This window comes from Cricetulus griseus, chromosome 3 (assembly GCF_003668045.3).
Source record: "Cricetulus griseus strain 17A/GY chromosome 3, alternate assembly CriGri-PICRH-1.0, whole genome shotgun sequence".
In the NCBI taxonomy this organism is placed as follows: Eukaryota; Metazoa; Chordata; class Mammalia; order Rodentia; family Cricetidae; genus Cricetulus; species Cricetulus griseus.
The window spans coordinates 270,556,559-270,698,719 of NC_048596.1; the positions used below are offsets into that span (position 1 = coordinate 270,556,559).

General features: G+C 47.5%; 4 protein-coding genes and 1 non-coding gene across 8 annotated transcripts; 3 read left to right on the forward strand and 2 right to left on the reverse strand.

Moving 5' to 3' along the window:
- Positions 1–36,332: 36,332 nt before the first annotated feature.
- On the forward strand, positions 36,333–42,036 carry Cks2 (CDC28 protein kinase regulatory subunit 2). Its single transcript, XM_027409913.2, has 3 exons — positions 36,333–36,490; positions 40,344–40,471; positions 41,711–42,036. The coding sequence occupies exons 1-3, from the start codon at positions 36,432–36,434 to the stop codon at positions 41,761–41,763; spliced, it is 240 nt and encodes a 79-aa protein (XP_027265714.1). The 5' UTR covers positions 36,333–36,431; the 3' UTR covers positions 41,764–42,036.
- LOC113835076 lies at positions 39,352–39,488 on the forward strand. The gene has a single exon (XR_003484285.1). It is a non-coding gene; the product is annotated as a small nucleolar RNA SNORA2/SNORA34 family (small nucleolar RNA).
- A 1,278-nt stretch (positions 42,037–43,314) lies between the features above and the next one.
- Positions 43,315–69,561, forward strand: Secisbp2 (SECIS binding protein 2). 4 transcript variants are annotated; one of them, XM_027409909.2, is made up of 17 exons: positions 43,315–43,447; positions 44,235–44,383; positions 45,859–46,108; positions 46,368–46,509; positions 48,206–48,435; positions 52,827–52,905; positions 54,766–54,971; positions 56,479–56,601; positions 57,427–57,516; positions 58,223–58,355; positions 61,117–61,283; positions 62,095–62,233; positions 63,994–64,150; positions 64,923–65,143; positions 67,594–67,748; positions 68,086–68,275; positions 68,793–69,561. In XM_027409909.2, the coding sequence occupies exons 1-17, from the start codon at positions 43,412–43,414 to the stop codon at positions 68,894–68,896; spliced, it is 2,571 nt and encodes an 856-aa protein (XP_027265710.1). In that variant the 5' UTR covers positions 43,315–43,411; the 3' UTR covers positions 68,897–69,561. The 4 variants fall into 4 exon arrangements, with proteins under 4 accessions (XP_027265710.1, XP_035298862.1, XP_027265711.1 ...); XM_027409910.2 differs by having other exon boundaries at positions 43,316–43,447; positions 54,769–54,971; XM_027409911.2 differs by lacking the exon at positions 44,235–44,383 and having other exon boundaries at positions 43,337–43,447.
- A 2,478-nt stretch (positions 69,562–72,039) lies between these two features.
- On the reverse strand, positions 72,040–87,227 carry LOC118238512. The gene is made up of 5 exons (XM_035441732.1): positions 87,118–87,227; positions 86,485–86,720; positions 76,679–76,888; positions 72,832–72,929; positions 72,040–72,063 (listed from the first exon to the last, which is right to left on the reverse strand). Exons 1-5 carry the CDS (start codon positions 87,225–87,227, stop codon positions 72,040–72,042), a joined length of 678 nt encoding a protein of 225 aa, XP_035297623.1.
- On the reverse strand, positions 86,902–118,235 carry Sema4d (semaphorin 4D). The gene is made up of 15 exons (XM_035442972.1): positions 118,170–118,235; positions 110,694–111,012; positions 108,707–108,852; positions 107,373–107,435; positions 105,631–105,729; positions 99,985–100,078; positions 98,653–98,766; positions 97,911–98,062; positions 96,676–96,848; positions 96,436–96,592; positions 95,285–95,507; positions 94,003–94,118; positions 90,538–90,710; positions 90,419–90,462; positions 86,902–89,115 (listed from the first exon to the last, which is right to left on the reverse strand). The coding sequence occupies exons 2-15, from the start codon at positions 110,797–110,799 to the stop codon at positions 88,190–88,192; spliced, it is 2,586 nt and encodes an 861-aa protein (XP_035298863.1). The 5' UTR covers positions 110,800–111,012; positions 118,170–118,235; the 3' UTR covers positions 86,902–88,189.
- Between the last annotated feature and the right edge of the window lie 23,926 nt (positions 118,236–142,161).

Genomic DNA, 142,161 nt, shown 5'->3' on the forward strand with positions numbered 1-142,161 from the left:
TGAGACACCTCTGCAGAACAATAAGCACCTGGGAATAAATTCAGCATCACTAACCATCAAAGCCACTTAAGGTGCTGCATCATACCCACAAGAATGGTCATGACCAGCATAACAGCAAAAGGAAAATGCTAAGTGTTGGTGCGGATGCAGAGAAACATGAGCCACTGTGAAAAAAACGGCATAGCAGCTCCTCAAAATATATCAAACAGGAAGCTGGGCATGGTAGCACATGTCTTTCATTCCAGCATTGAGAAGGCAGAGGCAGGCAGGGAGATATCTGAGTTTGCGGTTAACCTGATCTACAGATGGAATTCCAGGACAGTCAGGGATACACAGAGAAACCCTGTCTTGAAAAATAAAACAACAAAACACTCTGTGTGTGTGTGTGTGTGTGTGTGTGTGTGTGTGTGTGTGTGTGTGTAGAGAGAGAGAGAGAGAGAGAGAGAGAGAGAGAGAGAGAGAGAGAGAGAGAAATTACTTATTGCAATTGATTTAATTCTACTTCTGGATATATACCCAGAACTACTGAAAGCAGGGATTCAAAAAGATTCTCACATCCATAGACACAGCCACATTGTTTGCAACTGCCTCTGGGTGGAGGTACCCCAGTGTTCACCTACAGAAGAATGAACCAACAAAATGAGGCACCTCCTCAAAATGGAATGTTAGTCGGCCTTAAAAACTTCAGCATGCTAGAGGAAGACAGATCTCTGAGTTCAAGGCCAGCCTGATCTACAGAGCAAGTTCCAGGACAGCCAGGATGACACAGAGAAACCCTGTCTGGCCGGGGCGGGGCGGGGTGGGGAGGCTGGAGGCCTGACAGGGTTGATTAGAGTGCTTGTCTAGCATGCACCAGGCCCTGGGCTCAGTTCACAGCACCACATAAAACTGGGGATGGTGGCACACTCCTGTAATCCCAACACATGGGAAGTGGAGGCAGGAAGATCAGGAGTTCAAGCTCATCTCTGGCCACACTGTGAACTTGGGGCTACCGTGGGATACATAAGACTCTATCTCAACAAAAATTAAACAATAAAATGAAATGCTTCTGGAAATGGGAAAGTGACTAGATTTGGTCCATGGAAAAAAAACAGCGTTCTGGAAGTGGACAGAAGGTGATGGAAACTGCAAAAGACACATAGCGGTGCTGTGAACTACTACCAATGCTTAAAGGTCAGTTGTCAGCTGTGTATATCCTACACATTAAATTCAAAATGGATTACAGGAAACAATGAAGAGAAGATAACATTTGGGAGCTTTCCAGTGTCTGGTTCCAGCTGCGCCCCCGTTCTGGATTCCCATTCCATGAAATAGCCATTTCTCTTGTTGGGGTATGCTGCTTTCAGCTCAAGTAATTCTAAGACTCCTACAGAGATCATGGGCTTTGGGCGATGGGATGCCATCTCACCTTCAAAATGAGGTGATTCCTGATGAAAAACCAAACTAGTACATGGAAAGGAAGGAGGGCTATAGCTCCTAAGTGCTTCCCCGGTGTTGGGCATCTATTCTGTTCCCCCATGAGATGGTTGGATTAAGGATGTAAAACTGGAGACAAGCTCCCCCAAATTAGCGTGGGATATTTAAAAAGAATGTTTTCCCTGAAAACTATAGACTATAATGTTGTAGCAACTAAGAGACAGAGCCAGGAAAACATTTTAGCACATCTGCAAGTTGGCACCACCTGAACCCTTCTAGGTAACCATGGTAACCACTGGTATGTGGGTAAAAATGAAACAAAGGCATTAACTTTTAATGCTTGTATAGCTAGTTTAATCAGTCTTTGCCTGAGTCCCAGACATTTCTGCAAAAAGAAAAAAAGATTTAAAGGAAGACCTGAATCAGAGAATTTAAATGAAGACCCTATGAATTAAAAAAAAAAATAGGGAAATTCTAGATAGCTAGAACTAATCTGCTTCAACCTTAAAAGGAGTATGGCATCTGAAGTTTTTAGGGAAGTTTAATCTCTGTGGGACATAGATGAAGATAAGGATGGCACAAACAAGAACACACGGGACAAATGAAAGCTATGCTTCAGCCTGGAGATGGTTTAAAACTGATACTGTGTGCTCTCATTTAAAAGAGAGAGACTTCTTATGTGGATGGCTGTTTTGTCTGCATGTAAGTCTGTGCACCACATACACACAGTGCCTGAGGAGGCCACAGAGGCCATCAGAGTCCCCTGGGGCTGGAGTTGCAGGTGGTTGTGGGCTGTGTGTGCCAGATCTCTGCAAAAGCAGCCAGTGCTCTTAACTACTGAACCCTCTCACCCAGACCAGACATTCTGTAAAAATATCTCACCACCCAATGGCCTCTATCCCTAAAAGTAATTGCTTTGAGATATAATAGACAGCTTGGACACCCAGGACCATTCAAATTCCTAAACTGGGTGCAGGGAGCATGTGTCTATGTTCTTCTCCCTTTAATTGTGTGTCTACATTAAATCCCTTTCATAGCTGAGCTTTACTCCAGATGAAGTTCTATTTTAAAAGAACAAGTATTTCCCTATTCCAAACACAAAGATTGAGCATAGGGAAACAGAGCAGGAAAAACATTCTGTGGTGTTCTTAGTGATGATCTCAGACCATCCCTGCTCCCATGGAGGCTTGCAGGGTGTTGCCATGGAGTTCCTGCTCCAGAGATCTGGGCATCTTGAGAATCGTGTGACTTCACTGCTGTTGCTGCTGCTGCTGCTGCTGTGGGAACACACTTCAGGAGCCTGTGCTCTGAGCTGTTCACTATGACAGGCACCTTCTCTGAGCCATTCACTATGACGGACATCTTCTCTGCCATAGGGTCACATAGATGAGATGCCACACTGGACTAGTTTCTGTTTCCCAACATAGTGTGCTTTTGAGGTTTATGTAAATGTAGTTGACCCAATATATATATATATATATATATATATATATGATACCATATTTTGATGGGTGTATATATATATATATATATATATATATATATATACACATTTTTTGAAAGAATTGCAGCAATGAAGCCATTAACACATCCATTGTTTCACATGGTTGCTGTTTCTTTGTATGTGGTAAGAACACCTAAGATCCTCCCTTAGCCAAGTTCAAGTGCACAGTCCAGCAGCAGCAGCTACAGACAGCCATCTGGACATTTGGTATTCAGAACACATTCATCTTATACAACTGAAACTGAGTCGCCTTCAGTCCCAACCACCTTATCCCTTCTCCTCCAATCCCTGCCAGCTACCATTCTATTCTCTGCTTCCTTGAGCCCAATATATTTTGATTCCATATATAACCAAGGTTATGTGTCTTTTCTGTGTTTGGCTTATTTAACTTAGCACAATGCCCTCCGCACTCAGCCATGTCTTCATACATGGAATACCTCCTCCATTTTCAAGGCTGAATAATATTCCACAGAATATTTTCTCATGCAGTCATCTATTTATACAATGACACACAAGTCCAAACCACAGCTACCATGAATAACATTGTAGTGAACACAGGTTGCTGGGATCCAATCCCCAAATTCATTTTCTTGGAGCTTTCTGGGTCACATAGCAATTCCTTTTTTATCTTTTTTAAGGACTCTTCTTACTGTTTTCCTATATGGTATCCACCTTACCACCAACAGTGCACAAAACGTGGTTTCCTCCCCGACACTTGGCATCTGGCATCTGCTGTGTTTTGTCCCTCTGTGGCTATGAGGGGGCAGAAACCCTAAGAGAGTGGTGGGTGGGATAGGAGGTAAGTAGATTACTGAAATTCTACCCTTGTTGTAATGGATCTCGACATCATAGAATTGACTGCGTCTTCCAGGAGGGGATTAGTCCCCAAGACTACGGGTCCTTAAAAGAGAAAATCTGGCCTCTCCCTAGTCCATCTTCCTGTCGTGTCATACATGTTCTCACCACTAGGAGGCCATCTGACAGGAGGCCATTTCAGGTCAAGCAGATGCCAGCACCATGTTCTTGAACCCCAGAGCTGTGAGCTAATACCTCTTTCTTTGTATTCGCATGGTAACTATTATTCTTCATCTTACTGGTTAAAGTTATTCTACCATGTGTAGTTTTGGTATGCATTCTCTGGTTAGTGATATTGGTCACCTTTTCATATGCATGTCTTTGGGAGAAATGCATTGTCAAATTCTGTCCTTTTAATTAGTTTGTGTGGGCTCTGCTATCAAGTTGAGTTCTTACTGTATTCAGACATTACCCATTGTTTGGGTGTCTAGATTGTGTTTTTCTCTTTATGTGGCTGTCTTCTGTTTCTTTTTTTTTTTTCTTTTTTTTTTTTTTTTTTTTTTTTGCCACACAGTGAAGTTTTAGTTCAATGCAATCGCATTTGTCATGTTTTTATTTGGGGATTATATTTTTAAAATATTGCCCAGGCCACTTGTATGAACCATTTTCTCTGTTTCCTTTGGCTAGTTTTACAGTGTCAAGCCTTACGTTTGTTAATCTACATCTGGCTGTTTTTTGTGTGAGGAGACCAGTTCCACCCAGGACTTGTGATTCTCCCCACCATTCACTGAAGAGACTCTGCCTTCCCTGTCATGGTCTTACCATTGCTGTTAAGAATCCCTTGGCTTTAAGTGTGAGCATTTGCATCCAGACTCCCTCTTCTTTCCCATTGGACTATATAACTGTTTCTATTACTGTGGCTTATTTCTAAAAAGAAATATTCTGTTCTTACTTGAGATTTCTATGACCACACAGAGTATTTTATGGTTTTATGGAAATTTTTAGAATGAGTATTTGTTTTTATTTCTGTGGGAAATGCCATTGGAATGTTGGCATGTTGCATTGAACAGATCAGTGCTAGCACAGGTTAGCACATTATTGACAGTATTGACAATCTAATGGCATTAATACCTGTGATCTGTAAGTGCAGGCTGTCTTTCCATTATGTGAATCTTCAGTGACTCTCACTGAAGTGTCTTATAGTTTCCACAGTACAGACATCTCACCTCCTCAGGTAAGTTCATTCCTAGGTGTTTAGTTCTTTTTGATGTCACTGTAAATGGGATTCCTCAAATTTTCTTTTTTGAATAGTTCATTGTTACTGCATGGAAGCACAACTGGTTTTTGTGTTTCAATTTTTTATCATACAACTTTACTGAATTCATTTACTGGTTCTATATATTTTTCTGTAATGTCTTTGGTGTTACAGTTCATGTCTTCTGAAAAAGAATTTTACTTCTTTCTAATTGGGATGTCTTTTATTTAGTTAGATAATTGCTCTAGCTAAGACTTCTTGTGCCATGTTGAATACAAGGCTAAGGAGAACTCTTATCTTATGTCTGATCACAGAGGAAGGGAAGGCTTTCAGATCTTATCATTGAACACAGTGGTAGCTCCGGATTGTGATTCAAGACTGATGCTAAAATACATTTCTCTCTCTTTGTATCCTCTCTCTCTCTCTCTCTCTCTCTCTCTCTCTCTCTCTCTCTCTCTCTCTCTCTCTCCCTCTCTCTCATTCATCTTTTTAGTCAGTCTCCCAATATTGTATAGGCTAACTTTGAATTTATGGATTCAAAAACCCTCCTATTTCTACTTACCCAGGAGTGGGAGGGCATGAAGCACCATAATTGGCTGGGATACATTCCTTCCATTTCCAATTTGTTGAATTTTCTTCTTTTATTTTTATTATTTTGTTATTTTATTGAATGTTGGATTTTAGTTGGGCATGGTGGCATGTGCCTCTAACCCAGCACTTAGAAGGCTAGGTTGAAATATAGTGAGTTTGAGTCCAATATGGGCTACAAAGAGGGACCTTGCCTCAAAACAAAAGAAAAAAATTTCAGTATACACATTTTCTGTGTATATTAGGATAAACAATGTTATTATTCTGTCTATGTGGTGCTTTGTGCTTCTTGATTGGTGTATATGGAGCCGTCTTTGTATTCCAGAGACATGTTCCATTCAGTCATAACAAAGATCTTTTTAATGTGCTATTGAGTTCTGTTTGCTGGTGTTTTCTTGTGGATTTTGCATCCATGTTCATCATAGATATAGGCCTTTAGCTTTCTTTTTCTGTAATGTCTTTGTCTACTTTAGTATCTGGATTATGCTGGCCTTATAAAGTTTGGAAATGTTTCTGTCCTTCAAGTTTTTGAAGAATCTGAGAAGAATTGGAATGATCTCTTTAAACATTTGTTGGTTTGACCAGTGAAGTCTCTTGTCCGGGTCACTCTTTGTTAAGAAGTTTTTGATTAGTAATTCAATTAGTAATTAATCACGTTGGTCTGTTAGTATTTTTTCATTTCTTTGTAACTCAGTTTGATAGGTTGTGTTTCTAGGAATGTATCTACTTTGTGTATATTATCTAAGTTGTTGGCTCACAACTGTAGTCATGTTGTATGATGATTAGTGGCATTTCTGTTATATTGGCTGTTTCTGTTATATTGGCTGTTTATGATTTTATTTATGTGAGTCCTCCACTCCCCTGCCTTCAATCTCAATCTCTTTTTAAATATTTTTCAATTTTATCTATTTAAAAAATGAACTTGGGGGCCAGGCAGTGGTGGCGCGCGCCTTTGATCCCAGCACTCAAGAGGCAGAGACAGGCCTCTTTGAGTTTGAGGCCAGCCTGGTGTACAGAGCAAGTTCCAGTACAAGCTCCAAAGCTATAGAGAAACCCTGATGTCACAATTTAAATCTTTTCATATAATCCCTAGGTTTTTCCTTTATCCCGATTATTTTTGTTGTTGTTGTTGAGACAAGATTATGATATACAGCCCACATTGGTCTCAAACTCAAGATACTCTTATCTTAGTTTCCAGATACTGGGGCTGGGTGGCCATTACGTTCACCTCGCTGTAGCAGGTTTTAACACTTCAGTCTTTTAACTTGTATGCTAAAGTTAAACATAGGAGCCACGTGCTGTCATCATAGTGGCAGACGATTCAGAATTTGCCTATGGTTACCTTTACTGGTGAGCTTTATACTTCCATATTTCTTCTTCATAGTTTCATATTTTGTGTTGCAAATTAGCATCCTTGCATTTCAACTGGAAGAACTCTCTTTAGCACCGCTGGCATGACTATGCAAGTCATGATGAATTCCATCATTTCTTTATTTCGGGTATAGTATGTGTGTTTGTCAGGGAGCAGGGGGTGTTGTTGGCTTTAGTTTGGGTGTGAGTATTTGTTTGCATGTTTGTTTTTAAATTTCCCTTATTAGTTATGTGTATATGTGTCTGTCTGTGTGTAGGTAGGTGCATGTAGATGTAGGTGCTCAAGGAGGCCAGATGAAGGTGACAGATTCCTCTGGAGCTGTTGTTACAGACCCTTGAGAGCCGCCCAGCATGTGCTCTTAATCACTGAGTTACCTCCTCTGCCTCTTGTTTGGCTTTTTCCACTTTGATTATATTATTCCACTTTTTTCCCTTATAAGATTTCTGCACAGCAGTTAAGAGCACTTGTGGTGATATACTATTTAAGATGTATTAAAGCTTGCCTGAGGGTACAGAAAGCAAAGCCAGCCACACTAGTTAGCAATAGAAGCCAGGAGGTGGTGGTACACACCTTTAATCCCACCACTGAGGAGGTAGAGGTAGATGGATCTGTTAGTTCAAGGCTACACTGAGTTACATGAAACTGATTCAGTCCTAAAGAGAAACAGCTCACACAAAGTGATCTCAGCACTTGGGATCACAAGCCTTCAATCCCAGCACTAGGGAGGTATAAAAAGCAAAGGGTCTCATGTGGAGACTGATTCTCCAGCCACACTGAGGAGAGGCAGCAGTCTGAGGCTTGGTGAGAGCTCATGGAGGCAGGATCAGCTCTCTCAGCCTGGGGTAGAGGTGAGAGCTAGTGGCTTGGCGGCTTTGCTTCTCTGATCTTCAGCTTGAAGCTGGAACCCCAAAATCTGACTCTGGGTCTTTTTATTATGTGTGTTACTGAAAGACCCCTGCCCCTTAGCCCTTTCTTTCTCAAGTTTGTCTCCTCTTCCTCCTGTCGGCGGCTTCCCCGATCCCCACCCCCGGCGGCTTCCACTTCCCCCGCCACCCGCCGCACGCCCAGCCCGAGAACGAGCACCAGGTGGGCTGGCCCGAGAACGAGCACCAGGTGGGCCGGCACGAGGGCGAGCACCAGGTGGGCCGGCACGAGAACAAACACCAAGTGAGCCGGCCTGGAGCCCTGCCCCTGAGCCCCCGCCCGATGAGAAACACTCCGTCCCAAGGTCTCCGCCCCCAAGGTCAGCCATCTGGACGTGGAGGGAGGGGGAATTGAGTCTGTTGTACCAGACACCAGACCTTGAGAATATGCTGATCTGGAATGGCTCTGTGTCTCATTTGAACCATCCAATAGAAATGATTCTGTATTTCGCCTCATTTGAAAGACTCTGTGTTTCACCTCATTTGAATAACTCTGTACTGCGCCTCATTTGAATAACCCTGTATAGCGCCTCATTTACATTGACCAATGGGAATAGCTCTGTACAATGCCTCATTAGAATTATCCAATAGAATCCCTGCTTCTAGCTTGCGCCTTTTTCCCTATATAAGGACCCCTTTCCCTTGGCTCGGGGCACTTGGCCTCACAGAAGCTAAGTCGCCCGGGTACCCGTATCTCCAATAAAGCCTCTTGCGGTTTTGCATCCAAGCTCGTGGTCTCGCTGATTCCTGGGTGCGGGTCTCCTTCTATGAAAGTACCTCTTCGGGGGTCTTTCATTACAAGCACTGACTACTCTTCCAGAGGACCCAGGTTCAAGTTTCAGCACCCACATGGCAGCACAACTGTCAGTAACTCCAAGATATAACACCCTCAGACAAACTTACATATAAAACACCAATGCACATAAAAATAAACATTAAAAGCATTTAAAAAAAAGATTTCTGCTCAGAAATCTGCTGATAGACTCATGTTCAGTTGTATGTGGCAGGATTCTTTTCTCTTGATAAATTCTAAATTCTGTCTCTGACTTTTATTATATATATATTTATTTGATAGTCATACACACACACACACATACACACACACACACACACACACACACACACACACACACACATATATATATATATAGTAATCTTATTTTAATAGCTTTGGATTCATGAGTCTGGATGCCTAAGTCTTTCTCAAAATTTGAGAATCTATCAGTTTGGAGCTATGATTTCTTCAAACAAGCTTTCTTCTGACTTCTCTTTCTCTTCTCCTTGTGGGATTCCCAGAATGTGCATACTGGCTCACACTGTTAGGTGTCAGAAATCCTATCAATGTTCTTCACTCATTTTGATTCTTCTTTCTTCCCCTCTGACTGGAGATATAACTTCAAATGACCTTTTTCAAGATCACAGAGTCACTTCCCTGTTTAATCAAGTCTGCTGTTGGAACTCTCCATCACATTTCCAAACTTTACTTCTGTATTCTTTAGCTCCAAAGGTCTAGCTAATTCTTTTTTGAAAAATTCTGTTTGCTGAACTTCTCATTTTGTCCACAGACTGATTTCATCATGCTATCTGTGCACTCCTGTCTTAGTCTGGGTTCTATTGCTGTGAAGAGACACCATGACCATGGCAATTCTTATAAATAAAATGTATTTATTTAATTGGGGCTGGCTTTAAGATCAGAGGTTTACTCCATTATCATCATGGCAGGAAGCATAGAGCATGCAGGCAGACACGGTGCTGGAGAGGTGGCTAAGAGTTCTACATCTGAGCTGGGCGTTGGTGGTGCACGCCTTTAATCCCAGCACTCGGGAGGCAAAGGCAGGTGGATCTCTGTAAGTTCGAGGCCAGACTTCTCTCCAGAGCCAGTGTCAAGATAGGCTCCAAAGCTACACAGAGAAACTCTGTCTCGAAAAATCAAAAAAGAGTTCTACATCTGGATCCACAGGAGCAAGAAGAGACAGCAACACACTAGCCAGGCTTGAGCTTCTGAGACCTCAAAGCCCAACCCCTAATGACATAGTTCCTCCAACAAAGTCACACCCACTCCAACAAGGCCACACCTCCTAATAGTTCCCACTCTCTTTGGGCCTATGGGAGCCATTTTTATTCAAACCACCACAGTTCTCTTACAGCTCACTGATGTTTCTGATTTTCCATGTTCTTAAAGCCTTGTGTTGCTATAAAGCAGGCATCTCTGCCTGGCCTTGGAAGAGACAGACTTAGTGAGCTAAGGAATCCAGGAGCTCATCTGGTCTTATCTGTGGATTTAGCCATTCCACCCCTTTGATTCATGGTTGGGAAATGTCTTGGGAATGTATGCTTCCTCTGAATTTCAGACAGCTAAACCAAGTTCAGAGTTGTTTCTTTTCCCTATGGCAGTGCCCTGAGTGTTCGATGTTAATTGCTTTCTCCTAGTTCAGCAGAGTCGAGCAGCTGCCTGAAAGCGCTTGTGGACAATCTACACAGCATTGGATAGTTAGCTCATTGAAGTGATACAATGCCCGGCAACAGCAATGGGAAGAAGTGTTGTGGGATATTTTGATCTCACTCTCACACTCCTGAGACTTGTCAATAAAGTTAAACCTTTAATAAGGGGGTGGAGCCAGCAACTAACTGACTGAAATTGGCCATAGAGAAGCCAGCAATTTGGTTAGAGAAGATGAACAGAAAGGAAAGTGTAGGGAGAAACCCTGATTAAGAGGTACCGCTGACCACGACCACTTAAACAAGGGTTTAAGAAGGAGGAAGGCGCACATGCGGCTCTTTCACCTGGCTGAGCTGACTGGGAAGCATTTCAGGGTCCATCCTGCTCAGGTGCAAACCTGGTCACTGGCTGCTTTGCGTGAGTCCTTTTCCCCAATAAACTACCGTTTATCAACCTATTTCTGACTCCACTTTGTAAACGTCAATAGGAAAGGGCAGTGACTTGAGTTTGGTGCTTTTTGTTCTGTTTTGTTTTGTTCACGTTCTGGGATGAAAGAAGAGACTTGAAGCGTTTCTGGCATAAAGCCAAAGTCAGCTAGTTGCTATTCAACCTTTTTGAGATAGCAGGTTTTCCACGCCAGCTTTTGACTCCTGAGTCTCATTGATAAATAGAATGATAGAAACTTAATTTAAACCTACATATCATGGCTATGACAGAGCCAGGGCCTTGGAACTGGAAGCCCTGCAAGGTTGTGGCCTGAGTAGCAGATGGAGTGCTGACTATGGCCAAGAGGCCACAGATGATCATTAAAATCTCAGTAGATTCATGTGCAGCTGCTAAGCTGGCAGAAAACTTCAAGGAAGGGTTTATTCTGGCTCACAGTTTGGTCCATCGTGGTGTGGAAAGCATAGAGGCAGGAGTGTGAGACAGCTGGTCACAGCCTCGGCAGCTGGTCACACAGCCGCCACAGTCAGGAAGCAGGGTGAGATGGATGATGGTGGCTCTCCTTGTGTTCTGTTTTTTAAGTCAAGAGTCCTAGACCATGAGATGATGTCACACACATTCAGGGTGGGTCTCCTTACCTCAGCAAACCTACTCTAGGTAACTCCTCAAAGATCTACCCAGAGGATAACCTAATGGACATAGTACACAATGGCATGCCCAGGACCTCATCTTCTAGATGGCCTAGGTCCTGCCAAGTTAACTATCAGTATTGGTTTACAAGGGGGCACAGAGAACAGTAGCTAGTGGGGTACAGGCAGAGTTGCCAGGGCCCACACAGGCTTTGCGCAGAAGCACCTGCAGGTGATACATTTGAGGAGGTGTGTGGCTGGGCCTCTTGACAGAGCTGTAAGGTGGCTGTAAGACCCATCATCCTTTGTTGAGTTCCATGACCCAGATGCTATGAACCCCACCCCTTTTCCCTGTTTCAAGCTAACCCCATACTATTAATTCATGACAAGCCATCAATGCTTGAACAAGCAAAAAAGAACCAAGTCTCTTGGTTTGGAAACCAGGCACTCATTATGTTCCTGTTTTCCCTTGTAGAAGCCATGACTGGAGGAGGCTCTTGTCACTGAGTTGTGAGGTTGGGGGCAGGTCTATGAGACAGTGAACCTGCTTGTTCTACACCCTGTGATAAGCTTGTTCCTTTTTTTTTTTTTTTTTTTGCCTTACTCTGTTGAGGAGTTGGAGCCTCTCTGCTGAACTCCCAGCCTCCCACAAAGCATCCATACCCATGGGTGGTTGCCAAAATCAGTATGTCTGTGGGATGCCAAGGGCTACAGTGCCTGTTCAGCCCACATTGGCAGTGCTTGTGTGTTGGTTTGTGAGTCACAGAGTGAATGACTACTTTTTACTTTTGCCTTGATATTCTTCCTTAATTCTCATTGGTTTTGTTTTAAATTTCACACATTAATTTATAGGACCCAATTGTTCAAAAAAAATCAAACAGGGAGATTTGTCTTAGTGAGGTATAGAGGTACATGTCTACAAGCCCAGCACTTCAGCAGCTAAGGGGGAATCATGAGTTCAAGACTAGTCTGAACCACACAGACAACTCCAGGCTAGTTTGGGTTACAGTGAGACTATAGCTCAAACAAACAAAATAAAGCAAAACATGATTCCATTTCTTTTTGCCTAGGAAACTAAAAACTTATACTTATCCTGAAAGAACAAGCTCAAACATGAATACACACACACACACACACACACACACACACACACACAAAGTGAATAGACATTCTCTTAGCTGAAACCCTGTGGATTAGCTGCTTACTGAGCCACTAAAATTCTGGAATACATCTAATTATTATGTGTTAAAAAGCCAAAACTGAGGTTGGAGAGATGGCTCAGCAGTTAAGAGCACTGACTGCTCTTCCAGAGGTCCTGAGTCCAATTCCCGGCAACCACATGATAGCTCACAACCATCTTGAATGAGATCTGGTACCCTCTGCTGGCATGCGGGCAGAAGACTGTATACATAATAAATAAATAAAAAAACTTTTTAAAAAAAGTCATAAAAAAGCCAAAACTGTGTTAAACTTTGTTATATATTGATATTAGATGCAGTCAGTGCTCTTAACTGCTGAGCCATCTCTCCAGCCCCAGTTTTGGCTTTTTAACACATAATAATTAGATGTATTCCAGAATTTTAGTGGCTCAGTAAGCAGCTAATCCACAGGGTTTCAGCTAAGGGAATGTCTATTCACTTTGGGGTGTGTGTGTGTGTGTGTGTGTGTGTGTGTGTGTGTGTGTGTGTGTGTATTCATGTTTGAGCTTGTTCTTTCAGGATAAGTATAAGTTTTTAGTTTCCTAGGCAAAAAGAAATGGAATTTAATGTTTTAATAGTATTTATTCTGAGGAAGAGCAAGCAATTTCCTAGTATTTTTAATGCTATGTGAAAAAACATCCCTTCTTATTTTTCTATTTTTCTGCCTATTGGCTATGTTTTCAGTATTTTATTTGCTACTTTAAAGCTGTTAATGAGCCAGGCATTGGTGGCGCACACCTTTAATCCCAGCACTCGGGAGGCAGAGGCAGACGGATCTCTGTGAGTTCGAAGCCAGCCTAGTCTACAGAGCAAGTTCCAGGACAGGCTCCAAAGCAATACAGAGAAACCCTGTCCAAAAAAAAAAAAAAAATACAAAAACAAACAAAAAAAACCTGTTAGTGAGACAAGCCAAAGCACAGGATAACTCGTTATGATCTTCTGCTTCCTGTCTGGCAGAATCTGGTTATCTTCTGCCACCCAGCATCCTTAGCCAGTGATGCCAGAGCTGGCTGTGCTCAGCAGGCTTTCCTCATGGCTAAACCATTAGGAATCTAATGAGGGTAACGCTTCACATTTGGTAGGTTGGATCTGATGCAGAGAAGGAATGCTATTAGGGTTAGCCCATGCTTCAGAGGAAGGAAAGGGAAGAGAGAAGGGGGAGAGAGAGGGAGGAGGAGGGAGGGAGGGATGTGTTGTCCTGTTTCTGAAGTTGGCTGCTGACAAACATTAGGAGCACTACACCCCCTTGTGGCTGCTTTCAGTCTTGCAGAAGATGGGTGGCTAAAGATCAGTATTTCATGCCCAACACATTTTATATAAGGCTTTAGGATTGTGTCACTGTTTTTTTTAAAGATTTTATTTATTATGTATACAATATTCTGCTTCCATGTATAACTGCACACCAGCAGAGGGCACCAGATCTCATTACAGGTGGTTGTGAGTCACCATGTGGTTGCTGGGAATTGAACTCAGGACCTCTGGAAGAGCAGTCAAGTGCTCTTAACCTCTGAGCTATATCTCTCCAGCCCAGTGTCGCTGTTTTTGTCATTAAATGTCACCTGACTCTTACTAGGCTTTGCTCAAAGGATCAATGGAACATGATTTAAATGATGCTACCAAGAATTGTAAACATTCACTAGTAAATTTTGGTTTTGCTTGCAAAAAGACTGTTGTTTATTTTTAAGACTGTGGATTTGCTATGGTTTGCTATTGCCATGTCAGAGGAAACAGCATGACCTGAGGTCGTCTGTGTCCTTCATGTGTACATTGGTGCCACAGAGGAACAAAAGTCACTCGCTTCAGCAAACCAGTCTATTTCATACTGGTGACAGCTTCTTACTGTTTTAGAACTCATACCCTTCACCAAGCACCCTGGTGCTGTGGGATAATCCTCCTGTACACAATGTGAATGTATGGCACTATGATTGGTTTAATGAACAAGCTGCCTGGCCGATAGGTGGACAGGATAAAAGTTAGGAGGGAAAGTCAAACACAGAATGATGGGATGGAAGAAGGGTGGAGTCAGGGGGCACACCAGCCAGCCACTGAGCAAGCAGGACGTGTAGTAAATGAGGTAACAAGCCATGAGCCATGTGGCAAAGCACAGATAGAAATATGAAGCCTTGCGGTAGTGGCCCACGCCTTTAATCCCAGCACTCAGGAGGTAGAGGCAGGTAGATCTCTGTGAGTTCAAGGCCAGCCTGGTCTACAGAGCAAGTTCCAGGACGGGTCTCAAAGCTACAAAGAAACCTTATTCCCCCCAAAAAAACAAACCCCAAAAAACAAAAAAGAGGGATCAGTCAATTTAAGGGTAAGAGTTAGTTAATAACAAGTCTGAGCTATTGGCCAAGCATTAAGCCTCTGAGTGACTATTTGTGAGCGGCTGCGGGACAGGAAGATTCTGCCTACACCCTGGTCCTGGAAGCCTAGCTCCTGTTCCCCCTTGCTGGTACACAAGTGACAGGTGACAGGCCACTCTGCTTTGTGGGAAGGTTAAGCTTGTCAGGTTGACAGGATCTAGAATCACTAAGGAAACAAGCCCCTGGAACATTTGGAGGTGAGTTTCTAGACTGGGTCAACTGAGGTGAGAAAGACCAATACAAACTTGGGCAGCACCCCCCCACCCCACCCTCCTAATCCTCACCCCTTACATAGGTTGAGGTCTTGGACTAAGTAAAAAGAAAAATGTGAGCTGAGCATGCTTCTTTTTATCTCTGCGTCCTGAGTGTGGATACAATGTGACTAGCCGCTTCAAGCTATCTTGGTGACTTCCCCACTGTACTGTTGTGAACCAAATAAACCCTTCCTTCCTTAAGCTGCTTGGGTCAGGCATTTTGTCACTAATACACTCACTGGGCAGCTGCTCTCTGGCCACATGCAGAGAGGAGCACAAAAAGAGCTAAGGGGAGCCTTTTAACAACAGATCCTGCGGGGAAAGTTACCTGGTCCCAACACAGCAAGAACTCACACACCAAGACATCCACTGGGCTGGGGAGATGGCTCAGCAGTTAAGAGCTCTTGCAGAGGACCCAAGTTCAGTTCCCAACACCCGTATCAGATGGCTGACAACTCCAGCTCCAACTTGAGGCCAGCCTGGTCTCCAGAGCGAGTGCCAGGATAGGTTCCAAAGCTACACAGAGAAACCCTGTCTCAAAAAAACAAACAAACAAACAAACAAAAATTAACCAGAACTCACAGAATAGATCTATCTTGGCGCATACATTTGTATTTGCAGCACAGTGTTTAAAAGAAAGGATTATGCCTTTCATGGATCTCTGTGAGTTCAAGGCTACCTAGAGCTCCACAGAGACCTTATGTGAAGGGACTCTGGCCAGGTTGAGCATGGCAAACACAGCTCTGGCAGGTCTTGCCCTTCTGTCCTTCTTCTGAGCTAACAACCACTCCCTTATTTGGCCACTGCCTCCTCCAGAGCCTGGCTACCAAGGTCCAGCTATCAAAGCATTAAAGTTGAACAATCAGAAGCCCCCTTGGCTCACCTAATTAACATGCCCAATTAAAATTAAACACCCCATCCTAACACAGGTTTCCCACTCCCCTCTATCCAGAAGCCGTCATTTGTCCCTTCCCCTGCTCTTTCCCCTTCCCCCTCATCCCCTGTCTCCTTAACCCCTCATCCTAGCCCAGTCTAACACAGGCCTCCCCTTTTCCACCTCTTAACAATGACACCTGCAAGGTCATTTGCTGCTGTTTTCTGGGTGAGAAAGCAGCCACTTTCACTTTTCATCCCCGATTGACAAAGGATCTCTCTGGAAAACAGGGGTTTGGGTGTGGTTTGTGGCTAACCCCTGGTCCAGGAGGAAGCACCCATTGTGGGGGAGTCCCCTTCATTATCTAAACACATTTTTTAAAGAAAGATTGTATTGCTTCAAAGGCAATGTTTCAATTCTAAATGTCATTGCAGAAATAATGTGTTACAAATATCACACTCATGATTCATTGATGGTAGGGTAGAAACTTCCTACGTAAAGTCACTTGAATTCCTAAAAATAAGTTTGTTTCTTTTACATATTCCTAATTAGAAAAAAATAAAATTGGACTTCTCTTGCTCTATTTTCAAAAGAATTTTTTTTTTTTTTTGCATTTCTATTTCTCCTTGAAGTTAGAGGGAAACCATGCTCAGGAGAAGTCTCTGCAGTAACATTGGCTAAGCTTATTGATAATTGTATGTACATTATGTTGGTTTGTCATGTGTTGTCTTGAGTTCCCTGAGAAACTAGCTCTATAAATATCTGTTTGAGTCCATTTGGTTTATGATGTCAGTTATCTCCAGCATTTCTCGGGTTAGTTTTTGTCTGTATGACCTGTCTGTTGGCAAGATTGGGGTATCGATGTCTCCTGCTACCACTATCTAAGGGTCAATAGGGGACTTAAGCTTTATACATGTTTATTTTACAAACATGGATGCCCTTGTGTTTGGGGGAGTTTTCTTTCCTTCCCTGTCTCTGCTGATCAGTTTTGGTTTGAAATCTATTTTGTCAGTTATTAAAATGGCTACACCAATGCTTCTAAGGTCCATTTGCTTGGAATATCTTTTTTTCAGCACTTTAACCTGAGGCGATGTCTATCCTTGATGTCAAGGTGTGTTTAATGGAGAGGAGGAGGGATCCTGTATTCACATCTATTTGTTAGTCTGTATCATTTTATTGGGAAATTAAGACGGTTGATGTTGAGCAATATCAATGACCAATGATTGTTTATTCCTGTTATTTTTGTTGTTGGTGGTGGTGTGCTACCCCCTCCCCTTTTCTTTATTTTGCTGGTGTGGAATTATTTATTCCCTGTGTTATTCTTTTGCTTAAATTAAAAGAAGGCGCAAGATGAGACATGAGAACAAGAGATACGTTAACATTGTTTATTATAGGCCGGCAGAGCAGAGAGAGTAAGAGAGAAGAGAGACAGAGAGTAAGAGAGAGTGGAAGTGAAGTGAAGGGAGGAAGAGAGAGAGGCAGGAGAGTTGGAACTTTTAAAGGGAAGACCGTGCATGCACACTGAGGTTCTATGCTCGAGCAGAGTCCTCACACAGGTCCGCAACGAATGTCCCTGTGTGTGCCCCGCCCATTGTAGGGGGCAGGGTCAGCCTGGTGTCGGGTCCTAACACCCTGTGCTTTCTTGAATGTAGTTAACCTCTTTAGGTTGTCATTTACCTTCTAGCACTTTCTGTAAGGCTGGATTTGTAGATATTGCTTAAATTTGGTTTAATTATGCAAAGTCTTATTTTCTATATCTACAGTGACTGAAAGTTTTATTGGGTATAGTAAGTAGTCTGGGCTGGAATTTGTGGTCTCAGAGTCTGCATGATATCTTGTTCAGGCCTTTCTGGCTTTTAGGGTCTCCATTGAGAAATCAGGTACAATTCTAATAGGTATGATTTCATATGGTACATTGATTCATTTTCACTTTCAGATTTTAATGTTCTTTCTTTGTTCTAGATGTTTAGTATTTTGATTACTATGTGCCAAAGGGACTTTCTTTTCTGGTTCAGTCTATTTTGTGTTCTGCATGCTTCTCATACTTTGATAGGCATCTCCTTCTTTAGGTTAGGGTAAATTACTTCTATGATTTTTTTGTTTTTTGAGACAAGGTTTCTCTCTGTAGCCCTGGCTGTCCTGGAACTTACTCTGTAGACCCGGCTGGCCTTGAACCACAGAGATCCACCTGCCTCTGCCTCCTGAGTGCTGGGATCAAAGGCGTGTGTCACCACCACCACCACCACCACCACGCAGCTTCTTCTGTGATTTTGTTGAAAATATTTTCTGTGTCTTTGACCTGTGTTTCTTCTTCCACTATTCCTATTATTCTTAGACTTGGTCTTTTAAAGTGTCCTAGATTTCCTAGAGTTTTGTGCCAGGAGTTTTTTGATTTAACATTTTTTTTTTGCTATAGTATCTATTTCTTTTATCATGTTTTCATTGCCTAAAATTCTCTCTTCCATCTCTTATATTCTGTTGGTAAAGCTTGCCTCTGTGGTTCCTGTTCCAGTTCCTATTTTTTTTTCCAGATTTCCATCAGTTTAGATTTTCTTTATTGATTATATTTCCACTTTCAGTTCTTGAATGGTTTTATTTATTTCCACTGTGTTTTAACAGATTTCTTTAAGGGGCTTATTCATTTCCTCTTTAAGAACCTCTATCATATGCATAGAGGCTGTTTTAAGATCTTTTTTATAATTCTAAAAAATGAGTGAATGAATGAAAACCTAGTCACTAGGATAAAGGCTAATGACTGAACTGTTACTTATGCCTGCTGGGAAGGGATAATCACTTTTCTCCAACAGAGTATATTGATTATATCAGCCATTCCAGGACTGGCCTCATGCTCAGGAGTAGTTCACCAACATATAATAGACTCCACAGTTTTTGTGTGTGTGCTTTTATTTGGTTACAGTTTGGTGGGTTGTTTCTCTGTTTGTGTGTTTGCTGTTGTTATTGTTTTTTCTTTCTTTTTGGGTGTGGTTTTAGTTTTCTTGGTTTGGGGGTATGCTTATTGTATTGGGTTTTTGTTTTTTTGAGGAAGAACTTAAAGTTGGGTGGGTAGGGAGGAGGAGAGGAACTGGAAGGGCAGGGGAGAGGAAGCATATAATCAAAATATATTTAAATTTAAAATTTTTTAAATTAAGATAAATGGCTCTAAGTGATTACAAATTTTGTATATAATAAAACTTCAAAAATAGTATATACAGTAATTTCAATGAACGAAGGGACCAGCTCCCTGCTTTAGCAGCCATGGCAGGCTAACATATGCTTGTCTGACCTTGCCCCTCCTGTCCTAGTCACTAGGAGGTCAGATACCCTCATCGTGGCAAGGAACCAATCAGAAGTTAGCTGGTGGGGCTGTGCTTTATGGCTCTAGGTGTGCTTTACATACAAGTGCACAACAGTCACATACAGAGCATAGCAACCGCCCTGGGAGGGCCTATAGGCCATAACAACCAGTTGACCAATCAACACAGAACAGGTCGCCCAAGCCCGGAAGCCCACCAATCCCGAGACTGTTGCTTACCCCTAGACACTCCCCCTGCTCTACCCAATATATCCACCCCCTGTCTCGTGGTTTCTCAGGGTCCTTCTCCAAGCATCTGCCTTGATGAGCAGACAAAGAGCCCAAATTAATGAGGCTAGCTCGTTAAACAACAATAAAAGACTCTTTGCTTTGCATTGAAATGGGTCTTTTGGTGATTTTGGGGTTTCAGAATTTGGGCACAACATGAACTAAAAGAGAAAGAGAGAGAGAGCACGTGAGAGAGAGAGAGAGAGAGAGAGAGAGAGAGAGAGAGAGAGAGAGAGGAGAGAGTGGGAGGGGGGAAAGTGCTGGAAGGGGGCTACACCTCTCCCATTTCAGACACAAGTATGTTTCACACAAAATGTCCCCCAAGAACAGGGATGAGCTGCCCCCTAACTCTGACAGAAAGAAACAACAGCAAAACAGCCTAGAAATTCAAAGAGTACCCTTGAAAACAGCTGGAAGGTGAATCATTCACAACAGAAGTTGCTATTTTTTTTATCCTATGATGTAAAAGTGCCTGTAGGCAGAGGTTTCCTTTCCTGACCACCTGCTCCCAAATAACCAGCAGCAGCTTCCCAAATAACTGACTGGGAGACTTAATGTAAATTATAAATGCTCGGTCAATAGCTCAGGCTTATTACAACCTAACTCTTACATTTAAATTATCACATATTCCTTATCTATGCTTTGCCACGTGGTTCATGGCTTGTTACCTCATTTTCTACATGTCCTGCTTCCTTGGGGGCTGGCTGGCATCACCCTGACTCTGCCTTTTTCTTCCCATCATTCTCTTAGTTTGGTTGTCCCACCTATAATTTCTGCCTGGATCCAATGACAAATCTTCACAGTGCACAAAAAGGATTATTCCACAGCAAGTGCCTACAGTGGAAAAGGAACCGGAAGTTCCGACATGGAGTGAACGTTCCATTAGGAATTCCAAGAAATGGCCTCAGCCTCCTCCCCCAGTGTCTGCTGGATGTTGTGAGCACCCAGTTTTGATGATGTTATCCTTATCGGCAGCTATTTGTTCTTTTACTTGGAAGCCTCACCCTAGAATCACTCTACTCTAGGACTCTGTTGGGAATTCCAGCTGGCTGCCTTAAGAGCCCCCAGGTGATTCCTGTGGGGCGTTCCTGAATATGTATGAGTTGATGGTGTTTTGCTATTTGTCTACCTGTTTATCATCTATCTATCTATCTATCACAATATATCACTTGCTATTTATTATTTTACTTTGACTTGCTCTATAATTAATAAACTCACTGATTCAAAACCAAAAACCTAAATTAGAAAGAGGCTAAGCAGTCACTAGCTTGCTTTTATCAGAATGAGAATGCAAAGGATTCAACACTTTTAAAGATATATTTTAAATCACTAGTGAAATGAAATGCAACCACAAGTTATTGGAAATCACGCTCCAGTGAGGGGGGTTGTGTTCTGTAAGTGTGGCTGCTGTTGTATTGGAGGCCAGGCAACCACTTCTGACATGCTTGGCACAGAGCTGGCCGTCAAGGACGGTGATGGCTGTGAATTCCACGGCCTTTCTTCCTTCCTTGATTCATTTTCTTTTCATATGAGGAGTGAGCCTAGGTCTGAAACCCCGGCCATCGTGGTTTCAGTCTGAGAAATTCCATTCAAATCAATCTTATTTGAAGATATTTCCCCCTTCTATGCTGTCCATTGTCTTACTTACTTAGGGTTTTATTGCTGTGAAGAGACACCATGACCACAGCATCTCTTTTTAAAAAAAAATTATTTAACCTTTATTGCATTGGGGTGAAGGTATCAGATCCCCTAGAACTAGAATTACAGATAGTTGTGAGTTGCCATATGGGTGCTGGGAATGTTTGAACCCGGGTCCACTGGAACAACAGTCAGTACTCTTAACCACTGAGCCATCTCTCCAACCCCCCACAGCAACTCTTATAAAGGAAAATGTTGCAGCCCCGGAGGCCAGCTCCCAGGACTGCACCCAGGGTAGCAAAAAGAAAGCCTTCTCAGAGCATCAAGAAACTTTCTTCTCTATCTTTGGGATAGACTTTTCTATCTGAGGGTAAATAAAGAAACATACACTTTCTGATGGTAACTTAAGAAAAAAAGGAATAAACACATGCTTTTCTGATGGCAACCTTCTCTTTGACCTCATCTTGAATAATTTCTCTTTCTTGACAAACTCTCTACTACCCTTACAACTATTTACACACAGCTATATAACATTTCTCTCTCCACCTCTCACCTCCTCCCTCAGCAAAAGTCTCTGGACAAATACAAATCACATAGTCAGGCTCATGCAGCTCTTCTTGAATAACAGTAAGAAACAGAGCCATGCTGATCACAGTTTCTCTCAGGTTAGGGAGGTCATGCTGACCAGCCAGTGAGTAGGTCAGGGTTCTCAGACGGAAAGTGACGTTGAAATTCAGGATTTACACAACAAACAGTTAGTTGGCTGAACCTTGAGGCTGGAAGTATGTGCAGAAAGTCTATTGCTGAAAAAGTTATGTCTGCTAAAATTGCTTCAAGCTCTAACCTTGAATCAGCAATAAACACCTGAGAAATTGACCTCAAATATTTGTCCCCAGGGGCAAGCAGTTTGCTGTGAATTTGTTCTGGAGTCTACAATTAGCTGTGTTTGTGACTGAGAATACTATTACTTTCCTATGTCAGTCTGAGTAACGAAAAAATTAATCATAATTATACAGTAAAGCAGAAGTCATCTTCCTGATCATCCACAGGTATGTGTGAGCCCAGTAGATGGAATATTTTCACAAGGTAAACACACAAGCAGTGGGGAAAATACCCATAGCTGGTTTTAGTGGCACATGAGAAAAACTGCAGACAGAGACAAACAGTTGTCCACAGCCAGTGATCCCACGGCCTTGCCAAGTGGGGCTCCCTATCAGAGAGTCACTCATCTGGTAGGTCAGCCTGTTCAATACTAGTTGTCACCTGCTGTATACTCCCAAGGCCTCCGGCAGGAAAACATTTACTTGGGCTGACTTAAAGTTTCACAGGTTTAGTCCATTATCATCAGGGAAGGAAACATGGTGGCATCAGGCAAACATGGTGCTGGAGAGGCAGCTGACAGTCCTACATCTTGATCTCCAGGCATCAGAGAAAGAACTGACTTGAGCTTCTGAGACCTCAAAGCCTGCCCCCACAGTGGCACACTTCCTCCAACAAGGCCACACCTCCTAATAGTGCCACTTAAGGGCTGTTTACGTTGTGAACTGAAAGACCCCCGCCCCTTAGCTCTCTCTCAAGTTTGCCTCCTCCTCCGGTCGGCGGCTGGCGGGGCGCTCAGCGGATGCCTCCTCTCCTGCACTTCCCGATCCCCACCCCCGCCGGCCTCTACTTCCCCGCCGCCGCCGCACAAGGCCGGCCCCGCCGGGCCCAGGGCTTAGCTCTCTCTCTCTCTCTCTCTCTCTCTCTCTCTCTCTCTCTCTCTCTCTCACTCGATGACACTCCCGTACGCGCGCACCCACACGCTCGGCCACCGGCTCCCTCCCAAGCCTTCACCCCGGCCCGCCCGCCTGGCACCGCTCCCCAGGGCTGGGGACGAGCAAGGAGCCCGCGAGGAGGCGAGAGGGTCCCCCCCGCCCCCCGCGTCCCCGCCTGATGGGGAACGCTCCGTCCCAAGGTCAGCCATCTGGACGCGGAGGAAGACAAGATAGAACCAAGGCCGTTTCGCCTGATTACCAGACCTTGAGAGAATGCTGATTTGAAATAACTCTGTACCTCATTAAATTGTCCAATAGAATCTCTGTAACTATGCTTTTCGTTTCTGTACTGCGCTTTTTGCTATATAAGGACCCCTCTTCCTTGGCTCGGCGCACTTGGCCCCACAGAAGCTAAGTCGCCCCGAGTACTCGTGTATCCAATAAAACCTCTTGTGGTTTGCATCCAAGTCCGTGGTCTTGCTGATTCCTGGGTACGGGTCTCCTTCTGCGAAAGTACCTCTTCTGAGGTCTTTCATTTGGGGGCTCGGTCCGGGATCAAGACCCGCCCAGGGACCACCGACCCACGTCTGGGAGGTAAGCATTGTGCGGATCCGCTGTCTTGTCTTGTCTTGTCTTGTCTGTCTGTCTGAATCCGTCTTATGAACTGCGCTTGCGTCTGTAGTACACAGCTGCGTACATCTGTATCTGGCGGCTCCGAGGAGGAACTGACGAGTTCGGACTCCCGACCGCGGCTCCAGGAGACGTCCTGGTAGCGTCTGGAGCCTCAGTGGGCTCATCTGTTTTCTGGCTAGGGTAGATGCCTTAGCGTCTGGAGCCTCAGTGGGCTCATCTGTTTTCTGAAGTTTTACTTTCGACCTTGCGTCGAAACCGCGCTGCGAAAGCCTATTCTGTGTTGTTCGGTCTTTGTTTTGTAGTTGATGTGCATAAACGCAAATGGATTACTCTTTGTTCCTCAGAATGGCCAGAATGGCCAGCCTTTGACATGGGCTGGCCGCGGGATGGTACCTTTAACCCCCAAACTATATTTCAGGTAAAAGAGAAGACTATGGATCCTGGACCACATGGGCATCCCGACCAAGTGGCATACATAGTCACTTGGGAGGCCTTGGTTCAGGACCCCCCCCCATACGTCCTTTCCTACACCCCAAGAGCCCCTCCCTCCTTTCCCCCCCAACCGCTCCAGCCTTTACCCTACAGCGGTAAAAGACACTAAAGCTGAAGAAAAGAAGACACCTGAGGTACTCCCCCCGGGAGAATTGACTGAGGAGTCCCCGCCATATCCGGCACTGCCGCCGCCGCCGCCAGAGGCAGAGGCGGCCCTGGCTCCCCCACCTGACCCTTCACCAATGGCTCACCGACTAAGAGGTCGTAGGGAACATGGCTACAAGGCCACCATCTGCTACCCATCTTTCTGTGCTCCACACACATGGTATGCAGGGGGGCCGCAGGAGTCTTTTTCCCACCCCTGGATTGGCCAAGGGTCTGGGGTTACCAGCAGCACCCCTACCCCAGGTCTCTCTGCCTTGAGCACATGGAGCTCGAGCGTATAAACTTATCTGGCCTGATCCGGACATCTAAACGGCCTTAAAGTTATTAAGAACTGTAAAAAGACTTTAATAAAATTTTTATGTTGACTGAGAAATGAGAAAAAAATATAAGAGATTTAAGTAATAAAGAGGGAAAGGAAAAAAGAAAACTTGTCTAAAAATGTCTAAGAGAGTCAGAGAAATGAACTAAAAGGTTATAGAGAGTTAAAGCAAGTCATAGCAGAGAAGATTATTACAGAAAGTTATAGAGGGTTAAAGCAAGTTGTAAAAGGTCAGAGGAAAGTTGTTAAAAGTCAGAAAAAAAGGTTGTTATAAGTCAGAGAAAAATGTAAACTGGGCTATGGTTTCTCATGTCTACAAATAATAAATTTTTAAAAATGATAATATAAGCTAAAATTTTAACCATATTAAGCTAATTCTGTTTTAAAAAGTCCTGTTTATTTCTCAAGTAAATTATATATACTTGTTTTAAAATGTTCTATTTCCTGGTATAAACTTAAGCATGTTAAACAAAACATGACTTGACTGGTCGCCATTTTGCTAAAGTTAAAAAAAGAATACTTAAACCGCCATCTTGACTAAAGGTGACCGCATGGAAATTAGAGGTACCATCTTAAAAACAAGTTTTTCAGTAAAGATTTAAAATGTTAATACTTCTATATATTACAGAAAGACCTTAAGGGAATTTAAATTTCTTTTTAAAACCAGTTTTTTTAATGTTTGTTTTTATTAATGTTTGTACTTAAAGAGCTTCAATTTAGAATTATTTTTGAGCAAAGCCTGACAATGTAAAGTTTTTGTTTTATGAAAGATGCTGATCTATTATAAGATATTACAGTTTATGTTTTAGAAATAAGTTTAGGATGTTGGTAACACACACCTTTAAGCTCAGGGTGTAGGTAGCACACGCCTTAAGTTTAGAACATTGGTGACACACGCCTTTAATCCCACCACTCGGGAGTAAGAGGCAGATGGATCTTTATGAGTTCAAGGCCTGCCTGGTCTGGCAGATCGAATTCCAGGACAGGCTCCAAAGTCACAGAAAAACCCTGCCTCAGAAAGAAGTTAAGCTACTGTTTAAGGAATATAAGGTAGCTCTATGCAGTTTTAAGTTCAGCTGTGCTGTTTCAAACATTTTACTAAGTTAAAACCAGTTACAGTCAGACTAAAAATTAATTACAGAAATAAGACATTACCTAGCCACCTGTGTGCTTCATGTGTGCTTAAGGAAAGTAATTAAAACAGACAAACAGACCTCTAATGCTTCAGAGATCTTCAGAATATGGTATTTAAATTGTTATCTTTAAAGTTTATAATGTCAGACAGACTGCCAGATCCTGACTGTGACCCAAAGTCTCCAAAGATTATGAGGCAACCCAGTTCCTGCACCTGGACCAGTGAGTGAGATGCTCAGATGTGATACCTGCCGCCTGCCGCCTGCCAGAACCTGGCCGAGACTGTGGACAAAGCTGCTGGACACTGGAAAATTGATTGTACCCCTTTTGCCTAGACAAAACAAGGTCAGTCTTTTCCATGTCCCTCTTCCACAGAGAGGAAAAAAATAAAACCTCTCACAGTATAGGCCTGGCGAAGATTGCTGTTCTTTGAGACAGCTGCCTCCAACGGTAATGGAGAAACTTGGGTATGGCTAACTGTATATAGACTGGCTTCTGTCACTTTTTAGTAGATTCGGACAAAACATACCCTTCTCAGATCTCTGAAATATTACTGGTTGTCAGCTTGACAGCATCAGTCAGTCAGATCCACTATAGACTAGTCAGTATGTTAACTGATAAAATAGTGACTATATACTGTTCAGGCATGAGCTCAAAATTTTTAAGTTTATTTTGGTTGTCATCTAAGTACAAACTTAAAGGGCTTTTCATCAGGCCAAAGGCACCTCTGTCCAATCCATACCTGGCTCTCTGGACAGAGGAGAAATGTACATGCTTATAGCTCAAATCTGTAGTTTTTGCCAGGACTCAAAGTTATAAATATGTTCTTGCTGTTTGAACAGATATCCAGATATCTGCTTTTTCTGCACTGTGGGCTTCAGTAAATAAGTTTTAACCTCTGTTCCTAGTTTAAATATGTCTTAAACAGGTTTCTGCTTCTGACAGACATCTGAGTATCAGTTGCTGACTACAGGCTGTTCTAAGTAGACTGCGAGCCCTGGACTTGCTGTGGATGTGAACCAGTCTGCTGATGTGGACACCCCCTATCCCTGCAACAGTGTCTGCTAACCAGAAGCCCCTGATGGATTCCCCATTGCCTAAATTCCTTTTTGTTTTTGACTAGCATTTCAACCTGGGGTCCCTAACTTCGTTCCAAAGTCAGCAGGAAGCAGTTTGGAAAAGAATTTTGCCGTCCATTTTCCCTGGTTGAAATGCTAAGTCAAAGGGAACTCCCTTGCATGGGGATGCCAGTACCTATCACTCCCTGATGGGGACACTAGAGACTGGGTCCTCCTACTCCCCCTAGCACTCTACCGCGCTCGCAATACCCCTGGGCCATATGGGCTCACACCTTTTGAAATCCTGCATGGAGTACCTACTCCTATCATTAACTTCATTGATCAAGATGTCTCAGATTTTTCTAACTCCCCTTCTCTCCAAGCTCATTTACAGGCCCTCCAAATAGTACAACGGGAGGTCTGGAAACCCCTTGCTCAAGCTTATAAAGACCAGAGGGACCATCCTACCATTCCCCATTCCTACCAGATCAGGGACACCGTCTGGGTCCGGCGTCACCAGACCTCAGCGCCTACCAGTTGTGGAGCTGCCATGCAGCACAAGCTCACAATATCTGAGGTCTCAGGAAAGGGGCTATGCATAGGCAGGGTTCCTCCCTCACATCAAGAATTATGTAACCAAGTAGAGCCATTATCTCAGGACAGCCGATACCTTGATGCCCCTTATGGAACTTATTGGGCTTGCAGTACTGGTTTGACTCCCTATGTCTCTACCACTGTCCTCAATGCCACCATTGACTTTTGTATATTGATAGAACTTTGGCCCAAAGTCACATACCACCAACCTGAGTATGTTTACAGAGTACTAGGAAAATCAACCCGATATAAGAGGGAGCCAATATCCTTTACCGTGGCCCTATTATTAGGAGGGATAACAGTGGGGGGCATAGCAGCTGGCATAGGGACCAGTACAGTTGCTTTACAGGGAATTAATCATTTTAAGCTTCTACAACAAGCCATGCACACAGATATCCAGGTCCTAGAAGAGTCAGTCAGTGCACTCGAAAAATCCTTAACATCACTTTCTGAGGTAGTCCTGCAGAACAGACGAGGGTTAGATTTATTATTTCTACAAGAAGGGGGACTATGTGCTGCCCTCAAGGAAGAATGCTGCTTTTATGCAGACCACACAGGAATAGTTAGAGACAGCATGGCCAAACTTAGAGAAAGACTTAACCAGAGGCAACAGCTATTTGAGTCTCAACAGGGATGGTTCGAAGGATGGTTCGCTAAGTCCCCCTGGTTCACTACTCTTATATCCACTCTCATGGGACCTCTGATTATTCTATTTTTAATCCTTATGCTTGGTCCCTGCATTCTAAACAAGATGACTTAATTCATCAGAGAACGACTATCTGCCATACAGACCTTAGTCTTAACTCAACAATACCACCAGCTAAAGCAAATAGATCCAGAATATCCAGAGACCTCTGAATGAAAGATTCCATTCAGTTACAAGAGAAATGGGGGAATGAAAGACCCCCTCCCTTAGCTCTCTCTCAAGTTTGCCTCCTCCTCCGGTCGGCGGCTGGCGGGGCGCTCGGCGGATGCCTCCTCTCCTGCACTTCCCGATCCCCACCCCCGCCGGCCTCTACTTCCCCGCCGCCGCCGCACAAGGCCGGCCCCGCCGGGCCCAGGACTCGAGCCGGGACCAGCCAGCAGCCCATGAGCGCAGAACGGCTTTCTCTCTCTCTCTCTCTCTCTCTCTCTCTCTCTCTCTCTCTCTCTCACACTCGATGACACTCCCGTACGCGCGCACACCCACACGCTCGGCCACCGGCTCCCTCCCAAGCCTTCACCCCGGCCCGCCCGCCTGGCACCGCTCCCCAGGGCTGGGGACGAGCGAGGAGCCCGCGAGGAGGCGAGAGGGCGCCCCCCCAGTCCCCGCCTGATGGGGAACGCTCCGTCCCAAGGTCAGCCATCTGGATGCGGAGGAAGACAAGATAGAACCAAGGCCGTTTCGCCTGATTACCAGACCTTGAGAGAATGCTGATTTGAAATAACTCTGTACCTCATTAAATTGTCCAATAGAATCTCTGTAACTATGCTTTTCGTTTCTGTACTGCGCTTTTTGCTATATAAGGACCCCTCTTCCTTGGCTCGGCGCACTTGGCCCCACAGAAGCTAAGTCGCCCCGAGTACTCGTGTATCCAATAAAACCTCTTGTGGTTTGCATCCAAGTCCGTGGTCTTGCTGATTCCTGGGTACAGGTCTCCTTCTGCGAAAGTACCTCTTCTGAGGTCTTTCAGAACCCTGGGGGTAGCTCCCTGGACTTGGATGGCTACCCATCTGCCAGCACACAGAAGGGCAGAACTATGGCCATGAAGCACATAGATTTACCAAAAAAGATACTTTATTCAGAACCTAAGAGATAGAGCAAGTTATAGTAGGATTCACTCAAGACTGACAGTGGTCCAAGTGAGTCAGAGTACTTATGGGACTAATTCTTGCTCAAGGATTCTTTTTATGGCATTCAAGAGAAGGAGACTAAGGGTTTCTGTTGCTGTGATAAAATACCATGACCAAAAACAACTTTGGGAGAAAAGGGTTTATTTGGCTTACACTTCCTCATCACAGTCTATCATTGAAGGAATCAGGGCAGAAACCCAAACAAGGCAGGACCCTGAAGGCAGGAGCTGATGCAGAGGCCATGGCTTTCTCCTTTTGGCTTGTTCAAACTGCTCTCTGATGAAATCCAGGACCACTAGGCCAGGGGTGGAATCTCCCATATCAATCACCAATTAAGAAAATGCCCTACATGCTTGCCTGCAGCCCAATCTTATGGAGGCGTTTTCTCAATGGAGTTTCTCTCCTCTCAGATGAGGAGTTTCAAAAAAGAGGAGGGAGCTAGAACTCAAGAACAGAAATGAGGCAGTATAGGGATCTTGTGGAAGGAAACCCTGTGGCCCATTTCTGTGGACTATGTCTTCGATGGCTTCCCTTCACCTGCCTTCAGTCCTTTGTCACTGACTTGTTGAACTTGTGTAGCATGTTCAAGGTCAGGTTCACAGGCTCAGAGGCAGTGTGAATCCAACCTCAGTAAGGATGCTGGCTAAGTGTAACATCAAAGGCAACTGTGAGAGAACTACCACTGGGTAAACAGAAAAGACAACTGGAAACAAAACAGAGAATATGCAGATGTCATCAGGGAAGGAGCAGGTGATCTAGCTGGCTAGTTTTTTTTTTGTTGTTAATTCATTAAATTTTTTTTTTTTACTTATTTTACATCCTGACCAAAGGCTGGCTAGTTTTATATCAACTTGACACAAGCTAGAGTTATCTGAAAGGAGGGAACCTCAACTAAGAAAATTTCTTCACAAGATCAGGCTGTAAGGCATTTTCTTAAATACTGATTGATGAGGGAGGGCTCAGCCTATTGCCAGTGGGGACATCCTTGGGCTGATAGTCCTGGTTTCTATAAGAAAGCAGGATGAGCAAACCATGCTAAATTTGTCCTTCAGGTTGAAAGCCAGCAGGATTTGGCTGGATCAGAGTTCCAGTTTTAGTGTTTTGAAGAACTACCAAATGATTTCCATAGATGCTACATTAATTTATATTACTAGCATCTGTATATACAACCAAGACAATCCAGGCCCCATTTAGCTAGCATTTGTTATTTTGACTTTTTCTTACAGGAACAAAACTCTGATTGTAGCTGAGTGTGTTGGTGCACACCTTTAATCCAGAAACTTAGGAGGCAGAGACAGGCAGATTTCTGAGTTTGAGACCGGCCTGGTCTACAGGGAGAGTTCCAGGACAGCCAGCGCTGCAAAGAGAAACCCTATCAAAAACAAAAAAACAACAAAAAGCTCTAAATGCAGTTTTGATTTTCTCATAGGTGTGAGATATGACTCTTAATGCCTTGATTGCTAAGGATTATGAAATTTTTTATTTTGAGCCAGGCCATGGTGGCACACACCTTTAATCCAGCACTCAGGAGGCAGAGGCAGGTGGGTATCTCAGTTGAGACCAGTCTGGTCTACAGAGGGAGTTCCAGGGCAGCCAGGGCCACACAGAAATCCAGGCTCAAAAAGTAAAAAACAAAAATGAAAAAAATAATTTGTGTATGGCACAGTTATATGGGTTACCACAGAGGCCAGAGGAGGGAGTTGGATGCCTCAGACCTGGAGTTACAGCTGGTTGTAAGCTGATGATGTGGTCAGGACCTCTGAAGAGCAGCAAGGGCTCTTAACCACTGGACCATCTCTTCAGCCCCTTCTGGCCTTATCTATTTCTTTGTTTTCTGTTTTATCCCCCACACACAACTTAGTAACAATGTATTAAGAGAGTTATCAAGCCAGGTGTGGTGGTACGCATTAGCATGAGTGATGGATGGATAGATAGATAGATAGATAGATAGATAGATAGATAGATAGATAGATAGATAGATAGATAGATAGATCATGAATACAGAAAAAAGGTCCCCACAGAACTCTGCAGGATGTGTGTTGATTTAGAGAGGCACTCCTAACTAACCACCTTTGGTTGTGTTATCACTACTCTTCCTTATGGCACAAAACACCTGGTAAGCAACAACTTCAGGGAAGAAGGACTTATTTAGGCTCTCGGTGTGAGGGCGCAGTCCACACTGGGCATGGCACGGTGGCAGAAGCATGAGGTTGCGTGTTCACATCTGTGTGGGTCAGGAGAGGAGAGGGCACTGCTGTGCTCATCTGGCCTTTCCATCCACCACTGGGTGGTGGTGACGACATTCACAGCTCACCTTACCTAGTTAATCTTCTCTGGAAAAACCCAGTGCTCTTCCTCACTGATGCCCATGGTTTCTTAATCCAGTCAAGCTGACCACTGGAATTAATCACTGCCTTTCTCCACAAAGATCTGGGGAGGCCAGATCTTGGGTTACATGCTTTGTAGCAGTTTTGAAATCTTTTCACATCACAGCACACAGGATGTGATCATATTTGCCCACAGCAACAACAGGCATCTTAACGCTGTTTCCAGTTTTAAAGTGGACATATGGACAGCTTTCCATATGTTGGCCATGGGTTATTTGGAGTGCTTATGAAGTTTTTCCTACTGTTTGGGTAATGTTTATTAAAGACCAGAGATCTGTTTTATAAGAAGCTACTTCTTGGAATGCAGAGATGGCTCAGCAGGTAAGACCACCGTGAAGGGGTAAAAAAATCTATTTCAAGTCATTACTCTTGGGAGGTAGATTGTTAGGTGACAATAAAAACAATTTTAGCTCCCTTCCCCATCTCTATGCTTAATTTGTTGTAGAAGTAGCCTTTGGACAGTTAGCCATGCACAGACTCTCAGATGTGATGAGACCCATGGCACATTCCCAGGTTTCCAAGCTCTGAAGCATTTGAAAAGTATTGGAAGAGACCATCACATTTTTGAGCTAAGCCAGGAGTGGCGACACACACCATTAGTCCTAAAACTTGGGAGGCAGAGAAAAGTGGATTTTATCCACAGAGTTCCAGGATGGCCACAGCTACATAGAGATCCTGTTTCAGCAAAATCAAAAAAAAGAAAAAAAGAGCTATATATTAACATAAAACCAAAGCAAATTACATCTCTAAGCAAGTTGGTCTGAATACTAAAAAAGGAGGAAAAACATTATGAGGCCAATGTAGACTTTATGCCAGGCTTAGAGAAGGGGAAAGTACAGGAAAGCAAACTTAAGTCCATTTGCTGTTAAATGGTATGAAGTTATCTCAGTTAAACCTACCATTTATCTTAAAATTGCATCTTGTCCAGTAGGCTGTGTCTCAAAAGTAATAAGTGGATATGGACAAAAGTAACACGTGTGGTACACAGGTGTGCAAATTCTGTATAATTAACAGCCATACACCAAGCAACTTTGTATCATTAACAACCCATACACCAAACCACAGCAATTAACTTCATGGTGATGAGCCAATCTAACTCACACACTAATAAAGTACTCTGTAACAGTGTACCCAGAAAGAGCTTTAATTATTTTTATTTATCTACATTTATCTCTCTGGAGGGGGATGTGCTAAGGCCTGAGTGAAGGACAACCTGTGAAGTCAGTTATCTCCTTTCACCGTTTGGGTTCTTTGGTCTGGACTCAGGTGGTCAGGGTTAGTGGCAAACAACCCAGGGAGCCATCTTTCTAGTCCGTGTGTGTGTGTGTGTGTGTGTGTGTGTGTGTGTGTGTGTGTGTTTACATAGGGGCCAACAGAGGATGCTGAGTGTCCTATCCAAAATTATTCTTGGTCGTATTCCTTTGAGACAAGGTTTCTCTATGAACCTGGTACTAGAGTAGAGGCAAGCAAGCCTCAGCAATCCTCCTGTCTCCACTCCTCCCTTCCTCCTACAGTGCTGGGTTACAGCTGTGCATGGCCATACCTGGCTTTTTACTTGGGTGTTGTTGAACTCAGGCCCTCACAGAATTGAGCCACTGCTTCCTTCTCTTGGTTTGTGCTGTGTTCCTGGCAGCAGGTACTAATCAAAGGCTAGTCAAATGAGTTCCCTATATGTCTTCCAAATGAAAGCATTCCTGAAGAAAGTCCTCCAAGAGGGAGAAAGTAGAAGCTGGCATGCTTCCTAAGGACTAGCCTCAGCAATCAAACGTTACTTTAGACTATTATTCTGTGTAAAGGCAGTAACACCCACAACTGAGCCGCTTCAAGCCCATGTTCTCATCCTGAAATCCGTTACAGTGACGGATGTCCAGGACACAGGAAGAGGCCCCTGCGATTATTCTGAAAGGAACTGAGGATATACTGCCTACAATGTCCAGCTGCATTTCCTGCTGCTAATGAAGTTAATAAAAAATTTAAGGGGGTACTTCTGATGTTTCTCCGTAAGAATTATGTTAATATTTTTATGGATACTCTTATCAGTTAACAAGCTTTCCCCTTTCTTCTACTTTCTGAGTAGTATTAATCAGTGCCTGGCAGATTTATTGAATTTGAATTATAAGTATGTGAATTTTATTATTTTTTTACATCTATTAAGATATTTTTTCTTTATAGTATTTATGTGGTAAATTACACGGTGATGCTGTTAAAAATATATTTGTTGTCCCTGATTTTTAGCATGTAATACTAAAACATTCCAAATCTTTTTTATTATTTCTTTATTTTTTATATATTTGAATTACAAACAAGATTGAATTACATGACGATCCCAGTTCCCTTCTCCCTCCCTTCCTCCTCTACCACCCCCCAACTAAAATCCTGTCATATGTCCTTTCTTCTAATCTACACCTGACTCAAAATTTCTGCTTCCTCATGACCTCTGCATCCTTCCTTTTCTTCCCTTCTCACTCTCGTAGCTTCCTCCCCCCTCTTCCCATGTTCTCAATTTGCTCAGGAACATTCCAAATCTCTTCTGTGTAAAGGTAGGTGTGTGTGTGTGTGTGTGTGTGTGTGTGTGTGTGTGTGTGTGTGTTTCTTGAAGCTGGGCACAGTGGTACTTGCCTGTAATTCTAGAACTGGGTAGGAGGAACATGAGTTCAAGGCCAGCCCAGACTACATAGTGCTAGATTCTGTTCCAAAAGGGAAAAAGAAGAATAAAGGTATAAGGGGCTAGGAGGGAAGGAAGGAATGAAACATCAGCAAAATGTTAATCGATAAAACTGAGTGATTATTACGAGGAGTGGGTTGCACTACTCTGTATTTGAAAAAAAATACCTCATTTGTTTCTTGAGAACACAATCTTACTGTGTAACCATGGCTGACTGGTACTCTGTATCCCGGGAGACCTTGAACTCTAAGCAATCCTTTTGCCTCAGCCTCCTGAGCTCTGGGATAACAGGGGAAGCCATCATGCCTGGCTACTCTCTTTCAAAATCTATCCCTTATAAAGCTTTCCTTTCCCAGATTCTATGTTAGCTAGCAACTTTATCTCCTTGAATAGTCTGTTCTCATCTTTACCCTCACGGTACAATATTAGGCCTACTTTGGAATACATTCCTATGCTGACGGTTTATTTAAAAAAAAATGGTTCATTACTGAGTACTCACCATGCACAGGGACTCTATTATGCTCTATGCATGGGTAATGAATAAGATAAACACGCTCTCTACATTCGTTGCATGGAGGGTCAAGAGTGCAGACAGGTTATCAACAAGAGGCAAATGTGCAGGGAATGGTGGTCAGGAAAAGAGACTACTTGGGAAAGCAGGTATTTCCAGATAGTAATCAAGGAAGACCTCTCAAGCAAGACACTCAGATCTCAAGGATAGGCGCCGCCGTTACATCCTCCTCATCGTCACATGCTGAAATTTCAGTCACAGGTGATAGAGTCGGGAGGCAAGTAGCACCTTCATTATTATAGTGCCAACAAGACTTTTAAGTAGTGTAAGAAGTTAGGACACAGCAAGGCGGTAGGAGCGCACCGGTAGGCAGGAGGAGCTCGGTGAGTTCGAGGCCAGCCTGGTCTACAGAGTGAGTTCCAGGACAGCAAAGGCTGTCATACAGAGAAAAACCCTGTCTCGAGAAACAAAAGAAGTCAGAAGACTTTGTGTTCTCTTTTTAACCGAAGGCCAAGTTTAGTAAGGAAAACTGTCGTTAGAATGACTGACTAGGCAGGCACCTGGTCATCCTTCAACACCCTACTAAATGTGCCATAGCGAGGCTACCTATGGGTTGACTTCCGTGTTGACTGTTCTGGATAGGGTCAAAGACGCTGACTGGGCTGGCCTTGCAGAGTGCACGGATTAAAGGTGTAGGCCACCATGCCCAGCTGCCACGGGTAGGGTTGTTGCTCCACAGGACCAATGCAGAGAGGTCCCGGGGGGCTCGTTTAGCTCCGTCTGGTGCTGCAACGAACAGTGCGCATGAAACTGAATGGAACAGAACACCTGACCCCTGCTCGCTGCAGAAGGTAATGGTTACTCGTAGTTTGCTCCGCCAAATCTCTACGCACACCCTGGCACGCTTTCCTCCAGGAACTTTCTTGGCACGAGCGCGTCTCTTTAGGCTGGGACTAGCTAGCACCGGCCCGTAATTAGCGTGGCTGCGTGCGGCGGGCCCCTCACGCCCACAACTTCCCACACCTGGGCTCTCCCTCCCGGCGTGGGGCAGCACACGGGGCGAGCGACTGTCTGGGCCGAGGCGGCTGGGAGCCGGCTCGCCCGCTCGCCTGCGCGCGCCGGGCAGGGCGAGCAGCGTGGCCTAAGCGCCCCGGACCCCCTTCCTCACGGCCCGGGGACCCCAGCGACCCACAGCTCCCCCTTCACCGCGCGGGCAAAACTCCCAGTCCCGCGATACCTCGCCTCGGATCCGCCCACCCAACGGCCTGTTCCAAACCACTGCGCACGCGCCATGCGGCCCATAACGACTCGGCTCCGCCCTCCTTCCGTAACTCTGGGGCTCGCCCGGCGCTCACCGCCACAGCGCGGCGCAATCCTTACTCCCGCCCTCGTAAGCCCGCAGCGGGTCTCTGATTGGTTACCTGTCCTCGCGGCCTGCGTGGAGCGTGATTGGCTAGTGGTTCCGTCCAATCGGCGGCGGGCTGTCGGATTCAAATCCAGAGCGTTGGGCCTGCGGTCGTTGGCCTCATTCGAGTCGTTGCGCCGGCCCCGGGCGGACGTGCAGCTCCTTGCGCCCCGTTTCCCGCTCCCGCTCTCTCCTCCGCGCGCCGGCAGGATGGCCCACAAGCAGATCTACTACTCGGACAAGTACTTCGACGAGCACTACGAGTACCGGTGAGCAGCGCCTGCGAAGGAGGGCGGCGCCGGGACGTCGGACCGGGGGTCGGGACTCGGGGTCCCTCAGAGGCCTCCGTCCGTCCGTCCGTCCGGGCGGCCGCGCTTGGGGTCGCGTACTTCGGGCTTAGCGGGGGCCGGGGAGTCAGATGGTTCGGCAGCGCCTCAGCCGGGAGGTGAGGACCGCACGCGGCGCCCGCTCGCCCGCCCGCTCGCCCGCCCGCCCGCCGGGTCTGGCCCGGAGGGAAGTCCCGGGAGGTGCCCCCGCCGGGGTGTTCGAGCCTCTGCTGGGGTAACTCGACAGACGCAGCGACTCGGGGCGTTTTTAGACTAGAGCTGGAGATCGACTGGAGAACTCGAGGTTGCCCTGGGGAGGTTTGGGGTCCCAACCCCCCACCCCCACCCCCGGCTACCCTCAACTGCTGGTGTGTTTTGGCCTGGTTGGGGGCTTCGGAGGGGGTTTTGGGTTCTGAACCCTGAGACGCTCTAGGAAGCAGCGAAGTGAGCAAACTGTGGAAAGGGGGTGATTGCAGTTAGCTGAGCTCCATCCGCGCTGACCTGGGGTGTGGCCTCGAAGACCTTTCCGCCGCTGGGTCCGACTGGGTTGGGACTAGAGCGTTGCATTCTGGGACACGGTCACGATACCCAGGTGGGTAAAACCTTTGCCGCCCTGGGGGCCAGACAGTGACCGTGTTTTGTGTTTGCTGCCATTTTAGCTTAGTCTCCAGCATGCTGTTTGAGAAGTAAGACTTTCCCCACCCCACCCCCCATTTTCTCACGCGTCTAGTAAGGCAGTTCTCGCAGCCGGAAAACTTTCTCTAGTCTGTTTCACAGTTTAGTAATGCTTGAACTTGAATGCTTCTAACCAGAAAACTCATGGGTTTTTTTTCTTAACTGTAAAATTTAATGGTAATTGTAACCTTGTGATAAGCTGGCATAGTAATAATGTTCGGTGGTTATAGTAACCCAAATCCCAGTTTGGGGATATCCAGTAATCAACAGGAAGTGATTTTACGGCTTTTCTAAATTTGGCAAATAATTCCCAGTGTTTAGCATAAAGGCTTATGGGCTTGTATACATTTCTTTAGAACGTATTGCCAGAGTGAACTCGGTTTTAAATTTGGGCTATTAAGTTGTACTTGTGTTTGGAAGCAGGTGCTGGCCTGTCTGAAGTAATTTATTACAGCGTTAGGAGCTGTAATACGTTAGGAGCTAGTCTCCTGCCCACTGCCATTAGGAATGGAATGGAAAGCTCAGGAGATTTTATTTTGAAACTAGGTACTGGTTAGGTGACTTTGCAAGCTTGCCATTCTGCCGAAGGCTTCCCAGTAGCTGAGATTAAGGATGTGTCACCACAGCTAGTTTGAGCTTAAGTTCAGCAACCTTTACAAAACAGGAGGAATTAGGGAGGACTGTGTACTGGTGATACGAAACAGAGGTGTGAAGGAATGGTTACTAACAACAAACAGGTTGCATCTTTCCCTGATATCATGGGAGCCTTTTTCTTCTTTTTCTTTTCTTTTTTCTTTTTTTTCTTTTTTTTTTTTTTTTGAGATGGTCTCCATAGTCTTTTCCTGGAACTCGATGTGTAGATGGGTATCTGGCTGCATCTGCCTCTCGAGTCCTAGGAGTAAGGGTGTACAACACCACGCCACCACGGGAGTCTGGAAAACTGAGGACTTCTGGGTACTTTTATAAAGTGGTGATATGTGGCACTTTTTGTATTTTAAAAAAACTGGGTTTTGGAAATAGTTTTCCTTACATATGGTCAGTAATAAAATATAGGTAGAATCATTATGTGAGTTTGACACTACTTAAAAATGTAGATATAGAGCCAGGCTGTGGCAGACAGATCTCTGTGAATTCAAGGCCAGCCTGGTCTACAAAGCTACACAGAAAAACCCTGTCTCAAAAAAAAAAAAAGTACAATATAATCAACTCCTGTTTAAGTTCAGCCTGTTGACATGACTTATGTAGAAAGCAGGAAGCAACATTTATTTATTGGAGGCAGGGTTTCTCTGTAGCTTGAGCCTGTCCTGGAACCATATAGACCATACTGGCCTCAAACTCAGAGATCCCCCGGTATTTGTGAAAGTAAATAGATAGGCATCACATTTGCCTTTGAGACTTATCAATGGAAATATATGACTGTATTTTGTACAGTTTAAAACTGGATATTGAGGATGAAGCTGTGAAGGTCTCCCTGGGTTACACAGAAAGACACCCCTTCCCATCTCAAGAATAGTTACAAGGTGCCCAGAAATTTGGCAATCCTTGCCTCCACTATGATCTATACCATCTAATAACAACAAACAACAAAAATATTAAGCAGTATTTCAAGAAAGTGGTAGTTAGTATGAATAAGAATAGTTATATAGTTGCCTGGAAATGTCTGGGGTGTGTGCCATGGTAGTAAGCATAATTTCGGAGTCATTTATCCTATGTTATAGTTTATTTTTTTAAATTAGTAACAAGCTTGCTTCACATGTCAATCCCACCTCCCTCTCCCTCCCCTCCTACCCCGCTCAGTCTTAAAGTTGTTTTAAGGATTATTTACATTCAAAAAATAAGCCACAGCCTAAAAATCTATGTTGTGGACAGTTGGTGCTTAGAAAGGGTTGTGGATTGAATTGTCCCGTGTTCAAAAATACAGAACTGAATTTGCACTTGCATCTCTGTCTCGAAGACTTACATTGGTCAAAAATTGCTTATTACTTTGTGAACTTACTACCAGAAAGGGTACAATGAGGCTTACAATTAGGGTTTTAGAAAGAGATACTTTGTGATAATTAAACGCTCTATTCAGGTAAGAGTACGGATTTGTTTGTACATATATTTGTTAAAAATTGTATGTATTTGTTTTGGCCCTGAATCAAGGCCAGCAGTTTGCTGGAGCTGTTGGTTTCAAGCAGGAGCCTAAAGAAATGTCTTCCTATGGTCTGTTGGCCATTTCAGAAATTTGGAAATCTAATGGTCAATTCATTAGAAAGAAACAAACTGACTGGATGTTGTATGCAGTTCTGTAATTGTAGTACTAGGGAGCCTGAGTTGAAAACAAGGAATTTGAGGCCAACCTGCTCAACAGGAAGGAGAATGCCCCTCCCCATGAAACAGCTGAGTCATTGGTGATAGATGTGGTGGCTGATAAGTCTTAATAATATTCCAAATATAATACTTCTGCATATACAAGAACTTGCATATACAAGAACTTGTATCTACTGCAGATCTAGTATTTGTGTAACAGAAAACACGTTAACTGTCCGTTCTTCCCACTCCTTTAGTAATCCCAGTTTGGGGTGACTACTTATCCTGGGACTAGGATCCTTTCTTACTCTTTCCTATGTAACTATTATAATTGCCTCTGGCTTTAGCTGCTGTTCTAGCTATCTAGATACCATCAGTCTGTATCCAACAGAAGATGTGGCTACGTTTTTAACTTTGGTGTAATCTTTCTCTTAGAGTATGATTCTCAGTATTTTCTGCCTATATTTTGTGGACCAAGGGTTGTTTCATGACCAAAAGTAGCTGTAGAAGAGGGTGACCGTATTCCTGGAAGATTACTCAAAGGGAAATATTCTGTTAGAAAGTTAACCCTAAAGAATAAAGTGCCTTTCATTTCTGTGCAGCTTACTCTATTGGTCTAATACTTGAACATAAGCCCTCAAAAGCCACAGTATAGTTTATAGGGAATACCCAAGATTGATGCAAATAGTACTGTAATCTAGAGTTGCTTTAAAGAAATCAGCTTGTTTTGAGGACAAACCCTTCAAAATTATAAGTGTCTCAAAGGTACGAATATAAAGTGATAATGGTGGAAAGACATAGCACTAATCTGTGGCTGAATCTTTGACAGGCATGTCATGCTACCCAGAGAACTTTCCAAACAAGTACCAAAAACTCATCTGATGTCTGAAGAGGAGTGGAGGAGACTTGGTGTCCAACAGAGTCTAGGTTGGGTTCATTACATGATTCATGAGCCAGGTAAGCTTTGCTATAAAGTACTAAGTAAATACAGTTGTTAAGAGTCAACTTTTTAAAAACACAAGTATTCGGTGTTAACTAAAAGTAACTGAGAAGCTCAACTAGTTTTGTAAATGAATGATTCCTTACTCCTGAATAATGTTCTGTTTTCTATAGTAATATATAAGAATGACAGTAATACATTATCTACTTGTAAAAGTGACTTAACCAATTTATTCAGCATAAAACAATTGTTTAAATTCTGTGCCTATATAGAAATTGATGCAATTAGATGTGATTTTTTTCTTCCTTTAGCTCTTTTAGAGAATTATTTACCATATTAAGGTCAAATGAGATAGGCATATAAACACAAATTCTCCTGTATCATACATGTCTCTTATGCTAGTATATGGTATCGACCAACATTTTCTAGATATTAAGTAGTAAACTAGACTAAAGCTTTGTGGTGTTTAAGTTCTAGCTTAGAACTATAGATTACTAACTAATGGTGGGCACAAAATTTGAAGACATACTACAAAAACAGATAAAATTAAAGCTCTTTTTGTATTTGTAAAGATAAACAATATTGTTAAACTCTTGAGTCTGTGTTAAAACTTTGAAGGGACTATGACAGATACTTAAGAGTTCGAAGATCCTACTACAAAAAATGGAGGAACTTAACTATAGATTCCCAGCCTTCCTCACACTGAATTGGGAGGTACTGTACGGACTCCTGGTTTAGTTATCTTTATCTTTTTGTATTGAAGCTTCCTACAGAGTCCAAACTTGACTGGAACTCTCCATCCTTAGCTAAGTGTGGGGATTATAGGAATACAGCACAATTCCTTGCTTTCTGGTGGCTTGTTTTGTGTGCTGAGATTGGACCTTTGTACTTTCTAGGCAAACACACCACCATATATACTATATACAGCTATTCTATGCCATATGTGTGTGTCCAACTTTGTGGTGATTTTTTTCTGAAGTGCATTGGCATGATTTTTTTCTGAAGTGCAGTAGCTAGCTAGCTACTTTGAATGAGACTCCCTTTTGCCAAAGAGATAACATTTCTCTTTTCACTGGAAATGAGGTTTTACAGGTAGAAACCATTCTCTCCAGAGTAAGCTAAAGACTTAAAATAGTGGAGAAATGCTATTATGAGATAGTTTGCCTATGTTTAGTGTTTATTATTAATTTTAAAACACTTTAAACAGTGACTGGTTGTTGGCATGAAACTTAATGATGAATATTTCCTTTCCACAGAGCCGCATATTCTTCTCTTTAGACGACCTCTTCCAAAAGAACAACAAAAATGAAGTGCAGCTGGGATCGCTTAATCTTTTTCAAATTTAATGTATATGTGTATATAAGGTAGTATTCAGTGAATACTTGAAAACTGTACAAATCTTTCATCCATACCTGTGCATGAGCTGTATTCTTCACAGCAACAGAGCTCAGTTAATGCAACTGCAAGTAGGTTATTTTAAGTTGTTCGAGATAAATTTCCTTGTAGTTTTTTCTTAATATAAGTAGTGCCTGTTTTACTTTACCTGTTACTTTTGTTAATAAAGTTTGTATGTTGCATTTATCACTATTGTAGAAATTAATTGACTTGACTCAATAATCTTACCCCTGAAAGAAATAAACATACTTGAAAAAGAAATACTAAGGTACAAATGATGGGATTATTGGGGATATTTAACCTAGAGTCAAAATAGACTTTCACTTTATTGATATTCTAACCCTACTTAATACTTACTACTTGTTTGTGTCCACAATGTCTCCAAAACACTAGTGGTTTCAGAGAAAACTGTTTTATTAAGAAGCACTGAAAGCTGGGTGGTGCCTTTAATCCCAACACTCAGAGGCAGAGAGGCGGGTCTCTGGAGTTTGAGGCCAGCCTGGTCTACAAAGTTCCAGGACAGGCCCAAAGCTACAGAGAAACCCTGTCTTGAAAAACCAAAAAAGGAAAAATAAGCACGGAAACACCATATGTATGCATTTGGACTGTCTTTGTCGGCCAGGAAATTAAGTGTAGACACATTAGTGGATTACCATGAGAAATGTATGCATGAATGGCCAGGAACATAAGACCCTGAATAGGCCGGGCAGTGGTGATACACACCTTGAATCTCATCGAGGCAGAGGCAGGCGAATCTATTGTTCAAGGCCAGTCTGGTCTTGAAAGAGTTGAGTTCCAAGATAGCCAGGGCTACATAGAGAAACCCTGTCTTGACCATCCCCCCCCCCAAAAGAAAAGCCCCCGATTAGATTAACAAGGGTGACTTCACACATAGTAAACACCCATGAGCAAGCCTTTGGTGTATGCGGTATGGTAAACCTGTGGGACCTACCTGAACCAGTACTGAAACTGTTCGATTAAGGTTCCAGTGGTCAATTCTCAACCTGCCGTTTGCCAAACGGATAGCTCTGCGGATGACTTTCCCTGCCCTTCGTTCTCTTCACAGTTGGGTGTTCTTAGTTTCTTCACAGTGTGTTTTGCTGAGCTTTCTGTTCTCCAGACACAACACAGGTTTCCCAAACAACTAAACATTCGACCCTCGTGTGGTTTTGGTTTCTTAACCTGCCTGCCAGCACCATCCTTCCTATCTTGCCCTAGAAATTCCGCACTTGCAAAGGTTACTGGCCGCCCTCTTTCCTCCATGAGCCTCCATCACCTCCGCTCGGAGAGCCTGCCCTCCCTCCTAAAGTCACACACACGAGGCCCGGCCCCCGTCAGCAGCGCCCTTCTGGGCCTGCCGGCAACCACCTCCAAAAGCAGCTGTACCGGTTTCTTCCCACGTGCTCCCTTTAGACCCGGATCGCCAAGCACTTCCGCCATAAAAAGGCTTCCGTCGCCTTTCGGTGACGTACATCCTGGCGCTGCCGCGCCGTAGGCGGAAACGTCGAGTCGTTGCTTGGGCCCGCCGCTCGCTTCACGGCGCGGGCTCTTCCGTGGCCGCCATGGCGTCGGAGCGGCCGCGGGAGCCCGAAGGCGAGGTAAGGGGAGAGCTGCGGGCCTAGGTACCCGCGCGGGGCCGCCAGGGCCGAGGTTCGGGGGTGGGGCGGCTTGACCCTGCCGCGGCGCGGCCCGCCAAGTGATGCCACAGAGGCCGCCTACCGCCCCCGGCTCCTCAGACCCGCGTCGCACCCTGCGCAAACGCTAGGGGGCGCGCCGGCGGCCGCAGACAGCCACGCTTTTGGCCAAACGCGGTGAGGAAGTTGTCAGAATCTTATTCCTTATTGCAAGACAGAGCTCAATTTTGAATTCCAGGGACTTCTGGCCATGAGATGATTTTTTTCGCAAAGGTTATATGTAGTATACTAAGTACAAGTCGAATATCTGGTGTTTTTTGTTGAAAAACTAAATGGCAATAAATTTCAGCAGTGTGTTTTAAACTACAGTTTTGAGCATTCCCTGGGTATATTTGGCTACAGTGGGTCCCGAATTCTTATGTATCTCATGTATAAAGATGAGAGAGGTAAAAAATAACTTTCCAAGTTTAAATCCTCAGAACCGGTCCAAATTGTGGTTCTTATTACATAACAATGTTGAATTTGCTTCGGCTTTAATTCAAGGTCACCATTTTCACTTTTAAGGTCCAGGAAACTTCTTTTTCTAATAAAAAAAAAAATCATTAGGGAGATATTGCTACCAATATGCACCTTTTGCTATGCACCTTTTAATCAGCATTGGGCCTTTTAGAGTGTCTTTCTTTTGTTTTTTGTTTGTCTGCATTTGGCGAATCTCAGAGTGTTATAGCCCAACCCACCCTTTCTTCCTCAGGATAGCATCAAATTATCAGCTGATGTCAAACCATTTGTCCCTAAGTTTGGTGGGCTCAATGTGGAGTGGTCAGAGTCCTCAGAAGCACGAGTCTTCCCAGGCTGTCCAGCCAATTACTATCCATTTGTGCAGGAATCACCGGTGACTGAGTATGTATGTTCTAAATGCCTTGCCTTATGTAACAGGGTTAGTTCCTGGAGACAGTGCTAATCACATATATATACATACATGAAACATACTAGCATCTTGCAGGCCAGGAAAAGGAGGCTCTTCGCCCAGGAAAGATCCGGGTCTGTAGTTTAACTGTATTCTGTGCTAAACATTCAATCAAGGACAGAGATGACTGAACTTCCTAGAAAGTGCAGTCAAGGGTTCATTTTTTCACAGTTAAAACTCTTTCACACATTTAGGGCCTGAGGTTGCCCCTCAGCAGTAGAGGGCTTGCTTGCCATTGTCTAGCCTTGGGCTTGATCCTAAGAGCCATCAAAACAAAACTGAACCAAACAAATTTACATTTGTATCGGGAAACGAAATGGCAAGAAGGAATGGGAAATGGGAAGGAGCAGATAGATAATATGCCAGACTGGGCAACTTAGCAAGACCCTGTCTCAAAACAAAGTAAAAAATAGTCCGGAGTTCTATAGCTCTGTGGTAAGCTCTTTCTGCCATACCTGAGGCCTCAGTCCCCAGTCTACTGACTCATTATTAAGGTGCCCATGTAGTACGACTCTTGGCCTCTGTGCTGTGCACTGTTTGCTTTGTACTCTGGCCCTCCCAGCACAGTGCAGGACTTGGTGGAGGGGCTACAATGGAGAGAGGCTGTGCAAGCTGTAGAGCAACTCCTCAGCAAAGGGAATGAACGGTCTGCTGGCTCTTGAGTCCAGGGCTGCAGAGGCATTGTCAGGGACTTGACGGACGGTAGGGCGCAAAACTGTTGACCCGTGTGCTTCCTGTGCTGACACTACACAGGAACTTCCATTTTAACTCCTGACTACTTTGTGGTGGTAGGGAATAAACCCGTGGCCTTGTACATTGTATGAAAGCTGTCTACCACTGAACTACATTGCCCAGCTCTAGTTTGTTAGTTCTAAATAAAAGGTCAGCAGCAGCCTTTGCAGGAAGAAAAGGAGGTTCTCTTTGGCTGTATGTGCATGCACACGTGTGTTGTGTATGTGTGTGGTAGACGCACATGTGTATGAATGTGCACATGTGTGCACATGCACGCGGAAGGAAGCCTGAGGTTGATGTTGAGTCTTTCCTCTGTTGTTCTTTTCTTTTTTTTTTGAGAAAGAGTCTCACTGAGCCTGAAGCTCATCAGCGAGCTCCAAGGATCTGCTCTTCCGGGCTCCAGGCTGGCGTCACAGACACACACTGCCATGCACTGCTTTCCACAGGCTCCGGAGACTTGGCTCAGGCCCTTGTGCTTGTGGTGCAGGCACTTTACTGACAAGCCTTCTCTGTAGCCCTCATTTGGTTGTTGATGGGGGCATTTCCAATGCTAGAGTAAATGATCCAAAAAAAGTAAAATAAAATAAAATAAAAGAGTTTACACTATTGTCTTAACAAAAAATTAACATCCCTGGTTTGTGTTATGAAATCTGCAACTGAAATTTACACTTTTTAGACAAAAAGTTTACCCTGAAGACATGGCCTTTGGAGCCCCTGCATTTCCAAGGCAGTACGTATCTTCTGAGATAACACTGCATCCGTTTGCCTGTTCCACTTATGCCCTTGACTCTGCACAGAGTGTCTGCTCAGTGCCAGCCCTGCAGTGTGATCACAGCCAACCTCACTGTCACCTAGGCTGTCGGACAGAAAAACCCCAAAATGAGCACACGTGCCCTCTTCCTCGGGAAGCAAAAGGTGTATTTAAGGTGAGGAAATGCTGTGGTTTTCAAGTGTCCTGACATTGATCATTTGATTGTTTAAAATGTGAGAAGTTAGTATGTTGCATAATATTTAAGTATTGCTTACCTTGTTGTGATAATCAGCCTTTTTTACAAGCGGCTTGGTCTCTTCTTTCCTTAAATGCTTGGGTTGTGAGTACTTACTGCTTCGCTCTGTGAAAGTTTCTTTCTCAGTATGGTAGTAGTTTTCTCATCTCCTACTGTTGTTTTGAAATCTCTGTTGCAGAAAAGACCCTCTGATGAGAGGAGGACAGGTGATGAGCAAAGGTCAAGCAGCAGACGGGCCGACGGTGCAGTGCCGTCTGAGATGAGAGCGGCTAGAGGTTCCTATCATCTGTCCGCTCGGACTGAGAGTGGTTTGAAAACAGGTAAAACTAACAAACTTGTGTAACGCGTCATCCCACCTTCCTAAAACAGTACCATCCCTGTGGGGTTGTTCATCATGACTGCTCCAAAAAATGTGCCCTGGAGTCTGGCCTCTCTGAGGCCATCAGACTTGTGATGGTGGTTTCTAGATATCATTTCTTTCAGGCAGTGATGGGAGGGGTTGTTACAGTGTGCTATGTGTTGCATTGTATACTCAGAAGGTTCTGTAACCTATCAGGACCACCACATAGCATGCAGGTGATGACCTCAAGGTTCAGAACATCCATCCCCTTAGTTCAGATCACATCCATAGTCTTTACACTGTGTGTGTGTGTGTGTATGTGTGTGTGTGTGTCCATGCTCACTCCTGAACTCGCTTCTCCATTCTGAGGTGGGAGGAAGATTTGACTGGAGTTAAAATCCCATGCTAAAAAGTGCCAAAAATGAGCACGCCGGTTACTAGAGATTACACGTGCATCTCCCAGCTGGAAGATTTCTGTTCCCACCTGTCTGAAAGCTAAGGAGTCTACCTGATACCTGTGTTGTTTTTAGTTTCAAGACCAGACCTGCTGTGTAGATCAGACTAGCCTTGAACCTTCTCGGTTCTCCTACCACAGCCTCCTAAGCTCTGGGATTATTGACATGTACCTTTATGCTTAGGAAAGGCTATTTCTAGGATCACTTATGCCCCTGAGTTTTCACAGAGCATTTCTAGCTATATGTGTTCTTCCTATAAATCGTTTACTTCCTATAAATCGTTTACTAGTACTGTTTGGCCATAGACACAACTATTTCTTTAATTTTTCCTTTTTTAAAATGGTTTCTTTATTTTTATTTTATGGGCATTGGTATTTTGCCTGCATACACCTCTGTGTGAAGGTGTCAAATCTCCTGGAGTCTCAGGCAGTGATGAGTTGCCATGTGAGTGTTGGGAATTGAACCCAAGTCAGTGCTCTCAACTGCTGAGCCATCTCTCCAGCCCCCACAATTATTTCTATAATGATTTACAGTTTTGCTTTTTTTGTTGTTGTTTGGTTGGTTTTTGGTTTGGTTTGGTTGTCCTGGGACTCACAGAGATTGATTGTTTACCTATGTCTACCAAATGGATTAAAGGTGTGTGCCACTTCACCTGGCTTACAGCTCTGTGTGTGTATGTGCTTAACCAGGGCTATGAACTTACATGTTTAATTCTATCACATGGTTTAATACATTTTTCTATTCTCATCTACTCCACTCATGAACCACCTGGCACATGAAAATGTGGAAATATCAGTGTTAACTGTACTAACTTTGAACTTAAAATTTGATGAGAAGCTTCATGGAACTGCAGCCATCTCACTATCCTTGGCAATGAAGTATCAGAAAGAGACTGAAAGCTTTATACAACAGTGTTCATCCACTTTGTTCCAGCAAATGGGAAGGGGGAAAGTTGGTTACTTACGGGAAATCTGTGAGACTCCTGTTAGGTTTGCCCAACTCAAAAACATGAGAAGTGCATTTCACCAGTTTTAGAGTTACTGCAGAAATGTGCATCCCGGGGGACACCTTTTGTCATTTCTATCTGTAAAGGTTAGCAGCAAGAGGAGTGTGTTAACGGCAGCCTGCTGCATCTACCTGCTTCTCTAAAGTTCAGATTTGAGTGCTAGTAAGCAAGCTGTATCCTGACTTTTATCCCAACTTTTCATTCTGTAATTACAGATGGTCATCACCGACGAGCAGACCGAAAGTCCAGAGTCCTCACAAAAAGTGTGTGCACCTCCAAACCTGAGTTTGAATTTAGCAGGTTGGACTTCCCTGAACTGCAGAGTTCAAAGACCAGTAATGTGCAAGAGACACAGAAGCAGCCCAGGTGGGGGCCTCTTGGCTCTGCTGCCAGGAACGCGTCTCTCCTGAGAGACGCAGGCAAGCCCAGTGCAGGGATGGTAGCGGTGAGTAGAAGGCTTGTCCGTCTCAGTTCTCTCTATCCTCTGCACATGCTTTTGTGTTCTGTCACTTGAAACACTTTGTATGTAAATCACTGTGGATTGTGAAGACGACATTGCCAGGGAAAAGGCACTGGGGAGAGGCCTTGGCTTTGTCCTTGGCCACCCTGATTATAACAAGATCCTAACATCTGGAAGTGCTGTCTCCAAAAGGTTCATCTGCTGTGCTCCCTTTAAACCTGGTAGCACAAAGCAAAGTGCAGCGCCTCAGGAGGAGGTTCTGACAGAGCCCGACAGTACCTCAGCCTCACAGCACTGAAGAGATAGTGAAGGGGACTCAGTGTGTTGTGCACTGTCCTCCAAACACGCACTGTGGCCCTTGCTTGCCACTGCCCACATACACAAATAAGTAAATACTGTTATTTAAAGCTTACCTGATAGAGCTTCCAAAATGTCTAGGCTCTTACCTATATCTCGATCTTATCCCATTAATAACAATAAATTGTGCAGTTGTTACTGCAGTGGTCTCAAAGTTTTAGTCCATCAAATCAAACTGTTTTGTTTTCCAAAGACTGACTCATAATTCTGGGCACTAAAAAGTGGTAGATTATTTTGTTAGTTTTTCTTGCTATGACCAAGATACCTGGCAGAGAAAGTGAGGAGATTAGTTTGGCTTATGGTTCCAGAGAGTACAACGCATCCTACTGGGGAGGTGTGGTGGGTACTTGAGGCGGTGGCTTGTTCACATTATATGGACAGGAAACTGCACTTCAGAACCAGAGCGGAGTATAACCTTCAGAAAAGGTGACCCTACTTCCAACGTTTAGTTTCTATGTCCTAAAGGTTCCTCAATCTCCTAAAACAGTATTCCAACCAGGAATTGGATGCTTGTGTGCTGCCTGCATGGGGGCTGGGCACCAAACTCAGGTTTTCTGCAGTTGCTTTGTAGGCTTTTAACTGCTAAGCCATCTCTGCAGCTCTGTGCTTAATCATTTTTTAAAGAATACCGTGCACGGTAGGGGGTTGTGGGGTAGAGGGCTTGCCATGCTAGAGTGAGGAGGACCTTAGCTTGAACCCCAAAAGTGGCCAAAAAGCCAGACATAGCCCGTGCCTGTAATCCCAGGGCTCTCCTGGGGAGATGATTGCCAGAGACGGAATCACCTAAAGGTAGGACCAGCCAGCCTGGAAGAGGTTCCTAGAGGTGAGCAACAAACCCTGTAGGACAGGAACCCAAGCCTTCGGTTGTCCTCTGACCTCTCCAATATACATCATGCCATAGCTTCAGCAAACACACAAACAAGATTTTTTAAGATTCTTCTAAAATGACAATGAAAATACATAGTGGAAATAGAAGAGAATTCCCTCAATAAGGGAGTATGCATGTATGTTCTTAATATTTAAAATCCTTTGGGAGCTGGGTGGTTGTGCCGCATACCTTTAATCCCAACACTTGGAAGGCAGAGGCAAGCAGATCTCTGTAAATTCCAGGACAGCCAGGACTATTACACAGAGAAACCCTATCTGAATAAACAAATAAATAAAATAAAATAAAAAATAAATAAAATCCTTTGGAGCTTTTTTCACATTGAATATTTTTTGACAACTGTTGCTATTGCTAGCTATAATTCATTTACACCATCTTGAATAAGTAAGTTGCTTGTAGTTTTCATTGATCTTTATGAGCTGACAGTTACATGTATGAAAAGCACAGACATTTTGTTTTGGTGTGTGTGTGTTGCTGAGGATAAGTGCAGGTACTGACAAGTACTAGGCAAGTCACTCACTTGATGGGCTGTATCCCTGAGCCTCGGCTATGTTTTAATCATCGTAATTATGTTACTGAACATGCTGAAATAATAAAATGGCAAGTGGATAAATTTATAAAATATATGACCCTAAAACCATCTAAAATTTAAGGGTTAGAGCAATGTCTCAGTGGTTAACAGCACTGGCTGCTCTTTCCGAGGACCTGGGTTCAATTCCCAGCACCCACATGGCCGCTCATTTACATGTACATGTACGACGAATCCCTCTGCTTATGCTGTCTTTGCCATCACTCTGGGGTGTATGTGGATGTCCTTGTATCCTGCACCACACACTCATCACCTGCCCTACAGTCAGTAGAGGAGGCAGCCTGCTTCATGAAAAGGCACAGGCTTTCTTGACTTTGTGGATGTTTTATTTATAGCTGATGAATTTTTTTGTATTGTAGTATGTGAGCATTCATTTTAGGACCATTGAGTTTTGGGGGGTTTGTTTGTGTTTTTGGGCAAGATCTGTTATGTAGCTCTGACTGTCCTGGAACCACTGTATAGACCAGGCTGTCCTCGAACTCACAGAGATCCACCTGTCTCTCCCTCCCAAGTCCTGGGATTAAAGCCCTTTGCCATCACTCCCAGCTGGACCGTTGGATTTTAAGAATTATAGAAGTGAAGGACATTTGCTCAATTATGTTTATAACAGAGTTATTCATAATAGCCAGAACCTGGAAACAACCTAGATGCCCCTCAACCAAAGAGTGGATAAGGAAAATGTGGTACATTTACACAGTGGGGTACTACTCAGTGGTAAAACAAAACAAAAAACAATGACATCTTGAAATTTGCAGGCAAATGGATGGAACTAGAAAAAAGCATCCTGAGTGAGGTAACCCAGTCCCAGAAAGACAAATACAATACGTACTCACTCATAAGTGGATATTAGACATAAAGCAAGGGACAACCAGTGTACAGCCTACAACCACAGAGAATCTAGGTAACAAAGAGGACCCTAAGGGAGATGGATTCGCCTAGGAAAGGGAAAAAAGACGAAATCTCCTGAATAAATTGGGAGTGTGGGAGGAAGGTGGAAGGGGAGAGGGGAGGAGGTTGGGAGAGTGGGGAAAATGTATAGCTCAATAAAAACAAGTTCAAAAAAAAAAAAAAAAAACAAGAAGTGTAGGGATACTGTCCTGAAAAGCTGTCTATGGGGTATGTGGGTGTATAGGAGTTTTTTTGTACATTGTTTGTTTTACATTTATTTATGTGTATGAGTGTATGTATGTGCATACACCACCACATGCAAAACTTGTACTCACTGTTGATGGTATATAAAAGCTGCATGTTATTTAAAGTAGTCTGATATAGTTATTGGGACCTATAGGTAAACAATATACAATGCTTACATTGTAGGGAGAGTAGTTGAAAGGTTCTACCTAAGCTGTACATGTTAGGTCTTTCTTTTTTTTTTTTTTTTTTTTTTTTTTTTTTTTTTTTTTTTTTTCTTTTTTTTCCGCTCTAGGGGAAAGTTTATTGGGAAAAAAAAAAAGTAGTTAACTTTTCCTGTCACTTAGATATTTGGAATTTTTCGTTTTTTTATTCATCAAGACAGGGTTTCTCTGTGTAGTCCCAGCTACCTTGAAAGTAGACTAGCCTGGTTTTTAGCTCAGATTTCTTATTCCTGCCTATTCCTCCTGAGTGCTGGTCTTAAAGGCATATGTCACCATGCCTAGCTGATATTTGGAATTTTTAATTAGCATGTTTTTTATAGATTTTAGGAATTCAGGGAAAGCTATATTTAACTAGTAACTAGTGATTGCTTTCTGTTTAAGATAGGAAGCAAGGGGGCTGGAGAGATGGCTCAGCGGTTAAAAGCACTGACTGTTCTTCCAGATGTCCCAAGTTCAATTCCCGGCAACCACATGGTCGCTCACAACCACCTTGGATGAGATCTGGTGCCCTCTGCTGGCATACTGTACACATAGTAAATAAATAAAATCTTAAAGAAGAGAGAGAGCGACTGAGAGGGAGGGAGGGAGCAAATAATAGGCTGGGTTCTGTGCACTTTTTAAATGAGACTTGTTTTAGAATCACAGCAGATTGAAAGGTGGGGAAGGTCTTTCCCATATGCTGCCTGCCCCATTCATCCCCACCGTCCATGTCAGTCCACCCTTGTGCTGTGTTACAGTTAAGGCAGCTCAGCTCCATGGGCATGCCACTTACCCCAGCACGCCTAATTAACATTGGGGTCGCCACAGGTGGACTACATAGAATAACACGTGGCCCTCGCTGTGTCATGAGAGTAACTTCACTGCCCGAACATCTATGTTATACCTGTTAATCTCTTCCCAGCACCTGCAGCCTCTGATCATCTGTCTTTTCTGGAACATTGAAGAGTTGGAATGACATGCTCTGTAGCTGCTTCCACTTGATAGTGTGCACTGGTCTGTGTTGTCAGCTCTGTTGTTGGCCATTGCCGTTTTAACCCAGTGGCCTCATGTGGAGCCCCCTCACCCAGCAGTGAGTGAGCAGTCTGCTGCTCTGCATCCCCACCCCGGCCGGATTGTCACTGTTGGTTAACTTGGTTGTTCTGTATTGTTGTGAACAACTTTTCCCTGATGTTAGATGGCTTCTTTTTAGGGTGAAATGGTGAAGACCAATCACACAGGTGGAGCTGTGACTCACAGAGCTGCTAACAGCTCCCCTTCATGTACACGAGGTAAGAGTGACTACAAAGTGCTGTTTTTTAAGCACATTTAGCACCCGTGTCATTAAATGTTGTCAGTTTTGAAGCTGCCTTTAAGTCAGCTAATGAGGTTTTAGAAACTAGCATCAGGGTTAGTTTAGCACCTTGGCGCCCATATCCATGACAGTCAGTATAAAACAAGAGGCCATGTTCTAAATGAAGTCTTGGTAAATGAGAATTTTATGAACCCCAAAATGAGAACTTCTTTATACTTTTAGCATGTCAGAGTCCCAGAGCATCTATATATTTAAGTGATAACTGTTAGTATTGGCATTATAAAAAGTTAGCCCCAAGTTTTAAAACAAACACTACTTTATGGCCAGGCCAGTAACCCCAGTGTTTGGGAGACTAAGGCAAGACAATTCCACAAGTTCAAGGGCAGCCTGGTCTATAATAGTTCTGGGATAACCTAGTCTTCACAGTGAGACATAAAACAACAGACCCTCCACTAAAAAACAATGCATTACACTTTAAATACAGTTTGTTTTTATATAAAAAATAACCTTTTTCCATAATTAAGAGACTATGGCTAGAGTAGCCTTGTTTTGCACTTTTTTAGCATGTAGCTCTTTGAGTCTGGTTTGGCATTTGGCTCTTTGCTGATAATGCCATGCACCTTCGGAGCACCACAGAGTATGCTTAAAGGAAGAATGAGGGAGACTACTAGGCTTTTTTTCTCCTGCCAGGAAAATGGTTGTAACTTGGTGTGTTTTCAGCAGCCTGTCCAGGAAGCCAGGCCTTCAGGAAGCACTGAGGGGATTGTACTTCTGAAATGGTTACAGAAGCTTGTCCTAGCAAAAAAATCCAATCCATTCCTTCGTATATGGGCTCTTGTGTTTAGTATGGTGCACCCAAGGACAGTTCTTCACTGCCAAGGCTGTCTCAGTAGCTGCAGTGTGTGGGTCATGTGGCTGACATGCATTTGTCATCCCTGTCATGATAGATGTCCTTTTGTTTGGTGTATATGTAGAGCTTCGTGGGCAGCTAAGGAGCCCATGCTTTAGTGTGCTTCCATTGTGTTGTGATGAAGTAAGTTGCCTGTCACTGTGACAGCACAGGTCTGCGGATCCTTGACTTCTGCTGTTAAAGGCACAGAGCAAGGTTAGCAGGTCCAAAGTGGATCTTTGCTCTTTAATTCTGTTTGCCACATGAATATTTTCTAGTTGTCGTTGTTTAACCAAAACTTATTTGCTTACCCATCTATGTCCTCCAAATTAAGAAATCTAGGCAAATAGTTAAAATATAAGTTAAAGGGGAAGAGACCGAGCATGCACTCTTCCAGAAGAAAAACAAGTAGAGTGAATACTGTAGTTCTGAGATAGTGTTCTGGATAATGGGTGAATACTGTAGTTCTGAGGAAGTGTTCTGGACAGTTGGTGAATACTGTAGTTCTGAGGAAGTGTTCTGGACAGTTGGTGAATACTGTAGTTCTGAGGTAGTGTTCTGGACGGTTGGTGAATACTGTAGTTCTGAGATAGTGTTCTGGACAGTTGGTGAATACTGTAGTTCTGAGATAGTGTTCTGGACAGTTGGTGAATACTGTAGTTCTGAGATAGTGTTCTGGACAGTTGGTGAATACTGTAGTTCTGAGGAAGTGTTCTGGACGGTTGGTGAATACTGTAGTTCTGAGGTAGTGTTCTGGACAGTTGGTGAATACTGTAGTTCGAGGGGGTGTTCTGGACAGATATAGTTGGTAAGTACGGTAGTTTTCCCAGATGGTGTTCTAGACACTTTTGTTACTCTGTGAATAATTACCACGAGGTGCATTTTTTGAATAGTCAGGGAACTCCTGTTTGCTGTTGAGATTGTTCGGTAATTACGGTTGTCTTTAAGCAGAGTTATCTTGGACACCAATGGGTTATATTGTTCGGCAGACAGTGTCTTCAGGGTCCGCAGCAGCGACTGAAAATGTTAGCTCTGTGATAACCCTAAAGAAGACGGCTTCATCAACTGATCCTCAGAGCGCTGGTGTGGCCCCTGAGGCTGTATCTTCAGACTCTTCCTACAACAGGGAGACGTCTGTTCATTCTGCTACAAAGGTATGCATCACTAGAGATGGCATGGGCTGGGGTGGTGGCACTTGGGAGGCTGAGGCGGGAGGACTGTAAATTCAAGGGCAGTCTAGGCAACATCATAGTGAATCCTTGTCTCCAAAAAAGCAATTAAGATGGTTAAGTGTCATGGGCTAGGAAAAGAGTGGGCAGTTAGTGCTTAATGGTGAGAGAATGGTTGGAGAAAGCTCTCGAGTTGCCTGGTTACAGTAATATGTGCATGGAAGTAGTGCCACTGGCCTGTGCGCTGAGCATGGTTGGATGGTACAGTTTATGTTGCATGAAATACACGGTAGGCGTCTGTGGATCTGCTGTGCTTCCTTCTCAGTTCCTCGCTAAGAGTGCTGCAGTCTTTCCCATACTAACCAGCCTGAGCTCTCTGTACCTGAGCCTTGACAAGAGAATGGGGTGTTTGTCAGGAAATAAGAGAGCTTTACTCTGTGAGAAGAAGTGTCTTAAAAGACTGCAGTCATGTTGAGAGAGAGAACATGCCTCGTACATTGCTAGTACTCTAGCACAGCCATGCTCACAGCTCTTGAATTCTTTAAAGAAAATACGCTACCATAAGTTTATGCTGACACCTGATGCATCCTTTTCTTCACTTGCTCAGTTGCATTTGGAGAACTAGTACATGGATGAAAGTAATGGTAGTAAAATAAGTGAATTTCAGATTCTGTGATCACCTGGCACATGATGTTAATTTCAGTTTACCTCTTATAAGATAGGATTTCAGAGTAGATTTCCCCCCTTAAATTCATGCAGTTTTTTAAGTAGTCCTTTTTTGTTTGGTTTTGAGGTGCAGTCACACATGGTAGCACAGGCTGACTTGGAACTTACAACAGTCTCCAAGAGCTGGGGTTGCAAGTGTGAGCCCTTGCGTCCTTCTGTGGCCTTCTCCAGTGACTGAGTAGAGGTAGCACAGCAGCCTTCTGCCTAGTTATTGGTTGTAGTTTCTAGATTGCTATCCACACCAGCTTCCTAATACATAGTGGGCGATCTGAGCCCTGTAGGTTAAGTTAACAGGTTTTATTAAGATTTTTCTTTTCTTTTTCTTTTTTTTTTTTTTTTTTTTTAAGGAAGGAAGAGTCTGCTTTGCTCAGAGTTCAAGAGTACATCATGGCAGGAGGGGCCTGGTGACAGGAGTAATAGGTAGTTGGTCATGTTGTATCATAGTGAGGAAACAGAAAGGAATGAATTTGTTTCAGAATTTGTTGTATGTTTGGTTTTGTTTTTTGTTTTTCGAGGCAGGGTTTCTCTGTGGCTTTGGAGGCTGTCCTGGAACTAGCTCTTGTAGACCAGGCTGGTCTGGAACTCACAGAGATCTGCCTGCCTCTGCCTCCCAAGTGCTGGGATTAAAGGCGTGTGCCACCAATGCCTGGCATTTCAGAATTTTTTAAAATAATTGTTTCTTACATCATTGTTTTAATTTTGTTCTGACACAGGTCAAAGATGAATACCCTAATATCCCACAGTTTTTTCTTTGTGTTTTTTCTAGGCCAAAGCATCACAAGGGGGTGAACTCGAACAAAATGAAACCTCAAGAAAGAATAAGAAAAAGAAAGAAAAGTCTAAACCAAATTATGAAGTCCTGACAGTTCAGGAGCCACCAAGGATTGAAGTATGTATTTACTCTGAGCTTTGTATGGTGCAAGTTGGGTTTTCTTAGACATGGGCTCACACTGGCTTCTGAATCGAAGATCTCTGATGCCTTCTTTAGCAAATCTGCTGCTGCTGCTGCTGCTGCTAAAGAATCTTAACAATCCACTGGGTGGTGGTGGCACATGCCCTTAGTGCTAGCACTTGGAAGGCAGAGGCAGGCGAATGTCAATGAGGTCAACTGTATCTATAGAGTGAGTTCCAGTACAGCCAGGACTGTCACACAGAACTGGAAAGGTCATTCCCAGAAGTCTTGGAACATTCCAGAATAAGGTTAGGTGTAGGGCAGAGGGTTGTGCTTACACCAGTGAACTGGTCGTGCTTCTGCCTTTTAGTTCCCTCATGACTTATCTCAGGTACCCAAAGTGCTGACAAAATTCCAATAAAATGATGTGATTTTAATTTTTTTTTTTTGAAGCAGGCTTATTGCCTCTGTCTGTTTATTGCCCTGTTTGGTATAATTCTCAAAATATTTAAATATGCTGATTTTGGATTTCTGAGTTTTTCTGCTGAAAAACATGGGTCTTTTTAAAGAATGTGTATTTTGATAGACTTGTGTTAAGGAAGTATGGTTGGTTCTGGGGACTCCTGCAGTATCTAGCTGTTAGAGCTGTGGCCTTAAAACGTGCTCTGAGAATTAGATAAAGTCGGAACTTCATGTTAGGTAATGTGGAGATGTTGCATAATTGCCCAGCTTCTGTGGGGCTTGGAGAAACCGTGAGTTAGGGAGAACCTGTATAGCTGCTCAGCACCCCTGGAGGAAGCTAACAGTAGTGTGCTTTCCTAGGATGCCGAGGAGTTCCCCAACCTGTCAGCTGCGTCCGAAAGAAGACACAGGGTAGAGTCCCCAAAACTTCAAAGGAAACAGCAGATGCAGGTAAGTTTTAGACTGCAACACTGTCTCTTCTGATGTGACTGTCTGTACAGGAACTGTAGAGAGAATCCGCTCTCCAAATGCCCTCATGGAGGACTTTCTTTTGATGTGTTCTCCCAAGGAGGATGGCTTGATCACTACTAAGCTGAAGCAGCCTGTCCCTTTTTAAATAGACTTGGTAACTGGAGTTGCTGTCAGGAGGGGGACACACCGCCTGGAAACTAAAGAGGGGAGCACTTTTACACCCAGCCCAATCAGTACTGAGCCAAGTTGGGGGCCATTCCTCCCTATACCCTATCCAGTCAGTACTGAGCCGGGGAGGCCATAGTTCTAACCAGGTAGCCTCACACACAAAAACTTTAGGGTTTTTGTTTGAGTTTTTTGGAGCAAGGTCTCACACTAGAGCTCATGGTGGTCTTGAACTTGCAGCAGTCCTTCTGCCTCAGCCTCTGAGGGCTAGGGTTTTAGGGATTTGCCTCCATTCCCATTTTTACAGACTTGTGTAGCCAAAGATTTCACATAAGATTTGATCTCTTACCTGTCAGTATGTGCTGTTAATTCACAGTGGAGATACAGATAGAAATGGACAGGAATAACCAACCACAGTAATGATGATGGATGGCAGGGGATGTGAATTTTATAATCTTTATGTAAACCATGGTGTGTAAAACACAGTATTCGGAGTAGACTTGTAAATTGTACTTTGTAGAGTGATTTTAAAGCTGGTGGAAAGAAGAGCCAGACTCCAGTGCAGCTGGACCTGGGGGGCATGCTGGCAGCACTGGAGAAGCAGCAGCAAGTCCCGCATGCCAAGCCATCCTCCAGACCCGTTGTATTCTCAGGTAGGCACTTTTGCACCTTGGCAAGGGCTCAGAACTGTCCCGAGGCTGCTGTGTAAATACTTCCTTCTTCAAGAACGTTACCTGTCACCATCACAGAAGGTGCCGAGATAAGCGTGGCCAGTGAAGGAGAGTAGAGAATCCAGAGATGAACCTGAAAGTTTGTGCCGGTTGACTATTGGCAAGGGTGCCAAGTCCACTAGAAAGCAGAGCATCTCTCCAGAAAGATGCTGTGATAACGTGGTGCAGAAGAATAGTCTGCTCACCAACAGATGGAAACAAACTCAGATGGACTAGTGTGGCCTACATAGGGAGTTCTAGGCTAGTCAGGGCTGCATGGTGAGAGTTTGTCTCAAAAAATTCCAAATACATTTAAATACAATTTTTTAAGAATCAAGAACTGCCGGACATTGGTGGCAATGCCTTTAAGCCCATCACTCGGGAGGCAGAGGCAGGCAGATCTCTGTGAGTTCGAGGCCAGCCTGGTCTCCAGAGCAAGTGCCAGGATAGGCTCCAAAGCTACATAGAGAAACCCTGTCTTGAAAAACAACAACAACAAAAAAAAAAAAAAAAAAAATCAAGAACCATCTATTTAAAGTTAAAGAGTTATCCCCCTTAATCCTTTAAACCTGTCATGAGTTCTAGGGATGGAACTCATTTTGTCAGGCTTGCAGAGCAAGTGGTCCTACTGGCAGAGCCATTTGCTGGCCCGGTTTTCCCTTTATATGATGAGATTCTGTGGAAGAAGGTCTCCTTGTGAGGTGCTCTGTTCCCAAGGCTTTCACTGCATCCTGCATGCCTGGATGGATCCCCCGGGTGGGATGGGGAGGGTACTGTCTTAGTTACTGTTCTATGCTGTGAAGAGACACTTTGACCAAGATAACTCTTATAATAAAGTATTTAACTGGAGCCTTACTTAACATTTTTAGAGGGTTAGTCCATAATCATGGGGTGGCGGGGACAGACAGGCATGGTGCTAGAGCAGTAGCTGAGAAGTTTACACCCTGATCCACAGGCAGCGGGAAAAGAGAGACACTGGACCTGTCATGGGCTTTTGAAACCTTGAAGCCAACCCCACTTGTCTAGAGGAAGACACACTTCCTCTAGAAAGGCCACACCTTCTAATCCTTCCCAAACAATTCCATTAACTGGGTACCAAACATTCAAATATATGAATCTTTGGAGCCATTCTCCTTTCAAACCACCACAGGCACCACCATGGACAGGGTACATTCAGTACTAACAGATATTATCTGTCACTCTGTCCATTCCTTTTGAGGCAGGGTTTCTCCCTGAACCTGGTGCTCTTTCCATCTCAGGTAGGCTGGAAACTCAAGCCTCAGCTGTCTTCCTGTCTGATCCCCTTAGAGCTGGGATTATAGGTGTGCCTGACTTGGTACATGGGTGCTAGGATCCAAACTGCAGTTCTCATGATTACAGAGCAAGCACTTAAATGCTGAGCCATCTCTCGGCCCCTTTGGTTTGTTGATATGAAATTTATATAAGTTAAACTTTTCAACTCAACAATTACGGAGTCCAGATGAGGGGCTGGATTCAGTGGTACCATTGTGTGCCAGGCAAGCAAGCAGTTGTAAATAGGGCCACCTAGCCAATATCTGTTCCAGAGGCCATGTAGATGCAAGATGGTATGCCATCGAATGAGAAGCAGCGGAGAAAAGATAGTGTACCCTATCTGGACAGGTTGTGTAGGCGACTTTCAGTGTCGTATGAGTGAGGTCGGCTGCAGGCAGCGCTAGTTATTTTAAGATGACACTCCCTAAAGGAGTGCCAAGACATGTTTGGAAAGATTCTGAGACTTCTTGGGTCAAGGTGCTGGGCACGTGGAGTTTATTGGCTACCATTCCTTCTTCTTTGGTATTTTAGAGTTCGTAAAATCATCTAGTGGAATCAAAGGGATTGACAGGAGCAGGGAGGGCCCAGAAAAGGAAGTGGTGAGGAGAAATACACTCAACATGAAATTAGCTATGTTAAAGGCTTTCAACCATGAAGGGAGCAGAGTACAGAAGGACTGTTTCCTTGAAACAGTGCTGTGGCAGGAAGGGGAGTAGAGTGGGAGAGTTAAGTAGTCATCAAAAATATTGACTGGAGGGCTGGAGAGATGGCCCAGCGGTTAAGAGCACTGGCTGTTCTTCCAGAGGTCCTGAGTTCAATTCCCAGCAAACACATGGTGCCCCCTTCTGGCATGCAGGCATACATGCATGCAGAACACTGTATATATAATAAATATATGTATGTATGTATGTATGTATGTATGTATGTATGTATGTATGTATGTATGTATGTATTGATTGGAGAGATCAACTGCCCATGGTAGGATTCAGAGCGTGTTTGTGTCCAGAAAACTCAACAATCAACTAGAAGCATGATTAGAATTTTATTAGAGCCATATAATATAGCTAGACAAATAGTGTTACTAAGAAACCAGTAAGCAGTACCAACTGAATGTGTGGTGATGAACAGTTTCCCAGGAACACCAGTAGTAAACAGAAAACACCTCTAAAATAGCTCGAATAAAGCAGTGTGATCCTTGCAGTTTTAGGCAGACCTTCCCAAAGTGATCCCAAGTAAAGAGTAAATATTGTTTGGAACCCATGCTTGTGAGAAGGTGTAAAAGGTGGTTAGACAGAGTCCAGAAAGGCTGTGGACCAGAGGGTGCTTGGTTGAGTCCTACAGATCCTCAGGCTGCTCTGAGCTGTCCAAGGCCTCCAGACAGGGACCATGGGACATCCCCACTGTGTTGCAGTCGGAGCAGTGCCAGTCCTTTCTAAGGATGCCTCCTCGGGTGAGAGGGGTCGCCGCTCCAGTCAGGTGAAGACCCCACACAACCCCTTGGACTCCAGTGCCCCGCTGATGAAGAAGGGGAAGCAGAGGGAAATCCCTAAGGCCAAGAAGCCCACCTCCCTGAAGAAGGTATGTGGGCTGTTTCCATGGAAGCAATGTACTGGGAGACTGATGGACTCTGCACTGTACGCCTGCCTCTCTCAGACCTCTAGCTTTTTGTTGCTCTAGGGATTGCAACTACTATGTAGGCAAGCACTCCACCACTGTGCCATATTCCAGGCCCACATCTTTGGCTTTTAAGGTTTATATTATAGACCAATGTTGCACCAAATCATGTTGGTTTTCTCTGGCAAATAATGTTTCACCCTGTCCTTGTAACAAGACAGAGGGTATAGACAAAGAAAATCTCTTCTTACTCCTTTGTGGCAGTACAGAAACCCAGACATAGGGGAATTGCATTTCCTTCCTCATATACTCTCCCAGACTGAAGGCCTCTCTGCAGGCCTTCTGCTCACCAGTCGGTCCTGTGCTGTGTGCTCTGGGTCTGTTTAAATGTCAGTGGTGGTGCCCTCCTTTAATCCCAGCACATGGTAAGCAGAGGCAGTTGACTCACTGTGAGTTCAAGGCCATCATGGTCTACAGAATTAATTCCAGGACAGCAAGGACTATACAGAGAAACCTTGTATTGGGGGGTGGGGAGGAAGGTGTCTGTGGTGGATAACTCTTGTACCACACAACTGGCCTCAGAGCCTTGTGTCTCCAGAGAGAACTCTGCGTTGCCCATGCCAGATGTGGGGTAGAGGGCTCATCATCACTCCAGAGGCGTCACCAGGTGCATTCAGCAAGCTGACCTTGGGCATTTCTTGGGCAGAAGAGCTTATCTTTTAGATACAAGTATTTAGGGGCTTTAATTGATTTTTGTTTGTTTTTTAATTCTAAGATAATTTTGAAAGAACGGCAAGAGAGAATGCAGCTGCGACTCCAAGAAAGTGCTGTGAGCCTGGCTGTGGCTAATGGTGATGCACAGGACGTAGAGAGTAGTGCCAGTGACCACGTCCCCCAGCAGGTCCACCCCACAGGTACCAGAGTGTGTGTGTGTGCATCTGGAATAATCCTTCAGATGGGAGCCCCCGTGAGAATGGTGAGCTGTGGTAGAAATGGGGACTCTGACAGCCTCACGTAGGCCCTGTGGTAAGATGCAAGTTAACATGGAACCTGAGGATGTATTTCCACAACCTAGTTTTTACAGGCAGAGGAGCCCCTGCCTGAGGTTTGGACTTGTGTGATGCTGGGAGCTCCAACCACGAGGCTATTTATATTTACCAAGTATGTGAAACTTGGTGTCATTAAAAATGAGTGTGTATGGTTTTCCAGTTGTACATTCAAAGCGTGTATATAGTGCAAATTCATGTAGCTAAAAGACTTTGCACAGCATGAGAGAAAGCCCAGTGCCCCTCTCCAGGTCATCTAGTTAGAGGCCTCCTGCAGGGTGCTGCCCCAGCCTGGTAGCAGCCATAGGGTTGTGACCTGGTACAGTGCCGCTGTGGTGTGTGCCATGCTGACTCCGCCTCCTTTTCTGGCGTGTGGAGCTTACACTTGTTTTCAGTACTGCATGGTATTTTGCTGGGTGAGTGTGCCCAGTGTGGGAGCACAGCAGGGCAGTTGGCAGAGATGAAATGAATCTGTTGTCAACAGTGTTGTTGGTGTCTCTAGGAAGACATGAGCACTTGCTTCCTGAGTGGCTTGCTGTTGGAGCCTCTGCCACCCGTCTGCAGGTGTTCTGCAGTCAATAGCTGAGTGGATAACCCTTGTGGGTGCTCCCACCCTTACCCCATAGCAGTGTCTCTGTGTACTTGCCACAACAGAGGGTGAGGAGTGTGTTCTTGAATTCCATCCCTGGTGGTGTTACCTTGCTTTCATTCTGGTGCTCTGTGGAAGTAACTGGCTGGACACGCCAAGCTGTTGTTGACTGCATCTCCTATGTTACACATAGCCCCAGTTCAACACTCACAGGTATTTTGTTGTGGTTTGTGTTAGTTGTTTTGGTTTTGGTGTTCTATGCTGCTTTGGTTTTTTTGTTTGGGTTATTTTTGGCAGTGTGGAGGGGTCAAAACTATGGCATACCAGCACTGTACCCCAGACCCAATGCTCCCTTAATTAGAAGCAGGAGTTATCTGTTTTTAGAAGGTTATTTGATAAAGGAATAGCTCAGGTTTTAACATAAAAACTCAGACCTCTAACTCTGAGTTGTTTGGTCTTTCAATGGGGTCTCATACTTGCATCCCACACTAGCCTCAAACTGACTGTAGTTTAGGCCTTTCTTGAGCCTGGCTATGGTAGTCCTCCTGCCTCAGCTTCATTGCATACCGTAGGAATTTTTGTTTGAAGCATGGTCTCACTATGTAGCCCTAGCTAGCCTGGACTTTAGTATGTAGCCCAGTTGGCCCTGAACACACAGAGATTGCCTACCTCTGTCTCCTGAGTGCTTGGCAACTAACCCTGCTTTATAAAATTTCCTAATAAGTTATTCTTTAGATTCCACACATAAATGGTAGATTTCACCACTTAATAGTAACTTTTCTGTATTCTAACACAATGAAAATGAGTGTGTGAGCAGACTTGGGGAAGGGGAGAGGACTTAGGAAAGACCAGAAAGCTGCTCTGACAGTCCATTCCAGACTTTCTGCTCCCTCTAAGGCCATATTGTTCTTTTAGGCTGGCTCTACAAGCTGATAGATTGTATTTGTCACTTCCACCAAGAGACTTCTGCTCTGCTCTCTGTGTGCAAGGCCCTGCCAGGGTGCACAGTGATTTTTATTTTCTTTTTCCCTCTCTGAAGGTCCAGAGAAGACAGAAGAATCAGTGTCTTCTACACCTGTGATTGAGGGTGAGTCAGAAGAGCCAACCGGCACGGAGTTCCAGAAGAACCCAGCAGCCTGCCAGCCTGCCCCTGGCAGTGCCACCTTCCCCAAGATCCACAGCCGGAGGTTCCGAGAGTGAGTGAGCATGGACTGCTGGGGCTTGGTTGGGGCTGACTCCAATTTTTCCCATCTGCAGTGGTGTAGGCCCGGGCTGTATTGTCTGACCACAGTGTGTTTTAGTCCTGTACTTGAAGTTGACTCAGAGACTAGTTATGCAATAGGGGTGGGATGTGGGCATCCTATTCCTGTGTGTGTCTGTGGTTGAGTGTCTGTGCTTCTGTCTTGCTGGTAATGATTGAAGAGGTTTTCTTAGTCTGTTTTTGAAGTTTGGGTGGGTGAGGTAGCAGTGATAATAACCAGTCCCTTCTGTGTTTCAGTTTCACAGAAGTTTCTTTTGTCTCCACTCTTTTCGCTTACTTTTCTTCCTTCCTTCCTTCTTTTTTATGGTTTTACCCTTTTTTGAGACAGACTGACTATGTGGCCCAGGCTAGTCTTGGCCTTGAATTCACACTCTTGCTTCTTCGGCCTCTGAATACTGGGGTTATGAGTGTGGCTCACCATGCCTGGCTTCAGTTTAGTTCTCCAGGGTCTGACTCTGTCAGCATTGCTCATATCCCCTCCTCCACAGCGCTCCTTGGGGAAGCCTTTCTGTCTAGGCGCCTGTGTTCAGAGCAGGGTGACACAGAGGAGAAGTCTGGGAGGGCCTCCCGTGGCATTCCCTTGTCGTAGAGGGCTGCATTCGCCGTTTGTATCACAAGCATGTCGGGAAGTGCATGTACCTGGTTGAGCATTGGTGTCTCCATGGCTTCTGTCTGATGTTGTCTGCATTGCCTGGGGTTCCTTTCAGCTACTGCAGCCAGATGCTTAGTAAAGAAGTAGATGCTTGTGTCACGGGGCTGCTGAAGGAACTGGTACGCTTCCAAGACCGGATGTACCAGAAGGATCCCGTCAAGGCCAAGACCAAACGCCGGCTTGTGTTGGGCCTGAGGGAAGTCCTGAAGCACCTGAAGCTCAGGAAGCTGAAGTGCATCATCATCTCTCCCAACTGTGAGAAGACGCAGTCCAAAGGTGACAGCACCCACCGCACACGGGCTTCTGTCTGCCCGCCCTCACGGCCAGCCCTGCGCACGCTCAGTGGGCATGTTGGCAGCTTGCCTTCAGGTTTAACAGAACAATTATTTCCCAGTGTACTGTGAGCTGAGCCTCCGTCTAACACTAACGCTAACCCGCCTTCTGACCAAGGGCCTTCTTTTGAGGCCAGCCGGCAGGCTTTCCTCTGACGACAGGGTAGAGGGAGCCTCTGCCATGCAGGCTGCTGCTCTAGAGCTCCGTGGGGTTGCTGGAGACCTTGCAGGGGCTTTGGTCCTGTTTGCAGGTATTCTGTCTGTATTTAACTCCTCTGCTGACTCATGGTTAGTGTGGGTTTGTTACAGTACTCCAGCAGTTGGCCTGGGTTGGAAGAAGTCTGTGTATGAGGTGATAGTGAACCTGTCTGCCCTCCCCTCCCGTCATGACTCTGGGAGGACTTGGCTGTCCATGTTGTGTCCTGGGGTCAGTGGTGGAAGGAGTCACTCTCACACCTTCTTCATCCTGCCATGGCACAGGAAGTGGAGGGAATATCTTAAAACACGTGAGCCATCTCCTTGTCCCATTCCTTCCTCCTGTGTGTAACCTACTCAGCCAAATCACACTCTGAGGTAACAGGTCTAGATCCCCGTGCCAGGTCCTAAGCCATGATCTCAGGCTACCATTTGACATTCCAGACTTTGGAACAACAGCAGTTAGACCTCATGTGCAGCCCAGCGGCTCACCTCTGCTGGCTCAGTGCTGCTCTCCCATTGCCACTAGCCAAAACATGGCCCAGTTAGAGTGACTTGCCAGGCTGGCAGTGTGTCTGGCAGTGCCAGATGGCCTCTGCAGGTCATGGGAGACAAGAAGCAGACTGTTTTCTGGCTCTTGTCTACAGACTAAACTGTGAAGTGGTCTCACAAAGCCTGCTTATTGAATAAGTAAGCCTGGGCTTCCTGACCTCTAGCGACCTCAGCAGTTGACCCTTAGGCAAACCTTGGAATATTTCCTTCCACAGCTCTAAGTAAGTGGTTTGGGTACCACTACCTGATGTGTTTTTAGCTTCCTAACACCCAGTAGAAGCTAGTTGTAGCCCCTGGAAGGCTCTTTCTGCCTCCTGCTTGCTGGGCAGGTTTGCCGTCAGCTCTTCCTCTCAGCCTTTTCTTACGCTACTGTCACAGGTGTCACATGGGTGTCCAGAGCTGGGTGTCTCTGTGCTTCTGTGGTTTCCTGGGGTAAAGACTGAAGAGCAGTGGCAATGTGAGAACAGGCATGTGGGGAGCCTGTGAGCCCAGGACACTTCCAACTGTCCAGGTTGAGCAGCACAGGGCAGTGCTTGCAGCATGTTTCCCGTTTCCTCTCCCCACACATTTTCAAAATTTCTCAAATCTCAGTTGTAGGAAGCTATAACTTTTTTTAAAGTTCAAGGTTAATGTGAAGTGAACATTTGATCTCTTTGGATCGTCCTGTTCAAAGTGAATGTAGAGTTGCATTAGTCACTTTAGATAAGCTCTGTTAGCATGTTGGTGTTCTGAAAATTGTCCATGGGCTTTGTGAGCTTACCTCTATGGTCTTCTGTTTCTGAGGTACATAGGTCATTTCTTCATTCCTTCTTGCTGTTGTTGGAGTATAGAAGTGTGTGCCACCAGCACCCTGACTGACCTCCCCTCTCTTGGGAGTGATCCTCAAGTGCTGTTGGGTTCCCAGTGACCAGGTATGTCACCTGTGCAAGGTGATCCTTCATCTCCTTCTTGTGTTGGCCTTGCTGGTACCTCATCAGAAGCAGGCCCAAGGTAGTAAGAGGCCAGGAGCCCATGCAAGCCAGGTCCCTGGGCCTGCACCATATGTTAGGCCCCTAGCCTCTCTATGCTTCTAATTTTCAGTCTGTAAGTAGGGACTCAGCACTTGTTTTCTAAGGACTTGGCTTTTAAGGCGTGATATAGTTGGTCAGCTGTCTGTCACACCGTGCTGTCAGCTAACTCTTGGTTTTCCCTGAGCATATTGGAATTGTGCGGTCTTACATTTGGAGGTATCTGAGAGAATTGACTCTTCCTTGTGGTTAGGCTCGTTCTCTCCTGGTAGAATTTGGTATGGGCAGCCAACCTTACTGTGATTATAGGTGGGGTGTGTTGTTGTCTGAAGAGTCAGCATCAAGCCCACGTCCTGTGGATGGACCTGTAATTTGGGAAATTACCAATACTGAGCCAGGTAGAAATACAAGGGATTTTAATAAGGAAAAAGCCTTACTTATAGAGTGACCTAGCCAGCAGGAGGGCAGCAGTCTGTACAACAAGCTGAAAGGGAAACCGAAAACGAAACCAGCCACTTGAAGGCCCCTCACTCTAAGTCCCCTGACCACACCTTCGCAGGCGTGGTCAGTCACACCTGTAGCCAGCCCCTAAGCAGGAGTGGCTACAGCATCCCCTACAGACCTGTGCTTATTTGACCAGGTGGACTGGACGACACTCTGCACACCATCATTGATTGTGCCTGTGAGCAGAATATACCCTTCGTGTTTGCACTCAACCGCAAGGCACTGGGGCGTAGTCTGAACAAAGCAGTTCCTGTCAGCATCGTGGGGATCTTCAGCTATGATGGGGCCCAGGTGAGTTGAGCCACAGCCTCTTAGCTCTTTGTCCATGGGAAGAAGTTGGGGTCATAGCCTGTAATGTAAGTCTACCAACAGGCAGACCATAGCCTCTGTTGGGTTGGCCCTAAGGAGAATTCATCCCAAAGCAGAACCTTCTTAGAAAGCAGTAGCCTTTGTCTCCATAATAGTACCGAGTGAAGGTCCTGAATTTGGGTTTATTACCAAACGAGAGGTACCACATGCCTAAATCTTTGGCCAGGTTCCTCATCTCCTGGCAGCACTCATAGGCAGAGGCACCACAACCCATGTTACCCTACCTTGCTGTCCTGCAATGTGCTTTCTTGTGTTCAAGGACCAGTTCCACAAGATGGTTGAGCTGACCATGGCGGCCCGGCAGGCATATAAAACCATGCTGGAGACGGTGCGGCAGGAGCTGGCAGGACAGCCTGGGCCTCAGACCCCTCCCAGCCCACCCATACAGGACCCCATCCAGTCCACTGAAGAAGGCACCCTCGAGTCTACTGGAAAGGAACCACACTATAGTGAGTGCTCTGGGGAGGAGACCTCTGAGTTGAGTGTTAATCAGAACCTCAGTAGGTTGGGAGAGCAGCATGGCTCTGATGCCTTAAGACTAGCTGTAGTGGCCATGGGAGGTCCAGACAGGACCCATCATTCCCATCATTCTGGCCCATTGCTTCTGAGATTTTAATCATCAGATGTGAAAGCTGCAAGATCATGGTTGATGGTCTTACATTGGAGCTAAATATCACCTGAACAGAGGTGGCTTAAGGGCAGGTATACCTGAGACCAACTTGGGAGGGCAAGTGAATTCTCAGTGCCACTGTTCAGTGAGATGTGCTTTTGGGGGGCTGTGACTGATGGCTGCTCATTAAGGGGAGAGCCAGCCTACAAGTGGGGAAGAGTGAATAGAGCTGGCCAGGGACATCTGAGCAGAGTGAACATCTGGCAACATCTGTAACTCATGCCACCTCATCCCTGCCTTTGATGGAGCTGTGTGACCTGTCAGTGTGTGTCACTTGGGCTGTTTTCCTGTTTCAGTTGAGATTTGGAGAAAGCACCTGGAGGCATACAGTCAGCAGGCCCTGGAGCTGGAAGACTCACTGGAGGCGTCAACCTCTCAGATGATGAACTTGAATTTATAGGAAGAGTTCTTGCCTGTGTGTCTGTGTATTGGGTAAGGATGGGAGAGGCAGGAAAAAGGCTTCCTTCTCAATTCTTTACTGACCTGGTGTAGTTCATGACTGTAGAGTTGGAAATTCACTGGCCTAAGGGCAGAGGGAGCCACTGGGGTAGCACTGTGAGTCCATCACGTGGACACACACTCTCGAGAGCCTTCCCTAGGAAGCGATGATTGAGCTTGGTTCTCTCTGCACACTGGACCTGGACAATGCTGGAGAAGGTGGTCCTGGGTACTGTGCTGCCCAGGAGACATTCCATACAGAGCCAATGAACCAGTGACGGGAGGAGGGACGGGGGCTGTGCTCCTGGGGGACTGTGGAAGGAGGGCCCTTTCTCAGGAGTTGGATCCCTGCCACTTTGTGCTGCCAAGGATTTGCTAAAATGAGCCTCAGAAGAAAATTAGTTTCTAACATGATTTTTGACATAAATTAATCCTTTTAGTTTTTATTTTCCAAAGAAGCAGTATATATCAAATTTGTAGATTCCAGTTTGGTATCTACAGATCTTTTTAATGAACGTACGTACGATGAATGTGGTTTCTGTCTTAGAGGACAGAGCTTGCTTGCATATTTTCTCTGCAAGTGAGAGGGCTTATTTATTTTGAATAAAGAGTGATTATTTAATTTCATCTCAGACTCTGGTGATCTTAGGTCAGTGGTGTCATTCTCACTGGAACTCCTTATTGGACTGTCCCTCTTTCACACTGCTATGGTCTAATGGGTTCAGTCACCATGCCCAGTTGCAGAACCAGCGACTGCCAATTCCTCAGACCATTGCTTGCATCTCTTTCACCAGTTCTGCCCTGTGTCAGGAAAGATTTCTACTGTCTGCCTGCCAAGCAGACACGCACTGGCTTTGGGAATTCTGTTGGCTGGATTCACTTGCACTCACCATTGTCTCTGAGGAGTGGCCTGTGATGAGAAGTGATAGTAGAGACTGAGTCGGACATAGCATGCCTAACATAGGACTGGCCTGGCTGTGTGGCCTGAGTTTGCTGCGGCACGCGCCGCCTGCCGCCTGGAGCTTATGGTGGGTTTGGGCCCCATGTTGTCACTGTGTCAGTGTGGGAATGAACTTGGTGTCCAAGTCAGCTCCTCCCATCCATGTCAGTAGGTAGCAAGGTGATTGTAGGCAGTTTGGAAATATGTTATTTGAGGGGAAAGCTTTGAAATTAGATTGTGGGGATTTTGTAAAGTACCCTGTCAGCTACACACAGCAGGTAGACTTCTGAAATTTGATAAGACAAAAAATTATCTGCAGTGTTTCCTGCTCTGAGGGCCTTCTACCCGAGGTTGCCTTGCCCGCAGTATATATTTGCCAGCCTAGGCTCCTGGCCCACGCAGAGCCCATGAGCAGGGTTCTAACTTTAACTTCTCAGTCTACTTTTAAAAGTCCTCACGTTTGACCTCACCAGGTGCCATGGTTGTGTCCTCACTTTGTTAGCCGTAGAGGACTCCTGCTGGAGCCAGTGCTTTAGATGAAGTCTGCTAGTCTTCCACGGCCTCCACTGTGCCAAAGGTGCCCATGGTACTAGAGTCACAGGAATGAACACCACACTGAACACAAGTGCAGGTCAAGTGCCCACTCTTGGAGCTAAACAGAGACTTTTTTTTCTGTGGTTGGTTGGTTTTTCAAGACAGGGCTTCTCTGTGGAGCCCTGGCTGCTCTGTAGACCAGGCTAGCTTCGACAAGAAATCTTCCTGCCTTTGCCTCCCCAGTGCTGGAATTAAAGGCGTGTGCCATCACCACCCGGCTGAACAGGGAATCTTTATAAGTACACTCCCAAGCAGAACATCCACCACAACCTCAAGTGTATGGTTATTCTGGGGCACAGGCAGGTCCTGACAAATCCCGACTTCAGGGAAGACAAAGGAAGCAACAAGGCAAGGGACTGGGCAGGTTATCATGGCTGAAGCCACACTTCAAATATAACCCGTGAAAGTAATTCATAAAGAACTCCTTTGCAAAGGTATGATGGGGCTGCAAGGTATGTGGTTAGTGTGCAATGGCCAGATGAGTGAGTAGGTGCTAGGCAGTGTCTGGAGAACGAACGGGACAATACACATGACCACCAGAGTGCCTCTGCCTAGAATTGGCCTCAGGATCCCTTTTCACACTGGACTGAGGAGGACCAGCTACCCACACACCTGGAAGGTTACCTGACTCACTTATTCCAGAAAGAAGGGACATTGAGTAGGCTGAGCAAGCCAGTGTCTCCAGGGATCATGGAGGGGTGTGGCTTTGTTTTGACCAGAGTTGTAGGTTTTATGATTGACAAGAAGAGACATGACTACCAAGATTAAAGGCTGAGTTTCTCTTGGGCCACACCTCCCCAGGTCACACACACCCACAAGCTTCAAAGACTGTAATATAAAAACTTGGAAGCACCTACAAGACACGTTTACTCAGCACTGGCAAAACAGTTTAATACGGCACCAGAAGGTTTGCATAATTGACTTGTTTGGCTTTTCTACCTCAGAAGCGGAGCACTGACAGGGTAAACATGGGTGGGAACCACTGTGCTTTGGAAAACAGCCTTGTGTTCTGAGATTAGCAAAGAGCAACTTCCTCATCCTCACTCAGGGTTTAAGGCAAAATATTCTCACATGAAGTCTCAGCTCTCCTGTCCTAGGGTGGACCCTGGAACAAAAAAATCAGTGGCCTGTTTACTAGGTGGCCACATCAGCAGGTTTGACGTAGAGCCACAAAACGGGAGTGGAGATTAGCCGTGCTGCCCCTAGTGTGCAGTGACGTCCTGGGGATGATGCTGGGTGGCTGCCATCAGGTTAGCTGTCACACACTTCTCTATCAACCGCTTGGTTGCAGAGCCTCCTAAACTACCTGTTCCTGCCAGTCAGCTGACCCTTCTGTTACATAAGCAGCTAAAGTAAAAGGGCCCTGATCTCTCTCATGCCCACTACTGGGGTTCTGGCCTAGAAGTTCCCAGCCTCTAGGAGGGGCCACTCAGGCAATGGCCAGTAGCTGTGTGTGGAGCCAACCAAGACCAAAACAGCTTGGTGCCATAGGTGCTGGTGCCTTCATCAGCTATGTCTGCAGCTGGTGTCAACAAGGTCAGTTGGGATCTGTTGAGAACTGCCTCAGGTGGCTAGAAGGTATCCTTGCAGCTTTCCTAAAAAAAAAAAAAAAAAAAGCAAGGTTGAGTTTGTGACCTAAATAGGCCCCTTCTTGCTGTGGGGCAGAGCCCACCAACCCAGGGTTTAAGGATGGGAGTGCCCAGGTGGTTTCCCTAAGTACTCGGAGGCCTGTGTGCACCAGACAGGTGCCTTCAGGAAGGGGCTGTTGTAGCATGGCTGAGTTGAGCAGCATCCCCTAGGGTCATAGAGGACCTTATGGGAGACCTGCATAGGCTCTGGTGAGAAAGGACTGACAACACTGTTGACAACCTGGCAGTCATCTCACACATACTTAGGCCTCCCAGAGGACAGAGCTCTTCATTTGTGTGTGGTAGCTCATCCCAAGGTAAATCCTGCCAAAGTGCCTCACAGTGACTTGAGCCTACGTGAGGGCACCATGCCTGGGGTGCCTTCACTTCTGCAGGCTTGTAGGTAGTAACTCAAGTCCCACCGGGGCTGTGCCAGGGCACCCTCTTTCCAAGTCCCACAGCAGCAGCTAATCTGCTCTCATGAAAGCAGTGTGTTCCAGGAGCCCTGTCCAGGGGCTGGGGCAGCCCTGGGCCCTGGAGAGCTATGAGCCTGTGCATGACCCACAAACCTCTCTCAGTCTCCTCTGCCACCTGGATTCTGCTAGTCTCAGTGACAGCCCAGAATCCCCCGGGGCAACAGAGAAGCAGACCTGCTCTAAAGGCTGAGGAAGCCAGAGGGGCCCCCTGGCAAAGTCGGGGTCCCCTGTAAAGGCCCCCTGGTAACCCGGTACATACCCATGCCTTCCTCCAGCCCTGCATCAGTCGGTCATGCTCCCCAGCCACAGCACGCCATGCAGCGAGCTCCTGGCTCCACTTCTCCTGCTGGAAAGCCTCTGGAAGATAAGCAGTGTCAAGGTCACAGCCGACAACCTCTGGAGTGCTATAGGTGCACACTGTCCATCAGGACCATGCCATCGGCTGAGGGGTGGCTGAGTCCCAGTTCTGATCTGCCCTAGTGATCTGTCCCACTGGGAATCCCCTCACTGGCCTGAGTGGGCCACAGCAGAGCTCGAGGGAGCCAGTGGGTTTTGCATGTCACTAATGGTTTGTTTTTTGAGACAGTTTTGCTTTTTCGACCTAGTTGGCCTTGAATTCACTCTGTAGCCCAGGCTGGATCTAAACTGGAATCCTCCTGATTCAGCATTTCTAGTTCTGGGATTCCAAGTGTGCGCTGCCTCACCTCATAGTCCATGTCTCCATTCACCCCCTTTCTCCCAGCCACAGCTGGGACCTGTGTCTCCAGGGTTCCAGTGGACCTGGTCATTTCCTGAGTGACAGAGACAGCTCCCCCCCCCCCCAGATTGCAGATAAGCCTATAGACCCTTTCAGTAAGAGCAGATGCGAAGCTCAAAACTCAGCTTAGCTCTCACCAGAATTGGTAGAATCCTGGGAAGCCAACATGGCTTCAGGGATTGGAGGAGATTTCCCTTACCCCTCACTCTCCATGGTCCCCTAATTGTGCTTTGTTCTGAAAACAAAGCCAACAGCACATAAGAGTGAGGTCCATCATGTCCCTTGAACTGTTGCTTATGCCACCAATGTCAGAAATCATCTCAGGAACATGAGCCCATCCAGCGTGAAGAACAACTAATGCCCCAGTGGTCATTCAGAATGTCGTGGGAGTTCCTAACTTTGAAGCCCAGACCTGCTGGCCACAGGGGGAGAGGGAGCTAGTTCTTCCCTTTGATCCTTGGGGGCCCTGTAGGCTGATTCTCATAGCACAGGTGAGCGATGCACCTCCCTCCAACTAACAAAGAATCACTTCACCCTGCTGCAGCTTTGCTGGACCTGGAAACACTTTGGGTGGCATAGATTAATACTGAACTAGCATGATTATATCCTGTACTTGGTGTGTGTGTGTGTGTGTGTGTGTGTGTGTGTGTGTGTGTTTAGAATAGCTTAGGTGTGGCACTACCATCCTGTTCTTCATTAGCTGCTCACCTTGGGCAAATCATTGGCCTTTGTGGGCTTCTGTGTCAGCATCAGTTATTTCTTCATCCTTGTAAATTACTGCCTGGTGCCTCTCTGGTGACTAGCTGCTTGCTAGTGCTGCCCTACCTCCTGGTGAGAATTTGAAAGTCACGGGTCGCTTCTGCTGATTCTGGTTCATCCAGATAGCCAAGCATCGGGCCATTGCTTAGATGTGGACAGCGAATTATTGGGGTTTTCTCTAGAACCCCCTGAAGCACGCACATCAGAGGAACATTTTATGTTAACGCGTGTAAAACCATGAAGAGAGTAATAAAGGAAGCTGCAGGGGACCTGGAAAATGGAAAGCTGTGAGACACAGCTGCCATGCCAAGACAACCTCACAGCAAGGTCTGTGGCACAGTCAATGCTGTGTCATCTGGATGTGGGAGGGGCGGCACGCTAAGGTGCGGGCATATGGCTTAAAAGACTGCACAACCAGGGTACATAGCAAGCAGATTCAGTGGACATTGAATACTGAAGGAGGAAGCCCTGCCGCCTTTCCCCAGTTAAGTCTCTAGATCCCCAACCGAACTAAGCCTCGCTGTGCCCTGTTGTCTGTTCTAGGTCTGGGCTTCTGCTGGGTTGTGATGCTGAGTCCCATCTCTGCTGAGACAGAACTTATATTCTGTAAGAGCCAGGGGAAGGCAGGGATTGTAGCATGCTCAATGGAAGGAGAGCTGTGCCCCAACCTGTTTCCTCACCACCATGCACAGTGTCACCTACAGGGGACTTCTGAACTCTTCACCCAACAGTTCTGACATTGGCTTCCTGGCAAGCCCCAAGACATGCAGATGCCACTTGGTCAGATCACACGCTTTGAAAAACGCAACTTGGGAGAGAAGAAAATTGGGGAGAATGTGGCCTATCCATATTGTCTAAGGCAGAGAGGAATGCCAGTGTGAACCAGCAGAATGCAATAAGACCAAAACTTCATTTCTAAAAGACCCAATACCCCACTAAGGTCTAGAAGGCCAAGTTGAGAAAATGTATGAGGAAGTGGAAAAGATAAGAGATAACAGGAAAAAACAAGGTAGCTCCTTAGGGAAGTGGTCCAGCTCTCACCTCTGGGAAAAATGAACAGTAGATGGAAAATAGTGAACATAGTCAAGAAAATGCCCCAGAACTGGGCGGGGGGGTGGGGGGGACACACTTCCTATCTAATGGGCCCTAGAAAAGCGTGGAACAACCAGGCAATCTTGAATTGTTATGTTACTGCTTGAGGGAAAATGAAAAAGGTCTTAGATGACAGATACCTAGTGAGACTGTCTCAGAAAAGTGGGGAGAAGGCACTGGTGGAGTGCCCAGCGTCATCAGTGACCTCAGATGCCAGAGTGGTGTGTCTGGACTGTCTGGGTACCCAACTAAACTAGCACACAGGGGTCAAGCTTTCAAAATGTTTGCTTTCATGCCTGTTTTATGAGGTTTGCCACAAGACACCCCATAAAACCCAGTGGCTCAATAAAAGAACACAGGGAAATCAGACCCTTGACCCAACATGAAGACAGAACTCTGGCCTCTGACAAAAGATCCCAAACCAGGTGAGGTACAAAGCTGTAATCCCAGTACTCAGGAAGCTGAGGCAGGAGGATCACAGCAAAGTTTGCTGGGGCTGCAAAGTGAGGGATTGTCTCAAAAAGCCATTCCAAAGTGACACCTTGGCTCCTCTGAGAAGCAGATGATGGAAAGTTCTAGGTTAGGAACAAGCCACTGTGTTGAATGCTCAAATGAACGCCTGGTGTTGAGTTTATGGTAACTAAGTGTCTGCAACTGGAAATTAGCAGAGGTAGGACACATGAGAAATGGCACAGGAAAGAGGGGCTGTGTGTGTGTGTGTGTGTGTGTGTGTGTGTGTGTGTGTGTGTGTGTGTGAGAGAGAGAGAGAGAGAGAGAGAGAGAGAGAGAGAGAGAGAGAGAGAGAGAGATCCACCCCAGGCTCACTGGGTCTTGGAGCTTAGTGACTTGACTAGGCTGGTAGGCCAGTGAGCCCTGGGAATCTGCCTGCCTCTGCCTCCCCAGCAATGGAATTACAAATGCATACCATCACACCCAGACTTTTTACTATTATACTCTTCTGTTAGAGAGAGAGCACACACATGTTCACCTGTGTGTAGAAGTCAGAACAACTTGGAGACAGATCAAAGTAGGTCATCCAATAAGCACTTTTTACCCATTTAGCCGTTTTTTACTTGGGCCCTGGGGTCAAACCCGGGTCCTTAAGTTTACATGGCAAGTACTTTATCAATAGCCTTATCTTCCCAGGTTCTGCTGTCTTAGTGACATGAATTCAACTTCTGTTAGGGGAAAGTGGGAGACAGGAAGTATATGTGTGTGTGTGTTGTGTGATCGTGTGTGGCATGTGCAGTTGCGCCTGGTATGTACGCATGTATGTGCAGGCATACATGCATAGGGCGTATGCACACATGTGGGGCATGTTTATAGTGCTTGTGCATGTGTGTATCAGTTCACCATAAAGCAGTGAAAAGCTAAGTCTTCATCTTCCCCAGCAAATAGATTCATCCTCAAACTGAAGCTACACAGGAGTGTCGTTAGACAGGCTAAATGGTGACAGCCAGTCCCTAGAAGTGTTGCAGCCAGAGTGGCCTGAACTTACCATGTCTCATCACAGTCATTTGAACCTTTGAGGTCTGGTTCCCTGCTGAGGAGAGGACAGAGCAGCTGTACTCGGTGGTTTCTTGGATGGTATCCCGAAGCCAGCTGAGCGCATGGGCCGTGCCATCAGGCAGCATGTGGGTTTGCACGGGTACACACATCTCCAGGGCATGTCTGTTCTTCTCCCAGATGAAGCGGACGTCTGCTGGACCTGTGGACACGCGGCCTCTCTTCACATCTCCATGCAAGATTCAAGGGAGCTGCCCAAATGAATCCCAGGCCATCCTGGCCCCATAGGGACTGAGAGCGACTCGGGAGAGTTTCCGGCTCTGTACCAGTCGCTCCTGGAGGAGCGGAGCCACCAAGTTCCACACCTGCTTTTAGCTTCCTGTGGCTTCCTGTGGGCTTCCTGTTCTGACATCAAGCGCCTTGATTCAGAGCACATTTGCATGGCCTGTGAATGGAGGTGTGGTACCTGCTCTGCAGGTGTCTGAACCCGAATTCCACATGACCTTGAACTCCTGATAGACCTGGCTCCACCTTCCAGGTGCATCACCTCACCAAGCTTGGTTCTTTGCGTTTTTTATACTTGTTACTGAACGACTAGCCGAGCGTGGTGTGCACCTGCGATTGTAGCACTGGGGAGTCAACTAACTGCAGGAGGAGCCACAGAAGTCTGAGGCCAGCCTGGTTTACACAGTGAGTTTCTAGCCATCTAGGACCATGTGGCAAGCCCATCTGTGAGTGTGGTGGCACACATATTCAATCCCAGCACTCAGGAGGCAAAGACAGATTCTGTGAGTTCAAGGCCAGCCTGGTTACATAGTGAGAACTTGTCTCAAAAAGAAAAAAAAAAAAAATCAAGACTAAGGCTACCTATTTCCACCACACTAACTAACCCATTCTTGCCACATGGGATGGCTTCAACATATCTGACTGACAGGGTTCTGGAAAATGGGCAAGTCAGGGACATCCAGAATAGTGCTGAGGGGGAGAGGCTTTGTGACCCCAAACAGAAGACGCCCAAGCAGGCAGAAGCTAGACCAGCCTCATGAATTTCTTAAGGGTACCTGGGGGTTGTCATGACTGGGGAATCATGAGCAGGAGTTGAGCTCTGGCCCCAAGGCCAAAACAGTTGGGATGGTAACAGATCACCTGTTAGTGCTGACTTATGGGTGTATATATAGTCTGGGTCTCAGACTTCATCCTTGAGAAGAGCTTTGGGCCCTGCCAGGACAGGTTCCACTCCATCCACCATGAAGGAAAGGCAAGACAAGGCAGCTACAATCAGACATGGTTCACTCCCTGGTCCTGCTCTGGACTTGGCTGAAGATGGCCTGATGATTTAAACCAGCCTCGTGATGCTGCAGTTGTGTCTGCTACTGTTGCTGGGTTTATGTTGCTCCATGCTGAGCAGGGCAGGCAAGGACCCTTCAGCCAGGCCAGGCCACTTTCTTATCTACACACACACACACACACACACACACACACACACACACACACACACCATAGGAAGGTGTGCCTGGCCTGGGCTAAGCACTCCACCAGCAGGAACGAGGGCACTTCTTGCTGGGGATCCTGGTCCTTGACAATACCTACACTTCCTTCAGCCTCCCTGCTGTAGTTGTGCTGAGGCGCTAGGCAGGGAGTTTAGTACTTGGTCACAGGAAACAGGTGGGATACAATGTTTTTCTTTTTGAGACAGGATCTGTGTAGCCCAAGCTGGCCTTGAACTTTATGTAACCAGGGATGCCCTGGAGCTTGCGATCCTCTGCCTTCACCCCTCCCCCAAGTGCTGGGGTTATAGGCATGCACCCCTGAACACGGCTGATACGGAGTGTTGAGGCTCTAATCTCTGGCTTCATACATGACCCAGCCCCACAGACTGGACTTTTGAAGAGATTTTTAGTTTATTACTTTGGGCATGGATTCTCCTCCCTTTACCAACCTTGGCATCCAGTCACCTATATCTGGTTCCTTCATCAGTTACCCCTGTGTTGTGTGGGTCCTGGAAATCATATCCATGTCCTTTCCCAGAACAAGTGCTCCTAATCGCTGATCCATCTCTCCAGCCCCTTGAACTTTTAAAATACATTTTCCAAGAGCTTATAAATAAATGTTACTTTTATAATTTTAAAAGCCACTATCTAAAACAGAATTGACCTGGGTGACACACATCTGTAATCCCAGTACTCAGAAGGCAGAGACAGAGGACTAACCATAAGTTCCAGGCTACCCTGACTACATACTGAGGCTCTGTCTCAAACGGATGGATGGATGGATGGATGGATGGATGGATGGATGGATGATAGATAGATAGATAAATAGACAGATATAGATAATTAAAAAGCAAACAGACAAAAACCAGGAATGTACCACAGTCTCTAAGGGACATTCCAAAGGTGTTCCAGAAGCATTTGTGGCTATCCATCTGGCTGCAGACTAGTGGACAAGCCCTGTGGTCTTTAAAAATAAATTCTATGATTTGTCTTCCACTCAAGTGTTTTGAGTTGTAGCCACAGACAGGTATATTTACATACAGGTATATATAAATGTTTATATGCACATTCACACACATCTGCACACATGTAATGTCCATCAACTGGGAAGCACAGACAGAGTCATCCCTTAGTATCTGCAAGGCATTAGTTCCCGATCCCTGAGAACTTCAAAAAACATGCTTGCAGAAGACCTACACATATCTCCTCTTGAAGACTGTATCATTTCTAGATTTCCTGTAGTGCCTATCACTATGCAGACACTACTTACATAGGTGTGACACAGTTTGTTTAGGGAACAATAGCATGGCAGAACCTGTATGTGTCCAGGACAGGTGCAACTCTGTGGACCTGCATCCACAGCTGGTAGAATCTGGGTGTACACCTGCAGATCTTAGGACCAAGGGCCTCTTTCTACAGAGCTACTCAATGCCTTTCATGAAACCATGTTGTATTAGCCATTCCTGTGCAGGTGGGCATCAATCTAAAATCCAACTTGAAGAACTAATTCTTGTGGTGTTATGGCCAAGGGATGACCAAGAGACACTGTGTGTGTGTATGTGTGTGACCAAGAGACATTGTGTGTGTGTGTGTGTGTGTGTGTGTGTGTGTGTGTGTGTGTGTGTGTGTGTGTGTGTTTAGAGTCCTGCCTTCCCACATCCACCAGTTCTGCCCCAATGTGAGCACAGAGGACACAGGAGGATCTCATGACCAAACCGTCTGGCAGAGAATCCAGGTAGCCTGAGTTGGAGATAATCCCCAAACCCCATGAACAGGAACCTCCAACTGCAAAGCTCCTCAGTACTGGCCGCAAATCCCACACCACGAGGATTGACTTAAGCACCTATAAACTTAAATATGGCATAACTGTCAGACATGAAAGATGGTGAAGTGTTACTTACTCTGTTCGTTCTTTAACTATCCAATTCCTTCTGAATGCAGAAATTAGAGAGAGAGAAGGAGTGTTAAAACCAGCAGGCAGCACAACCCCATCAGTGCTGTGCCATCTGGCACTGGGTGATGGTCCCAAAACTGAACCTGTGTGTCACAGGTTGCCCAGACACATCCCATATACAGGGCTCACAGTTTTTGATTTTCAAGAAAGGTTTCTTGGTGTAGCTTTGGCTGACCTGGAAATAGCTCTAAGGACAGGCTGGCCTAGCACTCACAGAGATCCACCTGCCCCTACCTCCCAAGCGCTGGGATAAAAGGTGTGTGACACCATCTCGTGGCTCACACAGTTCTTTTACTCTTGTCCTGGCTAGGGGGGTTGCTGAAGATAAGAGCTGTTTCTGCCTTGGGCTACCTGCCCCAAATACGTTTTTGTGGGTCTAAAATCACCTAGGAGACAGGCCTCTAGGCATGCCTGTGAGGATTTCATCTAGATTGGAGTCCTACAAAGAATTAAAAAGAGAAAACCTGGGCGTGGTGGTGCACGCCTTTAAACCCAGCACTCAGGAGGCAGAGACAGGTAGATTTCTGTGTGTTGGAGGCCAGCATGATCTACAGTGAGTTCCAGGTCAGCCATGGCCACACAGTGATACCCTGGAGGGTAGGTGAAGGTGGAAGGGAGAGGGAGAGGGAGATACTGAGAGCACAAACTGAGCATTGGCTGGCATTTATCACTGCGTCCTGACTACAGATTTGGGGTGACCAGCTGCCTCAGGCTCCTGCCACCACGCCTTCCTCATGGACACATTCTGTGAACCATAATGAAACCACCTCCCCTGGTATTTGTCATAACACCAACTTGGACATACATACGTGGGCTCTTCTGGCATCAACTCGGTGGCTACTTGGCCTCCTGGCTGGGAGGGATTCTGATAGAGACCTCATTGACCCACCTGTCCCCATGGACTGTCAACTCCCCGAAAGCCTGTATGTACTCCAGCCACAAAGGCTCTTTCAAAGCTTCCCTCTGCTCCAGAGTCCCCCTGGGTCAGTATCCATCCCATTTCACCCAGGACAGATTAGCAGTGTGGGGCTTTAAGCGTAACTTCTCTCACACTACAGCCTCAGATTTCATGAGTTCCCCCAGCAGCCATATCCCATTAGGACAGACTGCTCTGAGCAGCGCATACTGCAAGTTCAGATGGCACCTTGTTTGGCTCTTGCTAGCCTGGAATTGAGATCAAGTACAAGCATGTTTGTTACCTGTGAGGGAGGCTTAAGCTCAAGTTGGAAGGAAGTGTGTCAGCCTCTCTCCCTGGTCCTGAGTCATTGTCCCCAGACACCTCATCATGTAGGTGGTCAGGACTACACCTGGTGATCTGGAGAGGTGACAATTTAGCCACCAACAATGGTTTCTTAGGACTATGGTCCTGAAACACACCCCTGTAATGAGTATGCTGGGTTCTGGACCCTAGGGGACCAAAGCCTACTGCTCAAAGCCATGAATGGTGCTCTCAGCTTCTATCATCTGCCTTTAGGATGAATTAGTGCACTGAAGCAGCAGGCAGCCTGGACCCTGAGCATCCCCCAGCAAGTATTACTAGGCACCCAGCCCTGAGTCTCAGGGTAAGGGTCATGTGATCTTTACCAAAACCACCCCTGAAGGACCAGAACCAGGAAGAGGTCCAATGGCTGAGGATGCTCTCAAAAGGTCATGGATACTGGATTGGAGGAGATCACTTTAAGACACTCTATCTCCTCCAGCTCCCAGAGGTCCATTAGTACTCTTCAGCACTGATGGACAGGGAAGGGACAGAGAGGAGCCCAAAGAGCCCCTGTAAGCCCAGAGTTTGCAGCTGCCCAGACCCCAGGAGACCCAGAGAAGAAGTTTTCACAGTCTCCGGGGCCCCAAACCCATACCAAAGCTCCAGCACAGCTAACGGGCCAGCTGAAGGGACCCCAGACATGCAGGTGCTCAGCCTGGGGCCTTGCTTGGTAAAAGCAATTTGCTTGTACCATTAGTAAAGGAGCTGAAGTTAGTGTCTTAGGTTATCAGGGTGGGCCCAGGCATGTGCTGTGTGTGTGGTAGGTATGCTGTTTGTGTCTGTAGTGGCTAGTGTAGGGACATGCACATGGTGTTGGCTGGTGCTTTATGGCGTGTGTGATTTGTGATATTAGTATTTTATGTTGCTGTGTGCTATGTGGTGTGTGTGTGTGTGTGTGTGTGTGTGTGTGTGTGTGTGTGTGTGGTATGTGTGCTGTGCGCTGTATATGGTATTTGTGTGATGTATGTGGTGTTTATGGACTGAGTGAGCATGTGCACGTCTGTGGAGTATGTTGTGTGGGGTGAGGTATGTGTACGGTATGTATGGTGTAGTATAGGTGGTGTGGCTTGAGTGGGATGCGTGTTATGTCACGTGTGATGTGCTGTGGTGTGGTTTATGTGGGATGCGTGTAATGTGGTGAAGCAGATGGGGTGTGGTATTGCGGTGCTGGGAATGTGTGTGGTGCATGTGGTGTGTATGGTGTGCATGGTGTGATATAGTGTGTGTCTATGTGTGTAGTGTGTGTCTATGTGTGTAGTGTGGTGTGTGGGTGAGGGTGTGTGGTGTGGTGTAGTGTGTGTCTATGTGTGTAGTGTGGTGTGTGCGTGGGGGGGTGTGGTGTGTGTAGTGTGTGTCTATGTGTGTAGTGTGGTGTGTGTGTAGTGGGGTGTGTGGTGTGGTGTAGTATGTGTCTGTGTGTAGTGACTGGTGTGTGTGGGATGTGTGGTGTGGTGTGTGTATGAAGTGTACGTGATGTGGTATATGGTGTGTGTGTGCCAACCTATGGCAGCTGGCTGGGTATGCACACAGACCTCAGTGCTGTGCTGGTCTCACATACATAGGCTTGAGGAAGGCTGTGCCAGGTCCTGCTGCCTCTCCTGGCACTAAAATGGAGGTCCTGCCAGCTCTAGACTGTGGGCAGCTTGACTTTCCATGCTTGGGGCAGCTCTGGTGCCTCCTGATGCTACCTCCCCTGGCCATCTCACTTCCTTCAGCAGGGCTTGTTTCAATGCCTCTCAGACCCTGGGTAACACTCATCCAACCCAGATGACATGGAGGCTCTAGGTGGGAGCAGGGGTGGGCAGACTAGTCCTGAGTGCAAGCCTATCTATCTGACCTCTGGTCAACCCTCTCTGGAGAGGAGAGGCTCCCCAAGATAGCTCGGGGTCACTAGCAGAGCCAGTGTGGGCACCAGGACATAAGCCAAGGACCTGAAATTCCCTGTGCACCCTCTCTTTAAGTTTCATATTCTAAAAATGGCTTGTCAGGCCTTTAATCAGCCAGCCCCAAGCCACTTACAGCAATCATATGCAAACAGCTGCTTTTAGGAAAGAGAAAAACCCAGATCATGGCTCCCAACCTGCCCCACCCTGCTCTGGGCTCTAGGATGAGGCTGTGGTTAGGTTGGGGAGTCAACTGCAGTCTCACCTGGGACAGCTGCCTTTGCCTCCTCAGCAGCCACCACAGACAGAACCCGAACATACACAGTTCTTGTAGAAAAGTTGCAGGGAGTTCAGTTCAAAGCCACACGAGCCTCTGCTTCAGATAGGGCTCTCTGCAGACCTAGACCTAACCTGGCCACTTGCTCAGAGACACTGGAGGCCTCTGCGTGTTCACAGCACCAAAGCCCACCTGACCGTAACCAGCCAAAGCTTGCGATGCCTTCCAGAGCTGCCTTGCCTCAGTGGAGGACAGGACAGAAAACAAAGGCCCTAGATGTGGTCAGTTTGTGGAAAGAATAATGACAGGAGAAAAGAGGGCCGGGGGGGGGGGGGGTTGGTTCCACATATGCTCAAGACAGACAGACAGACAGACAGACAGACAGACAGACACACACACACACACAGAGGCACGCACGCATGCACACACATACGCACACACATATACTCGCACACACGTGCACACACGCGCACACACACACATTCATTGTGTGCATGTGTACGAGTGCACGTGTGTATAAGCTTAGCTTATCAGGAATCATCTTCACTTCTCCACCTTATTCCTAGACAGGGTCTCTCAATCAAACCCAGAGCAAGGCTACCTGGCTAGTCTTGCCAGCCAGCATGCTCTGGGGATCCTGTCTCCACTGAGGTTGGAATTACAGGTGGGTCACCGTGCCTAGCCAGCATTTATATGGGTTCTGGAGTCATCCCCAGTCCTTATGCTTTCACAGCAAACACTCTAACCACCCAGCCATCTCCCCAGCCCATGCCCAATTCATCCCGAGGGGCTGGGAAAGGAGCACACTCCTCCCTTCTCAGTTCCCACTCCCACTCAGCACGCTTCTGGTCCCCACGGTCCCCAGCTGTGGTTCCTCGATCCTTGGTCTCTAGTGTTCCTTCAAGTCTGCCCATGAGAAGGCTGATCAAAGTGAGCTATGTCCTCTTATGGTAGCTCTCAGAAGCGGTGAGGGCAGTGGTAATGCTGGCAGGGGTAGATCCAGCCTCAGAGCTCAGAGGCCTGGCAACGTGGGTTAACACACTTTCATTGCCCTGCTGCCCGGGCTGGTGGCTTCCTACAGCTCTGTCTTTGGAGAAGCCCACCTTCCTGTCTCACACCTAGCCTTCCTAGGTTGTTCCTACTCTAGTAAACAACTCCCTGCTTCAGAGTCCCTGTGTTGAAATGCCTGTGGAAAGGCCCCAGTCATTCACTCTCTCCCATGTCACTGAAACCCTTGCTAATAGTAACAGGTACCTGAGAAACATCTCCAAATGTGATGCTTTTTAGCCACAGTTCCTGCCTGTTTCCTAGGAACAAGGCCCCGGGTCCTTTGCCACTTTGGATGGACCCAAGCCTGGGCTTCTCCAGCTCCCTTGAGAGTGCCCATGAAGAGCTGCTGCCCGAGACACAAGCCTGCTGGAGACATGGGATTTTCTATTGGCTCCCTGAGGCTAGAATACCCAGCTGAAGGGTTACAGAAACAGCTCAGCAGTTAAGAGTACTTGCTGCTCTTGCAGAGGCCCCAAATTCAGCCCGCAGCATTCACATGTGACTCCGGCTCCAGGGCACCTCTTCTGGCCCCCTTCATGCACACACTCATACACACACATAAATAAATGGTGAACCTTGAAATACCTTACTGAAGAACAAACAGGTTGTCTACATGAAGGCTTGGTCCACAGCACCACGCACAAGAGCAGGAACACTGGAAGCAATGGCATACACTAGGTGACCCAGTGACTTGGGAGGCTGAAGCAGGGGCATTATTGGAGCTCAGGAGTTCAGGGGCAGCCTGGGCAGCCATAGAATAAGACCCCAACTCAAATAGGAGAAGCAAACAATCAGCCGCACATCTCCACTCAGGTCCATAGCAACATCTGTCCTCAATGTCAGCTACAGCCTCTATGGGGCCACCAGCTGTCCATGGCCTGTTGCAGTCACAGCAGAGGACACAGGCCCCAGGATCCTAGAGCTAACAGCACGAGTGGTACTTTCAAGTTCTCCATAGCTTTGATAATTGAAAAGCAATTTGAAGATAAACCAGATTGGCTTTTTCTTGCAATCAGCACCATTCCTAGCCTCTGAACAAAGGCCACAGCCCACAGACAGAGAGAGGGAGGGGCTCTGCATGCGCCTGAGCTAAAGCATGGTGTTGGTAACCAACATCTTTCCAGAGTGCATGTCCCTGTGCCGTATTCTACAGCATAGGGAGAAACTCTGGCCTTCTGGTTTTTATGCCTGATTTATGTACTTATTTAATTATGCTACTACTAGGGCCTTGTACATGCTAGTCACACATTCTACCATTCTAACCCTGTTCCTATTTTAAAATTCTGAGACAGGGGCTGGAGCAATGGCTCAGCGGTTAAGAGCATTGACTGTTCTTCCAGAGGTCCTGAGTTCAATTCCCAGCAACCACGTGGTGGCTCACAACGACCTTAAATGAGATCTGGTGCCCTCTGCTGGCATGCAGGCAGAAGACTATACTAAATAAATAAATAAATAAATAAATAAATAAATAAATAAATAAATATCTTTATTTAAAAAAAAATTCTGAGACGGGGGTCTCACTAAGTTGCCCAGGCTGGCCTTCAATTCCCTCCATAGTCCAGGTTAGCAAACCGTGGCCTGCAGCTGGCCCTTGGTTGTCCCATAAGTCCAATTTTCTGATACACAACAATGCCCAAGCCACGCCTAGAGCCGCTTCTTCAGCGTAGCAGCCTACAGGTCCAAAAGATCTAACACCTGTATCTATATGGCAAAAAGCTGGATGACCCCTGCTGCAGCCTAGCAGCTTCACACCACAGACAGCTCATCTCAGGATCAACAGGGCTGAAAGCAAAGATGGTTGAGCCTCAGGGAAGACAAGAAAAGCAGTGAACAGTAAGGGCAGAGTAAGGGGACAGCCATGGACACTGAGGCCCTCGACTCACCTGTGGCCTGGCAGAAGAGGTAGAAGGCTCCCAGCGCGTGCACCCGCTGTGCCTGGTCACTCAGGAAGGGTGGCAGCAAAGTAACCCGCTTACGGTTGTGGGGCCCTGAGGCCAAGGCTGGCCAAGGGCTTCTGGGAGAAGACGAGTCAGGGCCCAGACAGGATAGAGAGGAGGAGCCAGGAGGAGGGAAGGACTTAGGAGATGAGGCTGTGAGACAGAGGACAGAAAAGAAGGCACTGAGGAAGAAGTCATCAGAACAAGTCCCATGCTGGAGAAGGCAAAGCAAGAAACAGACACATGGGGATGAGAAAAGAAAAGAACCCAGAGCCGTCCCCCACCCAGGGCCATCACACAGGGACAGGAGGCCCACACAGCCTCCACTAAGGAAAGGCCGGCCCAGTCAACGATAAAGCTTCTCTGGTTTATTTGGGTACTTTTCAAATATATACAGTTCCAAGTAGAAAAATAAAAACAAAGTAAATCTTATAAACACAAATGTTTACACCGAATGGTGAGATCATGTCATGCTGAAGATGGGTGTCTACACGGCACGGGGAATCCAGAGTTCATCACTCTCTACATGGAATGAGCGCTCCACACACAGTAAGTGAGAAACAAATGTTAGACTCGTACCACCCATTAACATCCTGAAAGACACTGGCAGGAGTCAGGCTGTAGCAGCGGCCGCCTACACAGGACGTTGTGGTCACTGTCCGGGGCCGGGAGCCCACTACCCAACCCATTTCTGTTTTTCGTGGACAGTCAAGGTGGAAGTTCAAGGGCAGTGATGTCAGATGCAACCGAGGAGTGATGAGAACAAAGGCGCCATCCGTTAGGGCAGCAGGTTCCAAGGAGCAGCAGCGCCATTAGGGTGTAAACCTTCCTCCCCTCACAGGGCCAGCTCAACTGCCACCCAGAGCCACTGGGCCACCTGCCCTCACTCAACACCCGCCTTGTAGATGTATGGTGGGAAAAAGAAAGAAAAGTATAGCAAGAAAACCGTGGAAAAACAATGCTTCCTTCAAAATGAGTGAGATTAAAAGACAAAAGAAAAAAAAAACAAGAAAAACAACAACAACAACAAAAAAAAAACAAAATAAAAAGGGTGAGTGAGTTCACGAGACAGTTTTAGGCCTACGTTCCTAACAGCAGGAAAAAAATGCAGTTAGCAAAAATAAGTCTATCCCTGAGAATCTGAAGCGACATAAGCCATATTTTATCTCAATATATAACAAAAATCTAGAAAATGCACATCTTCTCATGAATATTAAAACATCTCCTTCGGTAGTTTAAAAAAAAATGACCTAAGACATCAACATAATCAGCGCAAAAATCCTAAAAAATAATTATATGAAAGAGCCCGTGCCGATCTGGACAGCGGGTGATACATTACCAATCTGCTAAACTAAAAGGTCCTTTCCAATCTGGAATTAAATTATCTTTCAGTGGCTGCTACGAGAATGGTGGCTGTCACTCCCCCAGGACACAAAGGGCTCAGGTACATCTTAAATAAGCGCTCCAGCAACTGTAGGACTTGAGACTGGAATAGATATTTGTTTCCCAAAGGACAAAGAGGACAAGTCACAGACTCAACCCAAGAGAAAGACAAAGGACCGAGGCTGGCACACGATGACAAGGCTACTGAATGGGCTCAACACAACACTCTCCACGAAGACTGTGGGACACGGGCTGGGACACACTGGCTTCAGTCCCCGTCAGCATCCGAATCTGCAAACTTCAGTTCACACTTGACATCAAACGGTTTGTCCCTCGCAGAGAGTTCATCAATCCGCTGGGAGTCCTCTCGATCTGTGGGCACTTTGCTGGTGATGGTGTCTTGCTCGGTTTCATAGCCAGTGTCCAGGGCTGGCTTGGGCTGGTCACCATTCTGCTGTGAGAAGCTCCCAGGTTCCACCAGCGTCTCCTTCACACTCTGCTCCAGGTCAGAGAAATCTGACTTGGGCTTCTTCTTCCCAAGCAGCAGGGCTGAGCGGAATTTTAAGCATTGTCCAGGCAAGAAGCCCTTGTAGCAGTTGTAGGAAAAGAGGCAGAGGAAGAGGACAAAGATGAAGAGTAGGAGAGACATGAGCAGGCGGTTGTCACTGGACTTGAGATACACCGTCTTCTCTGAGTGGAGCTGGGGGACCGTGTTGATGACCATCTTTGGCTCACAGGATGTGCCGGTGGAGGAGGACTTGGGAGGTAGGGTGGCAGCTCTGGGGGAGGTTGCCCACAGAGCAGGGGTAGGGGGAGAGGACCCCTGGGTAGATGCCACCGGCATTTTGGAAGTGATCCTACTACCTTCTGTCTGAACAGCCTGGGAGGGAGGTGATGTGGGGGTCCGAGAAACCACCTTCACTTCCAGGACGTGCTTGGCCAGCAGCCGGGAGACCGTCTTATTCCTCACCCTTTCTTCCGACAGGCACTGGTACACACCGCTGTCTCCCTCTGACAGGTTGAAGATGAGCAGGTGCTTCCTGCCCACAAAGCCATACTTGGGACTCACAGCCTTCAACTCGCCATTCTGGAACTTCCACACCACCCGGGCCAGGTTGGACTTTTGGAAGCATTTGAGTTCTGCTATGCCACCGTGCTTGAAGGAATGTTCATGGGAACTTTCTTTACTCTTATCTGGAACATCAAAATAAATGTGCTCAGCATCAACAACTCCTTTGTCTGATTAGTCAATCGCTCTCAAAAACAGGCCAATACCCACAGGACGACGCGAGCAGTGGCCCGCTGGAGCCAGATGGAATCTTCAGGACCAAGATAAAGACATCGGTGACCCGACAGCAGCCCCCAGAAATGAAGAATTCGGTGACAGCTCTGAGAAATCCCGTTCTCACCCTGTCCCTGGAGAAAGCTCAGCAGGCTGGAGGGCTGTGCACTGGTCAGCTCCTCCACCTGCAGTGGCACCAAGGGTCAGCTGCCAGATGGTCTGCAAACGGCTGAGGCAGACCAGCTAGCAACCAGGGACCCTCTTTTTACATGTCTTTTACTGTGACATGGCTGGTAAGACAGGCAGGCACAGGGCTGGGGCCCATTTGTCCTCATGTGCTGGGAAGACAGAGTAGAATCCCCACGAGATTCTATGTCTGTCTCTGGTCACAGCTATTCCCTGATGGCCAGCCATCGGCAGTGGGACCCTCAAGAGGACAGGAACTAATTAAAGCTGTGTCTTTTGTCTGAAATACCAGAGATGGAAAAAGTTTGGGGATTGGGATATTTGCATATATAAAACAAGATGGCTATCTTTGGAAGAGGACCAAAATCTAAACATAAGATTTCATACATATAGCCTGAAAGGAATTTCATACAATTTTCTGTGTGCAAATGTGTGTTTATACATAGAGGCCAGAAATCTACTGAGTGTCATTTATCCCTCAGGTAACAGTTACCTTCCTTTTTGGAGATGGGGTCTCTCAATTGTCTGGCAATTGCTGAGTCAGCTAGGCTGTCTGGGGCTACAAGTTCCAGGTGTCCACCTGTCTTACCCTCCTTAGGGCTGGGATCACAAACATGAACCACCATGCCAGCTGTATTACATGGATTCTGGGGATCAAACTCAAGTCCTACAAACTGAGCCATCTCCCTAGCCTTAAAATACTTTAAATGATATTTTACATAAGAAACTACCCTTTCTAGTGTAAGACTGTCTCCTTGAACCATGACACTGTACCACAATGTTCCTGAATCACTGTTTTTAGATTTGGGCTAAGCGGACAGAGGAGCTTGGGATGGGGCATGTTTCCCAGTGACCCGATGTACCCAGTGTGGCTCGGAGAACTGTTTCTGGATAGGTCACAGGTCTGCTGCATACCACTCGACCTCTGTTCAGACAGGAAGGAAGAAAACAAAACACACACTAACACTGTGGAATGGAAACACCAGGAACTTCGGCATCCTGATCAGGAAGCAAAGGAGACCAACTCACCCAGGCACGAGGACGTGTCACCACTCATCTCCTGAATCCAGCCCCTGTGAGAAAACAGGCACACATGACTCTCCAGCTTGTGCACAGGGCACACACACACAATCTCACCCGTATCATACCTGCTGGAGCCCACTGCCTGGTGCAAGGTGACACAGGCCTTGGCGGCCGGGCTCCAGGCGCAGTAGGGGTCCCGTGCCAGCACACAGTCCTCACAGCTACTGTGCTGTCTGCAGAAGGCCAAGGGAGCCTGGACCACACCTGAGTTGGAGCCAGCATAGACAAACCTCTTCCCCTGTGAACAGGAGACAAACAGCTGGTGTAAGGAGGACTACGGCACTGGTGGGGCTGCTAGCTTCTCTATCAACTCTGGGGAAGGCCTGGTGCATTCAAGCACCACATGGAGGGAAGGGCTCCCTGGCTCAGAATAGGCCACAAGGCCTGACCACCAAGACCTAAGCAACAGTGTCCTGATCAGTTTTAATGTCAACTTGACACACCTGGGAGGAGGGACTTGGAGTTGAGAAATTGCTTATATCAGATTGGCCTGTGGACATGTCTGTGGGCCATTTTCTTATTTGCTAATTAATGGAGGCAGGTTCAGCCCTCTGTGGGTGATGCCATCCTCGAGCAGGTAGCCCTGGGCGTTATAAGATAGTAGCGAAGCAGACACCAGAGGGCAAGCCAGTAAGCAGTTTCCAACATGGTTTCTGCCTCAGTTCCTGCCTCCAGTCCCTCTGTCCGAGCTTCCCTCAATGATGGGAGTGTAAGCTGAAACAAACCTTTTCTCTCCAAGTTGATTTTGGTCAAAGTCGATTATCACAGCAACAGAAAAGCAAACTAAGGCAGAAATCTTGTACAAAAATACAGGCAGGTATTCTGTGTCCTAGGAGAACTCAAACACCACCTGAGGAGCTACAGGGCCTGGGAACTGACATGCCACCCTCCCATATCTGAGGCTGGACTTGGGGCCGAGTGCATTACATTTCTGTATCAGCCTCTCTCCTGAGAAAAGGCAATTCTATCCCTATTTCCCCTGACTAAAACACTCCTAGAGGGTAGAGGAAGGCTCACAAGCCTCAGAAACTAAAGGAAACTTAAGCTCAAAAAGTTATTAGATTCACAAGGTCCCCTTCCCCAAGGTTATATAAGCACTAAACAACCGCTGGTTAGAAGAGACTCTCTGCCCTGTTGAGCTGCCTGCTAGCTGTGCGGGAAGCTCCATGGATGCAGCTTCTGTGAATGCCACTTATGCTAGAGTAGCCTGTTTGTTGAAGCTGCTGCCTCTGAGTCACCCACACTCTTGTAAATAATCCCTCATTCATACCTTGTAGGTAACTGCCCCAAACTCTAGCTCACTGAGCTAGACTAGTCTGTCCATGGTGCCTTCACCTGGGGTGAAGAGACTTTTATTTGTGTCTTGAGAAAATTCACAAGAGTCTTCTTCAGCGCCTCCCACTCCCAACTTGACACCCCACTGCTCTCCTGGACTCACTGTAGGTGACACAGCACTATAGCTGGAAGCCATAGGACACAGTCTTCAAATGCCAGTCCTTGTGCAAGAAAGTAGGCACCAGTGATAAAGACATATCCTTATCATTCATTTCTGAATCCAGCATGCCAGTGTGACCACACCTATCAACACCTTGCAAAGAGCAAACAGAAAGCCAGCAAATTTCACCCAGCAGGAGACACTGTCATGTGCTTTCTGCTTGCCTGTATTTGTGATGGAAGAGCCACAAAATCAGCCTCAGTGCTCCAGTTAGCCACACAGAGCTCAGTACCTGCCAGGCTGACTTTCAGGATGGGGACATGTCATATCACTGGCTGCAGGCCAGGTCCAGGAGCCCACCTGGTGCTGGTCGAAGTTCAGCACACAAGTAAGTGATTGATTTTCCCTCGGTATCTGCGGTGGCTAGCTCCCTAAAGCGGATTGAATCACAAATACGGAGCATACAGATGTGCACCCCCCATAGGGAAAGGGTACACAAGGCCACAGAGTTCAGCTGTGTCACAGTCAGGCCTCAGAGACAAGAGAACAGGCAAGAAGTTAGCACTGGCACCTCAAGCCAAAAGGGTGGCCCAGGACCCATCTCTTAGTGGGTCACACCAGAGTCCTGGCAAGGAGAGGAGAGCACCTTTGGCCAGCAGACATGAAGCAGGGCAGGTGATATCTGTTAGCAGGGAGATGCTGTCCTGCTCCTGGTTTTCCCTGGGTCCTGTGCTGCTCAAACCCCGTCCTCAGCACTTAGGAGGCTCACATGCCCTCACAACAGTCACATTAACGAAAAGCTTACAAACACACACAGGGCACCTTATGAGGAGCATACAATGAAGCCCAGGGTCACTTAGCAACACATAGCACAGCAGAGATCTGGGGACAGCTCACGTTCTGCCCCTCACTGCCCTAACCTAGCTGTAAAACGTGGTGGCCCCGTTTCCCGAGGCCAGCGGAAAAAGAACAGCAAGTTCCAGCCAGTGGACTGCATCTAGTAACCAGACCATTTCTATCCAGTCCACCAACAAAGGACTTCACACCTCTTTTTATTTTTGTAGTGCGGTCTCACTTGGCTCAGGCCAGTCTTGACTTTGCTATATTGCTAAGGCTAGCCTTGAACTCCTGATTCTCCTGCCTCCACCTCCCAAGACCTGGGACAGGTGTGAAGTACCACACCCTTCTCAGGGGCTCTAAAAAAAAAATATTTATTTTTGAGACAGGATCTCTCTGTCTTGGAACATACTATGTAGACCTGGCTGGCCTTGAACTCACAGAGATTCACCTGCCTCTGCCTCCAGAGTGCTAGAATTAAAGGCATGTACTACTTTACCCAGTAGAGCTTTACATTTTTAACTGCTTGAAAATACATTTCAAAATTAGTGCTCTGTGATCTATGAAAACTTCAGGCAATGCATAGCTTGGCTTTTCAAAGGCTGCTTTGGTCACCTATGTGTTTTGTTTTTTTTTTAAATAATTTATTTCTATTTCATGTGCATTGGTCTTTTTGGCTGCATATATGTCTGTGTGAAGGTGTCAGATCCCCTGGAACTAGAGTTACAGTTATGAGCTGCCATATGGGTGCTGGGAATTGAACCCGGGTCTCCTAGAAACACAGTCAGTGCTCTTAATCACTGAGCCATCTCTCCAGCCCCACCTATGTGTTTCTATGGCTCATGGGGGCCACAGTACAAAACTGAGCACCTTGGGCTAAGGCTCTAGCCTGCAAAGCCTTCCAGAAGAAGAGCTCTATAGAGTGACCTGTTATTTCTTATTACAAATTAGCAACAGTATCATGTCCCAACAGCACAGTCTATACTCTGTCAGGCTCGAGGCATATTTCCCCAGGTTAGGGACAACCCAAAAGTACCAGCCACCTGCTCTAGTGGGCTTAATATATTCAACCTCCTTGGCTCTGCCATGCTCCCTTCCCAAGCTGTAGATCCTATGGAAGGATACTGTGAGAGTCCAAAGGCCAGCACGTGGGGCCAGAGGCACCAAACCCTGAGAAGCCATCCTCGCCAGTCCTAATCACGGAGAAGCTACTAAGTGAGACAACCACCAGAGTGGGCCTGCCTGCAGACCACGTTACCTTCTTTGATGACAGCAGCAGAGTTTGGACCGGCTCAGAGTCCTGGAAGAGTTGGGTCTCCTCGACAACATGCACCTCTTTCCCAAGGATGACAGCTTTGTGCAGAGCTCCCCGGTCTACAAGGTCAAAACCCAGGTCAGCAAGGAGGGAAATGCCAAGGATGTCACCCTGGTTAGTGTTAAGTGTCAACTTATTGCAACCTAGAATTCCCTGGAAAGAGCCTTGGCAGAGGAACTGCCTAGATCAGTTTAGCCTGTAGCAGTGTCTGTGGAGGGCTGTCTTGACTATTGACTGTTGTGGGGAGACCTAACCCGCTGTGGATGGCACCACCCCCATGACAGGTGGTCCTGGCCTATGTAAGTGAAGAAAGCTAGCTAGCTAAGCACAGGCAACCCAGCAAGCAGGAAGTATGGGTGCATTCCTTTCTCTGTGCTCTTGACTATAAATGTGATGTGGACTAGGTCTCAAGTTCCTGACTGACTTCCCTGAAACGACGGACTATAACCTACAATATAAGCCAAATAAACCCTCTTCCTTTAAGTTGCTTTTGGTCAGGGTGAAACTATGAGAGACTCCAACCTTGATGGCAACCACTCAGACTTTTGCATACTCAAGTCATTCCCTCAGTGAGGGTGCCTTTGTTTAGACGTGGAGAGCAGCATTTGGCAAAATAAATAATTAGGAGCTCAAATTATAAGAACTCCAGTTTTTCTATAAAGCACCACCCAGACCCCAAGGTGGATTCCAACGACCTTCATCAATAAGGTCACATCCTGACATCTCAGTCAGGCTCACTGGAAGGCAGCTGTTGCACTCCACTGGCCCTTCAGGTGAGGTTAGGAGCTCAGGCGGCCAAGCGAAAGCAAAATGTTCACCTGGGAAGTGGCGCCTGGGGCGCGGCCAGCTGCCATGCTCCACCTCTCCACCGCCACCCAGAAGACTTGTCCCTGGTTGTGCCTCCTGAGGCAGATCAGGGAGGGACCGAGCCTGGCTCTTCTTAGAAGGGGGCAGGGTCTTCTGCTATCAGTTAGGAAATACCAGGCCAGTCACACTGGTCCCACGGCAGCAGGGATTATTTTATTCCGCTGCAGCCAAGGTACAGGCCAGGACTTGCCTGCAAGTGCCCCAGGTGCCTGCTGATGATAGCCAAAGTCTCAGAATCCCAGGTGCAGTGATGTCTTAGAAATCCCGTCATGCTGTCAAAAACCTCTCGGGCACCTGAAGATACCAGATCTGCCCACAAATGACTAAGTGAATTTCCCAATCTTCCCAAGGAACCCACCTGTGCTGATAAACATGACATCGTAGAAGGTCCCATCCAGGGCCTGGGTCCTGTCTACCACTATCTGGGTGTAGTTGACATCTTTTTTTATTAGCTTGGGCCTGTTGTCTATCGGGGTCACAGAGTCGTCCATCAAAGGGTGGTCTTTGACAAACTGCAGCGTTTTGTCTGGAAGGTTCAGAGAGCTGGTATAGTTGGCTGCCCGAGCCTCAGTGTCGATGCACTGTGGAGCAAAAGCACTGTGGTAAGATGCCCCCTGGGCTTCAACGGAGCACAGAAGAGCCCTGGAGGGCCACAATGACACTTCTCCAAAGAGGTGACCTCCCCTGTGACAGAAGCTGTGGTTTAAATGATATATTGTCTTAGGATCAGTGGAGGAATTAGTTATCAATGATAACAGCAAACTTCTCATAGCTTTCCTATGAGAAGAAAGCATGTTAAATATTGTTTAACAGACACATGTGAGCATGTGCATGCACACACACACACACACAGAGATAGAGGGGGGGATTTAAATTCTAAGCAGCGCAAAAGAAATAAAGGCTGGAAAGATTTTTTTTTTGGGGGGGTCCCAGCTCCCTAGCCACATTTCACTGAACACAGTATGCATACCAGAATAACTGGGGAGCCAGGCCAGACACCCACAGAGAAGCTGTTTCTGGGGAGAGCCTCAAGAGCCAGACAGGGCACCATCCAAAAGCCACCCCACACACCCACTCACCACCTGGCAACAATGTGCAGGCAACCCTAGAATTTCCTTTACTTTAAATTTACTATATTCCAGAGGACAGAGTGAGACTCCCCTTGTCTAATGGACAGACTGCCTCAGGACACAGCTTAGGCCCTGCTGACAAACGAGGTTTCTTTGTAGGAAACAGAAAATGGAGTGAGGAGCCTGCCATTGTGCAATGTCAATTTCTCAAAAGAGCCCAGGCCAGTGGTACATGCTCTCATTTGGGCAGCATGTGGTGAGACTCAACATATGGAAGAGATCAGAAAAGGAACAAGCATATCCTGCAGCCACTCAGCCCAGTGTGGAGACTACGGTTGCCATGTAACCTGCTGCATGGAGGCTCTGGGATCTGTGGTCTCATGCTTGGGTCCTTGAGGCCCAAGGGGAAGATAAATCTGCAGCCCGGGACCCTGCTTACCGCTCCAGGCCGCGGAGTGGGCACCGGGCCATTGTAGCGCACCCACTTGGTGTGAGATTGCTCCACCGTGGCACTCTGCATGTATTTTCCACGGGAGAAGACGGCCTCCACCGTGGCCAGCGAATAGGCACAAACCGCTGACAGACCCACATTGTTCCTGTGGAGGGGAAGCCACGAGTGTCAGGAGGGCAGCAGGTCGCCAGGGTGGGCAGGCCACAACTGTCAAGGGAACTAACTCACAACTGTGGGGTGAAGACTGCATAGAACACAGCCTCGAGGCCTGGGGCCCTCAGCACGAAGACATCCTGCAGTATGTTGAAGACCAGGCCACTGTCTGGCCTGGAACAGATCAGCCTGGCTTTTAGGAAGGAGGTCCACTTCTTTTGCAAAGTCCGAAGGCCGCCCTGGTCCCCCTGGAATGCCAGAGACAGTGTGTGGTAGGGGCAGCACAGACGCCCAGCCACAAGAGCAGCCAGCCAGTCCATATGCCCCCACCCACCAGGTCAGCCCAAGTCTGCTGTAGACAGTTCTGTCACAGAATACAAAATAGACAGGCACATGCAATGACAACCAAAACAACCACATCTGTCACCCCAAGAGTCACACAGGTGACACTGGCCTTGGCTCCTGCAGCTTTCCGAGCTGTGACCCATGAAGGAGCACTTAAGAGTTAGACTAGTGATGGGTGGCCTCCTTCCTATCACAGACCTCGGACCCTGTAGATCATCTCAGGGGAACGTGTGGTTGTACCACTGAGAGACCCTCTCACTTCCCCTCTGCCTGCCCCATTCTAGAAAAAGTTCTAGGGCACTTTAATCCTTTACAGTGAGCCAATGACTGAGAAAGGGTCATGAGCTGCACATGACCCAGGCTGGAGAGAAACACAACTGGCTCCCTCCATGGTCATGTTTCCTGCAATTTCTACCCCTCGTTAATCAGGCATTGAAAGTGTTAATACTCCATTTGACTCTTCCCCCTTTAGCTTTTGTCCTTCCACGGTTATGTACGTGTGGGACGCCTCTATACAGGTGCTCATGCGTGGGTGCATTTGGAGGCCTCAGGGTGAAATCAGAAATCCTCCACCTTATTCTTTGAGACGAGGTCTCTAAATCAAACTCAGAGCTTGCTGATGAGGGCAGCCCCAATAGCAGGCTTGCTCCAGGCTGGGATTCCAGGGGTCCACCCAGCATTTACGTGGGTTCTGGAGATTAGAACTCTGGTCATTTTGCTTTTGTGGCAAGAATTTTAACCACAACACCATCTTCCAATCTTCATAGAGTCTTAAGAGAGAAACCACCCACACAGCTCTATCACTTCAATCACTAGTCGTTCTTTAGTCTCTTACTGTGCCTCAATTGTACATTAAAGCCTCATCACAAGGGTTTCCATCCGAAGGCTACTGCTGTAATTACAGAGATAGGAATCTGCCCGGGACTATGGGAGGGAACTGGTGTGTGTTGGGGGGGAGTACTCACCTTGCACACCCTGGCAACTCGTGGGATCATCAACTTGAAAACAAACTCGTACTCCACAGATACCTCCGTGAAGAAAAAGTAGACCTTGTCATCGTCACCCTCTGTACCATCCGGGCTTTTCTGGATCACATCCGAAAAGACGAAGCTAGGCTCTGCAAAGTGACACCGCAGGATCGTCCCTGTATACAAAGCCACCTTGCCACCTGTCTACCAGCTCCCCATGGTGTCACAGGCTGGCCAGGGCAGCCTTGGGGACCGGAGGCTTCCCTTCGAGGACATCTATAGTGTGCACAGGTCACACTCATACACTCTAGGCCTAGATGACGCCTCTGAGGCTGCAGCGAGGTACACCAATGGTGCCACAGAGGAGGCCAGGTGGGGCCAGAGAGTAAACTTAAACAAGACCCCAGAGACTCCGTTTTTCAGGTCACACCAGAAACTGCACCACAGCCCAAACCCTATGTCTGCTTTCTCAACTTCCCATCAGAGCTTCATAAAAGATTCCCAAACTTTTGGGGTGGGGGCGGGCTAGGAGGAGGGGTGTGATGGAAGCAGATTTAAAACAATGCTGTTGGCAGAGAGCAAGACAGCTACTCCAGTGTGGGTCTTGAGCAGTCTAAAGATTTTTCTACTGCCTAGGATCTGACATGAGCCACAGCCCCGTCCCCTCCCCATGGTCTGCGGACAGCCAGAGGAAAGATGAAACGGTACACCCATGAGGCTAGCAGCACACACTTCTTACCATTCAGCCATGGGATGGCATACTCTGTCCTCAGGGGACTGTGGGAAGAGTTTCGAGAGATGATGGGTTCGCTGCCCAAGAAATTATACGATGTCCCAGAGTAGAGCTCTCCCCCTGCAGTGGTGGAAACGGAGTAGAGAGGGGGAATCCAATCAGTCCTTCTGCCTGTGGTGGGGGCTGGGGACAACTGTTTAACACAAGATCTCGACATTAGCCCAGGATGACCTAAAAGCAAGCCTCATGCTTCCACCTCCACCAGGGTACCGTACATACCACGCTACCCTAATCTATTTATAGCCTCATTGATTCCTTGCAGAAAGGGGGCTCCTTGACTTCTGTAACATGCATTTCTGCTTCCTGCATCAACATCTTTTCTTCTGCCAGAAGAACCACAGTCATCAGCTTTAATTGTGTTTTTTTCTAGGTTAAAGGGTAATAGCTAATCGCAAATGAGAATTCCCACAGCTAAAACAGACACTCCTTAGTGTTTGACACCCCGGAAAGCCATCCTAAGTAGAAAGCACTTTAAGTCAAAAGAGATGTTTAGGTACCTACAGTGCCAGGCAGCACGGTTTAGCCTCCCCCACTCTGAATACACTGTGAACATGTGCCTCAGCCTACAGCTGCACAGACGCGCCATCTCTTATGATGCCTGTTTTCTTTTTTTTTTTAATTTTTAAAAAGATTTTATTTATTTATTATGTATACAACATGCTGCTTCCATGTATATCTGCACACCAGAAGAGGGCACCGGATCTCATAACAGATGGTTGTGAGCCACCGTGTGGTTGCTGGGAATTGAACTCAGGACCTCTGGAAGAGCAGTCAGTGCTCTTAACCTCTGAGCCATCTCTCCAGCCCAGGATGCCTGTTTTCTAATACAGCACTGAACATCTCAAAGTTCACTGGATATTGTACATTGATGGTGAAGATGGAGCCCTCACACTGGCTGAGAGATCCCAAGATGAACTGTCTGTACAACAGCGTGTGCCCATTCATGTCAGACGTGCAAGACCACAGCACGAGGAACACAGCCCCAGGAGCATCCTGGGGTGTAGGAGTCACGAAGCTGCAGGAGCATCCTGGGCCGTGACAATGACTGACAGAACCATGTGTTGCTGCAGTGGGGACCTAGTTTCCCTCTGAATGATGAACTCAAAAGCTCTTACTGAGGGGTCTGTGCAGTGGGATGCTCACCTTCTGTGAAAGAAGCTAGTGTCAAAATGAAGCCAAGGAAGACAGAACTGAGGGAAGAGCCGGGTGTCCCAGATGGGAACATCACACACCACCATAAACTCAAGAAAGTGAAGGAGCCCCAGAGGTAGGACTCACCAACCATGATTGACGTGTAGCTATGGGCAGGGTCGAAAGGGCATCTTCCTTTGCCATCTTCATTTTTTCCCAGAAACTCGAAGGATGTCAAGTTCTACCATGGAACAAAAAGAAAACACCTGACCTTTGGGTGCTAAGGACATGTTCTTGCACCATTTAATGCTACAGATCTCTTAGTTTGAGAAGACCAAAAAACTGTGGAGCAAATGGGCCCTGACCCACGTGGTTCCTGCCCTGGGAGCAGTGACACCTCAAGTGTATGACAGAGCCTGGGACATGCAGGATCACAGTCTCAGCTTGCTCAACCACACACCGAGGAAATGGGCAACAAAAACCAAACCAAAAACCACAGACTCCTCCCCTCTGTTCATGCAGTACCAGCAGCTCCAGGAAGATCCATTCTGATTACTAAAGGTGAAACCAAGCGCACTACACAACATGGGCCATACCGGGATCAGGCTAGCTGTGCTCTGAGCTGCCCCATATTGAATAAACAGTGCTTTCTAGGCTGTGCCTTGCCCTAGGAGGTTCCACTTTACAATTTTGATCCCACTTTAGGAAAAAAGATGAGTAGGGCCCTGGGTGGACCTATAAACCACACCATCCACCCAAAACAACTGAGAAACAACTTATTCCTGGCAATAAAAGGGGAGCAACCCTGTGAACTCATCAGAGGAAGTGGAGAGTGTCAGAACACATGGCTGTGTTAAGGATGCCTGGGAAAGCAGGCCCAGGAATTAAAAGACCAAGGAGAAGGTGTGACTTCCTCATCTGGGCCCAGAAAGCAATGGACATCTAACACTGGGACAGATGGCCCCACACCAAAGTATGGACGGACACCTGATGTGTCCCTTGGAGCTGGTCTGCACAGCTGTGCTCTCAAACACTTGGTTGCAGCAGCTCCTTCCCAGCACTGGTCTCATTTGAAATCAACACTGACTCTGAGCCCAATTCTGACACCGCAGGCTCTTTAGCCTGTAGTCATCCTATAGCCATGTATACACCATACACATACATTTGCCATGGGCTGTGTAATATGATAGCTAACATTACTAACTAGGATTCAAATAAAAGCAGACAGTGGTGGTGCATGACTTTAATTAATCCCAGCACTCAAGAGGCAGAGGTGCATCTCTTAAGTTGGAGGTCAGCCTGGTCTACAAAGAGAGTTCCAGGGTAGCCAGGACTACACAGAGAAACCCTGTCTCAAACAAACCAAAGATTGAAATAAAAGAGCCTGCATTTGCCTCGGCCAGATCACCAAGGTGGGTGAGATGACATGGCAAACTGATGTTACTAAAACCACTAAACCTTAAGAATTTATTGTTATTGAATAAAGTCTGACATTGTGGAAGGACACAGCATGTTTGGTGCTTGTCCATGTTTGGGGGAGTGTGCTCATGGCAGGCAGTCAGTCAGTCAGTCAGTCAGTCAGTCAGTCAGTCAGTCACACAGCCTTGAGACAGTCTCTCCCCACCTGACAAGAAAACCTCTTTCCTGAGTCATAGCTTTCCCCTGCTGTGGCAAACACCATGACCAAAGCACCGTGGGGAGGACCCGGTTTATTTCAGCCCAAAGTTTACAGTCCACCAATCAGGGAAGTCAAGTCAAGAACTCAAGGCAGCAATCGGGAGGCAAGGAACTAAAGCAGAGGCTGTGGAGGAATGCTGCTTACTGGCTTGCTCCTCAAGACTCGCTCAGCCTGCTTTCTCTAACCCCCACAGTGGTCTGAGCCCTCCCACATCAACCACTAATAAGAAAACACCCTCGAGGTTTGCCTACAGGCCAATCTTGGGGAGGCATTTTCTCAACCATGGTTCCCTCTTCTCAGAAAACTCTAGCCTCGGTCAAGCTGGCAAACATAAAGCAAGCAAGAAACGGGACACCATACAAAGAAAAAAACAGATACATGCAAACGTTAACACAAAATGAATCAGTTCTCATATAGGGAAAAATGAGACACAATTAAATGTCAAGTGACAAACTAAGGGAAATGCCCACAAAACGGCGATGAGGTATTTCCACTTCTGCACATAAAAAAGGCTTACAGACAAAGACAGAAGAGGATAGCAGATGAATAATACAAGCCAAAGAGTTAAGAGACAGGAGCCACCTCAAAGGGCAACCTGCCAGTCTCCAGGAGTGTTGGGACATCAAAGTGGGCAGGCACTGTACACTTAACAGCCTGGAGAGGCTGAGGAGCAGTGCTGCCCACTAGTCAGGAGCTACCAGCCCTGCCAGACAGCTGGCTGGAAGCCACAGGCCAGCAAGCACAGAGGGCCTCACAGTGTAAGAATGGCTGCAATGACCAACCGGCCAGTGAAAACAATAAAGGCCACTGGTCAGGTTAGGAAGTGTGAGCTAGGGCGACAGTGTGGCCCATTAGATAAGACACATCTGTCATCACACCTCACAGGGATGTCTGGAGGCCACTGGGCTATGCCTACTCTGAGCTACTGGACAGGGAAGGAAGATGGAGGGTACTGGCAATCACTGTGCTTTCTTGGCTACAACGATGAAATCAGTTGTGAAGGAAAATGTCTTTTTTTTTTTTTCTGAGACAGAGTTTCTCTGTGTAGCCCTGGCTGTCCTGGAACTCTGTCTAGTCCAGGATGGCTTCAAACTCAGAGATTCACCTGCCTCTGCCTCCAGAGTGCTAGAATTAAAGGCACACGTCACTTTGCTAGGATTCAGGCATTATGCTGTCCTGCCCTCTGTCACCAGGCAGGAGGCACTCAGGCAGTACCCTGGCCAGCCGAGGGTCCTATGACTGCTATGTCACTACTAGTCTGTAAGCAGGCACAAAAGGCCCCTTTAAGAGACAAGCTCCGCCCATTCCTGCTCTTTTTCTGCCACTTCTCAGGAGGAAAAAGGCAGGTCTCTCCCCTCCTCCCCCCACCTTTCCCCACTCCCTCCCCTCCCCTCATAAAACTGACTAAGCTCTGTCTACTTGCTGAGTTTGCCCCTCGTGCTGTACTATGAAAACTACTGCCCAGCCAGATGTCCCCATTCTTAAAAGATGCTTGCAAAAGGGCCTATGGGAACCAAGGATCATACTTTATCAAGTGCACACGTGCTCACACAATTACAAATGCATACAACCAATCATATGCACAAAATGACACATAATACACAGTGTGTGGGGGCTGGAGAGATGGCTCAGAGGTTAAGAGCACCAGCTGCTATCCCAGAGGTCCTGAGTTCAATTCCCAGCAACCACATGGTGGCTCACAACTATAATTAGATCTGGTGCCATCTTCTGGCGTGGAAGCATATATGCAGATAGAATGCTGTATACACAATAAATAAACCTTTAAAAAAAAATACAGTGTGGTCCAGATGTACCACAGGGATGGACTCTGCTGTAGGTTTGAGTTGTTTTTCTTTTTAATTAAAAGTTTCACAAGTTTCCTAGTCTACTTTTAAAACAAGCATTCTATCTCCACACCTCATGCCCAGGTACTGCTCTGGAGTGTAAGCAATAGTCCTGAGGCTTCCAACTAGACCAATCAGGGTTTAGCCAGGAGGCGCCAAGGTGAAAATGCCTCTACAACACCGCTCTTCTTTTCCTCCTCCTGTTTCCATTTGCTTTTCTTGTTTTCTACTTAAGATGTCTATCTTGGAGGACTAAGAGCCTTGACATTCCAGAACACCCACCACATGCATATACACCATACATATAGAACGACACACACACACACACACACACACACACACACACACACACACACACACACACACACACACACACACAGCTCCAATTTTGTTTGCATCGGAGAATACAGTCGGCTGGGTAACCCTGGGCAGTGGTTCTCACCCAAGACAGCTATATAAGTATTCAGTTTCTTCATTCTCTCTTCATCTTTTTTTTCTTTTGAGAGAATCTTTTGAGCTTTATCTTATAATCCAGGCTGACCTCATACTCAGGAGCCTCACAAAAGTGCTGGGGATTTCTAGTTTGCCTCTCTACACCTAGCTGCCTAAGTGAATTTCCAAAATGAGTCTGTGTGTTGTCTGGTTAGATCTCCGACTGCCTCTGTGTGTGTGTGTGTGTGTGTGTGTGTGTGTGTGTGTGAGAGAGAGAGAGAGAGAGAGAGAGAGAGAGAGAGAGAGAGAGAGAGAGAGAGAGAGAAAGTTGTATGTATGATGGATTCGTATGTGATGGGTGTTTAACTAAGTATATGTGTGGTGCTAGAAATCAAAACCCAACATCTCTTGAATAAGTCTAGCCTCTAACTGAACTATAACTGGGAAGAGGTTTTAAATTTCAGCTAATTGAGGGTTTAGGTGAATAGAGCTTTTCATTTCTGGAGTCTTCCCCCATGCGTGGTTCCAGTCATCTGCAGCCAACTGCAGCAGAGCGATGAACTAAGTCTCCTGCCTCCCTGCCTTGCCCTGCCCTACCAGAGAGTTACTCACCCATATTCAGCAGACCCACATGGTACATGCTACCCTTCCTAGAATGCTGCGCCGTGTGGTTATCAGATACACAATATAAGATTTGGTAAGAGCCAAGGTTTTGTTTGGCATCCAGTGGAGATTTTGGACCTATGCCCAGTCAAGAGAGGAAAACCATATCGTATGTTTCTTATTTGTTATGGTTTATTTGTGAAATGTCTCCCATGGGCTCAAGGGTTTGTTTCCAGGTGGCACTATCTGGGGGAGGTTGAAGAAGTGAGACTTACCAGAGGAAGTGGGTTTCTGGGGACCAGCCCTACCTCTTGTCCCAGCTCTGCATTCTGTTTTGCTGAGGTGCCTTCTATACGCTTAAAGTACGAACCAAGTAAGCCTTTCCTCCCTTAAGTATTCAGTCACAGCAAGGGCAAACATGAGTGATTTGCAATATACATTATGTTTAAATCTCATGTATTGTTCGAGTGCATAGAGGAAGCTGGCTCTGGGAGCAGGGCCACACCTCCCGCATTTCAGACCTAAGCGTGTTTTTCAAAAAGTGTCCTCCAAGGCCTCGTGGGCTGCCCTCTAACTCTGTGACCGGGAGGAGAAAACAGCAAAGAACCCGAGAGTAAGAACACTGTGCCCTTGAGAGCAGCTAGAAGGTGAACCATTTGCAAAAGAGGTTAGTATTTTTCTTCTTTTATCTCATGATATAAAAGTGCCCACAGTGGTGGTGGTGGTGGGGGAGCAGCAAAAGCTCAGCCATGGAGACGGCTCCAGCTGATTGCCTCGACTTCCTCAGTTTGTTAGCTCCTGATCTGATGATGTCATCTCTCTTGCCATTTGTTCTTTTATTCAGAAGCCTCGTCCAAGTGGACACTGCTGTCTATTGGGAACTCCAACAGATTGCCTTAATGAGACCTTCTTGATGTCTGCCAGGCATTTTGAGCACCCAGTGTGATGTTTTGACTATCTATCTATCTCTCGGTAATTATTCTTTTTCATTGTCTTGCCGTGTACGCCATACGTTCACTCATCCCAAAATGAAAGTATGGCTGCTATAGATTATCCGCTGTAACACACAGGCACTGGTCATGAGGACCAGGGCTGAGGGCTGCTTGCTGTAGGAAGTCTGACTGTGTAGTTCTCGGTCCATAGGGCTTGCAGAAAGAATGGGGAGTCTGGCTCTGCTTTAATCACTGGCCAGGCTGGTACGTGAGCACTGATAAAAGAGATGTGCTGTGGTCTTACCAGGTGGTCACAGGTGGGCTGGAACGCATTAGTCCCGCACACGTAGAGGGAGATGGTGCTGAGTGGCTGCAGCACTCGGATGTAGTTGAGGCATTCCGTCTGCAAGGGAAACACACACACAATCAACAGGCAGCCACCAGAGAACCCCCATGTCCACATGGTGAAGGCCAGTCACCCACTGCCCTGTCCTCTTCTTTGCTCAGGCTGGTCTGTCTATGCCCATGGAGCCAGGCTCTGCAACGTGGACCTCTGTGGTCCACGGGCAGTTGAGGTGCCAGGCACAACTTTAGCTCTGTCCCTAACAGATGCTCAGCCAGTGTCTAGTGACCAAACAAAGCCAAGATCAAACAAGAGCCGGCTTCAAATTGTACTGGGGTACCCACAACAGATGGCAATGGATTCACCCTTGCTAAACACACCATTCATTGTGGTGCCCATATCACCAAAGCAGACAATGTTCAGACTCCTTCTGCTCTCCTGGGGAACCCACCCTACACTCCCGCCAGCACAGAACTAGAAATAGCCACTAGCAAAGTTTGAGAGAAAGGCTAGACCTGAGGGTATAGCCAGCTGTGCATCCCTGAGGGCCAAGTAGGAAAACAAAGATGACAGTTTGGAACCCATGTGCTATTTTAGGAGAACGGTGCTCAGATTATATGGACTGTAGTCTGAAATTATCTCAAATCGGGAAAGTTGTTTTTTCTTTCTTTCTTTTTTGCAGCAACTATTTTCAAATGGATGGGGAGTCATTCAGAGGATGGCTTACTACCAGGTTCATTGTGGGCCCCCATCTGTGGCAGAGCAAGACACCAGCTCACTCAGCTACACAGATTGCCTGGAGGATCATACTGCCTGTCCACCAGCTAGAGAGAGCACCGCAGTGAAAGTGCTTGGTTAGCACTGAACCAAGGAAGTTAAAAAAAAAAATTAGTGGGTTATTACATTCTTTTTTTTTTTTTAAGATTTTATTTATTTATTATGTATACAACATTCTGCTTCCATGTATATCTGCACACCAGAAGAGGGCACCAGATCTCATAAGGGATGGTTGTGAGCCACCATGTGGTTGCTGGGAATTGAACTCAGGACCTCTGGAAGAGCAGTCGGTGCTCTTAACCGCTGAGCCATCTCTCCAGCCTGGGTTATTACATTCTTAATCTTTGTTTTGAAATCAGCCAACAACTGATAAACTGCCATCACTCAGCCATCATGACCACCATCAGAACAACCCGGTTCTCGTGGTCTAAGAACATCTGAGATGTCTATAGGGCACCAGGCTAGGCAGAAGCGGGTACCCAGAGCTCCAGAGAGGGGGGGAGTGCAAGCCCAGTCTCCCTGAATTGGCACCGCACTGATGTATAAAAATAGAAAACCCCAAGTCCCCAAACCAAACAAACGAAACAGCCAACCAAACCCCTGTATCCTCTCAGGCATCAGTGGGTACAGGAGAGCCTGGAAATGTGTGTGCATGTGTGTGTGGGTGTATGGGTGTCAATTTTACATCAGGTACTAGTGGGCAGCAGAGATTAGCTTCTGTAGTCACAATACCAGGCCATTTGAAAAAGCTTCTCCAATGCTGACGACCTTCCCTGAGAGCACCAGTTCAGATGTGTTGAGACTGCAGGACTGAGCCCAGCAGAATCACAAGATGCCCAGTGGGCATGCAGAGAAAAGCCCTGGTCCTTGAGAGAATCCAAATACCTAAGAAATGTGCATGCAGGTTCTTTGTAACCCACAATTACCTGCTTTGATTTCCCCTTCTCTGCACACTTGGCTTTTTTGTCTTCAGAGACCTTCCAATACACCTGTGAGGGAGGAATGTATGAGAGCCCAGTTCACTACAGCCTCCCCTGCAAAGGAAGTGCTGGGTAAAACAAACACCACCAGAAGGCACACAACACAACTCAGCACAGAGTTCACAGCCAGAATAAAGTCAGACCAGGAAGAGATTCCAGAAGCAGGCAGATGCTGAGACCAGAGTCACCCCCAGGGCTTCCCGATATTCTGTGACCAACCTCCCCTAACTAGCAGGATAACATCGCCTTCAGACAGATTTGCTACAAAAGAACAGCAGAGGGCTGGGGAGATGATTTAGGGGGAGGTGCCAGTAGCTAAATACAAGGACCTGAATTTGATGCCTAGAAGCCCTGTGAAAAGGCCAGGTATGGCACTGTACACTGGTAATCCCAATACTGGAGAGGCAGAGACATGAGTGTCCCTATGGCTTGCTGGCCACCAGCCTACTCGACAAGCTCCAGACCAGTTGAGGGACCATGTCTCAATACAATAAAATTTTAGAAATGGATAGCACCCAAAGATACTCAAGGTTGTCCTATGACTCACCCCACCCCACCCACACACATAGAATAAAACTGTAACCAACTTAATTATACCCAAAAGTGGGGGCTTTCATCTGTTCTTTTGTATTTTGGAGACAGGGTTTCTCTGTGTAGCCCTGACTGACTTGGAACTCCCTTTGTAGACCAGGCCGGCCTCGAACTCACAGAGATCCACCTGCCTCTGCCTCCCAAGTGCTGGGATTAAAGGTGTGCGCCATCAATGCCTGATTCTTTTTGTTTATTTTTGTTTTTGCATTGGTGTTTTGCCTGTATTGGGTCTTGCATGTATGTCTATGTATGTGAGGATGTCAGATCTTACAGCCACAGACAGTTGTTAGCTGTCATTTGGGAGCTGGAAATTGAACCTGGGTCTTCTGGAAGAGCTTGTGGGAGTTGGTTCTTCCTACCATGCATGTCCAGAGTGTAAGGCAGCATGTGCCTTACCTGCTGAGCCATCTCTTCCACCTTTCTCAACCTAATTTCTTGACAGTTTTATACTTGTATTATAATGAATTTTAGTCATTTTCAGCCCGTTTCTCTCTTGTCCTTTTAAAGGTGACTGATGTAGAGTGCTATTCAACACAAATGATTTGAAACATAGAAATGATTGACATAGAAACAGCCTAGACTTTTCTTGGGTGGGGTGAGCTTGCTTGAGTCCTGAGCCAGATATGTATATTAGTGGGAACGCAAGGGAGCCCCATTTGGATGTGAGTGGTGGAGGTGGCAGCACCTACCTCATGTTGCTTCTCAGAGATGTTCAGTGCATTCAAAGCGAAGACAGCTTCCCGGGCCCCCACGTACAGAGTGTCTTTGTTCTCACTCATCAGCAAGGCCGAATAGTTAAAGATGCCTGGCTGGTGAAACTGCACCAGACCTACCTCTGTGGGCGCAGAGGAGGGAAGGAAAACAAAGGCCAGGGAATCACTGCTTAGCCCGCATGCACCCGTCTCACCTTGGTGTCAGCAGAGACTTGTCATAGGGCCACTGCGTTACACTGCTCCAGCACAGAGTAGTACTCGGGACCCCAGATAGCCTCAGTGCATCCACCAAATGAGAAAGGGGATGGCCATGGCTGGAGCCTTGAGGCTGGCGCGCATCCCTAGGCTCTACCCCGACCGACCTCCCTGTCCCCAGTCCTGTTGAGTTCCAACCCCTCATACTGGGGGCTTCGGGCACATTGCAGACCAGATACTTGGTCTACCCTCTCCCCCTATAATATGTCTTTAACCATCCACTTTGGGTTTAGAAAGAATGTAATAGTTCAGGAGCTTCCCACTCAGGGAATAAATAAATGCTGTACTTCAAACCCTCAACAACAAGAATCCAGGATTAGAGCTGAGGATGTAGCTCAGTGGTATAGCATTTGTCTGGTATGTGCAGGGCCCATGTCCTTTCCCCATCACCCCCTTTTAAAAAGTCAGAATGGGTGGACACATCTCTCTCACCTAAACAATTTCCAGCCATTACCACTAACTTCCAGGGACAAGTGACACTCTTTTTGTACATGCAGCAGCTTTAGGGGCATGAGCAGTCCTGGTTTTCTCAGGGTCTCACTATGTGGCCCGGGCTGGCCTGGAACGTACAACCCTCCTGCCTCTGCCTCCTGAGTGTGGGGGTTCCAAGTAAGCCCTGAGCGCTTAGCTTGGCATTATGAGCTGGCATCGGTAAGTGTTCTGGATTTGCCTCCGAGCAAGTATTTCCTCATGTCCAGGTGGCTTCAGAGCTGGGCACTCTTACTACACTTTGCTTCCCGGCCCTCTGTCTTCACACTGTTCCCTCCCTGGAATGCTGTGAAGCCTGTGTGCCCCATCCTGGAAGTCTGACCTGGAGACCTTTGTGATGGGGATGTCCTTCTGCATATATGTTTCTCTTATTGGTTGATGAATAAAACACTGTTTGGCCAATAGAGGCAGGAAGATAGGCGGGACTAGGAGATGAGGAGAATTCTGGGTAAGGTAGGCAGAGAGGTGCGGAAAAGAGACACCATGTAGCCGAGAAAGGAGTAACAGGTCCAGGCGTTCTCCGGTAAGCCTAGACCACATGGGAATACATAGATTTATAGAAAAGGGTTAATAATTAAGAGAGAGCCAGGCATTGGTGGCGCACGCCTTTAATCCCAGCACTCGGGAGGCAGAGGCAGGCAGATCTCTGTGAGTTCGAGACCAACCTGGTCTCCAGAGCGAGTGCCAGGATAGGCTCCAAAGCTACACAGAGAAACCCTGTCTCGAAAAACCGAGAGAGAGAGAGAGAGAGAGAGAGAGAGAGAGAGAGAGAGAGACAGACAGACAGACAGACAGACAGACAGACAGACAGACAGACAGAGCTAGCCAATAAGAAGCCCTAGTCACCGACCAACAGCTTTATAAGTAAAATAGCGTCTGTGTGTTCATTTGGGGCTGAAGCAGCGGGACCTGGAGGGACAAGAAAACTCCAGTAACACCTCTGAGGCTGAGGTAATCTGAGGTAATCTCGGCAGTGCAGCTCAAGCGCCTGGCCTTTAGTCAGCAGTCCTTCAATTGTGAGCTGCTGAGGCCACATCCGCACCCTAACCAAAGCTGGCACCCGCTGTGGGGCCTGAAGCAGCCACCAGGGCCTCCTGCTCACACAACGTCCTTCGGCCATCACAGCAACTTAAGCCTGCCCTGACTGACCCCCACAGAGCATCCAGAGCATGCATCTCCATGCTCCAGAGCCACTGACACTCGCGACTGTAAAACGCACCTCCATGCTCCCAGGTGATCCGAGGTACAGGTGCATATGCCTCCACTGTCCCCAACCCTACCATCAGGGCCAAGAAGAGCCCCCTAATGGCGACACACATCCTCATGGGCGGGGCCACTGAGTCCTTCAGCAGTGGACACGCATAGATGGCAGGAGGCCGCTGTGGCGTGGCAGCAGGGACTTCTCAGAGCCCCAGGGCTGGGGCCAGCAGCACAGACTGGAGTCCATGGGTGGTGGGGTCCCTGAGTCCCCACATGTCAGATTAGTGGTGGCCTCCTTCACCACCTCATGCCAAAGGCTGCTGGTGCTCCTTCCCAACCTGCAAAAGAAGGAAAGAAAGGCCACAGGTCACAACAGCTCCAGCTGGTTCTCAGTCCCTCCATACCTTCCCACTGCCTCCTATCCTGTCTGAATCTGCCTGCTGAGGGACATGGAGGGCATCCAGGATTTGTGGTGCTGCCAGACAGGCAGATCCTGCAGAGAGACACAACAGGCTAAGCACACCAAGATGGGCCTACCAAGGTGGATTATGAGATAACCAACTAGAGGGACAGTGGTAAGCCACAAATGAAAGGAACAAGCCAGGTTTCCATTCCCAGGAAGGCTCACTTCCCAATCTCTGACATGCTAACCCAGGAAAATTACTAGACATAAGAAGGCTGTGGTGACAAGGTGCATGCCTGAGGATACACACAAGAGTGCACATGTGTGGGATGACACACAAAAGTGCACGTAGCCTAAGTGTACACAAACGTATGTGCCCACATACTGCAGTAGGTGAGCATACGCACTAACCTTTATACCCATGGAAACATGCCTTCAGGGCATCATTTGGCAGGAGTAGCTGGCCTCCACAGAGGACACACAGCCAGCCTAGGAGGCCATCTGAGTTCTTCCTGCCTCACTGGGAAGAAGTTAATTACCATGGAAACAGCAATTAACTCTTTTGTCCAAACAAGAAACATAAAACCAGGCTGTGCTATTTGGTGGAACTGTGGCTATGGGGCTCTCAAGCCTGCCCCAGCTAGGCCCAAGGCCCAGCACACACCAGGACCCCTGTCTCTGAGCCCACTGACCCTGACCACCAGAGCCCAGTGCTCTGACACACCAGCTGCCCTGCTACACAGGTGGGCATCACCTTTGAGTGTGACCAGTAGGAGATGACAGAGCACAACAGTTCCCAAATGTGGACCCAATGCTGGCACAGCATCTACCGACCTGCCTGGCCTCCCCTAGAGGGTGGGGTCAGCTGCTCCTGCATCTCTCTCCAGCCTGTCTGGTCCTCAAGTGCAGCCCTGACAGGCTGGCTGGCCTCTTTCCCAATGCATTTAGAAGCTTCCTAAAGCCAGAATGGCCTGAACCCCTCCTTCCTCCAAGGAGTGGAAGATCCTAGGCCAGTGCAGCTGATCTTTTCCTTAAGTGACTGTTGCTACAGCTCAAAAGCAGTTATAGGTGATACACAAAGGGTGACTCCAGTTATAGGGAGTGGCATCACAGTACAGGGATTGGACCGGCCCCGGTCCTACCTTACAGATTCACAGCAGCCCAGAACCAAGGGGTGGCTCCTACCCTCATCCAACCAGAGGAGCAGGAAGCCAAGAACTGAGACAGTGGCTGGGAAACAGACAGTGATGACCCAGACAATTTGAAACTCTGGGTTCTGCTCAGCAAGTCTACAGTCCATCCTGCCTTGCAAGAGCCCATTTTCCTGCCACAGTATGGAATGGAGATGTGGGCTGCTGGGGTCCAAACTATGGAAATCCTACATCCAGGATTCCCTCCAATGCTGAGTGTCCACACTGCTGATAAAAGGGCTGAAAGCCAGGACAGCAATGCCACCCTGACCTCCTGCAGCCTCTGGGCACAGAGCTTCTGCAGCATGCCTAAGGTACAACGGTACAGATCTAAGGCTTGAAGGCCCTGTGCTTTGCAGAAACTGGAGATGGCCAGGGCAACGAGGCTGTGACAGGCAGGAAGCCCTCTGATTTGTATGCACACGGTTCCAGCTGTGAGGGTCAGGTGGAATAGGACAATGCTTTTTCCCTCCTATCAACCTAAGAATAAGGATCTCATTCTATGAACTGCAAAGTGGGAAGTCTCGGACTTAGGGCTGGGCCCTAAGACGCTACACCAGCGTTCTCCTGCAGTCGAAGAATGAATTATTACCAAACACATTCCAAATGGAGCAATTAGAGCCCCAGGGGAAGTCTATAGTGGTCTATGGTGCAAATGTAACCAAAGTGTGCTGCCCTGGCCCAGTGTGCAACCTTAGTCACCAAAGGGGAGTGAGTGTGTGTGTGTGTGTGTGTGTGTGTGTGTGTGTGTGTGTGTGTGTGTGAGACAGTGAGTGTGACTCTGTGTGAGTGAGAGTGTGGCAGCGTGTGAGTGTGTGACTGTGTCAGTGTGAGTGTGAGTGACTGAGTGTGTGTGACAGTGAGTGTGACTGTGTGAGTGAGAGTGTGGCAGCGTGTGAGTGTGTGACTGTGTCAGTGTGTGAGTGTGAGTGACTGAGTGTGTGTGTGTGTGTGTGTGTGACTCTGTGTGAGTGAGAGTGTGGCAGCGTGTGAGTGTGTGTGAGTGTGTGACTGTGTCAGTGTGTGAGTGTGAGTGACTGAGTGTGTGTGTGTGTGAGACTCTCTGTGAGTGAGAGTGTGGCAGCGTGTGAGTGTGTGTGAGTGTGTGACTGTGTGTGTGTGTGTGTGTGTGTGTGTGTGTGTGTATGTGTGTGTGATAACACACTGGGGGGTGTACAGGTGCACGATAAGGGGCAGAGAGCAGGACCCTCAGCTTGTACCCAATACAGTGCCTGGAATGGAAAAGCCAGGCCCAACTAAAACAAATTTTAAGGAAAATATCAAGTGGCTGAAACAATGGAAACTCCTCACTGCCCCCGGGTAGTCACACTGGCCAGGGCTGCCCTGGATATAAGCTTTATAGAATCCATCAACTAGTGCTGGAGAGGTGGCTCAGCAGTTAAGAGCACTCACGGCACCCACACGGCAGCTCACAACCATCTAAACTCCAGTTCCAGGGGGCCCAACACTGCCTTCTGGCCAGCAGCGACTCCTCTGCCAGACTTGACTAACTGTAAAGTCAGTATTGGGGGGAGGGAGTTCATCGAACATCCCCACCCTGGCTGGCCCTGACACTGCTTACAGAAGCACAGAGCATGCTCAGCCAAGCCATGCCCAATACAGCCCCAGGCTCCTACCCTGTAGACCCAACCCTCAATGCAGAGCACAGTTATCTCACAGGCAGACACTAGAGGGCAACAGCCTTGCCTAGACCCTGCTGCTCTTAAAAACAAGCCCCAGGGATCCCAGAGGCCTGGAGGGGGAGAGGGAGCAGAGAAGTGGAAAACTGAAGGGGAGAAGGAGGGCTATTGGGTTTGACTTTTTTTTCCTCTACACTACTCACTGTTTGGTGTAATTTAAAACTCACTTTAAACAAAGCGTCTGCCACTCCCACACAGACAGGCTGCCACAGTGCCTTCCAGGAACGGCTCCACAGTCATCCTTGAATGCCAAGTTCAGGACCTTGCTCTTGGTGTTTAAATTTAAACAAATGGATGCCACACCTTTCCCTCAGGGGAAGCTGGGGCCTCCCACTGACAGCTGAGGCCCTTCTGTTCTCTGCAGTGTCTGTGAATTGTCACTCTAGTGCTTTCAGAACAGGACCTGACATCCCACTAAAGACAGGGTCACAGAAGACCCCATTTACCACACTGAGAGGAAAGACTTGCCTACTGGAAACCCAGGAAAAAGAGCTGCAGCCCCTCCCTCCTGCCTGCCTGGACTACCAGAGGGCCGCTCTCCACCTCCAGGGAACCCTGGAAATCTCAGCAAGGGCTGCAAATGAAAACGAACAACCTTCAGCCAGGGCCAGGTCAGGCCTGAGGTTGCTAATGATCTTGAGAGCACCGTGCAGGTGTGGGTGTGTGTGCGTGGTGTGTGTGTGTGTGTGTGTGTGTGTGTGTGTGTGTGTGTGTGTGTGTGTGTGTGTGTGTTGCATCTTAGACTTAAAAGCTTCTTACTGGGATCTGATAGTGGGGGCAGATCACAGAGGAGATGGCGCAAGGTGCTCCTACGGGGACAAGATGCCACACAGACTTTTAAGCATCCTTCTGGGCAGCCCATCAAACACAACAGGGGATCTTGAATGGCTGTGGTAAGGTAGACTGCCCTCTGGACTCCAGCCCCCTGAAGACTCTGACCACAGGAGCCTGCTCTGTTTTCTTCCTATCTGCTCATTTGCTCACACGTGCAGGGGGAACTCTGGCTACTACAGGACAGAGGATAATCCAGCTGGGTGTGGCCTTCCAACCCACTCCCTGACAGCCAGTAGCCAGGCACCCCACCCCCACAATGCTGGCACCTCAGAGATGCTGACATCACTAGCCTCAACACTGAATTACAGGGGACCTGTCCCTTGAGAGCTCCAGAAGGGGTCCAGGAGCTCCTGAGTGGCTGCCTAACACAAAGCTGCTGTCCCAGCTCTGGTGTTCCCAGGCCCCAGAGCATATCCCCAGAGCCAAGGTCTCCAGTTGGCAGGAATATGCTCTACTGTAGTAAAACTGGCAAGGCACAGCTAGTAGGAGCAGCCGGGCATCACCATCTAGGTCAGGACTCAACCTCAAGCCACCTCGGAGGGGCAGGCAAGATTTAGACAGTGCTTCAAATGGGCTCTTACCCCAGCTCATGCCCCGAACCTGAGCACTAGGTGGGTGGGTGCTGTGCTAGATGGGAAGCCAGCATGCAAGGCAGGACTCGGGGAGTGATGGCCACAGAGCGGTGACAGGGTATGCACTAAGGAGGCAGGTAGAGTCAGGAATGAAGTGGGGGCACAGTGCCCATCTGCAGAGACCCAGGCAAAGCCATGCTATTAGTATGATGGGGCTTACACTTCAGATGAATCCTAACAATGCCATCTCTTTCTACCGCCTTTGTGGCATGAGGGTGGCATTCCGTCACCTCCTCGGGCCCCACAGGCTTTCATTGGAAGAAGTACAAGCCTGGCCTCACAATGGCTCTTACTATCCCCTAGGACTCCAGGTTACTGGTCCTGGATCCCAGAGACAGTACAGGTCTGTACTGAGAGTGGCTGGCCAGCCCCAGACCTCGGGCCCTGGGAAACCTTCAGCTGCTACCACAAATGTTACTGTGACACCATCAATTCCTGTGTGGAGTCCCCCCTGCCAAAGTGATGGTGAAAGAGGCGGGTGAGGCCTTTTCAAGGTTATGGGGACATGAGGATGGCCCTCCTAAGATGCTCCACAGAGCTATTGCCCTCCCCCTTTCCATCAGGTGGGGACACAAGGAAAGCATGATGGGCAGTCAGGAGGGAGCTGTCGCCAGACAGTGATCTGTCTGCAGTGGCTCAATCCCGGGCTACAGCAAGCAGAACTGAGACAGCTGTACCACTTACAACTGAGCCAATTAATATCAAAACCCAGGCCGGAGAGGCCAGTACCAGATATACTAGCAGAGAGTACTTACTCAGGTCATGGACAGTGGTGCTTTAGTCCCCAAAGAGAGAAAGGACACTCCTGTTAAAGATGTTACAGAGCACCTCATCTGCATTTTTAATGTTTCTTTTGTAAGAAACATTAAAATGCAACTTTTCTAGCTGCACAAATGACACCACTGTGCCCAACTCCTCTAAAGAAATGAAAAAAATCAAACACCACATAATGTCCCCGAGTCTCCACCAGCCAGTGCTGCTGATGTCGGAGGACAAAGGGCATTAGGGTGGAGGAGAGAACAGAAATTAAGCCATGGCACACTCCATCCCCTGGTGGCTTTGGGAGGCAACACTATGAACAGTGAGGACAAGCACTCGCGACATTGTTTGGACTGCAGAAACAGCAACTGGCTCTTTGACTGGAGCAGGCCAGCAGGTGCACGCAGGAATACATTGCACGGTCAGAGACCGGGGTGGGTGTGCCTGTTGTATACCTCCATTGCACTCAGAGGAAGGAGTAGGGCAGTGTGGGAGTGATGTGATGGCCCATACTGCTGAGAGGAAGCACTGGTCAGCACTCAGAGACAGACACTTTCCTCCAAAGACAAATGGCCAAAGGAGGAAGAGAAGAAGAGAAGGAGGAGGAGCAGCAGCAAGACAACGAACGGACCCCAGAGCCAACTTAGACTTCCTTAGGAATAACGAGGTCTCCGGCCAATGAGGTGACTCAGTAAACGCACTTGCCATGCAAGCCTGACGACCCAAGTTCAATCCCTGGTACCCGTGGTGGAGAGAGAGAACCAATTTTGAAAGTTATCCTCTGACCTCCATTAGCAAGCCATGGCATGCAGGCACATGGCCTGGGCTCACTTAAGTAAGGTCTCTGCCCCAATGCACCCAGATATCTATGGTGTGTGTGTGTGTGTCTGTGTGTGTGTGTGTGTGTCTGTGTGTGTGTGTGTGTGAGTGTGTGTGTGTGTCTGTGTGTGTGTCTGTGTGTGTGTGTGTGTGTGTGTGTGTGTGTGTCTGTGTGTGTGTGTGTGTGTCTGTATGTGTGTGTGTCTGTGTGAGTGTGTGTGTCTGTGTGTATGTCTGTGTGTGTGTGTCTGTGTGTGTGTGTGTGTGTCAGTGTGTGTCTGTGTGAGTGTGTGTGTCTGTGTGAGTGTGTGTGTCTGTGTGTGTGTCTGTGTGTGTGTGTGTCTGTGTGTGTCTGTGTGTGTGTGTCTGTGTGTCTGTGTGTCTGTGTGTGTGTGTGTGTGTGTGTGTGTGTGTGTGTGTGTACACAATGGCTTCCAGTGAGGGCCTCCCACCTCACCACAGCCCTGCCAGGCTGTCTCTGTGGAGGAAGCAAAGCTGCTACTTGTGTCATCGCGCACCAAGGATGAGGAGAAGTATGAGGGACGAGGGGCTTTAGACACTATTCTAGTTTTTTCTTTTAGTTTTGTCCAATTAAAATGCACCACAAACCCTGGGTAGAGTGCCATCAGGAGCCTTCTGGTGCTGTGCCTTCCCATGACAGAAAGGTGAAGGCCAGTATGGATGCTATGACCCACACCATGTTGAGAAGAAGCCTGGTTAACATACAAAGACACACACAGAGACACAACTGACACACGACACACCCTCACAAACACACAGGCAAGCACAGTCATGTAGGAAATACAGGCGCACAGACAAACTCAAACACACAGATGTGGAGCCGTGAAGGTACACACAGGGACATGGACACATGTCGTTCCTACGCCCCTGAAGAGAAGAGAAAACACACAGGGGACACACAAGGCCATCTTGCCATTAGCAACCACAACCCAGAGGGATGGGAGTTGGAGGAGAACATGGCATCAGTGTCTAGCATCAAAACCCCATGCCGCTCTGAGGGATGGCAGCCATGTCTCAATCTTGGCTCCAATGAACACATAACAACAAGGTGCCCAACTGTCCATTAAATCCAATGGAAGCTTCTAGAAGGTATCAGTTGCTAACCCGGGCACACAAATCGTACACAAAATGATTTACCTGTACCGTGGATCTCTGGAGTTGTTCTTGGCACTTACAGAAAGAAATCTTCAGGAAGACTGCTCTGCAAGTAATGAGAAACCAAGAGTCAAGCCCCTGGGTCCTTCACCCTCCTGCTCAGCCTGGCTTCCAGACACTGAACACAAATTCCTGCTTAAACTTATGGCCCCAGGCAGATGACCTTTCTACCCAGGACCTGTGCTGCTTATACACTACAAAGGAAGTGAGGTGCTGGGTAGCCAGCAAAGGGGAAGTACAGTGTGAGCCGGCTGGCGCTGGCCTCACCACACACAACCACTTCTCTTTTCTTTCTTTTTCCTTCTCAAAAAAAAAAAAAAAAAAAAAAAAAAACCATCAGAGAGATGGCTCAGAGATTTAGAGCACTGGCTACTCTTGCAAATGACCTGGGTTCAATTCCCAGAAACCACATGGCAGTTCATAACTGTCTGTGGCGCAAGTGCCAGGGGATCAGACACCCTCACACAGACGTATAAGCAAGGAAACCACAGATACACATAAAGTAAAAATAAATAAATATAAAAACAATCAATTTTGGCCAGGCTGTTGCTATGTTGCCCGGCCTAACTTCAAACTTACATCTTCCTGCCTCAGCCTCCCCACTGCTGAGATTTCAGGTGTATGTCACTACACGCAGGACCACTGCCACTTTTGAGTAACATGAGCCTTGTATGTGCATACTGTCCTGTCACAGAGAGCAGAGTCCATACATTCTAACCACCAGGCTCAGTTAGAAAGCTTGTCTAGCATGCAGATGGCCCTGGGTTCTATCCCTAGCTCTGCGTAAACTGGGCATGGTGGTGCAAGCCCATAATCCCAACACTGGGAGGCAGAGGCTGGACCATCAGGAATTCAAGATCATCTTTGGCTGCAGAGTGAATTCAAGGCCAGCCTGGACTACATGACAGAGACCCACGCTCAAAAACAAGAACAAGTATAACCCTTATTCTTTTCAGATTTTTTAAAACTCCAATTACTACTTTTATTTAGTGTATGTGTATATGTGTGGGCACACTCGAACACAGTGTGTGTGGAAGTTCAAGGAAAACTTGTAGGAGTTGGTTCTCTCCTTGGACCAGGGATCCAATTCAGGCAACGGAGGTAGGAAGCAAGCACCTTTACCAGCTGAGACATCTCATCAATCCTAATTTCAGATGTGTATCCTTTTCATCTTCCTAAGGAAACCAAGAAAAAAAAAAGAAACCTGCAGACGACATATTCACAAGAATTAAATGGTGCTCACCCCTGTCTTGTTTGGTTGGTTTTAGGGAGTACTGGGACAGGACCTAGAGACTGGCTCACACTAGGTCAGCAATCCAGCTGGGAGTCAACCTCAGCCCCTCTCTTACCTTTCATGGTAGTTTTAAAGCTACACAGAAACAGTAGCCACTGTGGGCCAGGCTTCTCTAGGGTGTCCACTAGCATCAGGGACAGAGCCCTCCAAACAGGCGCCCTGACCCCCGTGACTCTGTGCCACCAGACTCAGAGGGACAACCCACACATTGTGGACAGCTGGAGGCTGAGTGCTGGAGGGACCTGCAAGGTTCAGGAGCAGGCCAGACTGAGCCCAGCCCAGCAAGACCCTCGCTTGTTGAGTCCTATGTCACCTAAGTCACCCCCAGTGGGACTCTGCAAATGAGACCAGGTGACTCACTCAAACGGTCTCTCCTCTCACAAGGGTAGTGAGAGGGGCAGTCTCCTGGGGTCAGGACAGAAAACAGGTCAGGGGGATAAAGGAAGGGATTTATAAAATGAGAGAAAGGTCTAGAAGGCAACATGAAGGCCTAGATTTTTTTTTCATACACTATATTCTGAAAAGGTCTAGAATTATGAAGTGGAAAGCCTCTCTCCCGGGAGGCATTCTATAGACTTGCCACTTTGTGAATGAAGGAACGACCAGGGCTGCTTGCTCCATACAGCCTGACCAGACCTCATCACCTCTGTTGCAGGGCAGGGATGACAGTGTGTCCCTATGTCGCTAGTTTTCTGTGTCCCTCCCACACTGGCCTGTCCGACAGTTGCACTCACTGTCTGTACCCATTTCCTGCCCACCAAAGTTCCCGTGACCCTGCCCAGTCTCTGACCCCAGCCAGCCCCAAATACAAGTCACAACCCACTTGTGGCTGCTGCAGCAGCTCAGACCCCGGGGCCTCCAGCTTGTGTTCACCATTTGCTCAGACCGTTTCCTTCTGCTTCCTCAACACAAAACCACACGAGATATAATTAGTTCTCTTACCCCATTCACCTTCCACGACATACCCCTGCGTGGGTATATGAAAGCACTTTTAACCTCCTTAACAAAGCACCTGCTGGTGGCTTTCGGGATGAAGGAAGAGGAGAGAGAGGCCTCCCATTTTCAGGAGGCGAAGCCTACATTTCTCTCCCCTCTAGGGAAGTAGCTAGGGTGGTCCCACATTCCCAGTAGAAGTAACTGGATCAGGTCAAAACAACCAGCTCAAAGTCTGGCTCCTGCACGCTGGGTCTCTCTAGGCCCGTTTCTCCTTCAGATACGAGCTGACAAAGAGCAGTTGCCTCAGACGATCACTGCCTCTAAGGATCTGAGGTTGGTCTACTGTGAGGAACTTAATCCTGAGCATGGCACCCATTGAAGACCTAGTTGGTGAGTGTTAACTGGGTGGCACTCTTACCGGTGAAATGCAGCCTGTCACACAGGCCTCCCTGAGATGGCTCAGCCATACACACAAAGAGCAGAGAGCGGCTGCATTCACTTTAAGTGTGCCTGAAGCATGTCAAGGGTCAGGGGGAAAGCTGTATGCAGATCAGATGGTGGAATGGTTGCCTAGCACGTGTGAAGTCTAAGGTGATACCCAGCACTGTTTACAACTGGGTTTGGTGGTGGGTGCATGGCTATGCATGCCTCCTAGCTGTGGAGGCAAAGGCAAGCAGATCAGAAATTCAGGGATATCCTTAGCTACATAGCAAGGTCAAGGCCAGCCTAAGCGACATGAGACCCTGTCTCAGCTCTCTTCCCTATATGGAACAACGGTTTTGAAACACTTCATCCTTCAACAATCAGAGGCCTGGATGGCATATCTTAAACTCCAGAACACCCACCACTCTCAGTGGCAAGTACAGGCTGGATAGAGCACACAGTAAGGCATTAAATATAGCAGAAGCCCCAGATCTCTGGCCTTGTCCAGGGCTGTGAACTGTGGGGCTCCTAATGCTTCCTGCTGTCCGTTCTCAGTCCCACTCTATGCATAGGTGATGGATGAACACACAACACACTGCATGAGGGGACAGGGCCATCCATGGCCAACTGGGATTTGTTTTCTACGTCCTCAAACCACTAAATGCTACCCTAGCAAACTGCTTTCATCTCCAGCGATTCCTCAGAAATGCACAGCAAAATTACAAGACCAGGGCAGCTTGACAAGGGTCATAATCAAGATTTATTAGACAGAGGGTCAGTGGGCTGTTATCTCCTGACTCCTTCCTAGGGATGCGGCACACCCATGGGAGGGGCTGCCCTCCATAACCCCCAGCAAGTTCAAGCTCTGAGTTTGCCTGATCAGGGTTTCCAGTCTAACTGCCAACTGTCACACCTTGGCCAGTCATCTTGACCAACTAATGGATCCCGCCTCCCTCCAGAGGCCCCCAAACCATACCTCATACTTCATTGCATCTTAAGGTTCTGTTAACTTCTTGTCTTGTTTTGTTTTGTTTTGAGCCGGGTTTTTACTGTGTCATCTGGCCTGGCCTCAAACTCCTAAACACAAGTCATTCTCCTTGCCTCGGCCTCAGGACGGAGCATGTCTGCTTCTTCTTCTTCTTTAATTTGTTTTTGTGTGTTTTGTTTTGTTTTTTGAGACAGGCTTTCTCTGTGTAACCCTGGCTCTCTTGGAACTCCCTCTGTAGACCAGGCTAGCCTCAAATTCAGAGCTCCACCTGCCTCTGCCTCTCTAACGCTGGGTTAAAGGCGTGCGCCACCTCACCAAGCTCAATGTTTCTGCTTCTTAACCACAGTGGAAAAGTAGCCAACATTTTCCTGACACTCAGCATGTGGTCACTGTGGATGAGCAGACAGATCACCAAAGTGTTAGCCGTGAGACCAGACAACCTCACACATGGCATGAGGAAGAGGCAAGGGTTGCGAAGTCCTGGAGTGCTTTTCTCAAGATGAGGGTGCCAGGGATCCCTGTACCCCAAGACAGTTATAGTGCAACTGTCGAGTCATGTTTACAGACAGGATCTCTAGTCTTCAGATACCAAACAGCCCTCAGGCAAGATGTAACAGGCTATCCAGAAGACTCAGCAAGTAAGAGTGCCTGAGTCAAGTCCTCTGACACCTGTGAAACTTGTACATGCATGTGCGCGCACTCACACACACACACACACACACACACACACACACACACACACACACACATGCACGCACACGCACACAGAAGAACACTCTGGAGGCTGGTTCACCATGACCCACAGATTACAAACAATCGTCAAGCTCACTTTACCCATTCTCTCAAGCCACTCACAGGAGCTATTTCTTCTTGACTTCCTCTAGACCAGTGGTTCTTGGGGTCAGAACAGCTGCTCTATCGAACCACAAGCATCAAGGAACAACTTTAAATAAGGCCATGACCTACAGGGGCCCTTGCGTCTGTTACAGACACTAGAAGTCACTGGAGATGGAAACAATCTAGAAAGATGGCCCCATCAGAACTGCACTCACAGTGTCTCTGAGACGGCCAGCAGGACCCAGGAACTGATCTTGCAGTAGGAAATGGAGCCAGGAGGGACTCGCTATTATTAGACCCATAAATCAGAGATGGCTCTGCACACCCCAAGCAGAAAAGTAGGACCCAAGCCTCACTGTCCCTCCAAGAAGAGCCCTCTACTCCTGGCAGCCTAGGTACCCATACAGGATCCCAGGGCCTGGAAATCTGGGTTGAATTTTAGACCCTGGCCCTGCATACCTCTGGTCTGGTGAGGCTTATAACAGTATCTGTGCCAGCAGGCCAGGGATGTCAGAGCGGGTGACAGGTCTCCTGTTCTGTGCTGTGGCCGTGCCTAGACAATTCAGATTGTGAAGCTTGGCGGGTCACTCACAGGGCGCATGGGGAAGCTGGTGAGTCCCTGGCACCAGACACCAATGCAGCATCATCTTCCAGTGGCACAGCTGTTACAGGGTGGTGTGGCCCACTGCTGCAGCTCTCTGGGGCACAGGAAGGCGATGGACTCAGCCCTAAGTATGGGAAAAGAAGGCTGGGTGGATATGCAGAACTGCCTCATGCCAAGCCTGGTGCATCAAACTTCCGAAATCCCAGCAGCTAGAAAAGCCAAGGTTCTAGAACATTCTTTCACCAAGGTAACCTAGGCTGCATATACAAATGACAGGTGGCCCTGGAGCCTCATCCCTGCCTCAAGACAATGATTTATCCTTAACTGAGCTCAGTGACCCCACTCCAGAGGCCCACAACATCGCAGGCCCTCCCACGCCAAAGATTGGGAAGAGACATCCTAGTGAAAGGAAGACTCCTCACATGTACCCACCCCATTTTCTCCCTGTGTCCACAGGCAGAAGAATGCAAGTGGCAGAGAACGTAAGGCCCCAAATGCAGACCAGAGGCAGCTGTGCAAGAGAGAGAGGCTCTATTCTTGGTACCACAAGGGGCTCCCGTGTGTCAGGGCTGTCAGGCATCCATGCGGTTAAGGGCACAGAAAGTCGGGGCTCAGGGGGAAAGCTCTTGCCTTGCAAGTCTGAGGACTTAAGTTCAATCCGCAGAGCCCATGTGAAAAGCTGCATGTGGAGGTCGATCGGAGTAGACTCTAGGCATGGCCTCAGGCTTCCATACTTGTACACCATGCTTGCATACTTAAGTGTGCCCACACGCATGTGAGTGTGCACTCATGCAAATAAACATGCAAAAAAGCATAGGGTCTGCCTTATTCCTTACACTACTCATGGAGTGTATACTGCGCTCACAGCAGCAACCCCAAGAAGACGAAGCCCAAGTGGGGAATGGGCAGGTTCCACACAGACACGGAATTTTCCATTAAGTAGCTCAATCATTGCAGGCTTGCCTGTCTCAAGGCAAAACAGAACTGACCTCTACAAATGAAAGGTGGGAAAATCACAAGCTGTGAGCTGGCCAGCCTTCGGGGAGGGGGAGGGGAAAGGGGGAGGGAATGACACAAGGTTCAGGGAATATATTGTTCAGTCATGGGAAGGGGATTTCAGTACAAGGAGAGAATGCATCACGAAATTTCGCAAGGAGAGGAAGTTTTTTAGCAACGTTGCCCCAACCAGCAGGCCCTGTCCAGTCCTACCCAGCCCACCCGTTAGCCACACCCAGCCTCATCTTACCTCCACCAACAAGCAGAGGACAAACACACAGTCCCCTGCGCAGAGGGCAGCGAGCTGGGGTCTGGCAGTTCTGCCATGCTTACTTCCTTGGCCTGTGCCATCCCTCAAGTTCAAGGGGATGCCAGCTTGGCTTCTAAGCAAAAATTATCCTCCTAACATATGCTTTCCCATCAGGAAGGGCTAAGTAAATAATAACAGCAGGGTGTGCAATGCAGGCAGCACAAGCCAGGCATGTCAGCAGTTCTCAGCAAGCACAAACACAATACAGTATGAAACACAAAACAATAGGGGAGCACTTAAGTCAGGGCTACTCGCTAAAATCACACTCCCAAGGATGGAGCCTGGAGGCTGGGCCAGGCAGCTCCACACAAACACACATCCGGAGGGGCAGCAGCTCCTGCCTTCGAGGGTTGCACATGGATAGTACCTAGGCTGACCTGGATGTTGTCACATGCACACAAATGGAACTAGCTGTATTCAGTCATGGAAGGTAGGATTTTAAGAGGCATTTTAGGCACGGTCTTTGCCCTCTTCCGGGTCTTCCACATATGTGGCTGGGGTTTTCTGTCACCACTGGCCCATGAGCACTGTTTCCAACCACAGCTGTTCCCCACCTCTGCATCCTCTCTTCTGACACATCTTGCCTCGGTTTCCCCACTGGGCATTCCTGTCACCTTTAGAGAGTCAGCCTCACTCAAACTGAGATCAGCACCCTCCAAACACCAAAGCCCCAGTGCACACTCTGGTTTACCTCACAGTTACTCACCACCTTAGGCCTGTGCCTCCATCATCTTCACACCGTGCTCTGCGGTCCACTATCTCCCTCCACACCACACGCTGAGCCAGAGCCACAGTTAGACTACTCCCCCCAGCTGCAACCAGCGCCCTGCTTAGCGTCCATTACCAGGTAGAGCTAGCCTCCAAAGGGGCCTCAGTTGCAGTGAGGTTATGGAAACAGAATATTGGTGGAAGTGTGATTCATCCTGAGTCACATGTGGTCCAGGATTAGCAATGCATGTGGCCCAGTAAAAATCCATAAGCTCCCTGGCACTTGGGAGGCAGAGACAGGCAAATCTATATGAGTTCAGGGTCAGTCTGGTCTACGAAGTGAGTTCTAGACCAGCTAAGTCCACACAGTGAGATCCCGTCTCAAAACAAAAAACCTGTAAGCTCACTTAGAACATGATTAGATTTTACTTAGTTTACTAGGTCATGTGGTTCTTGGGTGCAAATCCTACATATGGCAACATTGGACATCATGTCCAAAGTCCAGACCTGCCTGAAGGGGAATCAACTTAAAAACCAGCTCTCCAACCGGAAAAGATGACTCAGTTAAAAGCACCTGCTGCTCTTGCAGGGGACCCAGTTCCAAGCACCAACATTGTGCAAATCAACCAACTGCCTGGAACTCCAGCACCAGGGGAATTCAACAAGTTCAGTGTCCACAGGCACTGACATGCACATGGCATACAGTCTCTCTCTCTCTCTCTCTCTCTCTCTCTCTCTCTCTCTCTCTCTGTGTGTGTGTGTGTGTGTGTGTGTGACAGAGAGAGAGAGAGAGAGAGAGAGAGAGAGAGAGAGAGAGAGAGAGAGATCTTCAAAAACCAAATAATCAATTTTCCTTAGAACACTTGGTTTGGTCTTCAATGAGTGGGGACCCCACCCCCACCCCCCAGAAACCAATTGAAGACAAGAAGAGGCTGTCTTTGGGGTTCAAAGGAATCCAGATCCTGACATCTCCCAGCAGCCCCTGCTCACCCAAATATCTACTATCTCTAGAAGGGGAAAGTGAAAGACCCACAGAGAGGAGACCCATGGGGGTGGTATGCAGCCTGCATTTGAGAACAAGAGCCAGGCAGGCCCAACTGCCAAATGTACCAGGGAGAAGAGTTGCCTTCTCAGTGCTGACACAGAGGCCCAGCTGGTCTGCACCCCACTCCAGGGAGTGACCACTCCAGGTGGCAGAGACGGAAACCCACAAGCACCTCTCCAGCAGTGACAGCAAATGCTGACTGCCTGGACACCTGCCTTCACTTGTGACCACTTCACTAATTTAGGTCAGTCACTCACTTTCAGAGAAGTTCAAGTCAAGGGTTTTCTCTCTGTGTCTCCATTCAGCACACACCTTCAGTCCTGGCTGGTCAGAGGCTGAGGTGGAAGGATCTCTCAAGCCCATGAGTTCAAGGGCCGGTCTAGGCAACACAGCAAGACCCTATCTCAATAAAAAGAAGGGGGCTTGGAGATGTATCTCCACTGGCAGCACTGTATAAGCCGGACATGGTGTTACACACCTGTTAATCTCCGCACTGTGACGTTAGACACGGGAGGAGCAAGAGTTAAGGGGCAGCTTAGGGCATACTGAGTCCCTTTCTCACAAAAAGAAAAAGAAAGATGATATGCCACCGTATCTAAGACCATCCACATAGGAAAGGGTCTGCTGGCCACGAGGCCAGGACACAAGTGGACCTGAACGCCCACGTTATTACATGGGCCATAGTGCTCAGTCTCTTGCAAACATGCAGGCTAAAAAGATGCTCCAACTTGAGTAACTCGAGTGGCAGCCAGGGTGTGACTGAGAATGGTCCCCATAGGCCCACAGATTTAAATACTGGTCCCTAGTTGGTGGCAATGCTTCGGGAAGGATTATGCAGTATGGCCTTGTCGGAGGAGGTGTGTCATTGGGGTAGGCTTTGTTTCAAAAGCCCACTGCAGGCCCCACTTTTGGATAAGATGTGAGCAGTCAGCTACTGCTCCAGTGCCCCCAATTAAATGCTCTTTTATAACTTGCCTTGGTCATAGTGTCTCTTGACAGCAATAAAAAGATGGAATCTTCTCCAAGCACTAGAGAGAGCTAGTCTGTGGGCAGATAACTGACACAGAGGTGGCCAGGAGAGGCTGTGAGGCCACAGAAACAGGTGCTTAGGTGCAGAGGGGCCAGCAATGGCAGCAGTGGCGTCACTTTGGGCTTAGGACCAGTCCACAGGATCCATGCTCACCAGACCAGCATGTGTAGCGAAGACACTTTGAGAAGAGGACCTGCCCGTGCTGTGTGTCCATGACACCTGAAGCACACTGCACCAGAAACCACTGCCACCCAGAGAACACAGAAGGGCAGCCAGGCCACTAAGCCTCTACAAGCTCACCTTGCTGGCTGGCTCCACTTCCTGGGCACACCCCAGAGAAGCACCAGGAAAATGTTTTGTTTAAAGCTCTGTTCATGCTGACCTCTCTGCTCTGCCAGCCCAGAGCCTGTGGCTGCTTGCCTAGTTCTCAATGTATAGTAGACTCACACAAAGGGCACACCCCAGCATGTCCCTGGGGCTCAGGCAGTGCTAACAAAGAAGGGCCTGTTCTGTGGCCCTTCCTCAGCTGACCAATATAGTCTAACTTTTTGGTTTGCTTTGTCTAGTTTGAGATGCAGGGTGAGGGTCTTGCTCTGTTGCCCAAGATGGCCCTGAACTACTGGGCGCAAATGATTTTCCTGCCTTAGCTTCCTGAGTAGCTGAGACTCCCGACACATGGCAGTGCTGGGTTCTGGCACATTTTGCTGTCCCCACTCCTCACAAGAAGCTCCCTTTGGGGATACTGAGGCCTGGTGATGGTCATCACACTCCCCACTGTGCTGACCCTTCCCAGGCCCTTAAATCTCACCTCCCCCAGCTGGCAACTGTCCAGCCCCTCTGTGTTGTCTCCAGCTGAGGCCTGTAGCACTTGTGGTCCACAGTGCCATTGCAAGCTCCTGCTGGGCAAATGACAGTGGCAGCAGGTGGGCGAGCTCATGCCCTTTGAACTCCAACATTGGCAGGGACAGAGTGCCTGCATCCCGACTCAGCAGCGCCATCATTGATCTCATCTGTCTCCCAAGGGGGTAATCCCCCCCCCTCACCCCAAGACAACATCTTAGTGGGCATGGATGCCTCCCTGGGGCCGCTGTTGAAACAGACTCTAAACCCACTGGTTTGAAACAACACAGACACATTACAGAAAAGCTGTAGAGGGCTGGCATGCCGAGGGCTGGCGGAAATCTCAGGGTTGCCTAGGCTCCTAGGCTTCTCCCCGCTCTGTAGGCTGCCTGCACCAGGGACCTTCCTCCATCGCCACAGCCAGCAAATAGGATCCCAGTGTCCCAGGCCAACTAGGGCTCTGTCACCAGCACTGCTGAGATCTGAAGGCAGTGAGGACTCTGCTCAGTCCTGGCAGGAATGAAGATATTCTAAAAGAGACCCCTGTGTCCCTTCCTTTGGCTATCAGACCACTGAAACAACGGACCCTAGGAAATTGGAATTTCCCCAGGAATCCCATGCGGGGAGGACATGCCAGAAGCCTGGACCAGCCAGAGGAATTCGTCTCAGAGGATGAGATCTCATACAGGTGCACACCTTGTCAGAATACCTTGCGGGAGGAACTAGAGCTGAAACAATGGTTGGTCTTCGATGGCTGGGACAACATATGACCAGGACTGCTTGGTTTTGCAGACTGCTCCAGACCCTGAAGATGGTCCTGGTGTGTATGTGGTGGGCGCGTTCCCACTGGACCTCTTTGTTCCTCTTCCCAGGGTGATCACATTGAGTAAATCTCCTTTTTCTGCTTTTCACCATTAGTTTTTTTGGGGTTTTTGTTTGTTTGTTTTGTTTTTTTAGTTGGCTTATTGAGGACTGGCAGCCTGGATTGTTGGGGCTGCTAGGCCCCAAGCTCTAATTCTAATTGCTCCAGTAACAAAAGCTGGGCCAAATGACATGACATCAATTTTCATTTGTACAGGTACTGTCTATGCCACACCAGGAAGAAAGGAGAGGAGGCTGGTAGAAATGGACCCTCCTCTGGCACATGTCTGGGTCACTGTGACACAGCCCACACTCCCACCACACCCTCTTTTGTCCAAGCCCTTCTCTGTGACTTATCACCATTTATTTAAATGGATCTGAGCCTGAGTCGTCTGCTTCTTTGGAGTCTGAGTTCTTTTCTGAGAGGCACCGATAGACGTGAGGATATTAAAGGCAGCCGGCCTGTCTCCTGTAGATCTGTCGTTTACTAGTTTACTTCACAGGCACCGGGAACAGGGCCTGAAATGTGGGGTCCCCTCCCCTCTGAAGCAGTATCCTGATGATTACTTTCTGGGTCACCTGAATTATCAAGGACAGGCTCCCACTTCAAGGCCCCACACCAGATCATGACAGGCCCCCTCGACATGTCACCTAACAGTCTCTGACGTGAGTGGTGGATGTCTTGAGGGACATTTATTCAGCTCCCTGCAGAACCCCAGAATAGCACACCTATCACTAAAATCCAAAACTGAGAGAAGGGGCTAGAGCCCTGGCGACAGAGGAGACACTTGTGCCCCACCCATTTCTTTCATTAGAAAAATTAGTGTGTTTGGCAGTCCAGCACAAGCCAGCTTGAAGCTGACCTCCGAAGAAAAACCTGCATCCAACATCCAACAGAGGAAGGAACTCTGCAGGACCCAGAACAGGTAGCAATTTTCCATTTGCCATCCCATAAAACTCAGGCTCGAGACTCTTCTTTTCTCTTCCATAAACAGGAATCCCTGCCACAGAAAGTCTACCCTTTCTCCTGAGCCACACTTAAAAACAAACAAGCAAACAAAAACCCTCTCTCCGTACTTCTCACATGCAGATCTTAGCTTCTAACTGTTAAATATTTAACTAGAAGTGCGTGTGGAGAGAGGCCAGGAAAGGAGAAGAGAGCCCATGAGGCGGGAAGAGAGGAGAGGACGGGAATGGTACACCTACGCCATTTGGAAGCAGAAAGGGGAATGCGGGGGGGGGGGCAGGAAGAATAAGGTAGGGGGGAGAATCAGCCAAAACTAAGGATGTATAGCAATGCCATAAGGGAACGTGTTACTTTATAAACTCACTAAAAAGACAAATAAGTAAACAAGTGTCAGTCAACGGCCTAACTTGTAAAAGGAATATGTACACAACAGCCCCACCAGCTGAGACCAAGGCAAGCAACCCTTGTGAGCTGCCCCGGACCCCACTGTAGCTCTCCCATGGCTCAGTCTGCAGATCTCCTGGTTTTTCTCTTATGGTTTCTAGAAACCATAAGCTGGCCATAGCCTCCTTCTTCTTTCCAATTAGGTCAAACTGTATATGAATCCTTGTTCCTTTGCCAGCGTCTGCCTTCTGATTTCTTTTGGAATTCAGGGAGATGGAGGCTGTGGATTATGGCCCTGAATGTCCATCCATGGACTTCCTGGGACCCAGTGAGGGAGGATGGAAAGGAGAGGGCTAGCTAGCTTAGAGCTGGGACACAGACGACATCTTGTCTCACAGGCAGCTGCCAGCCTTCAGGAAGATGCCCACAGTGGGCACAACTTGTTAGCTGCTGTCTCAGGTGAAGCCTGTTCCTGCTGGGAAGCAACAGACTGGTATTTTAGTCAGGGGAACTACAGGTGCCTGAGTCAGCAGCCTGAGCAAGCTGTGTTCGCCAGGGTCACTGGAGGACACTTCCCAGCATACCTGCCATAGCAAGTGGTCCACAGGAACTCCACTAGAGTCAGGTAGAGAAGGGGCAGGTCCAGGGGTGTGAGCAATGACTGTGGACTGAGTAAGAGCCTCGGGACCCTGGTGAACATGGGAAGTTGCAGGAACACACAGACCAAAAAGTTCTGGCTTTAGAAGTCGCTACACCACCGGAAGCCCTCAATCTCTGGGCTCTGGTTCCAAGGTTTCAGTCCCAGGAGCCCCAGGGCAAGCACTGCCATTTGGTCCTGGCTTGTACTTTTTTTTGGCCCTTCACTGCTCTATCCTTAGAACAACACACACTGTCGTCCTCTGACACACACACACACACACACACACACACACACACACACACACACACACAGCCTTTGATTTACAGCCCCCAGTGACATGAGGGCACTCCAACTGCGCCACTGTCCTACACGGCAGCCACATCTGTGGCTCTGCTGAAGCTTATATAGAGGGTTTCCTTCCCTAGGCTCTGGGACTAGTCAAGTCCCTGCCAGGGCCACACCCACAGGCAGCAAGCCAGCAGCCCTAAGGCCACCACTCCTTCCCCACAGAGTCTAAAGTGAGACAGAAACCTGAGATAAGTGAACTCAAACGACAAAGAAAGAGTTACACTAAGTCAGCATGTGTGGATGACAACTAGCTGCCTCTAAGAAGGACCCAGGGTTAGCTGCAGGCCAGGTAGTACCAACCAGCCATTGAGTGATGGACCAGCTGGCTCTGTAGATACAGGACAGCCAGTGAGCTCAGACGAAGCCTCCACCCTCTGCCTAAGTACTCTTTCCTCCATTCCCAGGTACCAGCCATCTGGGCTCCTGGAAAAAGGAACACTCTCAGGGTACCCCACTTAACCCCAAGCCATTTGCAAAGGCCAGAGGGAACACCAAGCACCATTACTAGCCCTGCATACCTTTCTGCAGCTGGGTTCCCAGCCCTGCTCTGGCCACTAGCAGGATCAGCACTCAGGACTCCTCTGGATCTGCCTAAGACATCCGTCTTGACCATGGGGTTTCTGTCATGAGTTGGGGGTACACTCTGGGATGGGGTGAGGGGGACGTGCTGCAGACGGCTGGGTCCACTCTCGTTACAACAAGGCACCCTTCAGCAATGGGACAAGGCTCTGTGGTGAGCTTTCTCTGCAGGTCGTGGGACAAGCCTGTCCCCATTCTCTGCCTTGTAAATAGCGGGGCTGTTCTACAATGTGGGCCTGATTGTTTTCCTATATGGGTTGACTCAGGCCATGGGGCAAGCTAAGGAAGGAGAAAAGGCTGCCTTAGAGACTGGGGGTTACAGCCAAAGAGAGGGGACTAACCCTGGCCAGCACCCACACTATGCAGGACCCTGCCTACCAGGCACAGCCAAGGGCCACGTTCTTGACCTAAGGGGAACACTTTTTTTTTTTTTTAAATCAATCACCCACAGCCTCAAGGCTTTTCCATCCCCAGCCATTGGAGTGTGGGGCTGAGACTCTCCGGAGGAACAGACATGCTGGATCCCTTAAATGTGCTCCCCTTACCTGGTCCTATACCACCCTGAGCCAGACCTAACCACAAGGGTGACCCAGGCACCTCGGAAGTAATGTTAGAGAACAGCTCATCCACAAAGCCAAATATTTCTTCTGAGATTAGTGACAACATAAAAAACAAACAAACAAAACGTGAAGGCTTTTAATTAGCACAGAAGCCCATGCTTCCCAACACCTACCTGTAAGCACCGCCCCCACCCTGAATACGCAGAACTCAGTTTGTTTGTCTGTCTCAGAGGTACCAGCTCAGCAAACAATGAAGACCGCTGCTGCCAACCCAGACCCCACAATACAATGCACCAATCTGTGAGAGCGGGTGCCTATTTTCAAAATTATGTGTGTTTTTCTTAGAACAAAACAAAACTTAAAAAAAAAATGAAAACAGCTATCAAGGAGTATACTGTACAAGCTGGGGCCAAATTAAAACTGTCTGGCCCATGACCGAGCTCACCACATTTCGGCGCCACTCACAATCTTTAACCCATTCCGTTTGGTCCAAGAGCATGCCACATAATACATCAACATCAGTGTGGGCTCCTTGGGTAACCCTCATCAGGTTGCCACGGGCTGAGGAAGTGGCAGGCCTGGGACACCTGAGGCCAGCCTGATCTGGCTCACCCTGAGTGGGACAACATAACTAACAAGCATGCACCCACCCTCTGCACCCACCATGCCCTGGGAGCTATCAGGCATGGCACCTCTATCCACACTCACCAAGGACAATCTCACTGTTACGTTGGTTTCTCATGTCCCCCACCTGGGTCAGGGGACCCATCTCTCGCCACAATAAACAAGGGAAGAAAAGTTAAGCACAATTACACATAATTAAATATACGATTAAGTACTGCTACACTATACTAGAGTTTTGAGTTCTGTGTTGGGCTTATCCTAAGATTTTACTGTAAACAACCTTCCAATGCTGCCTGAGATTAAAACTGCCAGGAGTAGGCACATGACAGGTATTGTACAGGGAACTACAGTCCCAAGAAAACAGCTAGGATGCCCTCATGTCAGCCAGGCCGTTCTAAACACTCCCTGGTCACCCTGGGGACACTCCAGCGGCTGAGGAGGACAGTGCAACCATGGCTGAAGACACGCTCCAGTCATAGCCACTCAGACAGAGCTTGGTGGGACTGCAGCATGGAGAGCAAGCACCACAGCCTAGGCAATCTCCAGATTATCAAACAGATATTCTCACTTGGACCAAAGGGGGCGCATCCTCCCAGCAGGCCCCACAGAGGGCCTGTGGCTGGCACAAACACCCCTGCCATACACTGCCCCTGGCCATGTAACCAGACTGTTTGGTTCACTTTTCAAGTTAGTCAGGAGACTCTTTCCTGCGCTGACCTCTGGTGTCGCAAGGAAAGGCTTGGGCCCATTGAAAGGCTTCTTCCAGTGACCTTTGCCTACTTCAGATTTGTGTTATAAGCTGAGTGGGCTGAGCTAGCAGCACCAAGAGGAGACAACGGAGCAGCAGCAGCTGTGGTGGTGGCGGTGCAACCAGCAGAAGCCAGAGTAGCAAGGCAGTGGCTGGCGGGGCTGGGGAGATGGCTCTGTTCATCTGGGCACATCGGTGTGAGGCCGTAATCCCAGCACTACTCCTACAGCGAGAGGGGAGGCAGACACAGGCTAACCCCTACTCCCTAGAAGTCACTGGCCTGCTAGCCTAGTGTACACAGAAGCAAATGACAAGGAGACCCTGCCTCAAACAAAGTGGAAGGTGAGGACTGACGACACATCAGGCTTTGCACTTTGGCCTCTACACACATGGCACGCATGCATGCTGTCATACAATAGAGTTTAAGATGTGTTATATTCATTTATGCTGTAAAATATTTGTTTACTGATGCAAAGATGTGTTGCATTCTTTTATGTTGCATTTTTTTTTTTTAACTCTGTGAAGCTGTGTCACTTTGCCTGTCTAAAACACCTGTTTGGTCTAATAAAAAGCTGAACGACCAATAGCAAGACATGAGAGAGAAGTAGGTGGGGCTGCCAGGCAGAGAGAAAAAATGAGAGAGAGGGAGAAGCAAAAAGAAGGAGAAGGAGAGGAGGACACCAGGGGCCAGCCACACAGCCACACAACCAGCCATGGAGTAAGAAGAAAAGTAAGGTATATAGAATAAAGAAAGGTAAAGCCCAGAGGCAAAATGCAGTTAAAGAGAAACAGGATAATATAAATTAAGAACAGCTGGCAAGTAACAAGCCAAGCTAAAGCTTGAGTAAGTCTCTGTATTTATTTGGGAACTGGATGGAGGGACCCCTAGGAGCAAACAGAAAAAACTCAACAACTACACACACACACACACACACACACACACACAGAGAGAGAGAGAGAGAGAGAGAGAGAGAGAGAGAGAGAGAGAAAGGGGCTGAAGAGTTGAGTGGCCAGCAACAGAGAAGACAAAAGATGGTACAGAAAGGGCTTTTTCTTTTTTGTCACTGTTTAGTTCTGCCCGACATGAAACAGTGTAGATCAGGCTGGTCTCAAACTCACAGAGATCGACCTACCTCAGCCTCCCGAGGGCGTGTTGGGATAAGGATGTGCGCCACCACACCCAGCCCAGACACAGCGGCAGAAAGTCAAAGATGAGGGAGTTTAAGAGCTACCAAATCCTGGAGACACCCTAGGTTTCAGGGTAATGGCACTAGCTGCTGGTAGGAGCCACAGGTCCCAGCACCCAAGGCATGGGGACTGTAGCACTGGTTTGCAATGACTGCTGCTGCCATCTGCTACTATCTGCCCAGTGCCTGCTGAACCAGAGTAATAAGCTTCCAACCTGAGCGCCTGCAGCCATATACCTCCGGTCTCTAATCTGGAGCAAACTGCTTCTAGCTCTCAGGACTGAGGGATATGCACCAGAGTCAGCAAATACACATGATTTCACACTGGAGGGCGTGGGCTATCAATCCAACAGCTACTCAGAATTTCTGAGAAGAGCACAGGGCCCCCAGATGGCTGACTGGTAACCACCATCTATTACGCCCCCTCCCCGCGCCTTGCTCTGCACCCGACTTTCCACATATATTTCCCTCCATTCCTCCACAGTATAGCTGCACAACTATCTCCAAAATCCTGCTCTGACTAATGTTTATTTAGAAAAGAAGGAGGAGGAGGAGGAGACTTCAGAGACTCGGGAGGTAGCTCAGTGCTTGCTACAGAAGCAAAAGGACTCAAGTTGGGGTTCCAAGCTCCCATGTAAAAGAGTCAAGCAGGTGGCAATGCATATAACCCCAGCACTTGGGGGATGGAGGAAGGTGGGTCTCAGGAATTCATTGGCCAGCTAGTCTAGCCCAAAGCAGCCTCTGGCCTCCATTTGAACAAATATAGATACACACATGGGCACACACTTACCACACACAAATGTGATAAAGAGAATAAACAGGGCCGGGTGTTGGTGACTCATGCCTTTAATCCCAGCACCCGGGAGGCAGAGGAAGGCGGATCTCTGTGAGTTCAAGGCCAGCCTGGTCTCCAGAGTGAGTGCCAGGATAGGCTCCAAGACAGAGAAACCCTGTCTTGAAAAACCAAAGAAGAGAGAGAGAGAGAGAGAGAGAGAGAGAGAGAGAGAGAGAATAAACAGAACATCAACAGCCCCCTGATTCTTTCAGATTAAAATCTCAGCTCTGTACCTCAGAATAGTACAGCTGGCTGTCAGACCCATTTCTCACCAACACCCTATCGACTGGCTGTTTCTCTACTTCAACTGTCTCACTCTGGCTTTCTGCTTGGACAGCAGCCAGGACTTCTGGAGAAATGTCCCCTGATCTGAAAACAAGGATCCTCCCTCCCTCCCCAGGACCGTGCACACCCTCCTACTCACACCACGGCACACACTCCCTAGTACCTGCTGGGGTCAGATACTACACCAAATGTCAGCAAGCGGGGGGAAAAACATGCGAGCATGGTATGACACGTGGTGGTCAGTCCTACTTGGGTGCTACAGATGGGCTTGGCCAGAGGATTGAGACTGACCCTGAGTGGAGACCTGGGCCAGCAGGGGTCAGCCCAGCCCAGCCCACAATTACCCTGTGACTTCTCTACTCTGTAGTGTTTCCCCAAAGCGACAATGTGGAGATTTGCCAGGTGCAAGCTCCCAAAGTTGTCTTGCCTGATCAGCAGCCTGCTGTCCTAGCCAGCCACTCACAACAGCAAGGCCTTCTAAGAACAACAGCCACCTCCCATGGCAAACTGCTTCCTCAGCAACCAGTCAGTACCAGTCAAGCCTCAACCTGTTGGGGGATATTTTGATCGCACTCTGAAATTCCCGAGACTGTCGATAAAGTTTACATTGAATAAGAGGATGGAGCTAGCTACTAGCTGACCAGAATTAGCCATAGAGGTTTCAGAGGACCCAGGACATATAGAGAGACACAGGAAGTAGAAGGGAGGGGCTTAGAAAGATTTGAGGCCCTTCTGGATTGAGGAAAGAGAGGAGCTCACTTTGCCACTTCTCTGATCAATCAGGTTTTTACCCCAATATCTGACTCCCTGGTTTTACTTAACAAAATAGAACAATATAAGTAATCGCCTCATCAACCCCGACCTTGTGCATGTGGCTCAACCAACCCGGCCTGCTGCCATACTTAAAGAAATGCCTCAAACTAAATCAGCCTCACCAATAGTCCCTTCTCCCTCCACTCACACACAGGACTCAGTTGGGCATGCTCTCATCCATGTCAGAGGGCAAGCTGTGTCTCTGAGCAGCAAGCATCGGTGGTGGCTCTGCAGGGCGTGGCCTCTGGGCACAGTGGATGGCTGTGAAAACCAGGCCTCAGCTGAGGTGTGTGATAAGTCATGTCCAAAAGACATGTCAGGATGTTCCCAAGAACAGGCAAGAGAAAGAGGGAAGAGATCCCCTGCCCTGCAGTTCCTCCTTAGGGCTTTAGGGACCCCAAGCAGAACGCTGGAAACAGTGCCGCCTTCTAAGACAGGGGCTGCCTGGTGCCTGGCCACTCAGCTCCTCACCCCTTAAGTCTCCCAGCACAATCGTTTTGCTTCTGATCTATTACATGGCAGCCTCGGATGAATGTGAGAAGGAGCAGTCACTGTGGAAGAGGGCTGGCAACCGGAGCAAGAGGAGTGTGTCCACCTTCCTCTAGGGTGACCATGAGGCGAGTCACAGCATAGGTGCAGGAATGACCGTGGCAAAACTGACAGTCCCTTTCAGCCCTGCCCCCAACCTCCATTAAAGGGCTTCTCCAGATGCCATTATTTATTTACCATACCAGTATCCCACACAGGGCACGGCGTGCATCAACACCCAGCAAGTCTATGAAGGAGGCTGTGTCTTCCTCCCAACCATGATACCCAATGACCTGGGCTCCTCCCTTCCCAGGGTCCAGGCCACACTCTCAGACCCAAGAAACCTTGCAATCCAGATGCCTGAGTCAAGGCCAGTGGGTAGAGCAATACGAGGGTCTTGGACAACCATGAAGGCCAAGGGAGGGCTGCAGTACCCTAGCCCAGCCTCACTGGCCTTCCTGCCTGATCTCAACCCAGGCACCTCTGCAAGGAGAGTGTGGAACTGGCTCCTTATATCACAAGAGCACGAAAAGAATGAGGAAACCAGGAGCAAAGTGTCACAGAGCTGAGATGCTTGGCAGAAAAGGAGGAGATCAGAAAGCTACATACAAAAATGAAGCACACGGCTGGGGGTCCAGCTCCCCACTCTGTTGTTCATGGGACGCTTTGACAAGGCACCCTTTCAGTGCAGGAAAATGCAACCCCACAAGCACCCAAGACACAGGCACAAGAGCAGGCAGGAAGGTTTACGTCACCTGCCCAGTCACTTCCTCTACCCCCAGGTAGCTGCTTCTCCCCAGACCATGACTCACAGTCTAGAAGGCCCACCTGCTCCCCAATGGGCCCCCAGGGAAACTCCAGGTGAAAGCTGGAGCCTGACCCCACTCCTGCCCCAGGGCAGAGCCCATAAAATGAGAAGCCCTGGAAAGAGATGGGTGTCTGTGTTCCGGCCTGTGGAGCAGCTGAAAGAAAAGTGTAGGTAGGAATGCCCTGGTGGCCCCTAGACCCACAGGGTCTTGTTAGGACATCCAGACACTTGGGCTATCTGCCCCCAACAAGGCCTTTTTGCCCCATCCACCTGCCCCTCTGTCCACCTGCTCCTTAGACCGAGCTGTCATCCACTTTTCGCTGACCTTGAAGCAATGTCACAGCTCCTGTTCCTGCAGGAGACTGGGTATCAGGAAGACCGTGCTCATCCCTACATAGCAGAGCCAGGGCCCAGTCACGTCACGGCTACCATGAAGTAGCCACTGACTGAGAAGGGCCTGCCTGCCTAGGACCAGCAAAGAGTTAGACAAACTCGGCCTCGTAACACGTTGGCCAGCTTCACCCCACACCTGCCTTGGAGCCAGGGGCCCAGGTTGTCAGTCCTGTGTGGGGTCAAGCACCCGCAACACTCCACATCTCCACCCACAGCTCGGGTGCGGCTGGGTCACACACAGGCAAATGCAGGCCTGACCTCATCATGCTCCCACAAGGGTGGGGCCTAGCCAGCTCAGCAACACAGAGAGTTTTCAGAAGCCACGGGGCACCAGCCACCAGAGGGACAATACTCAGAAGGAGACCCAGGCCTGGCAGTTCAAGGCCAGGCACAGAGACCTGGAGCATGGTGACACACACACACCTTTACATGTATGTGGATGTGGGCCGGGAACAACCCTCACGTGTCCTCCAATTGCTGGTGTACATACTCCACCCCATATATGTACTCACCCATCCTGGACAGGGTCAGACCACAGACACCTAGAGGAAATCCAGGAGGAGGGCAAGTCCCCAACACGGATGCTGCCTTTATTGCGGTGCCCACCACAGGCTGTTTTCCAGTTGGTGTCCATTGCTTTACACTCTGACTTCACTAATTTCGTATTTGGGTTTTTGTTGTTCATGTTTGACTTTGAAACAGGGTCTCACTGAGCCCAGGCTGGCCCCAAAGATGACCCTGAACTACCAATCCTCCTGAGATTACAGAGGTGCACCGCCACGCCTAACTCTATGCAGAGCAGGAGATCAAAGCTTCCCAGGGCTTCACACACACTAGGCAAGCATTTCTCTACCTGAGCTACATCCTCAGTTCTGGTTTCGCAGGCTTCTCGAAGTTACTGGGAACACGGAGAGAGCGCTGTAACCGTTCCCCTTCTCCCTGGTTTTCCCTGCTCTCCTCGACAGCCCTTCAGCCCAGCTACTGAGCATCCTGCCCATTCTCTGCAGAGGGGCATGTGTCACCCATGCATCAGAGGAATCTTCTCTCATCACTGGGCTAAAACAGCATGTGCAGGCCACAGAGAGGGGACTCCTTCACTCCACAGAACTGTCACCAAGGTGACTCCAGATGTGAAAAGGCAAGCAGGCCACTGGGGTGCAGCGGAATGTCCTACTATGAAGAACATTAAGAAACCACTAAGCTGAAGTTCAACTCACAAATTAAAAAAAAAAAAAAAAAAAGAATAGCTATTGCCCAGTGCCAGCACAGTGCAAGGACTCAAGGACTCAAGACTGGGCCCCTTTCTCCCCCAAAACATCTTTTAGGGCCAGAGATGGCTTTGTGAATAAACACCAAGCCTGAGTTCAATCCCACACAGTAGGAGCAGCAAACTGAGTCCAGCAAGTGTCCTGTATCTTTCCACCCAAGCCATGGTACACATGAACACTCACTCTCTCTCTCTCTCTCTCTCTCTCTCTCTCTCTCTCTCTCTCTCTCTCTCTTTCTCTGTCTCTCTCTCTGTCTCTCTCTCTGTCTCTCTCTCTCTCTGTCTCCCTCTCTCTCCCTGACTCCCTGAAGCCCTCCCTCAAACATCTTAATCCATGTTATACAATTCAAACTCACAGAACAAAACTCTTGCATAGCCATAGTATCTTAACACCAACACATTAGGAACACAGAAAAAGACCTGGGCATTACAGGTTTCACCTGACCGGCAAATGAGATGCTCATAAAAGCAGCCACCAAAGACAGAATTGGGAATAAGTGAGATGGTTTGGCTGGCAAAGGTGCTTGCGGACAAGCCTAACAGGAGTTCCATCTCCAGAGTTCACAATGTAGGAGAAAAGTGACTGTCTCAAGTTGTCCTCTGATCTACACAAATGTGCCTTGGTAAGTGTGCACCCCCACTCCCCACCTGCACACACTGAGAGAACAAATAAATGAGAAAAAATAGGAGTTACTGTTTCCATTTTTTTAAGAGTTGGGAATCAGTGTTTCAAAGCATAAGTATGTAGAACACTCAGCCCCTGCTGATGAGCAAGATGAGCAGACAACCCAGCAGAAGAGGTAGCAAAGAACGAAGCTGAAGAGTCCCAGGACCCGAGGCTGGAACCACTTACCAGGGCTCGGGGACAGGCAGTGTGACCACAGCATCACTCTCCAGCAGACACTTGCCACTGCAGAGGGAGGGAACTGGGAACAGGGCCCTCTACTACCAAGACCAACAGTAAGGAACTTTCACAAACTAGGCCAGCAAGTTCTACCAAAGTCAAGAGCCACACACCCTGTGACCCAGCAGTGCCCCACCCGGAGGTCACGGCCTCTGAATGACAGGTCTGGTGCGGCTGAGGGTATCTGTGGAAGTGCTGTTTATCCTGACTTCCTGTTTTCCTGTGGCTGTTCTTACCAATTACTGAAGGCCAGAGGCTTGACACAACAGGAATAAACTCTCCCATATCTCTGGAGGCTAGAAGTCACCAGTGTCAGTGGGTCAAAGCCAAGGACCCTGTTAGACCCCCCCCCCCAAGAATTTTATCGAGGCTCGTCCTCTGTCTGGTGGTGCAAAGGGTCCATGCTTGTGGGGCTCTTGGTACCTCCAGGTTTTTCCAAGAGCAGAACTGACGGGATGTGTACAGAGAAAGACATTCACGGGGAGGGGCTGACCACTGTCATTAAAGAGGCTTCGATCTCTAATCTGCAACCAGAGACCCCTTAGCTCCATGCAATCTGCAGGCATTTCCTCCCTGCTAAGACCACCCAGATGAGGAAGGACTTCTGATTTACTGAGTCCTTGGATTAAAGCAGTAATCTCATCAGAGCCCCATCTAGGGCTGGGGAGATGGCTTGGTGGGGAAGTGCTTGCTACACCAGGAGGAGGACCTGGGTTTGAGTCCCCCAAACCCACATAAAGCTAAAAGGTAAATGAAGTAGCATCTGTTCACAACCCCAATTTGCTAGAGAAGTGGTTCTCAACCTTCCTAATGCTGTGACCCTTGAATACAGTTCTTCATGCTGTGGTGACCCCAATCACAAAATTACTTCGTTGCTACTTCACAACTGTTTTGTGAATTTTGTTATGAATCGTAATGTGAACATCTGTTTCCAACCCCTGTGAAAAGGGTCATTCAATCTCCAAAGGGGTTAGTCATGCTCATGATCCACAGGTTGAGAACTAGTGACCTACAGGGAGATCCGAGGTGGATACAGGAGAAGCCCCAGATCAAGAGTCGATGAGTCTCGCACACACAAAGGAAAAATAATAATAATATAAGAGACTCTTTCAAATAAAGTGGAAGGCAAAAAGACCCCCACCTGAGGTTGTTCTCTGACCTCTACAAACATGTATGGCATAACCATGTCCTGGCATGTATGTATGTGCTCACATTCTCTCTCTCTCTCTCTC

Coding starts and splice junctions, on each gene's coding strand:
- LOC118238512 (XM_035441732.1), bottom strand. CDS start 87,227: ATGGGTTGGGTAGTGGGCTCCCGGCCCCGGACAGTGACCACAACGTCC. Junction 76,889..86,484: donor CCTCTTCTGCCAGGCCACAG/GTGAGTCGAGGG, acceptor GCGTGTCCACAG/GTCCAGCAGACGTCCGCTTC. Junction 72,064..72,831: donor AGGGCTGGAGGAAGGCATGG/GTATGTACCGGG, acceptor TTTTTTTTTTAG/GAAAGCTGCAAGGATACCTT.
- Sema4d (XM_035442972.1), bottom strand. CDS start 110,799: ATGAGGATGTGTGTCGCCATTAGGGGGCTCTTCTTGGCCCTGATGGTA. Junction 105,730..107,372: donor AGAAGGGGAAATCAAAGCAG/GTAATTGTGGGT, acceptor TTTCCCTTGCAG/ACGGAATGCCTCAACTACAT. Junction 94,119..95,284: donor TGTCATGTTTATCAGCACAG/GTGGGTTCCTTG, acceptor TTGACCTTGTAG/ACCGGGGAGCTCTGCACAAA.
- Cks2 (XM_027409913.2), top strand. CDS start 36,432: ATGGCCCACAAGCAGATCTACTACTCGGACAAGTACTTCGACGAGCAC. Junction 36,491..40,343: donor GACGAGCACTACGAGTACCG/GTGAGCAGCGCC, acceptor AATCTTTGACAG/GCATGTCATGCTACCCAGAG. Junction 40,472..41,710: donor TTACATGATTCATGAGCCAG/GTAAGCTTTGCT, acceptor TCCTTTCCACAG/AGCCGCATATTCTTCTCTTT.
- Secisbp2 (XM_027409909.2), top strand. CDS start 43,412: ATGGCGTCGGAGCGGCCGCGGGAGCCCGAAGGCGAG. Junction 46,109..46,367: donor AAGCAAAAGGTGTATTTAAG/GTGAGGAAATGC, acceptor TCTCTGTTGCAG/AAAAGACCCTCTGATGAGAG. Junction 64,151..64,922: donor CACAGCCGGAGGTTCCGAGA/GTGAGTGAGCAT, acceptor GGTTCCTTTCAG/CTACTGCAGCCAGATGCTTA.